The 141,938-nt window shown below is 39.1% G+C and overlaps 3 protein-coding genes across 5 annotated transcripts; all 3 read right to left on the bottom strand.

Moving 5' to 3' along the window:
• Nucleotides 1-43,985: 43,985 nt before the first annotated feature.
• EOGT (EGF domain specific O-linked N-acetylglucosamine transferase) lies at nt 43,986-79,015 on the bottom strand. Of its 2 annotated transcripts, none has more exons than XM_046685761.1 (18): nt 78,803-79,015; nt 77,784-77,987; nt 77,084-77,139; nt 75,187-75,410; nt 73,963-74,063; nt 73,223-73,331; nt 70,575-70,669; nt 70,126-70,230; nt 66,832-66,938; nt 63,615-63,718; nt 57,403-57,495; nt 56,978-57,049; nt 56,745-56,831; nt 56,158-56,226; nt 51,473-51,534; nt 48,715-48,834; nt 46,918-47,020; nt 43,986-46,355 (listed from the first exon to the last, which is right to left on the bottom strand). In XM_046685761.1, exons 4-18 carry the CDS (start codon nt 75,394-75,396, stop codon nt 46,209-46,211), a joined length of 1,584 nt encoding a protein of 527 aa, XP_046541717.1. In that variant the 5' UTR covers nt 75,397-75,410; nt 77,084-77,139; nt 77,784-77,987; nt 78,803-79,015; the 3' UTR covers nt 43,986-46,208. The 2 variants fall into 2 exon arrangements, with proteins under 2 accessions (XP_046541717.1, XP_046541726.1); XM_046685770.1 differs by lacking the exon at nt 78,803-79,015 and adding an exon at nt 78,152-78,283.
• Nucleotides 79,016-84,474: 5,459 nt separating this feature from the next.
• Nucleotides 84,475-113,039, bottom strand: TMF1 (TATA element modulatory factor 1). Its single transcript, XM_046668021.1, has 17 exons — nt 112,655-113,039; nt 108,703-109,913; nt 106,907-107,010; nt 106,134-106,260; nt 103,527-103,632; nt 98,620-98,762; nt 98,215-98,381; nt 97,760-97,916; nt 94,705-94,797; nt 93,881-94,037; nt 90,658-90,850; nt 90,054-90,123; nt 89,725-89,817; nt 88,713-88,814; nt 88,271-88,423; nt 86,995-87,120; nt 84,475-86,259 (listed from the first exon to the last, which is right to left on the bottom strand). Exons 1-17 carry the CDS (start codon nt 112,794-112,796, stop codon nt 86,116-86,118), a joined length of 3,288 nt encoding a protein of 1,095 aa, XP_046523977.1. The 5' UTR covers nt 112,797-113,039; the 3' UTR covers nt 84,475-86,115.
• Nucleotides 113,040-114,888: 1,849 nt separating this feature from the next.
• On the bottom strand, nt 114,889-137,452 carry UBA3 (ubiquitin like modifier activating enzyme 3). 2 transcript variants are annotated; one of them, XM_046661056.1, is made up of 18 exons: nt 137,378-137,452; nt 137,150-137,191; nt 135,174-135,294; nt 133,755-133,835; nt 129,992-130,074; nt 127,317-127,397; nt 123,432-123,475; nt 123,016-123,080; nt 122,525-122,680; nt 121,600-121,702; nt 121,348-121,461; nt 117,644-117,697; nt 117,092-117,128; nt 116,925-117,006; nt 116,360-116,460; nt 116,173-116,236; nt 116,020-116,074; nt 114,889-115,681 (listed from the first exon to the last, which is right to left on the bottom strand). In XM_046661056.1, exons 1-18 carry the CDS (start codon nt 137,395-137,397, stop codon nt 115,593-115,595), a joined length of 1,392 nt encoding a protein of 463 aa, XP_046517012.1. In that variant the 5' UTR covers nt 137,398-137,452; the 3' UTR covers nt 114,889-115,592. The 2 variants fall into 2 exon arrangements, with proteins under 2 accessions (XP_046517012.1, XP_046517020.1); XM_046661064.1 differs by lacking the exon at nt 137,150-137,191 and having other exon boundaries at nt 137,378-137,435.
• Nucleotides 137,453-141,938: the final 4,486 nt, after the last annotated feature.

The following is a 141,938-nucleotide window of genomic DNA, read 5'->3' as shown; positions in this document are numbered from 1 at the left end:
CCTCCAGGTAATTCTCATGTACTGATCAAAGTGATAATATTAAGAATTGCAATGATAGGGGAATTGAGGGACAAGCATACCATAGAAGATTAATAATGCAAAATAGATTGCATAGGATTTGCATAGGACCAAAAAAAATGCAATCAGCAAAAATCCTACATTCACCTCCCCTCACTACTTACTTCTAAGTAAATGAGGACCATGAACCTTGTATATGAATGTGGTCAACTGCTTGTAAGTTCATGTCTATTGATGCTATGGTTCAGAAATATTTGCACATCAAATCAGAATCTAAGTTTACACTTGGGATCCTGAGTCTTTTGTAAATGTGAAGAGAGTAAACTTGGAATCAAAATGTCTTCAAGAAGCAGAGTTTTCTAGGAATCTTGCCAGTCCTTTCTCTCAGGGTGACCTTAACTTTCAGACTTGAAGAGTATTCTCCTTTCCTGATTAATACTTCCGTAGGATCATTAGTGTACTTTGTTGGAGAACACACCAGGACAAGCTGACTTCTCCCCTGCTTTTAAGAACACTGGAGCTTGCTGCTCCATCGTAAAAGGGTGACCCAATATGCCAGGCCAGGATGAACGGCAGAGCTTCCTGTTACTCTCTGCTCCCCCTACTCACCCCTGACGAATGTGGGGCTGATGTGTTGCAAACACTGCCATTTTCCTTTTAAATAGCACAGAAACCTTGCAAATGCATTACACACATCTAACTTAGGATTCCAGAAGGAACCCCCCCAGAGAGAGACTTACTTCTAGGCCTTTAGAAGCAAATTAGAACACCCTGTGAGACACCTACTTGTGCAAATGTTCAAGTGTATTTAAACATCTTTGCACTTGCTTGTGCTCATCACTTCAAGCGGAGCCGCTTCCATGTGTAACCACAATAATGAATAAACACGGGGTGTTTATAAAGGACTCGGCACCACAGAACTGATCAATTGTTAATTCTATAAAGAGACTAAATGTACTTCTTCTGCAGTAACTCCATTAAGCTGTGTTTTTGGTGGGAAAGATGCCCATGTCCTCTGCTCACTGTCTCTGTAAAGTAAAAATACAGTCATCACTCAGATCCTACCTAAGGCTTTTCTTGGTCTCAATTATGTCCTCATACTGTCTCAACCCACCACCACCTCCACCTCCAATGAGAGGCAAAAACTGGCACGGCATTTTAAAAACCATGGGCTGCATGGTCATTAATGGACAGAGGATCAGAGGTAGCACTAATAGTAACAGCCAAAATAACCACAGTATATATTTACTGGCCTATTATTATGATGATAAAATACCAATTTCACAATGAGTATTTGACCCACGGGAACTCCATGTCTCAATTAAATTCCTCAGTGTGGCAGGATGAGGACTTTTACAGCTTCTCCTCGGAATAAATATGTTGGTTATTTGTCTCTTATCCCCCACCACACTTGGGCCAAATGGATGAGGAGTTCAGTCCATCTTTCTTGCATTGAAAGAACGAATGATCTAGTAAGAGCTTTGGCTGTACCCTGCTGCTTGGGTTCAAACTGTGGCTGTTCCACAAGCTGCCTGTGTGGCTCCATCCCAAAGTGCCTCACATTCCTCATGCCCAGAAGGGGGGTGATGACCGCATCTACCTTGCAGGGCTTGAGGGAAGATTAAATGAGATAGTGCGTAAAAATGCTCAGTGCAGTAAAATGATACAGCCTCTACGGAAAATAGGATGGCAGTTCCTCAAAAAGCGAAAACTAGAACTACCATACCATCCAGCAACTCTACTTCTGAGTACAGACCCAAAAGACTCGAAAGCAGACACTCAAAGATATTTGTATAACCCTGGGCATAGCAGCGTTATTCACAATAGCCAAAAGGTGAAGGCAACCCAAGTATCCATTGACAGACGAATGGATAAACAAAATGTGACATACACATACAATGGAATATTACCCAGCCTTAAAAAGGAAGGAAACTCTGACATGCACTACAACACTGAACCTTGAAGAGGACAGAGTGTGAAGAAGATGCAAGTCTTATCCTGGGACAACTGGGCCCATGGCAACTAATAAGCTAAGTGAAATAAGCCAGTCACAAAAGGACCAGTATTGTATGATTCCACTTATTGAGGTACCTAGAGCATTTAAGTTCCTAGAGACAGAAAGTAGAAGGGTGGTTGCCTGGGGCTGGAGGGAGGAGGAAAGGGAGCTGTTGTTTAATGGATACAGAGCTTCAGTTTTGAAGATGAAAAGAGTTCTGTGGATGGATGGAGTGGATTGTGGCGTATCAACGTGAATGGACTTCACGCCACTGAACTATACACTTAAAAATGGTTACGTAGGTAAACTTTGTTATTTGTATTTTACCACAATTTTTAAAAAATTCTTAGCATGGTATCCAGCAACATCCTTACTCAACAAACGATGGCTATTGTTGCTACTATAAATTTTTTGTAAGGTCAACAAAGCAAATGTTTAACAAACATTCCCTGGTGCAAAAAATGGCAAATACCCACAGAAAACTCTAGTGAAAGAGACATTTGCTATTTAACATCCAATTCTATTTAAATGTTTCCTTATCACTTCCACCCACCCCCACCCGCTATGGTACTAGGAGGCCTTACTGGGGATATTTAAATGTTAACCAGTTAGCTTCCAAATCTCCTCAGCTGCGCATCAGCCCCTAGGCTTTGAGGTGGGTGGAAATTCAGCACAGAAAGACAACCAGATTGGTACCCAGGGACAGACTCATAGCCAACCCCTAGCTTGCTTAACGGAGCTCTGGGTCCTGAGCGGACCTCACGGTCTGCAAAGAGCAGGACAGAGTGCGAAGAAGATGCAAGTCTTATGGGAGAACTGGGCCCATGGTAACCAATTTTATGGCTCTTTTGATTTGTGTCCGTGGATGTGGATGTGTGTGTCTGTGTGTGTGTGTGTTGAGAAGGAATTAATCCAAAAATATAGACGAAGAAAGCTGCGTGTCTCCGACATGAAGCCGGGTTGCATAATCAGTTCTGAAAGCAGAGAAAAGGTAACAGATGTTTACATTACAATCTGGCTGCTTCTGGAATTGCTGCCAAATGATTTAAATAGTAACGAAGATTGCAGGCCCCGGAGGTTTGTTGCCCCCACTGATACACGCAGAGAATTCACCCCAATATCTTCTTTGGGTGGCCTTAATTAAACATCCCACTATACGAAATATTTTTAGCTTTCAAACTACTTAAAATCCTAAACTGTACACCAATAAAGAAGGTAGAACTGAAGGACTTATTCCAATAATAACATTATGAAACTTGCTCTCTTTGGCAAAGAGAAATGCATTAAAAAGAAACTCAAAATTCCTTTTAACTTTTGGTGTTTTATGACTAATATTAAGGTACATTTTTTAATAGAATAACATACAGCCATGAAAAAAATGACATAGTTCTTTCACTGATTTCTCCTCCTTCCCAGAATGGCTCCAGTGCATATCAGAGTCTCATATGAATGCACATAAAATGGTCACCACTGCACAGGAGGTCTCCATAATCAAGCAGATTTCACCTGACCACAGGGATGTCAGCCTGCTTCCCCAGCCATGGGTTCACCAAAGGCCCTCCAGTGGTCCTTTGCCAAGTACACAACAAAGCACACAGATTATATGATGTATGATCCCATTTATCTAAAATGATTTGGTCTGAGCGTCTATATGTGGATAAAAGCAGAAGGGAAGAACTGGAAATATATTTACTGAAATATGAAAAGGAATTGTCTTGATGGCAGAATTAGGTTCGTTTTTCACTTTCCTTTTTATACTCTTCTATAGTGTTTTAATTTTCTGCCCCAAACACGTATTATCTTTATAAAGTAAAAAAAGAGAAAAGAAATCTTCAAAACAGAAGCTTAGAGTGATTAAAAGAATCTTAGCTGATGCATTTAGAGACCTGGGTTCCTGGCCAGACATAGAGATGGGACACTAGGTAACCCAACCTATTTCATGACTCTGAACTCAAAAGGTTGCACGAGAGCAGGGTTTCTCAACCACAGCACTTGTGAAATTTTGAGTCAGATCATTATTTTGCGGGGGCTGTCCTGTGCATTACAAGGTGTTTAGCAGCATCCCTAGCCTCTACCCACTAGAGACCCACCCAATCCAGCCCCAAGTTGTAACCACCCAAAATGTCTCCAGACATTGCCCAGTGCACCCTGGGGAGCAAACCCCCGCGCTGAGAACCACTGCACTAGATGATCTTTAAGTTTCTTCCTCGCTGGAAACTTTCTTTGATTATTTTAGAAGCAGTATCTAAAGTCTGAGGCTTTAAGCCCAATGATTCATAGGAGGTACCTATGGTATACCAAGGACTCGCCAATATTTTCATAATTCATTAAGCAAGGAATGACATGAAAATGAATAAAGAAAGAAAACCATGAATTTTCAGAGAAACTCTAAGCATATGGCATAGATATGAAACTAGGAGAATCCAAGCAGACTCAATGGCCATTAAAAAAACTAATAATAATAACTCTAGCTGTTGACAATGCCATGTTTAGTTAAGAAAATTGAAACACCGCAGAAATGTTCAATTGGTTTCTAATTTGGAATGAACTCATAGTATTAACAAAGCCAAAACAGAGTATTTTGTGTGCAATGCCATATTTTTATTTAAAGAAAATTCTAGTGTTTTATTTTTATACTATAAGAAATATAAGGATATCTTCATATCTTTCTAAAAGTGTTATATCACTCTTCTGCAGTAATAATGCTACAAAAAAATCTCATACAAGGAAACAAGTTATTCATATCTTTACTTCCTTTTTATCTTTCTAAATACAGCAACTTCTTTTTATTTGCCATCTTATTAACAAGAACTCCCTAATATCTGACACTATGATACTTCTGAATTAAAATTATGTATGCTCATGCCAATGACCTGCTACTGTAAGATCCTGACATCTTTTGAATTAAAAAGTGACTAAAAGAAGATTCAACATGGTTTCAGATTCATGAATCTTTGAAAATCCGTAGTTCACCCACACAGAGAAAGCTATCTATTAACCAGAATGTGTCATTAGCATCAACAGTCTACACCTGGCACATACCAAGTAGTCAACAAATGTAAGATCCCATTCTCATTATCCTCAACCATGCCATAAAATAGGGTTGTATTCCAAGTTATTGGTTTGGTTTTACAGCAACTAAAAATCACAAAGTATGAAAGAGGAGACTATCACACAATTAATATTCTGAGTTCTGCTTCACAAGTAAATCTTAAATCATCACCTAAAACTCTCATCATTCTTTTAACATCCGAGTCTTTCCATGTGTTCAGATAGGTCCAAACTGAGTCACTACCCAATCCTCTTCCACAGCCAGCTCCCCTTTCAATGCCTCCTTTGTAACTGCAGATACTGCAACAGCTACTAGGAAGTGACTGAAGCTAGCTGGTGCATACAGTTGTCACATCCTCGAGCTGGGTTCAACTAGCGTAACGTTCTAACAGACTAAGCCTTGATAGCGAAAGAAGTGGAGTGGTCCTCCTCTGGAGAGAGGGCTGAAATGAAGGGTCCCACCACGTCCCAATAGCCATTCCCGGTAGATCTTTATTGGAAAGGACACTGGGCTAGGAGTCAGAACCCAGAGGTTTTAATCTCAGTTCTTTTTATACCAGAGTGGTTCAAGTCATACCACCCTTGATCTTCCAGAAAACTGAACTCTGAGATACTTTGCACATTTAAAATTCTGCAAGCCTTTGAGACCTTCTTTAAACCAGATTGCTCAATTAAATTTATGTTTAAAAAAACACAAGAGCCCTTTTAACTGACTTTATGGGGGGAAATGGATTTAACTTGAATGGTGACTGTAAAAGAGGAAGAATTACCTTTATTTTTTCAACAGATATCAAACAGATGGGAAACCAAAGTTAATTTTATCTTGTGAGAGATGAGTTCCCGGAGATCACAAACGCAAGGTGCAACTCCATATAAAGGCTGAAGCCGATGTCTATAAGTAAGGACTGCCTAGGACCGAAGTGAGTTTTTTCTAATCACATTTTCAAAAGGAATAATTTTGAAGTGATCAATGTGGCCAAGATCACTTCACCAATCCCTTTGTGGACATCTTTTTCCTACTGCCAGCCTGAATCTTCTTACCATCTTAGAATAAAGCACATTGAATGATCCCCCAATCATCTATGACTGGCTTCAGGACTTGAAATCATTTTGCTAATCCTAGTAGATTTACATCCAACAGCTGAGGAAACACACACGTACACAAATTAGTCCACCACCCAGATATTCCATCTATCTCGAGGACAAAAAAAATCAAAAGGTTAGTTCATTTACTATGACGTCTCTCCATATATATCAGAAATAGAACCAGAATGCAGGGGGAAACACTCACAAAGAGGAAGAAGTCATAAAAGGAAAAAATGGACTTATGCAAATTCTAAGGAGATCTATAAAACTGCAATCTGAGAATTTTATTATTAAGCTAAGCTTCTTAGTATAGAAATCCCCAAAACTCTCCAACTGGGCAGCTAATTGAGAGTTAGGAAGAGCCAAAAAGACTTCCCCCTTTTTCTCATTCATCACAGGCAATATAGAAACCCTCACTCAATATGATAATATGACTTTTGTCAATGCACGTTCAAATCAGATAGAGGATTGGCTGGTGATGACGTCATACCCACGGGTTAATTCCCAGTGAATGCAGTTTTAATATCATATGCATCAACACATCATTTACATAACAAAGTATTATATTATGTGTAACAAAAAATGAGCTGTGCAGATAAAAGCAGCTATTAGAGAAAGGCTATGTGCCACTGAAAAGGAGGTGGGGGGACAAAGCAAAGACTTTTTTTTTTAATCTAAATGGAACTAGGTCACCAAACAATACACATCTCTAAAAAAAGCAAAAAATGAATATTGAAATTCAAGTGCCCTAGAACAAACATTCTAGTACTAGAAATATGGAAAGGCTGCCTCCAATAGAAAATATTCAGTATTCAAAAAAAATTAAAGTCATTCAAAAATAATCGAATTGGCAGCCACTGCTTTCCTGGGAAGGGCAACTTTCTTATCTCTTAACAGGGAAAACTGGCCAAGTCAAATCGTGACTTAAAACCTTCTAACAAATTTTCAAGTGTCAAAGGGTAGGTAAGATGGTACAGAGGGAAGAGAGCAAAGTCATGCAAAGCAGAACAATGACACAGAAGAAGTGAGGAAGGGAACGTTGAAATAGGGCTTTCAGCTGTGAGAATATTGATCAAGAAACATCCGCACCCACGAAGAAAGCTTTCTGCACAAACGAGCAATGCCAACTCACAGGGTCAGTCTGGGAGGACATAAGTCATCATTAGTCATGATGATTCTGAAAACTGCTCTCACGTTGCCTTATTAAGAGCCGTATTTCCAATCCAAAGGAAGTGTTGGGCTTGCGAACTGATTTATGACTACAAACTTGGCAGAAATGCTTCTCACTGTAAAACCCACAGCGAGCTGTTGAAGAATTCTTCAAGTCATACATCTGCTCTCAAATGACTGAGTGGAAAACACAGATTATACTGTGAAACGGATGTTCCTAAATTATTTTAGCCATTTTTTTCTTTACATCAGGCCCTGCCTGAACTCGGCTCAGACACACAGAGAAATTGCCTTCACCTCCTCACCCTTGGAGAGTGGTCTGCAGGGGGCCAGCGTGATCAGAAAGCTAAGCCATCAACATGGGCAAGTTTGGGTGTCTGAGTCTGCCGGTGGGGGCTTCGGGTTCTTGTGGACAATCCCTGTACCAAGGCTATTAGAGAAAGAACCAGACCAAGGCTTCGAACACGCCCGTCCCACACAAAGGGATCACTTACGGCACAGTACATCAACCTTGCTCGTCTTGGAGGGACCGCCATTGAAAAGTTAAAGGGGAAAGAGTATAGGAACACGAACGCTTCACGGGGGCGCTGGGGAGACAGGACGACACGCTCCTTAAATCCTGGTGGAGGGTGGGCACCTGGGTAGGTCTCGGCAAGTCCATGAACCTGTGCATATACATTTTGCTAGGGAGTTGATTCACAGCTTGGCTAACGCTTTCAGAGGGGTCCCTGGAGCCCCCAAACGTTGAATGATACTGATTTAGGAGCTAAGGGAAAAAACGCACCGGTGGCACCGTGTCTGGCTCGGGCTGCCTCCCTAGGTGCGGGATATCAGGCTTTCCACTTCCCATCCTCCCCAAGAATGAGCTCATGGTTTAGGATAAAAGATGATACCCCCCTCCAGGAGTGGACTGACACGGAAAATGAGGCAAGAGAAGGTTTGAAAGAGGGGAAGAAATGTAGGAACGCCGGCGTGGTAGAAAACCCGAGATGCCTAATTCGGGAAGAGACAGAACTTCCAGACCCACTCCGTTCTCCACTTGGGCGGGAAGCTTTGCGCTCCCAGCTGGAAGACGAGTCCCAGACGCACGCGGCGTTTTTCTAGCAAGATCCCTGCAACCAGGGATTCAGGTGTCGGCTAACCTGCTCCCTTCCGCCAGCTCCTACAAGGATCCCCGCTCAGACCGGAGGGATGAAGCTCCAAAGCCGGCTTCTCCAAAACGACAGCTCACGGCGAGTTCGCCCTCCCCCTCCTCATGCCAATCCATCAAGTGGCCTCTTTCGCATCCACGGCAGACACGGACTCCGAAGTTGGAAGTGGCCGCTGCCCCTCCCCAGCCACACATCCTCACTTCGGAGCGCCGATTCCAACTTCGGGGTGCACGCCAACTACCGCACAGGAGGTCACCCCCGCACACCAGAGGGCGGGATGAGGGGGGCTACCCCAAGCCAAGTCAAGTCGGCATCAGCCCGAGAGGCAGCTGCTGCCTACAAGACAGAGACTGTGAACGGGATCCAAAGCCACCCCAACCCCATCTTCCACCCCTCTCCTTTCCCCTTCCAACCTGTCTTACTCGACTAGAGCCAGCAGCCAAGTCGGACCGGTGCTTCCAGGGCGAGGCACCGATCTCCCCACCGGAGCCGGAGGACGCTCACTGTGCCGCCTCCCCGCGGTCGCCCCGGGAGCGGCCCATCATCTCCACAGACTCTCTGTGAAAGTAAGTTCCACGTCACTCCAAAGACACGCCAGAAACTGCCGCGGGAGAAGCAGCATCTGCGGGAGCGGCGGCGGCGACTCTACTCCTGCGATCCGGGTGCGTGCGCCCCGTCCAAGGCGGCGCGCAGCTAGCAGCGCCGAGCGGAGCCTGGAGACCTCGCCGGCCGGGGGGAGGGGGGCGGGAGGGCCGGGCCGCGCTGATTGGCCAGGCGGACCGGCTGCCCCTGTCCCCGCCCCGCCCGGTGGTCCACGTGGGCCAGCCCTCTGCCCGCCCCGCACCCCTGCTCGGTCGGCCCGCCCCCGCCGCCCGGTTCCCGGCGTCTCTCCCTTGCGCCGCGCTGTGGCCGCCGCTCCGCAGGTGCTGGGGAAAGGTATTCTTTCTGAATACCTGAGAGCCACGCTGAGCGCCGCATAAAGGAGAGGAACTTGGGGCTGACTCAGTCGACAGCAATCCCCACACACGGTGGATCCATCCGAGGACCCAAAGCACTTTGCAAAAGGGCTTCCTTAGCCGCCCTGCGCGTAGCCGATGCATAACTAATCCAGCTTCTTATGTAACTTGCTTACACGGGAGAGGAGGAAAATCCGCACGCTTGTCAATACCTGATTACTTTCTTATTTTGAAATTTATAAAAGTATTGCAAAAAGTTCTTTCACTTGCACCCCATGTCAAACCCTCTTCGCCTCTCCCTTCCCCAAGTGAAGCAACTCTAATAATCGCGACACAAATAGTATTCATTTCACAGAGACTGCCTCACCTGATCTCCATTTCATAGAGAAGAAAACGAAGGCGTAGCGCGGTTAAATAACCTACTGAAGGTTACAGTTAATCGGTGGTAACTGGTGGGTGCAATTTGAACCCTGGAAGTTTGGTTGCAGAATTCATGTTCTTTGATATTCAAAGTGTGGTCGAGAAGAGCAGCCCCTGAGGACTTGTTAGGAATGCACTTTCAGACCCCACCGGGGAATCAGAATCTTCATTTTAACAAGATCCGCAGGTGGTTAGTATATGCAGAAAGCTAGAGATGCGTTGCCCTATCCCACTGTGGTGTGCACTGTCATTGGTTTGCCTTATAATCTTCCGGTCCTTTTACTCTGCATTGATATAAAAGTATGCGTCATCCTGCCAGCTGCACTCCAAAGTATATTTGCCCTTGTCTGAACCTACTGCTTGAACTAATCTATGGCAGGCCTCCTGTCTCTGTTCCCCATACCTTTGTTCTGTACACGGGTACCCCGTTCTGTATTATTTTGTGTAGCATTTAACATTTTCAATCCTTTGCTCTTTTATTATCAAAATTAGGGCTCTGCAGCCAAAGATAGTTGTGTTACCAAGTTGTCACTAGTCTAAGAGGGAGCCAAGCATCCGAGACAGGGCCTGGATCATTGAGGTGCACCTCAGTGCTGAGATTCTCTGGGAGGACCACGGCAGATCAAAGGAAAACCTGAAACTGCGTGCCAGGAGATGCCAGAGCACTTCCCTGGCACCATTCGTTCACTCAGTGAAATTGAGGACCACCTCTGTGTCAAGCACTGTAGCAGGCGCTGGTACATACAGAAGTAAAGCAGTAAAAATTCCTGCTCCCATGGAGCTGGACTTCCAGAGAGGAAAGACAGGCAATTAACATATAAATTAATGAAGTACAGAGTATGATGGAAGGTGTGTTACAGAGAGAAATGAAGTGCAGAAAGGGACATGAGAGCTGGGAGGTTGTGATTTTAACTGTCGCGGTCAGGCCAGTTCTCACCGACAAGGTAACAGTTCAACAAAGACAGAAGAGCTGAGGGAGCAAGCTATTTAGAAGAACGCCACATTCATCCGTTCACCAAATATTTATTGGTTCAACACTGTGTCAGCCATGGTTCTGGCATGGGTCTCTGTGTTTCCTTAAGCCCTGCTATTTTATGTATCTCCAAGTTTCCCTGGACTGAAGTTTTCTTGTCCTGGTGGGGCAAAAAAAATGTAAGCCATTTTGTGTGGCTCAACCTAACACCGTATTCTCCCATCCTGGATGTTCTGTATCACTAGGGGTTTAACTGTGTCCCCCAAATTCATATGTTGGCATCCTAATCCCCATTACCTTGGAATGTGACCTTATTTGGAGAGAGGGTCTTTACAGAGGTAATCAAGTTAAAATGAGGTCATTAGGGTGGGCCCTAATCCAATGTGACTAGTGTCCTTATAAAAAGGGGAAATTTGGAGACACACAAAGAGAGAACACCATGTGACGATGAAGGCAGAGATTGGGGTGATGCTCCTGTAAGGCAAGCAACGCCAAAGACTGCCAACAAACCACTAGAAGAGAAGAGAGACCTGCAATAGATTCTCTCTCAGCCCTCAGGAAGAACCAACCTTACTAATTTCTTGATCTCAGATCTCCAGCCTCCAGATCCATGAGACAGTAAATTTCTGTTGTTCAGGCCGCCCAGTTTGTGGTACTTTGTTACAGCAGCCCTAGCAAATTAATAAAAGTATGTTGCTAAAGTAAAATGGTACAGTGAAGTGACTCATCCACAAATTTCCAACAACCTGATGTCTTTTTTTTGGTGAGGAAGATTGGTCCTGAGCTAATATCTATTGCCAATCTTCCTCTTTTTGCTTGAGGAAGATTGTCTCTGAGCCAAGATCAGTGCTAATCTTCCTCTGCTTTGTATGTAGGACGTGCCACAGCATGGCTTGATGAGCAGTGTGTAGGATCTGAACCTACAAACCCTGGGCCACCAAAGCGGAGAGTGCAAACTTAACCACTACACCACCATGCTGGCCCTGGGCCTGATGTCTTTTGTGCAATAGCAAGAAGCCAAAATGATCTGATGAACTGAGATTTACTAACTAAATGACCACACGAAAAGACAAAGTATGAAGAGAAAAAAAAGGCTAAATGAGCCCCAATTATTCAATTATTTCTTCATCAACTGTTTATCAAATGCCTGCTATGTGCCAGACTCTGGGATATGGTGACAAACAAATGCAGAAGTGGCTGTTACTCTCATGTGAATTGTGTGTATTATTATGGGGAGAGTTGAACAGTAAACAAATCAACAAATATATGGACAAGGTATTTTCAAAGCAGAATAAGTGCTTAAAAGAAAATAAAAGAAGGCTAGAAGATTAAAAGAATGGGGAATGGATTTAATTTAGATTGGCTGCCCAGGGAAAGGTTCTATGAGGTGGTGACATTTGAGCCAAGACCTTTATGACAAAAAGCCATCCAAGCAAAGATCTGGCAAAAATTGCTCCAGGCAGATAACAATTCCTCTTGTAAGAAAATATCCCTGCCATTCATTCTGTAACACCCTTCCTTTCTCTCTTGCCACCCATTTTGCATCCTTTGAGGTTGTGCAAAATCAATCAACGTCTGTTTCATAAAAACGGGGTCAAATTTATCTTCTTATGTAAAAACCTGTGAAGATCATGCCAATAGGGTTTTGCACACATACACACACACACACACACTCACTCATAAAACACCCCTTGACGTGCCTCTGTATTTGTAGGTAATGATGCCATGTGACTTGAACGTTGTGTTTATTTTCCTCATTTGTATAACCTCCAGAACACTACCAGGCATGTCTTGGTGCTTAATCAATATGCTGATGACTGACCGTTCCTGCAAAGGAACATTCCAACTCTTCTAGGCCTATTTATAAAACCCTCTTATAATCAACTGAAGCTTCAGCTTTAAAATTTTGCAATGTTCATGTATTTTGAATGCAATTTTTACTTAGGAGACTAATAAGAAGAATAGTTAACATTAATTCGGAGCTTGTGCGCGGCTCACTATGTTAAGTGCTTCCCATGGATTATTATCCTCATAATCCTACAAGGAAAATTCTCTTATTTCTAACATCCACTTCACAGATGAGAAAAGTGGGCTCAGAAGAGGTTAAGTAATATGCCCATGGTTGAGCCCACTATTAAATGGCAGACTTACGCCCTGAGCCAGTCTCTTTAACTGCAAGGCATATGCTAGGGTGGGCGAGCAGAGCAAAAAGTGTTTGTCTATTCTTTTTCATTTGTCTTTGAAATTTTCAAAGCACTGTTTTCTAACTTTTTTTTATTTACCCCAGCCCTCTAGCTTTCAAGCTCACTTTTCTAGACAGATATTTGCTCTGCTTTCCCTTGCTTCAAACTGGGAACTGCAAGAACTTTGATAAATGAAACAACGGATGTATTTTTTGTTTTCAGCCTATCTGTTTTGCAGCATCCTCTGAGGAAATGTGAGTCAAGCTTCTTAGAGCTCAGCCTACTTTGACATATGTCCATAGCTCATATCCTGACAGCTTCCCCAACACAAAGGGGGTCCCTCCCCTCACTCAAATGGTAGAGAACATCATGCCCCCTGCCAGACCAAATGCTGTGCGCGATGCTCGGTGCCAGCTCTCACCCTTTTACACAGATACTAATAGATGCCTCTGCCTGAGAGTGAACAACTGAAAGAGGCTCCAGCCGGCCTTTGTGAATCACTTTCTATTCTCGTGGCTTCCCCACAGTCCTGGTCAGGGAGAAAGCCGGGGAACTTGCAATGGTGAAAAGATGTGAGGCATCTCTCGCTGGATCCCGGATTCCCCCGCCTCACTTAGGAAGTGGGCAGCCGTTTTAGCTGTGAAATGACTTCCTGCCTGAGATGGCTTGGTCAGGCTTTCTTTAAACTTCTGGAACTCAGACGAGGTGTCTGGCCATTCGCTTTGGAAGGCTCAGGTGGGTTTCGCTATCCTTCCCTTTGCTGACCACAACTGCTTCAATAATTTATACCCTGGAAAAGAACAGTACTTCAGGGCAAATTAGCATTAGAAGGATTTGTGAGACCACAGTGGGAGGGCATTTTTAGAGATCACACAAGAGCTGTTGCATGGCACAATAGGAGCCAGTTCCAAGCAGGACCAGCCTCAGGTAGAATCATGAAAGAAATAATGCTCCTTTAGGTACCCTTTCTTCTTCCCATTCGTTCCAGCCAACATCTCCCAATTTGGGCATATCGCCCCCAGCTACACAGAAGACTACCATGGGCCTAGCCTGGCTCTGTTGTTAAGCTTGTCTTCCCTTTCTAACTCTGCAGCTCTGAGGGGCAGCCACTCACATGCCACTGAATGATGACGTGTACTGAGAATCTTTTCCTTCCCCATTCGCCAACTCAGCTTCCTCTGAAAAGACTCAGTCTAGATGAGGATAGTGGCGAAAAGAGGAAGATCGTTGAGTATCTCTGGAACTTGGGTTCTTAGCATGCAGAGTTTGTATCATGCACATTGATATCATGGCTAACTAACGGTGGAAACAGTAAGCACACTTCCAGTCCTTGCCTCGCTGAACTTTTCTGGACTTCTAGGCAAAGTTTTGGAGAAAGCAGAAGAATAAGTATTGAGTTTTATTCCAACTTTCTTTTCATCAGCCCTATTTTAATATAGGCAACAAAAAACACATGCTGCTTGACTTTTATTTTTGGACTTGAGTTTTTTGCCTCTACCTTGAAACAACATTTATTTGTTGTTTGTTATTATTTGGTAAAAGGTCATGAATGTTAAAGTAGGATTTAAGAGGCTTCACTTGGATATCTGACATTTGGTATATTCTTGATCAGGGACTTACCCACCAGGAAAGCCAAATCTATCAGTTGACCTCAAATCCCATGGATTTCAAGTAAGTTGCAGTACTAAACATTTGCCTGCCTCCCAAACATCCCCTTTTGAGAAAGCAGACTAGCCAGAACCCTCGATGGCAAGTGTAGAAACTCAACACAAACTGACAGAGGCAAAAAGTGGCAGCTATCTGCTTACATACCTGAGATGCTCCAGAAGTGTAATTGGATACTGGTACTCAAGGGAGGGCATGGATGTGTATGTATGTCTTCCCCATCTCTTGGGTGTTTTTGGTTTTGGTTTTGGTTTTGGTGTTTTTTGGTATGGCTTGGCCTTGTTCTTTCTTACTAAGAGAAGGCTTTTTCCAAAAGGCAGGAAAGATGTCCTTCAACAGCTCCAAGACTTATATTTCCAGCCAGGTGACCCTAAATGCAACAAGAATTCTCCTCTGCCTTCAAATTAAAGAAATCTGGCCCAAGTTATTTCACAAGCTCATCCCCACATCCAGGTTGGGCAGCAGAGGTGACCGGTAGTCCCACCATAATCACGCAGTTATAAATTCCTCCACAAGAAGGAGTGTTGGACAATGATAACTAACATCCATTGCAGGAGTCTGCCCCACCCACTGCTTTGATTAACTAACCCATATGCCAACAGCTAATTAGATTAGTCTGGGTTTATAAGCCAAGAAATGTCCATCCGTCTAATACTTCTGACTTGTGTGGCCTGACTAGAAAAGTGGCGTGAGCTAATCAGACTTTTCCCCTTGGAATTTGAAAATGGGAGCCCAAGAGACTGAGCCATTTAGTTGGGATAGTTGAACTAAATGACATGACAGACAATTATGGGCAATATGCAATTAAAGTTATGAAGAAGCCAGCCTAGAGAAACTGGAGATCAGAACACCGAGAAACACTGACTCTGAGACCACGTTACCTCTGAAAGAGAGTTCAGGGAGTGCCTGACTCAGTTTATTGGGAGTTTATTGGGAGTTCCAGTGCCTGGAAGTTTTGTGATATGAGTAGAGTATCTAGGTAAGAAATGGCCAGCACATTTAGTACTTTTACTCACATTATCTCATTTCCTCATTGTAATAACTCTATTAGAAAGTCTTTCTTCTCTCCATTTTACAGATGTAGAGCTGAGGTTCAGAGAACCTATCTGATCTTGCTTCTTTTTTTATTATTTTTGGGGTTTTTTGGTTTGTTGCTTTTTTGGGGGGGAAGATTAGCTCTGAGCTATTATCTGCTGCCAATCCTCCTCTTTTTGCTGAGGAAGATTGGCTCTGAGCTAACATCCATGCCCATCTTCCTCTACTTTATATTCAGGACGCCTGCCACAGCATGGTTGATAAGCAGTGCATAGGTCCACGCCTGGGATCAGAACCAGCAAACACAGGGCCACCAAACCAGAGCGCACCAACTTAACCACTATGCCACCAGGCTGGCCTGTATTTGATCTTTCCTAATGTGATTTTTCAAGCTGAAAAGTATCTAAGTCGAGATTGCTTTCCCCTACTACAAGTTGCCTCAGAACCTTGAGTAGCAGAGAAAGATCTGGGCTGGAGATGTGGATTTGGAAATCATCTGCTTAGACTCTTAGAGATACTCATTAAAGCCATGGAAGGGAACAAGGCTGCCAAGGGAAGGATCATAGCCAGGGGATAACTGATAGCCCTCATCTCTTGGACACTCATGCTATCGAGGGTCTGCACACTATAGACTCTGTCAGCAAAAGAGAGGTGGAGGTGGAACTGGTGCAGATAACAGTGATCATGCTTCTGTGTGCTTTAAGATGAAAGGGACTTCAGATAGTTTATTTTCCAAGACTTGGTAATTTTCCTGCCATGCTTATGTTGCATCATCCTCACATTGTTTCCTGTCTGAAAAATTCAAGAGAATTGCCCTTCTAAATGTGAATTTCTAAACAAATTTCGCAAATTAGCATAGGTTTTAGGGCCAGGCTGAAGAGAATGGGGTGGCGAATATCAAGCACTGGGCATCAGGTTGAATATGGCAATCTCCACAGGGACATTTTCACCCAGTCTTTATAAACAAGGTTCCACGTTGAGTTGATTTTGCCCCTGGAGAATTCAGAACATTCTAACATTGTAACAAGGTTTTAACAGCAACAAATAAAAAGTAAAGTATGATTCATCATGTCAGCACTTTATTTTGTAAGGTTAATTAGCACACGCCGACATAAACTTTAAGAAATAAACAAATGTGCTGAGATGATTTTTAAAATATTGCCTTGTACTTCCTTTTACTCCATGTCACTGCTTTCCATCCTTACCCGTAACAAAATTGAGCAGCTAAACGGTGTGCTTACAACCCTAGGGAAAATTATACCAAAGCAAAACTCGGAGAACAAAGAGACAAAGCCATGGCTTATGAGTTTCAAAATAGGCCGCTGAAACCCAGGCCAGAGATAAGAGTTTTGAAAGGGTTTCTCAGTCCCAGAAGCCAGGTTTTTGAATATCAAAAAGCCACAGCGTACCCTGAACAATAGAGTGGGGAAAAATAGCCTCCTCTCTAGCATTCAGACAAGGTACAGATTCCACGGCCTGGATGGAAGAGAAGATAGCTTGAAAAGAAGAAAGGTGGGCGTGAGCCTTACCTACAGAGAGCACTGTGGACAGCTCTCTCCGTGTGAGACCAACAACAAAAGTCTGACCTAGGATGGAAATGCATAAGGCTTCTCAACCTTGGCATTATTGACACTTTGGCTGGATAATTCTCTGTCGTTGGGGCTGTGCTGTGCGCTGCAGGATGTTTAGCAGCATCCCTGGCCACTACCCACTAGATGCCAGTAGTGCCTCCAATTTGTGACACCCAAAAAGTAACTCCAGACATTGCCAAACATCCACTGGGGGGCAGGGGAGGAGGGCAAAATTGCCTCCAACTGAGAACCAATGAGATAGAGTGAAAGAGAGACAGAGAATGTTAGGCACATATACACACATGTAGCGTTCTAATAAAAAAGTTATACTATATGTTCTTCATACAGAAAACTTTAAAAACAAAAAATCACCACCCAAAGTAAAAAATCATCTATATTCTAGCCACTCAGAAATAATCCTTAATGTTTTATTTACACACAATTTTTCCTCTCTATATATTTTATTTCCACAAAACCCAAAAGTAGGGTCATACAACTATATGTTATACTGTTTTGTAATCTGCGTTTTCTTTACTTCCCAGCACATCATGGATTTACATAGAGGTATAGCGTTCTTAACATAGCCGTGACATAAACTCATCAGCCAGTCCCCTGTTGCTGGACATTCCAGTGTTTCACCATCATTGGTAATGTTCTGATGAACATCTTCATATATACCTTTGATTGTTTCTTTAGGATAAATTCCTGAGAAACTTTTTTAACAGATAAAACTGATATTTGGGGGTTATATCTATAATATTTACTATCTCTCTGGTTTAAGTCATAGTTTGCTGACTTAAAATATACCCTTTATTTTTCCAGTGCCTTTACCTTTCCACAATGCTTTCCATTTTGCCAACTATGCAGGGCAGCTACCAACTGTCCCTTTTTTACTGGTGAGAAAACTGACATCCATGGAAGTTAAATGACTTGCTCACAACAGCAACATGATTCTTTAGCTACAGAGGACTAAAACACGTCTTAGCTGAGTCCAGGGCTTTTTGCTACTAGTGCTCACATTGGTAGCTGCCAAAATTGAAATAATCCAAAGATTAGTATGTCCCCTGCTCATGGATGATAGGCAAATTGTGAGCACCAGGATGTTAGGATAGTTCTTGGTTATGAGTTTTTGTCTCTAAGTACAATTTTGTGTAGATTTCAGAGGTCCCAAAACATAGTCAAGGCTATGAGACCTTGGATGACTGAATCCATCGCCTCGTGTGCGAAATTCCACAACAAATCTCGCCTCCAAATGCTGACTTAGAGGGATAATATTTAAAGACGCTAATTCCAACATCTACTTCTTTCTTATCCCTGAAGGCATATTAAGTTGGTACAGTCTGTTTTTACTTCCAGTTACACTCTGACGCAGACTTATTACTGATTAATTTCTTATTGAGGAAAAACAACCCCATCATAAGTATTTTAGATAATGACATCTAAGTATTTTATATGGCTTTCGGTCTGAACAGTTAGAATAGAGAGTGCATGCAATGTTCATTACCTCTTAGTGCTGGCATTCTTTTTCATGTTTTGATTCACAAAAAAAGGAAAAAAGAAAGAAAATGCTACCCACTGCTTAGCTATTTTTTAGGTTTAATGAAATTAAATAAATTCTGAGGGGGAAAAGAGTACAGCTTAATAATGTTTTAAGTGGTTTGCAGAAACATTCTTTCTACCATGGGCACAATTTTAAACCAAAGCCAACTTCTGCAGCGCTATTGAAGGCTAATGAATGCCTTAATAATATGCAGAGGAAAAGAGCGATGAGTTGATTAGATACAGAAATATCCTAGACCTCTGAAATATAGTCAGGAAAACAACTCAATTGTACTCAGAGACAGAACTCATAAGGAAGAATTATCCAAACATCCCAGAGATCCATTTCACTACCCATTAATAATAAGTGATCTTCTTGGCAGCATGTGTTGGGGTAATTGACGCTCACTGATTTGAGCGCTCGACTTTAAAGCTCCAGATAAGCCTTGAACCAATTTCTCTTGGTTCTAATAATACCTAGAAAATGAGGACAATTTAGAACATCCTATAACTTTTCTATTTATTTCCTAGAACTCGGTTGATGTCAATCCTCCCTCCAATTAATTAAAATTCTTTTGCAGGTTCGTACTTCTTTTTAACGAAATATCTGACAGATTCATCTAGAGATTTTATTTTACTTTTCCTGATTGCCTATTAGTCTTTGGAACTGTTCTGTATGTGCATTTCTCTCTCTGTGTCAGATTACCTTCAAACATACGTGCTTTCTAATAGTTAGACATCTAATTGTGTAAGGGTACATCACATAAATCTGAAATAAACAGAGTTTCTTAGACTCTCCTAAATTCTAAGATGGTTGTTACTTGAACCTTGGAGTCCTGAGCAAAGGGATAGATTAAATGTGACACTGTGTAAAGAAGGCAGATCTCAAATAGCAGGGGCCATGTGAACACATACACCGTTGGGAGCTCTCTAAGAACGTGAAGAACCAACGGACAGGAAAACACAGGCAGAGCAACAATAAAAAGGAATGATGTACTGACACATGCTACAACATGGATGAACCTTGAGAATATTGTTTCATTTTATTATTAAATGAAAGAAGACAGTCACAAAAGACTACATATTGTATGATTTCATTTACCTGAAATGTCAAAAAAAGGCAAATCCAGAGAGAGAAAGCAGACTAGCAGCCAGGGGCTGGGGAAAGGGGAAACAGAGTGACTGCTAAGTGGGTATAGGGTTTCTTTCCGGGGTGATGAAATTGTTCTAAAATTAAGTAGTGGTGATGATTGCACAACTCTGTCAATACTAAAACCACTAAACTGTACACTTTAAATAGGTGAATTTTATGGTATGTGAATTATGTCTCAATAAAGTGTTCAAAAAAAAAAACAACAGGCAGAAATAGAAAAAAAGGAGTCAGAAGAAAAGAACCGGGAGACTGAGAGGTGCGGGAGCTACAGCCAAGAAGAGAAGCCTCTTTCCTTATTGGAAAAATCTAAGTTGAATGATAAAGTTTCCAGGCAACTTTGATGAGACTAATTGCAAAGTATTTAAAAAGCAAGATAAAATCATCGCTGGACCTCTGCTCAGCTCAACCAGGTAGATTCAACAAATATTGCACCTACCATGTGCTAGCCACCTAAAATGTAAAGAAATTGCTGCCTTTTAGAGTCATAAACTTCTAACTAGAAAATAAAATATTTTTTTAAATAAAAGAAGAGGGGCCAGCCTGGTGGCGTAGTGCTTAAGTTTGCATGTTCTGCTTTGGTGGCCCGGGGTTCATGGGTTCAGATCCCAGGCATGGATCTAGCATCACTCATCAAGCCATGCTGTGGTGTGTCCCACTCACAAAATAGAGGAAGATTGGCACAGGTGTTAGCTCAGGGCCAATCTTCCTCACCAAAAAAAGAATAATAAATAAAAATAAAAGAAGAGAGTATAAATGTTAATAATGACTTTGGGGGGATGATAGAATTATGAGTATTTTCTTTTTTCCAGTGGTCTAGAATATAATTACTTTTTATATGATAAAGAAAGGGAAATTACTTTTTTTAAAAAAAGGAGAGAGTATTAGAGAAAAATACAGTGAGTGCTCTATTAATGCTAAGGAAGCGCAGAGGAAGGAGAAAGGAGTTGGGCCCGAGGAAGGTCAGAGAAAGTTTGACAGGCAATCATTTGATATTAGCCCCAAGAGATGGGAATCTTGGGATGGAAAAGGTCTGAGGATGTTCCTCCATTCCTCATTTCTGCTTTGAAGGACATGAGAAAGGCTGAATCCTTCAGAGCTTAGAGGGTGCCTCAAGACTCACCAGCCCCTGCCCGGTACCCCAGACCCACTCAGGGAGACTGAGGGGCTGTAGGCTCTGGGCCAAGGAAATATCATCCACTCCCCTACCACCCACCCACCTCCACCCACCATTAGGACTTCCCTTTTGTTTCAATAAGGGCAGGAAGAATGTTAACGAATAGGAATCATTAGGAAGAAATTAGCTTCTGGCTTTGGGCCAGCAAGTGCCACTTCAGACTCTTGCTTTGTTGCCAAAGCACATAGAACAGTAAGACAATTGCTCCATCGGATTGCCGCAGCAGTAAACACAGAGAGCTTTGCTGTTAATGCACACGCAGTGTGTAGCAACAGGTAGAGGGAAACCTCTCTCGCTTCCATTATTCTGCAGGAGAGATGATTGCCTTTTCAAAAGTGATGCACAGAGTTCATTTATTATTACGGGCCGTGTTCATTGCCGCAATTCTGATCTCATCCTCCTTTGCTATTCTTGCACTTATTCTAGGCTTCTCTGATGGAACAAAAAAAGATGGCAAAAACCACTCAGGCTCAAACCCAGGCTCTGAATGCAACAGGGGGAGGAAGCCTATTATGAGGAAAGGGCACGGGCTTTGGGTTTGAATCCTAGCTCAACTGAGTCATCAGCTGATTGACTTTGGGGAAGTTACTCTAGCTGTCTGGTGCTTCAGATCCTCCTCTGCAAAGCGGGCAGAGTATTAATACTGCTCTCATTGGGTGGTTGTGAGGACCATTTGAAACAAGATACAAACCCCTGACACCATCGATATTGAACAAATTTGAGTTCATTTTCGTTAGTTCTCTTAAAGGAAGACACTCTATAGCAGCACCCGAAAAGTTGAGAGATAGTGCCTATGAATCCAATCATTTTTCTTCCTCGTTTCATTTCGCTAACGAATAGATATTTATGTACATGTAAATATATACAACATACATATGTGTATGTATACATATACATATTTACATAGCATCTACTTTATTGAAACTGTTTTGGTTGCAAGTGACAGAAATTCAATTTGATTGGCTTAGAACCCCTCCAAAAACTTAGGGACTATGTACTGATTCACATATATGACAACTCCAGGGGCAGTTTATCCAGGCACAGTTGTATCTTGATACCCAAATAGCGCCGTCACGAATTTGTCTCTCTTCATGTTTTAATCTTTGCTTTTCTCTGGGTGGTTAAATAAATTAATATACCTAAAGCACTTAGAATAGCAGTTAGCTCCTAAGAAGCACTAAATAAATATTTGCTACTGTTATTTCATTTAATCCTCCCTAGCATCCTATGAAGCCTGTACCACCATTATCCTGCTTTTACAGATAAAGAAACTGAGGCACAGGGAGGTCATATAGCTATTCAATAACCGAGCTGGACCAGACAGTCTGAATCAATAGTCCTTCTTGACCACTTCTCCAAACTATCCCCTCTTTGGGATAGAAAGGGAAATTGAGCCCTGATTGTGAAGTAATAAGAACTCTAAAAGACACACACTTTCAAATTAAAGCAAATGAACAAGAAAGGTTGGGTCACTTGCCACTTGATGAGGTCCTATCCTTGCAAATCTGTTTTTTTCTTTTGAAGCAGAAAATAAGTTCCTCCTTCTCTAATTCATGCCTAGGTCCTATTAATTGTACACAAAGGCAGGAGTTACACCCACTTAGAAATCCTAGAGACAAGGAATGGTTGGAATATGAGTCTTATTGCTGGTTCTTCTCGTTGACATCCCCAATCTGTTTTCTGCTCTTGTCTGCCCTGCTCTGTGCCCTACAAGGCCGACCTATGTGGAGTGAACCTCTGGGCTACCTTCGCCTCTGGCTTCTGTTCGAGTCTGGCCAACAGTCACCTGCCCTTGTCAATTCAGGCCCAAAGGCACTGACAGTTCCCACAGATGCTAGTCCTACCACTCCTTGTGCGTTTTCTTAGCCCGAACCACATCTCTGCAAAGAGCCCCCTGGCTTCATTCTCTTCAGTTAAAATCTTTGAGTTTGCCATCAGTTTCCAGGTCCACATGATGACTTTTGCGGGCCCTCAACATTTCTACCTTTGTGAGCTCCTTCCTCTGTAAAAAAAAACTATTAAAAATTATATTTTATGATTGCCTTGGTATAAAGATGAATGTAATCCAGGGCATATTATATTCAGCTTTTCCTTCTGATTTTAAAAGAAATTAAAACATTTTCATGAGCTCCTTAAAGTCTGATGGGCCCTATGCACTGTGTCTGCTCTGCCTAATAGAGGAGTTGGCCCTAGTTTTTTTCTGCCGGGACTCTGACAGTTGCGGTCTCTTCTCCCAAACCTGACAGACAGAAAATGGACCGAAGCTCCAGGGAAGGTGGGCTGCTATCAAGGAGAAATCATGATCCTCAGGTCAGGTTTCCCAAACAGGCTGTTTCCATTACAGTGAATGCAGTGTCCTTGTCCCTAAGCAGATCCCATTTCCAAGTCACAGCTACGATGACAAGATAATAACTGAAAAAAATGGAGTATCTAGTGTTGAATTAATGCCTGATTCATTTACTTCTCACCACATTCCAGTGGCTGATGACACAGCAATCATACACTTCATTAATAATCCTTGATGTCGCCTATGTAAATATATCACTCTCCAGCTGGGAAAGAGAAAACATTTTCTATTTGTTCTCAGAAAGATCACACGTTTGCTCCCGCTATTGAAAAGCAAGGTTGGAGTTTGTTTCGTTTTGTTTTGTTTTTAAACGAGAAATGAGAATTTTTTAATGTTGAATACCGCCTTTAATTGACAATTCGTGAAATAGGGATGATATGAAAGTTTCTACTTGGGATCTGTTTGTTCAGCCGGCTCTCAGTCTGTGACCACTTCGTAGGCTAAGCGGAAAGAAATGGACAATGTCACATTATGCTGGGAAGAGACAAAGCTGGACGGCAGAAGTATTTTTAAATCTAAAAGAAGCAGTTATTGATTTTCTGTTGGAGGTAAACACCTCATACTTTACACAAATCTGGGACCAATGCCACTTCACATTCTTTCTTTGCCTTTTTTAAATCTTCGGTCCTAATTTCAAGTTAATGCCAGATTTAAATCTCTAAGCCTCTGGTTCTTCTTGCATCCCCTTGCCGTTAGGTTCTTTGACAGACTGGAGGGGTGAGGAGGTCCCGCAAGGGACAGGGGAAGCTGGGAATTTGCCACTCAGCACCCTAAATATCAGCCATAAAACTGATGAACTGTGGCAACTGAATTGTCTAAGTTCATTCCAAATTATGTCTTGGTAAAGTTCATCTTTGTTTTCAGTTATCATCCTGGAATCACGAATGTTGAATCTAAGGTACAGCTTCTCAGCTCTCTGAATCTTGTTTGCATCCTTCTTACCGTTAAGCCCCCGATACGTAATGGCCCACTTTACTGGATACCTGGGGCAACGCATCCTCTCTTGGGGAAAAAAAAAAAAATTCATTTTTTTAAGGAATTAAATCTGAAAAGGTCTCTGAAAAAATTGCCCTGATTCAATGAATCCAAATTTTGACATGTTGTTGACGAAAGTGTTCTTAATTATATCCCCTTTAACTATTCATAACCCAGTTATAAGTTCACATTTATTTTATATCTTTTTTTTCTTCATTCTCTTATGACTATATAACATTCACCCTGACAAGTTTATAAAGACTATTGAGGTTGATACTTGCCGGTCTTAGTAGAAATTAATCAAAATCCATCTGTTCCCTTCTCAGCCTGGACAATTTCATTACAACTAAACCAAGGATTACAGGATTCTTACATCTTCTTTTTTTTTGCAACACAGTTCAGTTGATTTAGAAACAATGATTAAAGCTGCTTACTTTAAGGAAGATTGTTTCCAATCTTCCCTTCTTGCAAGGCAGAGAAAGATGAAAGCATCTTGATCCTGAAATATTTATATCTAAGACTGGAAATCTGTATCGGAGGCATGATGAACGATTGGAACCAAAGACTTTTTATTTTAAAGTTATATTTCATATCTTTACACCTCACTCTCCTCACAAGCTGGAGGAAAGAAGCACTAAATACACTCACGGCCCCCATCCTAGGTAGATTTTCCACCTCTATTTAATTGTAAATCCAATGTGGCACAGTATACAGACTCAAAGATAAAGATTGCCTTTCTGACACTGACTATTTATAGAGATAAATATCAGCTATCCTCATATGGACTTAGAATGACTGCTTTCAAAGGAATGCAGAACACAAATTAGAAGGGATGAATTTAAGCCTCTTGCAAGGAGATACCTTGATCTGGGATTCAAGAAATCTAAAGAATTAGAAGTGATTACTAGGGAGTAATTCTGGGTTTACCCAGGCTCAGACAGGTGCTATAATTAACTATTCTCATTCTTTTTTTTTTTAATCTGATTTCCATACTTTTCCCCCTCCAGTGCCCTTTTAATTGAGGTAAAATGCTCAGATCTTAAGTATCCAGTTGGATGAGCTTTGACAAATGTATGCACTCATAGAACCATCACTCCAATCAAGATCTAGAACATTCCATACTCTTAATTTTTGTGTGTGGCTGTTTTAAAAACTGAGAATTATTACAGCCCTCTGCCACTAGGAATGAACTTCCCTCTAAATTCCAAAAAGAATAAAATAAAACCAAAGTCCTGTGAGCTGGTTTCCTATGGAGCCAAATGCTGTTTGAAACCAGTCCATGTCCAGGGCCTTTTAACAACATAACAAAAAAAGAAACTGATCTTGACCAGCAGGCAGAGGGGATGGCGTCATGGCCCAAACATCAGATTAGAAACACAATGATTCCCTGGGACTGGATGCTAAATGCTGGCAGACGAAGCAGGCTTTCATCTTCTGAGATGGATACATTGAATGAAGCAAGGCCAATTCTGGGCCAGACTGTCGGATGAGATTCTTTTTTTTTTTTAAGTTCCTAGCTGTTCTCCATAGACATTAAAACTTCAATTACAGCAGACCTAGAAACTGTCCTTCTGTCCTTGACGTTTCCTCCTTCAGCACTAGTTCCTCTTAACAGGAAAACAGTTCTCCAGTGACACTCCCAGCCCTCAGGACGCTGCATCCAGGGTGCTTCCTTGTACGGCAGGAATCCCGCAGGGTAAATGGAGAATTATAAACACTTACCCTTAGAAATCTTAAGGGAATATACATACAGCCTAAGGAGTGCAAAACGCTCTTCTCTTCCTTCAGTAATTGCTGCTCAGGGACCTAAGTACAAAGATAAAGGACAATCTGGTGTAGAGTATAATAAAAAGAGCTGAATTATGGGGAATTGTTTCTGCTGGTCTGTTTTTAAAACTAGGAGTTCTGTACTGGCAAGTTCTATTGTCACCATATTGTGGTACCAAAGTGGAGTCAAGGAACTCTGAATCCAGACGGAGTTCAAATCCTAGTTCTGCCATATACCTGATACGTGACTTTGAACAAACTTCTTGCTTCTCTGTGCTTCCATCCCACCCCTGTAAAATGAGGACGGCAATAGTTGCTAGCTCAGGGATCAGCGAACTTTTCCTGTAAAGGGTCAGATGCCAAATACTTTAGGCTTTGGGGGCCATGCGGTCTCCGTCACAACAGCTCAACTCTGGTGTTGGAGCGTGAAAGCAGCCATCAACACTGTGTAAACTAATGGGCATGGCTGTATCCCAATAAAACTTTATTTACGGACACTGAAATTTGAATCTCATATAATTTTTTATGAGACTTTATTTTTTTAGAGCAGTTTTAGGTTTACCGCAACATCTAGAGGGAAGTACAGAGATTTCCCATGTACCCCCTGCCCGCATACATGCATAGCCTCCCCCATTACCAACATCACTCACCAGAATGGTGCATTTTTTTTTACCAAGGATGAACCTACATTGACGCATTATAATCATTCAGTGTCTCTACGTTACCTTAGGGTTCACACTTGGTGTTGAACATTGTATGGGTTTGGACAAACGTACAATGACATGTAGCCATCATTATAGGACCATACTAAGTATTTCCACCAGCCCCAAAATCCTGTGTGTTCTACCTGTTCATCCCTCCCTCCTAATCCTCGAATGACTGATCTTTTTATTGTCTCCATAGTTTGCCTTTTCCAAAATGTTACATAGTTGGAATCATACAGTATGTAGCCTTTTCAGATTGACTTCTTTCAGTTAGGACTATGCATTTAAGCTTCCTCCAGGCCTTTTCATGGCATGGCTCATTTCCTTTTAGCAATAATATTCTATTATCTGGATGCACCACAGTTTATTTATCCATTCACCTACTGAAGGACATCTTGGGGGCTTCCAAGTTTTGGCAGTTATGAATAAAGCTGCTATAAACATCCTTGTGCAGATTTTTGTGTGAACATAAGTTTTCAGCTCCTTTGTATAAATACCAAGGGGCACTATTGCTGGATCATATGACAAAAGTATGTTTAGTTTTGTAAGAAATACCCAAACTGTCTTTCAAAGTGGCTGTTGCATTTTGCATTCCCACCAACAATGCATTCCTATTGATCCATATCCTTGTCAGCATTTGGTGTTGTCTGTGTTCTAGATTTTGGTCATTCTAATAAGCATGGAGTGGTATCTCATTGTTGTTTTAATTTGCATTTCCCAGATGACGTATGATGTGGAGCATCTTTTCATATGCTTATTTGACATCTGTACATCTTCTTTGGTGAGGTGTCTGTTAAAGTCTTTGGTCCATTTTCTAATTGGGTTATTGGTTTTCTTAATTGAGTTTTAAGAGTTCTTTGTATCTTTTGGATAACAGTCCTTGATCAGATGTGTCTTTTGCTGAACCTCATATCATTTTCAGGTGTCAAGAAATATTCCTCTTCTGTTGATATTTTTCCAGCCACTTAAAAAATGTAAACAATATTCTTAGCTCATAGGCTGTATAAAATGGGCAGCGGCCAAATTTGGCCCATGGGCCATAGTTTGCCAACTCCTGAATTAGCTCATAGAGTTGAGTACTAACACATGTAAACTCTTAGACCAGTGCCTGGCATATCATAAGCACCACTTCCGTGTTATGATTTATTATTATTATCTAGTGGAACGTGATGAATGCTACACGCTCCAAGGGTCTGGTATCAGTACTATTTCCCAGAAAGTTGACCTTACGGGCTTCTAGTATTGAGAAAAAGAGATGGAGTTCCTAAGAGAGAAAATGATCTTAGTGTCTTCCTCCCATATCTAAGAAAGATATAGTGAACCCTGTCGCTGGATATGGATCCAACATACAGAGAGCACGATTGTATAGATCCCATCATTTGGGGAATGATTTTTTAAAGCCATTGCTGTCCATTTTTGCACATTAAATCCCACAAAGAGATTTATTTACAACATTAAATCATTTCTTTGCTGCCTAGCTACGTTTTTAACTATTAAAATATTCATCACACACTCTAAGAACCTAATGCCCAGTGTTTTATGACCTTTAAAAGGATGGCTTCTTTAAAAAATCACCTTCAAGTGTGGATGTCAGTTTCTGAGCAGGTCTAATGAAGAGCAGCCCGTTGTCCAACAGCAAGGAGATAAACAAGAGATCATTGCCCTGGAAAATAACACCAGAAATGGGCTGATTAAGCAGAAATGTATGTGATGTGTAGAGCTGTGGGCTGGAGAGGTAGGGATGGGAAGTGGGGAGGAGTTTGGGACAAAATTTCTTTGCTCCCTAGTGTAAGAAACACATTCTATTGTCCACCACAATGGTTCTCAACAGGAGGCAATTTGGGCCCCTGAGAGACATCTGGCAATGTGTGTAGACATTTTTGATTGTCACAGCTGAGTTGCAGGGTGGGAGTTGCATCTAGCGGGTAGAGGCCAGAGATGCTGCTAAATATCCTACGATGCACAGCATAGTCCCCCACAACAAAGAATTATCTGGGCCAAAATCGTCAATGGTGCCAAGGTTGAGAAATCCTGGTCGACAGGAACCACTCCAGCTGACCACTATCTCACATCGGACTTTATTTTGCTTTCTCTTTGAATTGGCTAATACAGGCATGTGTCAAACAACTAAAGATAGACCCTGGAAAACATCCCTCCCAGTGTTTCTATTAAGGATCACAATTCAGTTTGAACTCTCTATCCACCCACTTTTTCAAAGGCATCATAATGGAAAAATTGCAAGATTGGTGTTCATTTAAATTACACAAATTAATTCAATTACCCTGAAGAAAACTGGTACCAGATCACCAGATTGCTGAGCAACTGATGTTAATTTGGTAATTCAATTTACTAAAGAGGTAATGTGACAAATGTTTAAAAGCTAGTCAGCTGTAGCTAGCACCAAGCCATCCAAGGAAGTCTGTACCCGCTGTGTGTAAAATTGGATCCAATTCCACTCCTTGTTCTCGACCAAAATGAATCTGCTCAATTTCCTTAAGTAAATAAAGCCCTTTTTAGACCAAAACAAGGTGAAAGAACAGGTGAAAATAAACTTTCATCTTTCTATAAAGAATCAAAATACTAAATAGGCAGGGAGAACTGATAAAAAGCTTCCAGATCAATTTATGGAAAGTCAAAGCAATTCTGATTGATCCTAATGTAACTGAAAATTATAAGTACACTAATCAACGTTGCATATTTAACACTATTTTTAAATTTTGTAACATCAGTTTAAAATATTCTTTTTTACAATAAAATTCTATTTCAACTGTATTTCTAGAGTGCTCTGTAATTCTCTTTAAATGCATCTATATTTGCAGAGTGCTTTATAATTTATGAAGTTCATTCACATATATCATCTCACTTGAGCCCTAAAATAATTCTGGGAAGCAATGGCAGGTATTATCATTCTCTGTTTACAGAGATGAAAACACAAGTTTTAGCCCCATGTATAGGTCCCTTTGGCTTAACAGGACACTCAACTGATGACACCAAGTTTTACAAAGTTGGGTTAGGAGGGAGTGTCGCACAGACAAATCTTTCAGATCTCTATTGCCAAACAAACAACTCAAAACTCAGCAGCTTAAAACAACAAACATTTCATTGTATCTCACAATTTAGTGGGATAGGAATTCAAGCAGAGCTCAGCTGAGCAATTCTCCTGCTCCATGTGATGCTGACTGGGATTTTGGATCACAGAGGTCACTCTGTGGTCTTCAGCTGTGTCTGGTTTGGAGGATCCAGGACAGCCTCACTCACATGTACCTTGGTGGGACAGCCGGAAGGCTGGGCTCAGCTGGGTCCCTCTCCCTCTGCTTGCCGTCTCAGGGCCTCTCCACATGGTCTTCCCGGTAGGGTAATCAGACTTCTGAATTGGCCGCCAAGAGCAAGCACTCTGAGAGACAGAATAGGAAGCTGCTAGTCTTTCAATGTGGGGGCCCAGACGCTGGCACAGGGTTACTTCCAGCATATTTGGTTGATCACAATAGTCTTGGAGACCACCCAGATTTAAGAAGAGAGGGGAAGAGAGGGGCAGGAATAGACCCCACCACTGGATGGGAGAGATGTCAAAGAATGTGTGGTTATCTTTAATCTGCCACAGATCTTGAGAATCTCTTCCAACTTAAATATTGAAAGGCGGCCCCATGACTCTGACACTTTCCCTTATATTGGGAGCCATTATATGAGGGCAAACTAATCATATTGGGGGGAAGTGCAAACCTGAGAGGGCTGATGTGAGCAGGGCTCAGCACTTGCATGTTTAGAGCCTGTGTTCTCTGTTGCTTGACTGCTGAATTTGATCCTATCCACTCCCATGGCTTCAAGCAGCATTTCTATGCCAGTGACATCTATTCTCCGAGACTCCTGCAACCACCAGGCACTTCCACTTGGATACCTCACAGCCACCTCCAACTCAACACATCCAAAATGAACTCTATCTTTCCTCCAAAAGCTGCCACTCTCCCTGCCTTCGCTATTACAGCAAGCAATCCAATCATCTACCTTGTTTTCCAAATCTGCATCCTGAGTATCATCCTTGACTTCTCCTTCACCTTCATCTTCTGCATTAAATTGATAACCAAGGCCTGTGGATCCTAACTCCTAACATTCACCGGCTTCCCTCCATCCTCACTGCCGCTGTCCTAGGTCATAGACTTCTACACTCCTCTCCTACTTCCTCTGCCTCCTCTCTTGCTTCCATACAACCCAGAGTGACCTTTCTAAAATCCAAATATGATCATGTCACTTCCAATTTCAGTTGGGAGGCACACTGTTGAGAATAAAATCCAAACTCATTAATGTGATTTGTAAATTTTGTTCTTGCGTGATTTGATTTGAAGACACCAAATGCCCTCCTGCCCCAACATGCTTCTCTCCCTGGCATTGCCAGTAAAATGACCATATTATCCATTCCTTCCAGTAAAAGCATCTGAAGTCTCTGTTAATTGCAAATGGTATCTAAGAGAAGTAGCCCCAATTAACACCTTATCAGCCATTAACCCCCTTACTAGGGCTTATTCATCAAAGTGTCTCTGTGGCTATTTGATCCTTTGGGGGTGGATCATAGGATAGATAAGTCTTGAAAAAAAAACAAGGGTTGTCTAAGTTAGTGGCTGGAGCCATTTCTGTATTGTGAAATTATCTTGTATGCCACTTTTGGATGAAGAAATTAGATAGTGACTAATATTAGTAAAAAGTAAAAAAAGTGTCTAAAGAGTGAAACAGTGGCGATAGCCACTTTAGATCCAAAATTTCAAAATCAACTGGGGAATCATCTAACCGTCTTCATTTGATAAGATTAGCATAGCTAGAACACCAATCAAATCCCAAAAAAACAAATTCCAATGGAAGACTTACATGCATTGGTCATATATAACTTTGCAATATCAATCATTTCTGGAAATTAGGGACCCAACAGGAAAGACTTAAAAATTGTTTCCATATATAGCTCAACTCCTCCATTGTCATAGTATGTATTACTATGATAGGATTTGACCTTTAATAGAATTTAACATTTTTGAAACTCAAGTTCTCTGTCTCTTCCTTATCAATCTTCCACTGATGTTCCACTTCTCCAAGTTCCTATCCTGTTTCCAAGAAATGGAGCACAGACGTGTGGCCACTACCATCAGAATGCCCACGCCGTCACCCTCCCACAGGCCTGGGCTCCTGGCTATTTCTGCTGATCTTCCTTCATCTATCTCCTGCTTCACTCATTTTTTTCTGACACACCTGCCACATTTTCCATCTTCTTTCCTAGCAGGCTCTTAAGCTCCTGCGTCTTATCTCTCAGCTTTCCAAAGCTCCCACATGTCATTTGCTTATAAAGTCTGAATTCTAGTGATGATAATGGCGATGATGTTAGCATTTTTCATCGCTTTGATGTTATGTTCTCTATCTCGTGTAATCCTCACAATAACGCTACAATATCTAAGTATTATTAGTATCTCTTTTATAGAACAGGAAACTGGGGCTCAGAGAAGTCAAGTAATTTTGCTGAGGTTGTACAATTAATCCATATTTTACGAAGACATTCAGAAAATTAAATTGATTAGGCCAATCACTCAAAATCACGTTTTTATACACTAAAATATTTCTGAGTAAAATGATATGATCTCTAAGATTTGCTTCAAAATAATCCAGGGCAAGAGAGGGTGAGGTGTAGATGACACACGAGTGGCCATAAATTGATGAGTGTTGTAAGTGGGTGATGGATACATGGGTGTTCATTGTACTATTCACTCTACTTTTGTGTATATTTGAAATTTACCAAATAAAAAAGTGGGTTTTTTGTAATGTAATCTTTTTCATACAATTACAAACAACCTAAGCCTACTGGTAAGGATAGCCATTCAATGTTTGTAGAGAATTTCAAAATATTCCAGTATGTATCCAGGCCTGTAAATGCCTAATACGGGGATAAGAGGCAAGCCCTCCAGCCTTAAATACGAATATCTCATCTTTGTCACACAAGTTTATTTTTTTCCTAGTCCTCTGTAATATGCATTGCATACTTGTCTTAGTGGAAGAAACAATTACCCAGGCACTGTGTCCAACCACATGGTATTATCTTTTAATTAACCTGTGTAGCCTTTTTAACTTAACCTAGTTTGAGAAGTGACAACCACTTGGGCTGTCTAAATAATGCTCGCCACTGCTCCCTTACCGGATCTATTCAATCAAAACAACAGGTCCCAATGTGTGGTCCAGCTCTCCAGAGCTGGTTATACTTTCCATTAAGCCATGATCCTTGTCACGAACATCAATGTTGCAACTTGTCTTGCTAACTGGAGTGCTTAGAATTGTTTCAGTATATGAAACACAGATTGATCCAATATGCCCTCTTCTCTCAGTGTTTCTGTGTAAAAGCAATCCTGCAACGCTGCTTTAAAACCCTTCTGCCAACTTATAATAAACAAATCTCTCAACATGTGCCATGTATATGAATTTATCCTAAGGAAGTAGTTGCACAGATGCACAAAAATGTGTGTGCAAGGATGTTCAAGGCATGGTGTTTTTTCTTTAATAATATTAAGTAATTAGAAAGAGTCTAACTGTCCAGTAATATGAGATTGGCTTAATCAAATTTTCCACAGATATTAAAAATGTTGATGTAAATACCTTTATGGTAACGAGGAGGTGTCTATTAAATCCTGTTAGTAAACAGCAGGTTACCCAGAAATATGCAGAGTATGAATATATATATAGCCTAGCCTGAAAAAAGTTATAAGACATATGCATGTGTATAAAATTTGTGTGTATGTGTTAGAGGGAGTGTTGGGGGTGTACACACAGCCTAGAATGGTAAATACTATAGTTTCCTTCAGGTGATTTTTTTCCCTATCTGTGTTTTCATATATTTCTACAATGAACAAGAAATAGCTACATAAAAAATAAAAAAGAAACAAAAATAACACATAAAACCTTTTCTGTCTAAATGTGTTCCAAGTTTTCAGATAAAAGGAAAATGAAATAACCTGGAGAAGATGTAAAAAACCTTTTGGGAGTATTGTTTCAATAAAGAAAAGCCTTTCGTTATTAATTATTGAATAGAAATGATGGAAAAGGTAATGGGGAATGGAGCAGAGAGGAGAGCGAAGAGTTACTCTGCAATTGGTAACAAGATCCCAACTGGAGGCTGGGAGCTGACTAAGATGTCGCCCCCAAACCGGTGAAATATTGTAGCCCGTTTTCTGTTTTTTGGAGAGCCAGAGCTTTTTGGAACTCCTACAATATGCCAGGCATTATTCTCTGACCCTTACAGCAACCCCTCAAGGTAGGTCTTCTTAAAGGGAGCCCAAGGGCTTCAATGCCTTGCCCAAGGTCATAGCTGGTAGCCTTGAGCTGATATTATGAACTCAGATGTGCCCTTTACCACCAAGCTTCAGGAACTCTCCATTACAAAGAGAAGAGGGACCCATGAAACCTAAGAGAGAGGCATTGTCGCTGTTAGGTTGGCAACCAAGACAGGACCTTGGTAGTGTCTGGGTAGAATCCTCTGCAGAGGAATAGGGTCAAGCTGAGTTGTGCAGCGGCAGCAAAAGGGCTTTTTTAGGAAGCAGAAGTGAGCCTTCATGACTGTAAATTATTCAGGCTAGATGTTTCCAATGAGCAGTTTAGCTTCAGGCCAATATTAACTTCCATTCCTGTTACTATCAGATGAATTGCATTTTGTTGCTTTTTCTAAATACACTTCAAATCAGGAAACCTATAATTCAGCAGTTAGGCATTAAAGCAGCAGCGGATCTGCACCTGTGTTATCTGAGACTCATCTATGAAATAACACAAAAATCCAGGGTTGGGGTTTTTTTTTTGGATATGATAAACAGAGCATTAATAATAAGTCACTAAGATATTGTTTCTAAGTTGAAAAATGTCTAAATTAAAAAATTCTTTAGATGACCAAAGAAATCAAGGCAAGTAAACAAAAGAGGATTGAAGGAATATGCATAAATTTGCATTGTAAATAATGGATCTATAGAGTACATAGACAATACTGTTGTAAAAACTGTCATTTCACGATTAAACAAACCATAACATATAGAAATACTGTGTATGTTAACATGTTCATGTACGAAGATAAGATGGCCTCAAAGGGGAGTTATAGTATCTGACAAATTTCAGATACTAAACCACTAAAAAGCCATATTTCCTATGTACTTCAGAGACTATACAGATGTGCATATAGAAGTGTGTATGTCCGTATATATATAATAGTCTTCATTTTTCATTGTTCCCCATGATCTCATGCCTTTACATGCGGCTAATACCAAGTACTGTTCTACAGCTGATCAATAAAACACAGTTTACATCAAATGACCAGAGAGTTGTCAATTTTTAAAAATCCCAGCCTCTCTCGTGGATTGCTGACTTCAAAGACATGCATTAAGATTATTAAGCAAGTAATGATTGATTTATTACATAACATTAAGAAATGTTTTCTTTGAAGCACAAATTAAAAGGTCACAGATGCCCAGATTTTCTTCAGGTTGATGGTTAAAAATGCAGAATAGATCATATCGCTGGCTGTGAAGGACACATGAAGGGGATCTGAAGTAACTCTCCTTTCCAGGCAATATTTTAATGAAATGCTTAATATTCTGCAGTGGATTAATGAGGTTGTTCTCTATTTTCAAACAATGGGTGAACAATTAACACCCAATCCTGAGAACAAATTGGTGTCGCTGTTATTTTCTGACAGTATTTAAAATGACCATTGCTGTAGCAACGGGGCATTATTTAGCAGGACAGAAAATAACCATTTACATCAAGCAATTCAGCAGAGATATTCGGAAAAAAAAAAAAAAGACTGTATGTGGCAGCTGCTGTTCCTAGAAATAAAGCTGACATTTTCGGATGAAAGCAATTTGACCAGCTGAAACCCAAACCTGCGTTGTGCCATGTTCCGAAGTCACCCAAAACACATGCCAACGTGCTAAATACACCCCATAAAACCAGCGAGCTGTGCAGTTTCTCACCCTGGTTTCAAAACACTCAGAGAAGAGATGGGTACAGATCTTTGAAGAGGTCAGACTTGAGACTGAATAGAATTAATTAGCCACATGAGTTTAAGGAAAACCATACATCAAGTGTGGGAAAAGTAATCTACATATGGAGATTAACTGGGAGAAATTGATCTTTCAACCAAGCTCAAAGTCCAATACAAGACTGCCCTAGACACCTGCATGTCCTAAATAATCAGGAACTGTATTGCTCAGCAAACTGCATCACAGTGCAAACAGAGTAATAAATTGCCTCATATTATCCCTGCGCATTGTTATGGAAAGTGAGGATGAAATTTCAGTGTCATTCTACAGGTGGCCAATGAGAATAAACTATTTTTCACACCCATGAGTCATATAAAATCAGGGAGTTTTTCTTATACTTTTGTGAGTTGTAATTGTATGTTTTACCTCAATATCTTCCCCGAGGAACATTCTTTCTAATTCTACTTCTCGTAGCTCTAGTCTTTTCTTCCCAGGTTGCATATTTTGCTTGCTATTTTAGATATCTTCTACAATTTAGTCCTGCCCTCTCCCCCCACAAAAGAAGAATCGATATGGCCAAATTGATGGGACGAAATGACAGATTTAAAGAATAATTCATTATACTATCAAGATCTTGGCATGCCAATTGCTGAAAGACTATTCTGAGCTGTCACTTCTAAAGCACGTATTTTTTCATTGACCAACATGCCAAGCGCTTGATGGAATAATGAATTGTTCCCATTGACGTCACCACTGCACACAATCCTTGGGCTCCTTGCAATGTTTTTCAGGGTGATGAATAACGTTGCAGCTCTTTCCATGGTGTGTAAAACTAGGAGGGTGAGGTCAGGTTCAGGGACTTGCTAAGAAAGGGATGGGGGTATCGGCGCGGAGGGAAGAAGGGGGTGAGGGTTCTTGGGAGTTCTTTGTTGCTACTGCATTCAACTCAGAGACTCATCTTCTTTGCCTCAGAGACAAGAAAGGCAAAAAGAAGGCAACCGGATCAAAGCCATGGGGACATTAGCACGAGTCACATACACATTCCCAAGTTATGCTCTGCTCCTCGGGTATCACCATCCAGCCCTGTATCTCTCGGGTGGGCCAACTCTAAAACTTTCTAGCCAAGGGAATGCCTTCTGAAGCCCTAAAGACCCGCCGAGCAAACTTGCCAGGAGCTCCTCATAATATTAAGGACCAGATTGACAAAATGCTGAACACCATCGAAGGTCCATCCACAGAGGCGTTAATTACTAAGAGGCATTAATTACTAAGAGGCATTAGGCACTTCCCACTCGTGTAGAGAACTTTTTCTCTGTGTTTAAAAGGCAGGCTTGGACCTTCATTGAGACAAATCTCTAGTTTCCAGTCGGGGACCTTCTTTTCCATGTGCCCCTGAGCAATGAGCATGAGTAAGAACATCTGCCTCGAGAATTCTCCTCCCTCCACCCAACAGCGATTTATTTTATTTCTTTTCTCAAGAAAAAAAGACAGCTTTGGTTTCCCCACTCCTGATAGTCATTTTCTTACTTATAATTGAAAACTTTAGGCTATGCAAGGATTTCTTTAAGTCTCAGGGTATCCCTAAAACGTTTAGCAAATGAATGAATTCCCCTCTCTCCTTCAGGATTCACAACAAACACATTTTGTAAAAAGACTTTAGGAAAAGGCCCAGGAGAACCACCCTTCCAGCGGAGCCACACAGGGCTACCTCACATAAATGCACTGTGGGTTTACAAATGTGCATATATTTGCATATATCCACATATCATTTGCTATTGAATCATAGACGTAGAGCAGAAGCATTGTTCAGCTGTCGGCTCCAAACGCCTCACTTCCGGCTGAGAGTGCCCAGCCCAGGAGAAGGAAGGCTGGCACGAACGCCTTTTTGATGGGTGAGGTTCTCAGGTGATGTTGACAAACCCATTCCTTGGGAAGAAAGTTCAAGTGCCACAGCCCTGGAGTCTCTGTGACTTTCATCTGGGGGTGCGTCTTTGCCATCTGGCACGTCCCTGGCCTTCTCCCTGAGGTTTTCTACCTCTCAAGGTCAGCCCATCGCTGGACCAAGCATCCGGGCTTGCAGACCTCTGTGGCCACTGTCCTTGGGGCATTTCGGGTTAAAGTTGTCACCTACACAAGGTTTCTCTGGTATCCACGGGCACATAACCCTGGCTGCCTGTGAGTCTGTGTCTTCTTCCTCCTCATCGGCCTACTTGTCTCCCTGCTCTCCTGCCTGTTTATTCAGCCCGAACTGTGTGCCGGATATTGTGTTACCTTACATTTCCCTGGAAGTAACCCTCCCTGACGCCTCCACACCCCAGTCGGGAGCGTTTCCCTTGGCTACAGCGTGTTCCTTCCCTTTGGGGCACTAACCTCAGTTTGTATACCCTCACTTGCGCGTTTATCTGACTAACATCAGGCTCCTCTATTCCTCACCACTGTTTTCCCAGCAAAGTGGGCTGTAGATAGAATGACCACATAAATCCTCACAACAACCTTGAGAGTGTTTCCCTTCATAGCCCCATTTACGGATGAGAAAACTGAGGCTCCGAGAGTCTAAGTGGCTTGCTTAGGTCACTGGGGCAGCAGGTGGCAGCGTGGGGCCTGTTAGAGGCCGGGGCCAGTTACGTGCCAGAGCCTGTGACCTTCACCACTTGACGCCACCACCTCTCATCACAGCTCTGCAAAGACCCTCGAATTTCTTGTAAGACTTCATGTGCATGCACTTGCCAATGTCAATACCCTACAGAAGACCCTCAGTGGGTCTCAGGAAGTCTCAGTAGGTGAAGTGATGTCATCCACAGGCTACTACGGGTTCTCTTCCCCGGGACAGCCACAGCCCAACAGAGCAAGTCCAAAACCTCCTACAGTGTCTCAGCGCCATGGGTGATCACTTGGAACAGGATGCTGTTCACTAGGAACCAACCAAGCAAGACCTTTCTGCAGGATTCCTGGCCCATGGGCGCTATTTACTTTCACCAAGAAAGCAGACTTTTAAATGCTAATATTGGAAGAAGGAGGAGAAGCAGAAGCGTTAGCAACAAAAAGACAAAGAAAAGCAGACTGTAACACCTTTCCCAGCTGTTCGCCCTCTTGACTAGTTTAAAAGCAAAGCCGTAAAAGAATGGGTGCCTTTTCCCGGCATATTACTTTTATCCCCTTGTCCTCCAGATTTATTGCTTGCACCAAGTAGCAGCCATCATAAAACTCTTCTTTTCAATAGACTGCTATTTGAATTGCAAAAGCAAGACTATCCAAGAACATTTAATCTAGTAAAAAGTAAATATGATCGTATTAAGAGCGATTTCTGAAAGGTGATTATTTGCATAGAGATACCTGGCAGGCCGAACCAAAATTCCATCTTGGCTCCGTGTTTCAGTTTGGTGATGGTCCTATGAGATGCTCCATCATCACATCTTACTTTTAATTTTACAGAAAAGCAGATGTAGTGACATGCTTATAAACTGGAGGAAGAAAAAAAACCAGATCCTGTCTCTACAAGGTGAACCATAAACCCTTCTAAAAGCATCTTGTGTAAATTCTCTCCCTGGAAGTTGCTGAATATCCCCCGCATTTTTGAAAAATGATACATAGACAAAGCTATTTCTCCAGAGGACTTACATTTTTCTCTCAGTGCAGAATTGCTCGTATATGAATCCGTGCTGGCTTTACTCCCCACTTCCCGCCTGCCTTGAGAGTTTGGAGGCTTGCTCCAGTACGATGTGCACGTATTTCCTTAGCTTTTCCATTTTCCTCCTGCTGTCTCCTTTTTTGCGGGCTCGCCAATGTCCTGGCCTCTCCCTGCCTCGCCTTGGGTCTGTTCAATATGTGTCTAGTGCTTCCCTCATTTGGCTCTTGTCTCTGGCTTGATTGACATGTCCGGACCACTTTCACGGTGGGTGTTCTTCTGGGACTAGCCACAGTCACCTTTGACTGCATCTCCTACTCGCTGATTCCTCATCCAATTGCCTCTGATCAAACTGGCCTGATTCCTCTGGCACCTTTATTTAACACCGTGCCCAGCTTAGATTTCCCCCGAAGACAATAGGCACTTCAACTAAATTGTGTCCTTGTGACTTATTTTCCAGATTTTTCGGGAAACTACAATTACTTTCTACCTACACCTGTCCTGCTGATTGAATGACCTCAACTTGAAAGGCTGCGACATGTTGGGGTAGCTGGATCGCATTATACTGGGAGTAAGAAGACCAGGGTCCAAGTCTTTCAACTCCCGTTAGCTTCCGTCTCCATGGTGTAGGAGACAGCAATTGGTGGAGTGCTGGCATGCTGTATGAGTTAGGTCCTTTGAGACTGTATGGAAGAGATCATCCGATTCACGACCTGAATGCGCAAGTGGCCTCACGCATAACTGAAAAGTAACTCATAACTGTGCTTGATACAAGACAAGCACCAGCAGCTCAGATCTGGTGTCTTAGTACCAGGGACTTGGCACCCTCTTTGCGTCTCACATCCCAATGTCCCCTGTAGAAGGTATCTGAGTGGGTTACTTATTTACCCTTTATCTTATCGCCTTCTGATTGGACAGACTTTGGCTCAGCTACTGATCGCTAGTCCAATCAGCTGTGACCAGGTAGCACAGTTGATTTAACTCACAAACAAGGTGCAGCTGCCCAGAGCGACCTCTTGCTGAAAGCACTGGGTAGTACCTCTTTCTCCTGAGGGGCGCTGTGCACAGCAAATGCTATGGCAGCCTGCCTGGAGGAGGATGCTTGCAACACTGATCTTCACGCTCCTTGAGAAAAAAGCCAGTGGTCAAATAAACTTGGAAAGAGCACGTATTACATCGTCCCATTTAGCACTTCACAACGCACATTGGTATATGAAAGGTGCAGAGAAGCCCTGGAATGAACAACTCTTTTAACCTGGCTGGAGGCAGCATCTCCCAAGTACGTGAACTGTTTTTTGTGTAGCATCTTATTGATACCCAGGGGAGGATACTTTGACAAATGCTGACGTAGACCTCGTGAACTGTCTAGTGCCACCAGCTTTATCACTGCCTCCTGGACCAGCAGCTCCCGACTCCTGTGCATCGGAACCACCAGCACACATCTGACTAAACAGAGTCAGCCAACCGAACCCCTAGAGATTCCGATCTACTTGGTCCGGGGAGAGGCCTAGAGATCAGAATTTAAATGTACTCTGTGAACTAGAGCCTTAAATAATACTAATTCTATGTCACTGTATAATAATGTTTACTGAACACGTGCTATTTGCCAGGTACTAAACAAGCATGACTTAATTTTCTTATTTCATCCTTAAATCTACCCTGCCTACTAGTTATTACCACTAATTTACAAGTGAGAAAATTGAAGCTCCATGAGGTTGGGCAACAAGCCCGTCACACAGCATAGCAGCTGCAAGGCTGAAAAGACTTCTATATTCATGTTCTTTGGTCTGCGCAGCATGTCTCTGCAAGAAACCCTCCTCCAGGTCTGGAAGGGCAGTCAACAAACCATGGTGGATTGAAGAAATACCATGAAGGACCTCCAAGGTCTCTTTCAGCAAAAACATCCCCAAATTCTGTGACTCAAAGTTGTGAAGCATAAATGACGCCAAACACTTTGAGAATTGCTTTAGGTCCTACCCATTAAACACTCGATAGTAGCACTCTTTTATTTATGCTGAAAAGCACTCCTTAATTAACGTTGCACAGTTCTTGGGCATCTAGCCCTCAGCGAACTCCTCTGCTTGCAGTTTGGTTCCTCTGAAACTAAATGATAACAGCAACTGTGCATGCGATAACCAATACGGCCAACGTAAGAAAGAAATTAGCTCCTAAAGAGAACTGAAGAGCTAATGCACTATCTACAGATCATAAAATAGAGCTCGGGTCCCAAGCAAATTCCTTTGCACATCAGTGAATGTGCATCTACTCAACAGCCTCTGTCACCAGGAATCATCTTCCTGGGGCCAAACACTCCTCGCACGAGATGATCAGGAGATATTACAAGGGTTCAGTTATGGGCTGCAGCTAAGAAATTCCACACTGAAGTCTGAAAACTGTCCATGATAATTTTCCCACTTTCCCTCAAATCACGAATGAAAAAATCCATCACACACAGAAGCAAGACTTTATTCCTGGTGCTCAGGTGTCTAGAATCTACAATAAGCTTCCTACACCAGGCTTCAGGCGGCCGAGAGGCCATTTGGAAGGGCTTGCCTGCCACCTCGTGGTCAAAATGTGCATTACTGTCCCAAGCAAGGGCCCACACAACCTGCACGCTATGACAAGACTGCTTATGACATCTTTTGACATGCCCCAATAAGCTAAAAGAGGAGAAAGGTATTAGAGTATCTGGAGATAGCCCTTGGTTGGGAAGAGGTTATTTTCAACAACTGGTTTCTCTAAGGCAATCATACCTGAGCTGATTTGCTCATAAGCTCCTAGTTTAGAAAAAGCGAGAATTTGCCAAATTCTCTCTGCTTTGACTATGTTTCAAAGAAAACTACTATTTTCTCCATTCCCTATTTCCCAAACTGATTTTTCTCTCTCCCTCCTCCCACCCTTCCTTCCTTTCTTCCCTTCCTCCCTCCCTGCCTCCTTCCTTTCCTTCCTTCTCTCCTTCCCTCCTTCCTTCTGTGTAAACCTCCCTATTTAAGTTTAAATTCCTTCACAAAGAAAGCTCTATAGCCAATCTTTCTCTTACTTACTAGCTGTGTGGCTTTGGGCAAATTCCTTAACCTCTCTTCTCTCTATTTAAACATCTATAAAAATGGTTTTTACATTTTTAAAAGATTCTCAGGGAGAAGGGTGACGACAAACACATAATAATGTACAACAGAGAACACACATGGCCCGCAAAGCCACTCTAGCCCTGTACGATATGAAGTACACGGCATCGTGAGTATTCTTTAAAACAAATAAAATCTGAAACTAACGAAGCCTTTAGACCTACCTTTCAGTTGGCAGGAAGTAGGGAGAGTGGAACAAGCTAAACGGCACCACCCTCGCCCCGTAATGGGGCCACCAAGAAGCCCTGCAGTCCTCCAGTGCTGGGAATGTTGGCTGCTGGTGGCTCACAGCCGAGCTCCTCTCCAGGAACCGCCCTCGGCTGAAGGGAGCTGCCCTCCAAAGCTACGCCCCTCTATATGGCTGGCCCACATTTGATGATTCTTTGACATGAGGGTCTCTTGGCTCATTTGGGGACCTCTCTGAAGGACTACCCAGCTCTACAGCTCCCTTATTGAGGCCTCGCCTGCTACTGCTTTGCAGTTCAATTTCTCCCTCCACCCAAGCCTAGGCCCCTCATTTCTTCACAGGCATTAATCAGGAGCCCCTTCCCCCATAAGCCACCTGCATACAAATCTCCATCTTAGACTCTGTTTTCTAGAGAACACGACCTAAGTCAGGCATCTACAGCCTATTCCCAACATAATAGCTACAGTTACCCTCTTTGAAATAAGTTAGATCATTACTCCATTTTGAGATCCCTTCAATGACTCCCATCAGAATCAAAAGACAAGAGCCTTGCCATCTGGACCCCAGTACCATCACCTTTTTGACTTCATCTCCTACTCCTCTGCCCCTTGATCATTCTAGCTGCACTGGCTTCCTTGCTGTTTGTCAAACATGCCACACATGCTCCTGCCTCAGGGCCTTTGCACGTACTCTTCTGGCTTCCTGGATTGCTCTTTGCCCAGTCATCTATACTGCTTCCTCCCTGGTCTACTTCAAATCTTGACTCAAATGTCACCTCAGTGTGGACTTCCCTGACCCTCTGCTTAAGTGTGCTGTACTCCACCTTACCCCAGACCTCCACATCCCTTGTTCCTGCCTTAGTTTTCCCCATCGCATGTATCAGCATCTGGCATACAGTATATTTTATTTATTTATGTTGTCTAACATCTATTTCCACCAGAATGTAAGCTCCATGCGGGAAAGAACCTTTTTCTGTTCTTTCCACTGCAGTGGCCCCAGAACCTAGCAGAGTAACTGGTACGCAGTCGTTGCTCAATCAATATTTATTGAACAAGCAAGTGAGCAAACGAATGGAGGACTAGGGATGTGGAAACAAAGACCTGTGATCTTGAGGGAAGTCCCTTAAACAGCATCTGACTTCCTTCACATGAAAAATAGAAACACTAATTCTTACATCATTTTTGTAAGGATTATGCAATGTAACGCTTGTGAAAGCATCATATAATAAACTGCTAAATAAACGTAAGGTATAATTTTTGCTTAAACTGAATTCTTCATCAGTGAGCTCCTTAATTTTGTAACCTAGAGCTACCAGATTGCCCAAAAAGTAAGATACACACTCAAACACAGAAATCTTCAAAATGCTCTCCTATTCAAATAAAATATAAAGATTTATTCCAAAGCCATACCCCAAATTTATAACGAAATGCATCTTTTTAAAAAAGAGCAGTCTCTACATTTTAAATTTTATAACAATTTGAAGATCTTCTTTTGCTCCCATAACAAAATCTGAAAAAAGTTAATTCCATCAAGTGTCAAATGTACTTTCTTGTTTATATAAAATGTATTCTCTTTTTAAATGCAAAGTATTCAATATAATAGTTTTATTATGAAATTTTTCTCAATTTCCGAAATTCTATCTATAGAATCATATTTGCATACACATCTTAAAATGGGGTAAGAAGATAATTTTTTTTTCAGATAATTTTTTCAGGTGTTTATACCTCTCTGACTAAAAGTGCAACATGGCCTTTATGATTCCTTCGATGTGGAATATTATCTCGGGGGTACTTAGCACTCTGCGCAAAGAGCAGCAGTAATCCCAGCCATCTAAAACTTAGGTTGTAATTCTTTTCAAACAATTTTAAGACCCAAATCAAAGCTATTGCTACAGTGATCCACTATTTTCTTTATAGATATTTTAATAAATATTCCTAAACTCTAGAAGACTGTTCATAATCCTCTAAAGCAGAAGTCAGCAAACTTATTCTGGAAAGGCCCAGATAATAAATATTTTAGGTTTCTCCGGCCATTCCCATTGCATGTTCTCCTTTTTTAATTTTTACACCTCTAAAATGTAAAAAAAAAGTTCTTAGCTCTGCTGTAGAAGCTTCTAGGTACTTTAAAAAATAGAAGTCCTTAGTCTCGGAATTCGACTACTCAAGTGTTAATAAAATGTAAACTTCACATTCTGCAGTAAAATAAACTCATGGTTTTTTTACCGCTAAAAAGAAAGTTCATCAACAAAAAGAAATGAATCCCATTCAAAGTGTGGGACTGCATTTTAGATATTCTTTTAGTCAATGGCACTTTCTTATGGTTTCTTTTTCATTTTGAATTGGATCATGCACATGTATCTTAAGTTTTTGGCTTTACTTTTCTATGGGGAAAATTTTTCTTCATGCGGCTAATTGGAAGTTTGTGAACTCAAAGGTAGGACTATTTCCATGCTCGAGAGGTAGATGCACACACGTGGCATATGCAGTTACAAACACATAAGCAACGGAAACCACTGTTTGATGTATTAATGGTCTCCACAGCTAAAAAAGACTCGGTGGAGACCGGCTAGCAGGTACACAGTCCCACAGAATGTTCTAATGTGTTTTTATCATAGGTAGTTGTTACATTTTGCAAAAACATGACTTGCATATGAAATATGTGAGTATAAATTAATACAGCAGCATGGTTTCTTCAGGTTCTTGATGCAGATAACACGGAGCATCTTTTTATATCTACAAAGATACAGCAGAGAATTCAGTGGAAGTTAGTTTGGACTCTGACTAATAGAGTAAATCAGATCTGTTCACAACACTGTTTGATCCAAAACATGGTCCTATAGCTTGGTACTGAGAATCACAACTCTGTGTGGGTGTGGGTGTGTGTGTGTATGCGTGCGCACAAGTTTTCCTTTCTTACCACAAAGAGTGTTATGAACAGATTATGGCAAATAAAAGAGCTGCTGTGAATTTACTCGGAGACATCATAAATAAGTGAAGTTACAATCCCACGGGATTCTACAAAAACATTTACAAATTCTAAAGCTAAGAAAGTTGCAAACTTTGGTATCCCTAAAAAGAAAGCTCAATTACACCAGCGAGCCCATGCTCAATTTTTGAACCATAAAAAGTAAAACGTTCAGTGCAAAAATAGTATCTGGATAAATAGCAATGACACAAAAATCACATGAAACAGTTAAAGACTATAAAATACACAAGTAATATCCTGAAGGCATGTTTTGGTACAGAAAAGGTAATTTGGGGCTAGGAAATGACAGGTTGTTGACTGATTTAACTGTGAGTCTGGGTGATGGAGTATCTGAACACTCCCTTTTTGCAAAAGTTTCAACGTAGTTATAGCTCATCACGTTTTTTCTTAAATGGCCACTTTGGGTGTTGCAACACGTAGTCTGCAGCCTGAAGGACGAGGTACATAAATTCTTCTACATCAAAAGAGTAGTTGGTAAATTTTGGATGCTCCCCCAGAGTTGGGTGGTGGCCCTGCAAAAATGAACCAAAACACAAATCCATAAGTCATTGAGGACATGGTTTTCTAACAGGAAGAAAATTATTTTACTTTGGCCAAAGCAACTATTTCAAATTTATGCTCTACATCAGAGGTCGGCAAATTTTTTCAGTAAAAGGCGAAATGACATGTATCTTCAGCTCTGTGGACCACATAGTCTGTGCCACTGAAGTGCACAAGCAGCCACAGACAACACATGAACAGAGGAGTGAGACTGTGTCTCAATAAAACTTTATTTATAAAACCAAGTGGTGGGCCAAATTTGACCCACTGGTCTATAGTTTGCTGAGCCTCTCTATATGTAATTTATTAGATCTTTCTAGGCTCAAATTTCATGAAGTTGTCTTATCAACATTAAAGAGGTAGAGTGATTAATTTCCCTTTCCCCTCACTTTGCAAAGACAAAATCTAAAAACCCACTATTTCAGAGAAGAACAGTTTGTCTTTAAAGTTCAATGCTAGTTTTTCACGTTAATAATTAGACACTTTAAACCAATTAAAAAGTAAAACAAAGTGATTTTTGTCATTGAACTTTACCTTGTCTTGAGGAAAGACTTTGTTCTGCCTTCGCCAAGTGATGTAGTGGACGCCTCTGAGCCTCGCCAGGTCTAAATAACAGCGCTCGTCTTCACAGTTGTACCTGAGGACACGAGGGCATCCACACATGAGGCTTTGGTCTGGGGTTTTTGCCCAGTCAACAATTCTCTGGGAAAAAAATGCACCTCCCAAATATGTTCTTGCAAAAGCCTTTGTAAACAGTAAACAAGACAGAGGGAGACTATTTTCAAAATATTCTCATAACTAGACTACCTTAACTTTTAAAAACAAAATAGGAATAAGGAATGGAGGGGACTGACCTTTCCCAATAGGGCCGACTGCCTATGAACTTGATATTACCTCCTAACACCCTGGTCTTCATATGTATGGAAGTGGACTTGGGGGAGGGAAGACGTCCAAGGTCACATAGCTAACGAGTGAAGGAAGTAGAGATTGAACCCAGGTATGTTGGACTCCAAGGCCTGAGCTTTCTCAGTTACATTTCTTTCCTTCCCACCTCTGGGAGAAACGAAGAATTGAGATAGAATCCACAATTATCTGGCTATTTCTCTAACAAAAATTTTTTTGAATGTTTTTGTAGGGTTTTGGAAGTTCAGGACAACTTTTGTCTAAACAGTCTCTCATTTAAACACTGAGTCAAGTCATTTTTAAAGTGAAACCACAAAATCAAGATATTTAGGTGCAAAGGGGCAAATCAGGTAACAGTAATTGCCACTGGTGTGTCAAGAACTAACTAAGATGGAAAAAAAAAGAACTAACTAAGATGGGCCACAGTGTCCAGAGTGGAATTATTAAGGGAGAGAAGGCCACATCTCCATAACCAACCAGCGAGTTAGACAAACACGCCAGGAAAACCATTTTCACTTTGAGGACTTTAGTTACCCTGTGTATGGAATCTGAGAACTAGGTGAAGTGGTTGGCTTGTGTTTTGGAGCCCTGTTCTTCACGAGACGTGTAAGTGCTCGATCTCTCTCTCTCTTTTTAAATGTAGTCGAGAAAATATAACATCAAATTTACCATCTTAACCATTTTTAAGTGGACAGTCCAGTAGAAAGTACATTCTCATTGTTGTGTAACCAGTCTCCAGAACTGTTCCATCTTGCAAAACTGAAACTCTGTGCCCATTAAACAAGTCCCATTCTCCCCTCCCCACAGCTCCTGGAAACCACCATTCTACTTTCTGTCTCTAAGATTTTAACTACTCTAGGTACCTTATAGAAGGAAAATCAACAGTATTTGTCCTTTTGGGAATGGCTTATTTCACTTCGTATAATGTCCTGAAGGTTCATCCATATTGTAGCATGTGTCAGAATTTCCTTCCTTTTTAAGTCTGAATAATACTCCACTGTATGTACATACCACATTTCCTTTATCCAATCATCTGTCAGTGGACATTTGGGTTGATTCCACATCTTGGCTATTGTGTATAATGCAACACACAGGTTCTCTTTAACATAATAATTACACTGATTGTAGGGAGATGCCCACAGTTTGAAAGGCACACAGGAATGAACTCAGAGTAAGGAAATCACAGATTCAAACTTTCCGAATCATGCTGAGATGGGGGACGGAGGGACAGTTTGCTCATTAAGGGCAGTGGCAGGCTCAGACATCACATTTTTAGCTTTAGGTCTTTTTTTTCTTTCTAGATGCCTATATGTTACAACTTCCCGTAATGATGAAATATTAAGCCTTCTGATGCTCTGAGTGAAAGTCTCAGCATGCATAAAAAGCATTAAAAGCTGCCTCAATGTCTAACTGTCCCCAAACACTTACAGTTCAAACACAGCAGCCCAGTCTGGAAGGAAAAGTAAATGGGTAAGTCCAGCTCCATGCATTCCAATAAATATGTCCGTGTTATGAGTGATCCTTAGCTGATCTAAAAACCCAAGCTGCCTGTGAACAGATAGAACACAAGACCGATGGGGAGAAGAAAGAAGTATTAAGTTGAGTTAGCTCATGACTCATGGTAACAATATTTATATAAGCGTCTTTCCCAATTTAAATCATACGCCACCGTGATTTTTTTGCTAATTTCAAGGCTACTCCCATAGTTAATAACTAATTACTCAATAACAACTCTTTTTTTTAAGTAAGCCCACCTTTTTTCCTTAACTTAAATGCACTTATTTTAAAAGAAAACTTTTATAGCTGCCTTAAGTGGAAAACCAGTAACACATGACATTAAAAAAAATCGTAAAAATAGATATAATCAAACTAAAAAGTATTATTCTAATCTAAGTAGATACCATTGCAAGGCAAAGCTCTGAGCCTGAGGCCTGCTCTCTCTTTATGAACAAGCAAAATTAGCAAGCATTAAAGAGATGTCATGATATACTAGCACCAAATTGAAAACTATTTCCTTAAGATAACAAAAGGATTTTTTTCTTAAAGAAAATAAATTCCTCCCTGTGTGATCTGGGTTATTCAATGCCATATGGGTACACCTAAAATTATCTCGGGTACCACCAGGGCATTTTTCGGTCCTTGACTATTCCACAATTTCATGCACGTTAAGATTGTGAAAGTGTTTTTTGAACTCAACACACTGAAAGATGTGCAAACTCAGAACTGAAAATCAGTGCCAAACAAAGTTCATCGAAGTGAGGCTGGGGAGAAACGCTGGAGTAAGGATAACACCCTGAATAAACATAACGGAATTAATCTCCCACTTACTGAAAGTAAAGAAAAATAAATGACCAAGATTATTTTGGATCTAAAAAGGGAAAGCAAATTCCGTCTTAATCAGCTTCTCCTCTTTAAAGAGCTTCCTGTCACAGTAGAACAGAAACCCCACCTAGAGAAAGTAAGACAACGGCACCATGTGTGTGCCCCAGTTTCTCCAGGAATGCCAACTGATACCAAGGGGAGGACGGGCATTTGGCCAGGTGAATGGACCCCCAGAGTCGTCAGTTGGGGGAAATACCTGTGGATCAGGACTCACAAATCTCCATGCTATTATGTTACTATTGTTTTCCTCAGATTGGCAAAGTGTGAATTTATTGTCATTCTTCCATCATGTGGGAAAATCTTTTAGCTGCTGTTAATACTGTTGAATGAATTCTACTCCTAGCGACCCTGTGCACAGCAGAGCGGCACCCTGCCCAGTCTTTTTGCACCATCCTCTCACCTTCCGGCGCTGTATCAGACAATGCTCCACTGCAATTTATAGGGTTTTCATGGCCAATTTTTTCAGAAGTGAGTGGCCATGTCCTTCTTCCTAGTCTGTCTTAGTCTGGAAGCTCCACTGAACTCTGTCCGCCACGGGTGACCCTGCTGGTAATTGAAATACCAGTGGCATGGCTTCCAGCATCACAGCAACACACAGCCACCACAGTATGACAACCGACAGACGGGAAACCCCCTGTGCCCTTAGAAGCCAATCAGCGACAGAGCCTCTGAGGTGCCCTCCCCAGTTCTTTCAGCCTGATGCCCAGCCCTTTTCTTGGTTCCCACATTTCCTCATGTATTCCTCATACATTACCATGGTATAGTGTAATTTGTAAAACGGAAATAGCTTTGCCAACACCACAAGACTGTTGGAAGAGTGAGATGAGATAAAGCAAGTAAATTACAATAGTAAGTCTCAATAGATGGATAGATGGTCGCCGTTCTTACGATTGCTATTAATTTGTATCCAGTGTCTGAGGTCCTCAAGACATGAACCATGCTGTCCTCCATAACTGGATTCCTACTGCAAAGCCTGTGACCAGCTCACGGTAGGTACCCAATAAAGATTTGTCGTATAAATGAACGAATGTAAGATGAATGAGGTGCAAAACTCCCATGCTCAGCAGTGAGGGTAAACCTATCTACATTACACACCCATATGCTGGGAAATGGGTACTTTTTAACATAGAAAAAAGCTGTTTGTAGTATTCAATTTGGAAAACAAGACTAGGATTGTGGGTGGATGAGCAGGGGAGACAAAAGTTTTCGCCTTTCCTCTGGAACTTTTTGATGCTTCTTGACTTTTCAACCAGGAATGTGTACTACCTTCACAGCATCACTGCTCACATATCAACAAGCGTTCCCTAGACAGTAAGTGATGGGCGTAGTCTGTCTTTCTAAGCCTTTTTACTTGTACCAGAATTCTAAAAGAAATGTAAATACTTTATAAGATGTTTAGAAACCTCATATTATTCTGTGACCCTCAAACTAATCCCACATAACTAATTTCAGATCAGAAATTGAAACCTGGCAGCTGGCAGGGCAAATCAGACCTACATTTTGTTTTTTTAATCCAAAATGAGTTGCCAACTTTTAAAAATTCAGAAATTTCAAATGAAAATCTGGATTCATCACTTCTCTTGAAAAACGGGATGGTGTTGCAACATCAGGCCCCGTACAGCTGAAGAGCAACTGCCCCCTGTGCCCGGGTCCCCACCTGCCCACTTTGTTCACTGATGGTGCCTGCTTGTCGCTTCTAAATCTATAAATGCCAATCGCTCCCATTCGAAAAGTGCTGTCCCTGCCCTCTTAATTCATCCAAGCAAAAGACGACATCATCTGCCCCAGGGTGGGTATTACTTACTTGTACTTGTAATCGACAATCTGGACCTCAAACGTAGATACTGTTTTCAGTGCATTTACAAGCTGGGAAAAAAAAGAGAAACATTTTGAATTTCTTTTTCTTCTTTCTCTTCTGTTTTGCTTTCCTTTGAGTTTTAAAATTTCTTATTTTTCATCAAAATATTTTTCAGGTATTTAATATCCTTCAGGTCTATTGTTTTAACCCTTAACTGAGTTCAAATGCAGGCTCCACCCCTTGGACATTCTACTTCCCTAAAATTCCACCACACAGGGTGGTTAGGAGGCTGAAAGGAGATAATTCGTGGGAGCAAAGTGCTCAGCACAGGGACACACTAAGTGTTAGTTGTTACTGTGACCATGTGCTAGTTATTCCGTCAACTCTTAACATGCATTTGCCGGGCACCTCCTGTGTTCCAGATATTACGTTAAAGGTTTTCTTTCCATCCATTATCTCATTCCAGACAAACCACTCGTGCTTTGGACCTCATCCTCTGAAAACATTTGGCAGAAAAACATTTTCAATATTTCTACACAGAAAAACAATTATCCCTTTAGCAAACAGAAAGTAATGAGCACAATTAATCTACTATCAAAAATACAGCCATGGGGGGCCAGCCCCGTGGCCGAGTGGTTAAGTTTGTGCGCTTTGCTTCGGTGGCCCAGGGTTTCGCCGGTTCGAATCCTGGGTGCGGACATGGTACCACTCATCAGGCCATGCTGCCGCAGCATCCCACATACCACAACTAGAAGGACCCACAACTAAAATACACAACTATGCACCGGGGGGCTTTGGGGAGAAAAAGGAAAAGTAAAATCTTTAAAAAGATAAAATGAAAAAAATACAGCCATGGTTCTCTATGTCCCTCACATTAGACCATCTTAATATAGCACTGTGAGTCACTGCTATCTAGAAACTTCTGAACTTGTAACCTGCTGCCTTGGTGCTACAACAACAGCAATGGTTACAAAAGCATCACTTTTTATGCACTTAAATTGTGCCGATTTTCTAAGTGTTTTAGGTGTATGTCACTTGATCCCCATAAAAATCATACCAAGTGAGTATTATTACTACGTCCACTTTATAAACGATACAGTGGTAGGTGAGAGAAGTTGTACAACTTTCCCAGAATCTCCTAGTCAGCCAATGGCAGAGCCAAAATTAAATCAAGGTCATCTGACCCCAGAACCTGTGTTCTTGGCCGGTACACTCTACTCTCCTGCTTATAAAAACAACAGGCAGTGACCCCGCCCCCAGTTGCACATACACATGCATACACACACACACACACACACAGAGTCATATAATGGAAATTTCTCCCTAGATAGCCCCTGGACTCCCATGAGTATACTGCTTATATTAAGGAGTTGAAGAAGTGAGGGTAGAAGATTAGAATTCTTTCCAGGAGAGAATTAATGAGATAGCATGAGCCCTGGTCTTGTAATGGGATGGGCTCACATAAAAGGAATTGTGTGTCTCTAAGAGACCCTCGGCAAGCACACTCTTTATCTAGTCACACCAGAGAGGTGGCCATATCTCTTCTGATATGATCATTCCAACCCTGAGGTTGGGTGGGATTGCACAAACCATCTTTTTTTATTTTTGGCAAGGAAGATTGTCCCTGAGCTAACATCTGTGCCAATCTTCCTCTATTTTGTATGTGGGATGCCGCCACAGCATGGCTTGATAAGCCATGTGTAGGTCCACACCTGGGATCCGAATCCATGAACCCCGGGCTGCCAAAGCAGAACATGCAAACCCAACCACTACACCATTGGGCCAGCCCAATGCCCAAACCATCATTTAATGAAGGTATCTGGGTTTTATTATCTATTCACTAATCAAGGTAGAATTGAAGGTACTTTCTTCTCTGTCTAGTAGCTGCCTTATCAAGTGATGCCAACCCTCGGGAGAAAAGCAGCCAGTTGGGTGCTCTTTGGCGTGGAGTTGGGAGCTGAATTACCAAATCCCACCTTTGGGCAACACCATTTGGGCTATCTACATGACTGGATGTAAAAACTTCCATGGCTGCACTGTAGCACCCATTGGCAATGCCCCTTTCTACTGGACTTTTTTCCAGCAGCTCGGTGCTGTTCCTTAGGCCATCCCTTCCCAATGAGATCTTTCGGCGTGAGAGCAGCAGAGCGCTCTGGTTAAGAAGCAGGCTCAGGCCTTGACCACCTTGGCTCACACCCCATTACTCTGCTCACCAGCTGGGTGACCTTGGGCATGTGTTTTAACCTCTAAGACTCAGTGTCCTTGTCTAGAACAGAGAATAATAATAAAATACCTACCACGTGAGTTTGCTGGGAACACTGGGGGACATGCATGGGAAGCACAGAGTAATATGCTTGGAACATAATTAGCATCCACTATGTGTTACCTCTACCAATACATACTATTCATCTGCCTGCTCATGAGCCTTCCCATCCGTCTACCCCAACATTGCATTACTTGATATATTTTTATTTCCAGGTCTTTAAAACACACACACACAATTGCTCATTCCTTCCATCATATAGCTTACAATCAACGCCTCATTACACCATATGTTCACGTCCTCCATAATCCATATGGAAATCAAGAAGAGATGCTAATTACATAATTTTGATCAGTCTGTTAGGCATCCAAATTAATCTGTGTAAAACATTTTACCTATCAAAACCTGCCCCTGACTGCCCTCCTGCTAATTTCCCAACTCAATTGCACTGAGCTGCTCCAGCTGAAGGCCTAGGAGCTTGCACTGGATTCAACACCTCTCCTGGCCTTACCTAAGGCGACAGTAAGTATCCCAGGCTCTATCTCCAAGATATATCTTGAATCCATTTATCTTGTCATCTCTACTGTCATCACCTTCATCTACACTCTTATCAGGGCCATAGCAGCAGCTTTTAATCTCCCTGCTCCTACTCTTGCAGTCAGAGTGATTTAAAAACAAACAAATAAGTCAGTTGATGTCTCTCCCTGTGTATTCATCTTCTATTTGCCGCTATGACAAATTACCTCCAACTTCACTTCCTAAGACAACACAATTGATCCCCAGAATTCTGCAGCACAGAAGTCTGACACAGTAGACGGAAGTCTCTCTGGGATAAAATGGAGGTGTAGGCAGAGCTGCACTCCTTCTAGAGGCTCCGAGGGAGAATCCACTGCCTTGCCTTTCCAGCTTTTAGCCGCCATCTGCATTCCTTGTCTTGAGGCCCCCTTCCTCCATCTCCAAAGCCAACAACATTGCATCTCTCTGGCCCTGCTTCCACCTTTATGTCTCCTTCTGTGACTCCCTTTTCTGCCTTCTCCTTCCACTTTTAAGGAAGTGCTGAACCGAGATCTGAGCCCAGCTAAGGAAAGAGCTTTCCAGGCGGAGGCAAAGATTCTCTGGTGTGGTGAGCTTAAGGACCATTTGTGATTATGTTAGGGCACCAAGATAATCCAGGATAATCTCCCTATTCTAAGGCCTGCTGATCAGCCACTTTAATTCCATCTGCAACCTTAATTTCCCTTTGCCATGTAACCTAACCTATTCACAGGTTCCAAGGATAAGGGCATGCACATCTCTGAGGGGGCCACTCTTCTGCCTACCACACTCTGCCTAAAACTTCACAGTGGCTTCTCCTCGCACTGGAATAAAATCTGTCTTCTCATCAAGGTCTATGAGGATGATATGATATGTGGCCTGTCCCCATAATGCCCAACCTCTCTGATCTCTTAACACCCCACCTCTCTCGCTATGCTACAGCCACATTGGTGTTCTCTCTGTTTCTAGAACACCTAAAGCTCTGGACACCAGAGGACATTTGCTCTTCCCTTGGCTAGCTTCCTCTCTGATCAGATCTCAGTGCAAGCAGCACCTCTTCAGACATCTTGCCTGACTGCCTTCCCCCTCCACTCGCATCCCTGGTCTCTATCACCTCACCCCATTTTATTTCCTTTGTAGCACCTATGGCTACCTGAAATCACCTTATTTACTGATTTGTTTACTTATTTCTTGTCTTTCTGTCTCACCTTGAGAGTGTAAGCTCCATGAGGGCAGGGACCTTACCTGTTTTGTTGTTTACTGGAGTTCCAGGGCCTAGAACATGGCCCAGCACATAACAGGGGCCGAATACATTTTTGTGGGATAAACCTTATTATTGCAAGAACATCTTCTGGCCATGCTATGGCAGGCAGTGGCCTTGCATGGTGATCTTATTGAGGTTAAATATAATTTATGAGTTAATGTTGTCGAAAGGAGTTGGGAGCCTAAATGGTGAACAACTTCTGAGACACACAGTCATAAAAAGGATGGAGACTTTTCCAACTTAACCTGCCGCTGGATGCCACAGTATTGCCACAGTCCATCAACCATCTCCCAAAAGATACTCTCACATTTCCACTGTTAATTTGTCCAGAGACAAAATGTTTGGCAGTCCATGTCAGTAAAGGCAGGACTTAGAGACAGATTTTATCTCTGTTTCCACTCTGTTGGTGCAGATGGACATTTACGGTGAGGCAAAGCTAGTTTGGCAACACGTGGTTTGATGACTTCCAGTAGAAACCCAATAAATGAACTGGGCATAGCCACCAAACTTTTCTAAAAGCTAGTAATTCCAAATCAAAGCATTTTAATGCAATGTGAAAAAATAAAGCACATTAGCCATAGGAAGTTAAATTCAATATGATGATATTAAAAATGCATACCCAAAACTAACCTCATTTTGGTTTAGTATTTTCCGGTATTCTGTGCTCCGTGCAAGAATGGTGACCCGAATTTTTCCATCCTGTAACCAAAAGGAAAAGGAAAAATATTGCTGTATATGCCAGGACACATGAATGGACACCTCAATCTAAAATGTGATTTTCACAAAGAGAAGAAACTCAGTAAGGATGCATTCATGGAACTATTCGATTTTAGCCTGATTCCTTCTCAGTTCTCTCAGGGAACAGAAATGCATCCACTTCGGTCTCAGAAGACAAAACTTGTTCATTACACTACTTTCGTTTGGCTGCTTGTGTGGATTTTTTGGCAGAGGTTGTGTGGGTTAGGTGTGAATTTGGGGGAGCATGGGGAGATACGGTGAAAGAAAGGGAAAAGAAAAAGGAAAAAGGCACATTCTTCCACTATCCATTAGCTTTTCTTTTAGAGGGTGTTGACATCTGATTTCAGATCACTCCAGATCAGAAATCATTCTCACAGAAAACCCTCTCTTCTGATTATTTCTTTTTCTGCAAAGGTGGTATTGATTTTTATTCGGGGTGAAAAGTCAAGCCCACCTCAGAACCATAATGTATCCATTACCTTGGGCCCCTCTTGTGTGATGTTCAGTCTGTGGAGTACATGCTGGGAAAATGCCCTGAATAATCCAGTATTCTGACAGCCAGATATCTAAAATAAAAACGCAAGTTCATATTACAATGAATATTTCTGCATTCCTATTTAAGACGTTTTCAAGTTCTATAGAAATGTTATTTCAAAATCGATCAAGAATAAATTCCATCAGGATGAATGTCAACAATCGATGACACACTTACCAGAGGAGTGTTATAAAACAGCCCGTACCGCATTCGAGGGAGCAACGAAAACACAGCTTCTTTAAAACATACCTAAGAAGGAAGATATTTGCAAAGATAAGAGAACATAATTTACATCCTTCACACCAAAACAGCACTTATAATTACAGAAAATAAATGTGAGCTAATCTCGATTTTGATTAAAATATTTGGAATAACAAATTATTTCACTCAAGTGAAATTCATGCTTTTGGAAAAGCTATCGGAAAAAATTTTTTCAAGCTATGTGGTTAATATCAATGAGGATTCTAGTTATAAAAAAAAGAAACTAAGAAGTCAGAAATCAATGGTAATAGCCAACAGAAATTCATATGAAATATTTATTTGATGAGCGAGTCATCTGCAATGACATTTATTTACAAACATTTCAGTCGAGTTTCCAGTACCCTTTTGGAATCGTAGGTCTTCAGATGGATAACATCATAATCAGTAAATGCTTTCCATGTGTCAGAGAACAGGTCACCATAGCCGTAGGAGCTCTGAACGTGGAAATAAAGTAAGTTGGGGCGTTAAAAGGGCACAACATGGGTACAATATGGCTTTTCAAAAATGCAAGAAAATACCAGAATTCACTTGTTAGCGTTAAGGACTAATGATCCTAAACAAGCTCCTAAAATCTACATAAGAAAAATGGATTTTCACCTTAGGCCTGAGCAAGTTACCTAATTTGATGTAATTTCATCAGAAATAATCATCACAATTATAAACTTAGTCTGCTAAAAGCGTTTTGTTTTTCGACCCCAGCCCTTTTTATTCTTGTGTCTGGAACTGTAGTTGTTGTGGGTTCTTTTCTGCGAATTTTCTGTGCAAATCACAGATACACACAACACATACATACACCACCATTTGTACACACTCTGACATGCTCAGTGAGCAAAAACCATCTGGGTAAATGGAATATGCTTTTGGAAAGAAATTTTAGAGTGAGCAAATGCCTTCAAAGTTTTAACATTAAAAAAGAATGAATGTTGGGGGCCAGACCCATGGCCAAGTGGTTGGGTTTGCGCGCTCCGCTTCGGCGGCCCAGGGTTTCGCCGGTTCAGATCCTGGGCGCGGACATGGCTCTGCTTGTCGGGCCATGCTGGGGCGGTGTCCTGCATGCCACAACTGGAAGGACTCACAACTAAAAATACACAGCTACGTACTGGGGGGCTTTGGGGAAAAAAAGGAAAAATAAAATCTTTAAAAAAAAAAATAGAATGAATGTTATTCCATGAAATGATCTCCCCATTGACTAACGTGATAATTCTCCATTAACATTAGTAACAAGACTAATAATAATAGCACCTTGCATACTTCCTTATCCCAGGTACTATTCTAAGCACTCAATATTTTCTTTTTTTTGAGGAAGATTAGCCCTGAGCTAACATTTGCTGCCAATCCTCCTCTTTTTGCTGAGGAAGACTGGCCCTGAGCTAACGTCCGGGCCCATCTTCATCTGCTTTATATGTGCGATGCCTACCACAGCATGGCTTGCCAAGTGGTGCCATGTCCACACCTGAGATCCAAACTGGCGAACCCTGGGCTACCAAAGCAGAATGTGCGAACTTAACTGCTGTGCCACAGGACAGGCCCATCACTCAACATTATTAACCCATTAAACCACCCCACAAACTTAATAAGCTAGGTAATATCATTATCCCCATTTTACAGATGAGGAAACTGAGACACAAACAGAAGTAATTTGCCTAAGTTATAGAGCTGGTGCATTTGCAGGGTTAGGATTCAATCCAGTCTGTTCGGTTTCAGACTCCACACTTGTAACTTCTATACGGCGGCTGCCTCTCAGTTGGAACTAGTTCTTTCTAGTACACTTACCAAATGCATTTCGTTTTTGAAAAGTAGAAATTAATTATGTCCTCCCTCAGCTAAAGGAAGGAGATCAATTTGTTTTAAGATGGTATAACTTAGATTGAAAAATAGAAACATTTTATGCAGCCAATAGAAATGTGTATTGTAGGATTACATTAAAGGTCTACAGTTGGTTATATATTATGTTCATGTATTTTTATCTTTCTAGCATTCTTTTTTCGTATTTTGAAAATTTATGTTGCACATATTAAAGTTATTTCAAAGTTCTTGAGAACTGTTAGATATGGTGGTAAAAAAATTCTTTCTTTCAATGTTAGTCCAATGCCATCCTAATGAAGGCCCTTGTCAACACCATAAAAAATGAAATGTCCCTGTTCTGGTTCACTAATAAATAAAGAGAATTAAAACAAGTGATTCTAGACAGTTTCTTGAGATAAAATACTTCAGATAAAATAAGATACCTTTGAAAGGGAAATTTAATAATAAAATATAGTAATCCTGACTGATCCCTGTTCAGAGAAATCATACATTATTCAGTAATAACCACCTCTAGAAGCTTCTTTTCCACATCCTTCAAATTCAAATAATCTGCCACAAGGGAAGGAAGGACTTCTTTCTAGTCTCATGTTGAAGAATATTTGGATATTCTTCTTTTTTATTTTGGCGAGGAAGATTGGCCCTGAGCTAACATCTGTTGCCAATCTTCCTCTTTTTGCTTGAGGAAGATTGTTGCTGAGCTAACATATGTGCCAATCTTCCTCCATTTTGTGTGTGGGACGCTGCCACAGCACGGCTTGATGAGTGATATGTAGGTCTGCACCCAGGATCCGAACCCGCGAACCCCAGGCCACCAAAGCAGAGTGCACAAACTTAACTACTTCGCAACCAGGCTGGTTCCATGAAGAATATTTGGATATTCTTAAGGATGACATAAATTTCCTCCTGGGTATGTCTCAAATTTAAACATGCACATAACCTGTGACTTAGACATTCTCCTATAGGAATCTGTCGTACAGAAATGCTAGGATGAGTGTGTGAAGACATAAGTTTATGGAAGGGTTGTTCACAGAAGCATTTCAGTAAACAGGAAAGAACTGGAAACAAACTAAACATGATGGGGTGAGGGCAGGAGATAAAACACGACTGAGGCATGCCCTGAATATCCTTAACGTCCCTCCAATGGAACACTATGTAACTACACAAAAATGATGACCCTAAATGTCCTGACTTGGAAAGATGGCCGTGATATAATGTTAAGGTAGCAATATGAAGGAAAGAGTATATTTTCTTTTTTTTTTCCCCCGAGGAAGATTAGCCCTGAGCTAACATCTGCCAATCCTCCTCTTTTTGCTGAGGAAGACTGGCCCTGAGTTAACATCCGTGCCCATCTTCCTCTACTTTATATGTGAGACGCCTACCACAGCATGGCTTGCCACATGGTGCCATGTCTGCACCCGGGATCCGAACCAGTGATAACCGCTGTGCCACCGGGTCAGCCCCGAGAGTGTATTTTCTATGAGGATATAAACATATCCTTATAAAAACTTTATATATTATATACATATATCCTTATACAAATCCTTACATAAATTTTGCATAAGGATATATTTACATTTATTAAAATAAAGTAAGTCTTGCAAGGGACTCTCTCACACGTTAAGGGCAGTTAGCTCTGAGGGAACTGGAACTGGAGAAGAAGAAGGAGACGTCCTCCAGGTATCATAAGCAGGTATCACTTGCATAATTAAAAATAATAAAACTATACTACTTCTCAGCATAAGAAAATGTGGAAAGCCTGCAGTAATCTCCCTTCTATTCATTCCGTTAATAAGAGCAGCCCTGCTGTGCCCAGAAATGCTCCTGCAGGAGTGGCCCTCAGTGCATCCTGGAGGTCGGTGGCCTTGCCCATCCCACTGAGGAAGCCATGTGCCTGCAGGGAGAGGCCGAACCACTGAGCTTTGTGAGGATGAGAGGAAAGGCCTCGAGGTTTCTTTGTGGGGAGAGTTTGCAAAATGCCCCTAAGATCTGAACTTAAGACACAGCTACCTCCCTGCTCTTCCCCTGGGCACACTGCTTGTCCAAGGCCTTCAGGACTGGCTCTGGGGCAACACCATCCCCTGTGGGGGACTCATATCCCAGTCAGCCTGGGGGTCACAGTGCTGCTTCATTCAAGGCCTTACTGGCAAAAGAGAGAAGTGAGAGGCCACACAACACCTTAACGCCATCTCTATCCAACCTACAGTATTCAGTGGGCCTGAATTCTGATGCATCCCAGCCAACTTGCCTATCTGGAGAACCTGAATGAGCAACTAGCAAAGGCCTCTCTGACCAAGAATGCAGGTTTAGGGGCAGGCCCCGTGGCATAATGGTTAAGCTAGGCACACTCCGCTTCGGCAGCCCAGGCTTCGTGGGCTTGGATCCCGGGTGCGGACCTACTCCACTTGTCAGTCATGCTGTGGCAGTGACCCACATATAAAGTGGAGGAAGATGGGCACAGATGTTAGCTCAGGGCTAATCTTCCTTGGCAAAAAAAAAAAAAAAAAGCAGATTTAAAATGGACACAGAGAGAGTAGCAAAGGGGGAAGGTCACAGCAGGGTGGCCAATCTGCTCAGCTAAATCCATCCTGCCTGTCCCTGCCAGTCACAGTCAGACTGCCCTAACATCACGTGCCCAGTTGACTGAGTAACCTGGAGTCCACATGGTGGCCGTGCTTCCTATTTATCCATCCCAGCAGGCACAGAGAAGGGGAGGGTTGTAGACGTTGGCTCAATTTAACTTAGTCCACTTGAGGAGGACATGGAAAAGCATGTAACAAGATACAAGGAAGCTTCTGGAAAGTGTCTGGGAAACTCTGTGCCAACAGGTTCTGCAGGGAATTACAGGGAGGTGACAAAGCATTGTGGTTTCAGAGCACAGGTCTGGGGTCAGACTGTCTCGCCTGGCATCCTTGACTCCACCCCTCGCTGGCTGTTATCTTAGAAACCCGCCAGCTGCTCAGAGCCTCAGCTTCCTCATCAGTAAAATAAGCTAATAAAAACCCTAGTCCACGAGAGTTGTGAGCATTAAATCAGATAACAGCAGGTGTAATTTCTTAAAAAAGCACCCCAACCCTGAGTTAACCATTTGGGGCTTCTGACAGCTGGTGATTGTGGCCTAGAAGCACTTACACAAAAAGAAGAAAAGAAAGGGACTTTTGTTTCCTTTGCTCACAGCAACATTTCCAAGAAATGAAACTGTGGTGGCAGCAAAATGGGAACACAAGAGGGAAACGTAAAAACACGCAAAGAAGGAAAGCAAAAGAGAGCATTAGCACGCCAAGAATTAAAGGACCAATTCTCACCGTCTTCAAGTCAAACTGCAGGTCCAGGGAGCAGTGATAATGAAAACCTCTCTATGTAGCTTTACTACGAGCCTCATCTCTGTGAAAAAAGCGTCAGCAAAACCATTTCCCCTGCTGCACAAGAATTTGACCTTCAGTGAACTGTCTAGCTCTGTTCTCTGGAAACAAACACGCCAGACGTCATGTGTGTTTCTAGGTAACATCGCTTATGATGTAAAAAGATGTTTGATGGGTAAGTTGCATCCCGACTGGGGAAGAGTACAATGGCTCTTGTAACTGGCTGTCTCTTGTGGGGATCCTGAGGGCTTGGCCAGGACAGTTGTTCCAGGAGATATTGGCCCCTGTGGGACATGAAGCGCCTCTTCCTGCCCCAGGTGGATCCCATCTCCTTGCAGCTGAGCTGTGCTGTGCAGCTGCTGGAAGGACTCCCTCAGAAGAAAGGCCTGATGCTGCCCTGCCAGCCAGCTGTGGTTCATCTGCAATGTCGTTCTAAATAGACTCATGCCACGAGGGGGCCAATGAGCATCTTGTGAGTCAGAATGTTTACTTGAACCTCAGCTAACCTCTAAGTGGGTGTTCCAACTCCCCAGTGTAGGCAGCCCCGCTCGTGTATGCTATAAACCACTTGTTCTCCTTATCATTGTCATTGTCATAGTTAACATTCAGAGCACACAAGCTATGTGCCAGCCATTGTGACTGTTCACACACTATATGGTTCAGCCTGAAAATGACACTGAGGTAGATACTACAATAATTCCATTTCACAGGGGAGTGTCCTGGGGCAACTTTTGAGGTTACCCTGGCAGGTAGAGGGGTCAGATATGGGAAGAAGCAGGAAAAAGGCAGGCAAAGAAAGAGAAGGAAAAAAGACTGAACCGAAAACAAGTAAGCAAATAGCAGGTGTAATTTGACAGACGAACTTGTGTGTGTGCTTAAGACTCGCCCTGGGTAGTGAGCTGACACACACACAATTTGGCATGAAGCAAGGAGCAATGGGAAGCTGCACTTAAGCAGAGGCAGACAATAATTACAAGAGGCCAAACTGGAAACAGGCAAGCTCTCCCCACGTGGGTCATGTGGGGGTCACGGAGGTTGAACAAATGACCATCTTCATATGTCTGTCTCAGAGGAACACTGAGCACAGGTCTTTGGTCTTTGGAGCTCCACCTGCCCAAAGAGGGGAAGAAGTCTTTCACTGCCTCATTCTAAACTTAAAAGAACTAAGGTATATGCATACATATGTATCTGCCCATATGTATACATGCATGAAAATGCATATACCCAGATATATTTACAGCTATCTGCATATGTATGCCTGTATGTGTGTATGTCTGTGTATATTTAAATGTGAAGGTCTTAGAAAATTCCATTTCACCACATTAGAGTCACACGTTTATTGAGCAAGGCCAAGACAGAGCTGAAGCACAGAGCACGTTCTTACTTACGGTGTCCCACATCACGATGTGCACATCGGTACTGAATGAATTATTAACATGCTGAGTAATATACAGATTGATAAAATCACAGAAGTGGTGATACATGTTAACACCTAGTATTGGAAAAAAGGAAAACTATGTTAATTAACCCCAAAGAAAAAATAATTAATTTTTATTCTACTCTATATTTATAGTTTGGTGGACTTTTAGCTGAAATAAATGGGGAAAAGAAAGTAAGGGTTTTTCCAAACACAAAATAATCTATACACAGGTAATCCTCAATTTACAGATTGATTGGGTTCAAAAATTCACTTTAAAATTAGTTATTTAGAAATTAAGTATGTATTTTCCCATATACGCTAAGTAACAAATGATCATTAAGTTCCCAGAAAAGAAAATAACAGAAGTCTATTTAGCTCAAAATGGGGTAGAACTAAAGGGCCATGAAGACTAATCTTATTTTTTATGATCATTTATTTTTTAAAATCAATTAAGCAACACCTGTTCATCATAGAAGTATTGGCAATGATGATAACTATTAACCTTTTGGTATTTCTCATTCCTGTCTTTTTTCTCTACTTAACCACTACTTATAACATTACTTCTTGGGAAAATATTAACCAACTATCGTTTAAAAGAAGTGATTGTCTCATGTTCTAATTAAAAGAGTATGAACTTCGGAGTCAGAGGAACTGGGTTGAATCCCTGCTCAGCCATTCATGAGCAAGGTCCTCAGATAAGTTCATAAAGTCCCTAAGCTTCTCTAGTAGAAATAGGGAACCATTATAATTGGGTGCAAGTTTTGTAAGGAGAAATCCAAAGATAATGTACCTAAAATCACCCAGCCCAGTGCCTGGGACATAGTGAAACCTTTACGAAGACTACCTGGGTCCTGCTGGGTCAAACAGAGCAAAGGGGAGTGCAGGAGCTGCTGTTTGTAATTTCCTAAGTCCGTCACTGAAACGACACAGAACATGTGCGCGCTCCCTCTCTCCCTCTCTCTCTCTGTCTCCTCTCCCTCTCCCCTTAGGTATGCAGGACCCAGCAGCCAACCTGGAAATTTGCAAATCTAAATGGGATGAAATTCCAAGGGACATTTAAAACATGCACTTTAAGAGAGGGAAAATGTTAATTAAAAGAAAAACAGCGACTCTCAAAAAAAAAGCAGAAATCATAAAATATTCTGACTGCATTCCCACAGTGAATAATAACACTGTGCACCAGAAAACCAGTGAGGGGCCGGCCCGGTGGCGGAGTGGTTAAGGTCGCACGTTCCGCTTCTCGGTGGCCCGGGGTTCGCTGGTTCGGATCCCGGTGCGGACATGACACCGCTTGGCACGCCATGCTGTGGTAGGCATCCCACATATAAAGTAGAGGAAGATGGGCACGGATGTTAGCTCAGGACCAGGCTTCCTCAGCAAAAAGAGGAAGACTGGCAGTAGTTAGCTCAGGGCTAATCTTCCTCAAAAAAAAAAAAAGAAAAGAAAACCAGAGTGACAAACACTGAGTTGACGTAAGTCATTATGCTGTACACCTTAAACGGATACAGTGCTGTATGTCAATTATATCTCAATGAAACGGAAAGAAAGAAAAAAGAAAAAAATACTCAGTTCTTTTTAGACTGGTATCTTAGATTTATGTGTGTAGGGGCTCCTTTTTACATATAGAAAATTCTTGGCAGAGAGCATATTTTGAAAAGAATAAGAAAAAGAAAGATCAGTGACAACACATCCCCTTTTCCCAGGTTAGCACCCAACACACACAGCTCTCTCATGTATCACTCAGCAAGTTTATAACATCTGTTGAGGAACGCGGCATGCACAAAACAAAGGTTGGGGCTACGAGGATTTATAAATGGGGGGTAAACGCAGGCTCCATCCTCAAGAAAAGTGGCTCCTAGTGAGTCTTGTTCTGTAGAATGCTCATTCCCTCAAGGAAAGAGTTAACATGAAAAGGAAAACTGGACGACAGCATAATTTAGAAGAAAAAGGAGAGTTATGAATATAGGAACGAAATGGCACATGTCTATGCTAGCCTATTATTCCTACTTTACATACTTTATTGCATAAGTATCCACATAAATTTACCAGTTCACACGTATTCAAGTCTTTTACAGGCAGATCACAGGGTTTTCTTTGCCGCTTTTTAATTTGCATATTTTAAAAATGAGTCAGGACCTCGAACATAGCATTTTTACTTGCTCTTATTTCAAAAACCTAAACTTGTCTGACTTCTGAACCTAATACTTTGTAATATAAGAATTATGACTTCAGAAGGCAGAGCACATTAAAAATATGATCAATAAATTATAGTAATTCTGAAATATTCGTGACAGAGGGCTCTCCATATTTCACTGGCAGCCCAGCCTCTCATGAATTTTGATATGGTCTGGCACAGTAATCTTCAACTCTTATAATGAGAGAGGGAATGTGGCACAATTCATGTTTCTCCTCTCCAGGGCAACTGGTTCACAAAGTTAAAGCTATGCTTGCAAGTTGAGAGTTAGAAGCTATAGCCATAAATGGAAAAAAATTTTAATTTTAATTTTTTTCCAAGAATATACCTCAGTGCTAACTTTCAGATGAATTTTAAGCTCACTTTAGTCATGGAAACAATACCAGAAAGTTTGCCAGACGAGGTCATGGGCATTCCCTTCCTTCCCACAGTATACACAAGACTTTTACTTTTAAAGAATTTCTGTTGAAGCACAATCTAACTCAGGCGATTAGAGAAACCAGATGGGGTAAATTTAATTATAAAAGGTGTACATATACCTTCTTCTCTCATCTTTTGACTTTTTTTTTTTTTTGAGGAAGACTGACCCTGACTAACATCCGTGCCCATCTTCCTCTACCTTATATGTGGGACGCCTGCCACAGCATGGCTTGATGAGCGGTGTGTAGGTCCGCACCTGGGATCCGAACTGGCGAACCCCGGGCTGCCAAAGCGGAACGTGCGTACTTAACCACTGCACCACCAGGCTGGCCCCTCATCTTTTGATTTTGATTGAGTCCTCTGACAGAAATGCACAGGTTTCTTCTACAATACCAAAGGCATTAAACAATGGGAAGTTCAAACCAGTCCACTTCTTCAGAAGAAAGCAAATCCACTGTTTAATGTTGTACTGCTTCCCAAAAAGTCATAGGAAATCACTACATGCATATATCAAAAATGAAACAAAGCCTCACTATTGAATAAATAAATAATAGACAAATAAACTTCTCACCTGCATCCAATTTCATGAAGTAGGTTGGCTTTTCAATAACAATGTCACATTTAGCATCTTCTATAGGTCTGAAGGGGAGCTGCGTGTAGCTTTGCAGCTCAGCAAACCTGGAATCATGAATTGGGAGAGGCTTTCAAAGTGAGCCTCCTGGACTTCCTACTGCAACATTGTAACTTTGGGTCTCTTCATTAGGGGGACTTGACTTCTAGAACATGCTCTTATGAAGACATACGGAACTTCCCCAAATTACTAACATTTATATAACTTGATATTGATTTTAATGTTGAGACAAGAAACAAAAATGATTTTACGTTTCAGCCTAATGTGAAAGATAAACCAAGAACTTTCCAGATAAAGAAGAAATTTATACACTGAGTTGGCTAAATAATGTACCAGTAAAGTGGGAAGATTCAAAAAGGTTTCCTACAGTTTGACAAGGCTCAGAAGCGACACTGACCAGAAATCTCTTGTGATGGACTTCTTGGATTCTGAGAAAGATGGCATCCCAAAAATTACCCAGTGCCTCAGAAAGACAGCAGACAGCCAAGCTTCCCAGGAGAAAGGAAAAGTCTTTTTCTCAGAAACATCTTTGCACAGTTTTCTTCCATATTCAAGAAGACCACCACAAGCACGTGACAAGAGATATGTAGAGTTAACCTAAAGATCATTGGTAACTCTTCATCTTTGAGACCACATGTGATATAAAACAAATATTAAATAGATACCTGTGAAACACACACAACGCTGAAATACTGTGGTGGTTTCAAAAATATGTCCACAAATTCTTTGATACTTCTCTCATCAAGAGGTAAAGTTGAATTCCCTCCCCTTGAGTGTGGGCTCAACTTAGGGATTCACTTCTAATGAAGAGGATGCAGCAGAAGTGATGGTGTCTTACTTCTGAGATAAGGGGATACAAAGACTAGGCCTCCATCTTGGAGCATGCTCTCTCTCTCTCTCTCTTTCTCTCAGACCATGTGCTCTTGGAGAAGCCAGCTGCATGCTGTGAACAGCACTAGGCAGAAGCCTGTGTAGCAAAGACATGACACCTCTGGCCAATAACCAGAGAGAAACTCAAACTTACAACAACATGAGTGAGCTTAGAAGCAGAATCTCCAGGCCCAGTTGAGCCTAGAGATGACTACAGCCCTTGTCAATGCTGAACTGCAACCTCATGAGAGACTCTGAGCCAGAACCACCCAGCTAAGCTGCTTCCCATCCTGACTGTCGAGAAACTTTGTGAGACAATAAATATTTGTTGTCTTATCCCGCTAAGTTTTGGAATAATTAGTTAATTAGCAATAGATAATGAATACATATATACTCTGAGGAATATTTTTGTAGTAATTTGTTACGCAGCTATAAATAACTAATACAAATACACCCTAGGGAACTACCAGGTGGAATCGGATATCAAAATGTACTGGGAATCACAAGTGCCCACTGGAATACAGGAAATCCTACTACAGAACTCCATTAAGTCAAGGAAGATGCCGCACTGCAGACTGTAAAATGCCATACAAATGGATGCTAGATTATTATTCTGAAGGATCTGTTTAGCAGTAATGTTTGATCTGAAAAATTAACATTATTTAAGAATATCCTATGTGGCTTGTGATCCTGTGATTTATAATAAAAAATATATATTTGGTCTTTGTCCCCATTCCTGGCACAGAGTTCCTAAAACCCTTAGAATTTCCAAAGTGATGGGAGCCATAAAGGTGTCTTTTCTTATGTTAATGAGGTGACATTTGGACCACCTCTAAGGTTGGGGGCTGGTTGCCAGGAAAATCAACCATGTGATTAGAGGGTTGGAACTTTCAGTCACACCCCTTTACCTCCAGGGAGGAGAGAGGGGCTGGAGGTTAACTCAATCGACATTGGCAAATGACTTAATCAATCATGCCTACGTAATGGAGCCTCCATAAAAACCTAAAAGGGGGGGTTCGGAGAGCTTCCAGGTTGGGGAACACCTGGAGATTTGGGGAGAGTGGCCCACCTAGACAGGTCATGGAAACTCTGCACCATTTCCCCACACCTCACCCTATGCATCTTTTCCATCTCTATCCTTTTATAATAAACCAATGATCTAGTAAGTAAAATATTTCTCAAAGTTCTGTGAGCCACTCTAACAAATTAATCAAATCCAAGGAGGGAGTCTGAAATGGGGTTAGGGGGCAATCTTGGTGGATTGGGGCAATCTCCAGGTGGACAGTGTCAGAATTGAGTTGAATTGTAGGACACCCAGCTAGTGTCAGAGAATTGCTTGGTGGTGTGGGAAAACCCCACGCACACATTGGAACCGGGTGCCCAGAACCTTAGACTACAAAGGGGTAGCACGAGAGTTTCTTTGAGATGATAGAAGAGTTCCGTATCAGGATTGTGGTAGTGTTACATGAACCTAAACATGTGATATAATTTCACAGAATTAGAATTTCATGGAACACAGAATTCCATAGAATTTCATGTATATAAAAAAAAAATGAGAGCATACAAGCACTGGTGAAATCCAAATGTGTTTAGTTAATAATAATGTACCAGTGTCAATTTCCTGGTTTGGATCACTGTGCTATGGTTACGTAAGATGTCATCATGAGAGGAAGCTGGCGAAGGGAACAATGGGCACTCCCAGTACTATGTTTAAACTTCTGTGAGTCTAAAATTATTTTGAAATAAAGTTTTTTAAAGTACCCTAAATCCTTAATTTCTAGAGATGGTCAATTTCTTGATAGACCATTGAACTAGTTCAATATGAAAAATGTTTTAAATCAAAATGTGTTCCCCAATTTATATAAAGTTCAAAAAGTTGATCAATGGTGGTGAAAGTCAGCGTGAAGATGGGAGTTGTCAGTGGGAGAGAGCCTGGGGTGCTGGTGATGGTCTGTTTTGGACCTGGGTAAGAATTACACAAGTAGGTTCGCTTTTTTAGAAACCAAACTATACACTTCTCTATATGCTTGTTATGTACTTCAATAAATGTGCATTTCTTTTAAAAATTTGTTCCCTAAGACACATGTAGCAATTATGAGGAGTGAACAAAAATTCATTTTTTAACTGATTTTTTCTTTCTTAGCAAATGGTAAGTACTATATAATATATCCTAATATTTTATAAATGTATATTTAATTCAGATACAACTGACAGATTCACTCTGTAGCCACCACTCCCCGGAAGCTCGTGCCAAAACATCTACAAATGAAGCAACATTTCTCATTTGAAAGTTCCTACCAAAATCTTCAAGTGCCAGACATAAAGGCAAATATTTTAGAAACATATTTTTAAAAAAAATCTTACCAAGACTGCAGAGGGCTCTTGCGCTGACCTTCAGACATCAACGTACGAATATCAAGTTTACAGTGTCCTCCAATTTCGCCACTCTGGAAAAAATCTTCCTTAAATCTGATAGAAAACAAAAAATTAAGTTGAGTTCAGAAAATTTTTTCATGACTCAAGCACATGGGTTGTAACTAAGGTGGTTTACCAACTTCCAAAGCCAGTTTTTCATTAGAATTTAACTCGTTATAATAGAATATTTCAAATGTATACAAAAGTACCAGAATGGTATAAGAAACTGATGGACCCATAATCCAGCTTCCCAATAATCAACTTATGGCCAATGTAGGTCTTCCATCCCCCACCCCTTCCCCAACCTCATCACCATATTATTATGAAGCAAATCCAAAGCACACCCCTGGACCTGAAAATATTTCTTCATTAGATTTTAACATCAACCACTTAAGTACCTGTCGTGGTTTCTCTGGATGTTTCTTAAATCCAGATAGAGATTGGCTGCTCTGCAATACTGAAGATAACGGGAACATACCAGACTTGAGTCATTCTGAAAGAAGGTTGAGAAAAAAGAAAGAAAGAACTCCAAATATTAACATTTCAAGGACACCCCCAGACTTGCTAGACATGTTGACAGCATGTACACCTTCAGGTCCAAACCACACAATGTGAAAAGGAAAGCTCCCCAAACACTTCTCCTCTTTAAGGATTTCCTCCTCCCAGAAGACTGGCCAAGCATAGTTTTGCCAATTGGCACACTTTTAGGTTACTGTGAAGAAGTCCCAAATGTTCTATATATACTTTTATCTGCTCTGGATTTTATTTATAGATTTAAATACCATTTTATTATTTTTCCCATAACTCCCAATGAATACAAGGCCTTAATCTTGACCTGCATGGGGTTCTGAAATCCGGAGTTGGTAATTGATCAGACTCTGATAGCACAAAACTTACCAAGGGAGATCTCGGCCAGGAAAGCATTCCACAAACCACCTTGGGAGAGGTGTGCACAGTGGGGTTGTGGCTCTTTCCCTGCCCTTCCCCCAGGAACAGCTAGACTCCAGCCAAAGTATGCAACATACGAAACAATGTCTATTAGAGGCACTGTGCAGCAGTGCTAGAACTTGCTAGAACTGCTTAAAGTTCGATTACGTGACATCCTCCAAAAGCACTAGAGAGCATATATTCAGTTTTTTAATGCAAGTGAATTTAAAAACCTTTTTTTTAATTTTCTAGATTGCCTGGAGATAATGGAGACTCCTGAGATGTCAGAGACTTGGCCAGGGTTCAAGAACATTGGGAAATAATAGGCTTTGACAATAAGTACTGACAACTCCACAGACCTTTAAAAACTACTACTGAGCCCTCTGCTGGGAGCCAGGCCCTGCACTGAGCATTTCTATATGCAGAATCTCATCTCAACCTTACTACAAGCTATGAAACAGGCATAGCTTGAGAGCAGAAGAAATTGAAACATGGAAAGTTTGGGTGCCCTGTCCGAGAATCAGGATTTGAACCCTGAAGGGTGGAGCCTGCTCTTCTACTGACTACTCCAAAACTGCCTCTTGGCAACGTGTTCATCTTACCCACTGAGTGCCAGGTGGTATGGTCGAAGGCACACAGAAAAAGATCTGCATTTTAAATCTAGATGTCTAATTCTACATGGCAGCTGTGTGGTCTTGGGGAAGTTGCTAAACTTCTCTCAGGACCCTGTTTTCTTCTCTGGTCAAGTGGCATCATTAATACCTGCCCTGCCCATCTGCTATAATGCTTGTGAGAATCAAACCAGCTAACATACAAAAGCTTTTCGCAAATTGTAAACAAACATAGAGCAGTATGGTGGGGGTGTTTCATCTGTCCCAAACTACTCACGAGGGAATTTATAAAGATGCAATTTATCAGTTTATCTTCTGAACCCTTGTACACTGATGGTGGGAATGAAAACTGGTGCAGCCACTATGGAAAACACTATGGAGATTCCTCCAAAAATTAAAAATAGAGGGGCCAGCCCAGTGGCACAGCGGTTAAGTTCACACGTTCTACTTCGGCGGCCCGGCGTTCACCAGTTTGGATCCTGGGTGCAGACATGGCACCGCTTGGCAAGCCATGCTGTGGTAGGTGTCCCATGTATAAAGTAGAGGAAGATGGGCACGGATGTTAGCTCAGAGGCAGTCTTCCTCAGCAAAAAAGAGGAGGACTGGCAGCAGATGTTAGCTCAGGGCTAATCTTCCTCAAAAAAAAAAATTTAAAAATAGAACTACCATATGCTCCAGCTATTCCACTCCTGGGTATTTATCCAAAGAACATGAAAACACCAATTCAAAAAGATATATGTCCCCTACATTCATTGCAGCATTTTTCACAACAGCCAAGACTTGGAAACAACCTAAGAGCCATTGACAGATGAATGGATAAAGAAGATGTGGTAGAAATACACAATAGACTACTACTCAACCATAAAAAAAGACAAATCTTGCCATTTGTGACAATACGGACAGACCTTGAGGGTATTATGCTAAGCGAAATAAATCAGACAGAGAAAGTCAAGTACTGTATGATTTCACTCATATGCAGAAGACAAAACAACAACAAACATATAGATAAAGAGAAGAGACTGGTGGTTACCAGAAGGGAGAGAGGGAAGGGGGCAGGCAAAAGGGGTAAAGGGGAACACGTATCCAGTGATGGACAGGAACTAGACTTTGGGTGGTGAACGTGACGTAGTCTATACAGAAGTTGAAATATAACGATGTATACCTGAAATTTATGTAATTTAATAAACCAACGTTACCTCGATAAAAAAAATAAAAGATGCGATTTATCAATTTATCTTCTTTAGCATATGTCAGAGGGAAAAATTCTAAACCTCGTAATATTTTAACAACCTCAAAATATGACCGTCTGATATATGTGTGAAAACAAGGACATGGCTTCCAAATGAAACAGAACAACTTGGTTTTGGAAGTTAAAGTTTTAAGCCAGTAAAACATGAGAGTGAGGGATTCCTTTCAGAGTGCCATCTATCTTGTTTTTACATTATGATCTAAACACTGTGAGTATTTTTAAATAAACACACTCATTTACTAAGGGACTAAACACTCACCACTTCCTTAGGCTGGCAGAGCACGTGCAGTTCCTCCAGCCGCTCTCCGGCGTATCCAAAGTCAGCTTGTTTCCAGAATATGTCCTGGGCTGATTCAAGAGTGTCTGTCCTATTTGCAAACAAAACGATTCTGTGATTTTTTTCTTTTTACTTTTTCAGGACCTTGAATTTTCTTTCTAAACATTAAACTGCTAGAAGTCTGTCGTTGCTTTAATTTTTTTAAAGTAAACTATCATAATTTTCCTAAAACTATCCTCACTAAATGAAGTTACCAAAATAAGTTATTTATAGACTTACTCCCTCACAATAAAAATACACAATGGAAATGTACGAAGTTGGGATCATCTGGAACTGAAGACAATGAAATAACTACAGTTAATTACTGTATTTTCTTTACCCCATTAACCTTGCATGTACTGGAAATACTAATTATACTGAACTCTCCCCTCCAGAATGAAGAGGAAACCATCAATTTATCTTCTTAGTGTTTGTTGGGGGAAAATATTTTCTGTGATCCATACTGTCTTCTCCCTCTGGCAGAGGAAATGACAGATATTTCTGTCCCGGAGGTGACGGACGGGGGAGGTTAGTCAAGTTGAATTCATGACTGTGTAAGTAAATTAATAACTGAAGGAATTCCTGTCTAAAACTCAAAGAGTCTAGCTGGGACCTGGGGCATCAGCATACACGGCAGAGAAAGCTGACTTAAAGGGGAGAAGGGAGTCCATCTAGAAACTTACCATCCCATGTCGACATAGGTGCAAACAGGATAACCAAACCTGAACTCTGGTTTGCAGGATTTCTCATAACCCCAGCAGTACTTTAGATTTTCTAAGTGTTTCTAGAACATAAAACATGTACATTTAGACTGGTCTCTCTTCTTCCGACATTTAGAGAGGACCCTTAGATTTTTCCATGAAGAAAACAATTCCTTATAGAACTTTCATTTTCACATTTTACAATAGGTATTCATGTAATAAAAATAAAGAGAGTAAATTCTAAGAATAGCATCTCAAGGCTCTTAACAATTATCTTCAATCATCACCCCCCTGCCATGTCTGTCCCCTCACCAAAATTTGAGGCTTTACCTAGATAGACTACCAAAGACCACTTGAATTGGAATTTCTGGAAGTAGCTAATGCCTTTCTCAGTAGGCAAACTGATTCTAAAATCAGTCCCTAAAGAGTCAGATAAAATGGAATTTCTATCACCAAAAGAATCTTGGCTAAATTGAAGGGATCAGGAACTTTACTCATCAATCAAGATCAGCAGAGACCCCACAAGACAGTGACAGCTCTGCGGCCCTTGGAGGACACAGCAGCTGCTGTTGGCCAGTGAGGTTAGAGGGCCCTTCAGCAAGGCCCAGGAGCAGCACTGGTCTGTTCCCAGGTCTGCTTCTCCATATGCTTCCTGTGCCAGCACCATGGGAAAGGAAGTGTCACACAATGCCTGGCTTTGATCTCTAAGGCCTCCCTAGACGTCTTAACAGGCTCCAATTTGAGGCCTTTCCAACAACTCCAAAACAGAAGGAAGGCCACAGGAACAGTCTTAATCACAGGGAGACAGAGGCGGAGGTGTTGTTACTGAAATTAAGTGCTAAGAGACCCTCTTCAGTGCCGTTTAAGAAAGAAGAGGTGTGACATTCTTTAGTTACCTTTAACTAGATATTCTTTTCTGTATAAAATCTAATTTGCTTCATTTACAGAGTATACAGATAATATTGGCCGCCTATTTATTTTACTAGTGATTTAGATTTTAAATGTCACTCTTGTGAGTGGGACATAATTTGAAGCAAAGTTTAGTCACTTAGAAGCGTTAGATGAAATACAATGATTGACTCACGGTTACAACCAACAGATCAAATTCTATTTCCAGGTTCAAGTCACAGAACAGAACTAGTAAGCCAGCCTAAATGGCACCCTTTTAAAAATAAACAAATATTATTTCTTCAAATAATAACTTACCTTATAAGGACAGTGCGAGTCTTTCTCACAGACCGTGGCAATATGCCCATTATTGTGCAGAAAGAAGGGAATGTGCTCTTCGGGCAGGCGGATGCTGGCATAGTTAAACAGAGGTTCACCTGGAATGCCATCAGCCTCGGGGGAAGCCTCAGCTTGGCCACTCAGTGGGATGTCATGAAGTAATACTCCAAAGACAAGCAGCATTAACATAGCAACCTCCAAACCTAGAGATCAAATTGAAAACATCTTCGTTAAGACAGAGCCTTTAAAAGTCAAAGGGTTCAAGGGCCAAGTATAATAGCAACAAATTTTGTTGCATCACCGAGTAATGTTCCTTTATTTAACCAATATTTATTGTGCATGTGTTATAAGCCAGGCACTGTGTTGGGAACCAGGTATACAGGGGTGAACCAAACAAGAAACCCCTGCTCTCATGGAGCTTATAACCTAGTGCAAGAGACATAAAAGAAACAATCAAATAAATAGACAACTTCAGATGATGACAAGAGCCGTGAATCAAATAAATCAGGGGCTGCCAAACTTTTTCTGGAAAGGGCCAGGCAGCAAATATTTTTGGCTTTTCAGGCCACACCGTCTCTGTGGCAACAACTCAACAGTGCCTTTGTCAGGAAAGAAGCCACAGCCTCTGCTAAAGGAATGGGGTGGCTGTGTTCTAAAAAACTAAATGGGAGGAGAGCCTTGAAATGACCCAGTTTGCTGACACCTGAATTAAAGTAAGGTAATATGATAGACAATATAGTATGGTGGTTAAGAATATGGACCTTAAAGCTAGACTCCTTAGGTTTGAATACAGCTGCAGCTTCCTAAGCTGTATGACCTTGAGAAAGTCATTTAACCTTTCTGTGCCTCCGCTTTTCCATCTGTAAAATGGGAATCATAATAAACCTTCCTCATAAGCCTGTTGCGAGTTAAATATTGATAAAGTGTTTAGATGTACCTGGCACATTAAATGCTATGTAAGTATATATTAAATAAATGTTTAAAGCTATGTGGGATGGGGTGGCGGTTGGGGTTGCTAAATAATAACATTTGAGCTGAGACTTGAATGATAAGGAGTGGGGAAAACATGCCAGGGAGAGAGAAGACGTGCGATGGCTCGGAGCAAGTGCGTATCTGCTGAATAAAAACTAATAATCACAATCAGTCTGTGAGTGTAAACTATGTGCTAGATACTCTTCAAAGAACCAGCGATGATGCAGTGAACGTGCAGTTGAGAACTAAACTGTGCCTTTGTGAAGCTTACATTCTGGTGGGTATAATAACAACCTATGATAATAATAACTAAGACTTAGAAAACTCCAAAAGTGAAACCCAGGCAGTGTGCCTCAGAGACGGTGCCCTTAAATTCCCCCCGTCCTGCCTTAGTCTTGTGAAAGGAGATAACGGCCATGGCTGTTACTGCATTTCTAACTCACTCCACAAGGATTAAATCTTAGACAGGATTTCTCCTATAGATAGCAGAAAATAATCATGCCTTTCTGGATTCACCTTAGTGGTATCTTTGCTCTATTCAAAAAAAAGAAAAAAAGTGCTCCCTCCCCTGGCTGACAGAACCATATTACACATTCGCTGTCACTGGGGCAAACTGGAAAACCCAGCTTTCAAAATCAGTCTTCATTGACTATGGGCCATGACAACGCGGCCTTTAGAAATAGACTGCTATGTGTGAGAAGAAATCCTTTTCCCCTCTAGAGTGGTAAATATAGTTACTCTTCTTTTAGGTGGCTCTGAAGAATATATTATCTGTTGTAAAGGTGATCCAAATTAATATTTTTAGTTAGGACTTTAAGCCAACAGTGAGCTGATAGCAATTTTACAAAACTTAAAAATACATATTAATAGTAACAGTGACGCTCCTTAGACTGAAAATACTTACCTCTTTAATCCTCAGAACCACCCAGAAGCTGTTGTGAGGCTTCAGGCATTTACAACCTGTCAGAAATGAAACATATTACCTTAAAAGGATGCTACAGTAGACTAACATCCAGGTGATATTTTGAACTAAACGAACTATTAAGGGAGAAAATAATTTAATGAGATAACATGTAAGCAGGGGGCCTGGCATTTAGCGAGATCACTCCTACGCAGAAGGCGAAGCACGTGCTCATCTTTGCCTTAATGAATACTATACTGCTAAAAGTTACAGGACCACCCACAACGTGGTCACTTAGACTAGATTCCAAGGGTGAGCAGGAAGGACACGGTCCTCTTTATACAAGCATCAGCTGGTATGGCCAACCCGACACTTCGCAGGTAAAGCATTCCCCGGAGCCAACGACTTGCCCTGAGCCCACTGTAGCAAACCTGCTCAACGAATCCCAGGGCTCCCTGGGCCTCACTCCTACCTGAGCCTGAAGGTTCTCCAGGCAGGAACTCTCCTTTGCTCATCCTTCCCAGTTATAAAGTCATTACTATGATCCAGCCCTAACCTCTGGTTATCCAAGTCTATTGTCCGCGACTGAGCTCTAGCCAGAACCAAACCCAGCGATCCATGGAGAAGGAGTAACGCTTAGGTCGTGGGAAAAAGCTAAAGACTGAGATCAGAAACTTGGCTTTTGCGGAGGGCAAGTACGCACTTGCATAAGCTAGGTGGAGGTGGCTGCTGGTGCACGAAAGCACAGCCCCGGGGCGGGCAGAAAGCCTTTCCGGGGCTGAGTCCTCTCGCTAGGCCCCGCAGGGATGGGTGGGTGCTCTTCTCCAGCGGCGGAACTACTTTTTCTTTCAGCTCCAAACAGCGGGCTCCCTCCACGTCTGTATTCCTTGACTGGATTTCCACAGGCCTACAAAGAGGGAAGGAGAAAGGGGAGAGCCTGAAGATGATGAGAGGTGAAAGCCCGAGGCTGATAGGGACCACAGCGCGTGAGACGGGGCAATGCTCTGCGACAGAGCTTGGAAAGTTTAAAGGCAGTGGACAGACGAAAAGTCAAACGCATCTGAGACTCACAACGGCTCGTAAACGGCTGGCCCCCACGAGTGCGTAGGTCTCAAGCTCAGGACAAGGCAGGGGGTGAGAAAGGGCTGGGTTGCCCCAGACGCCGAGGTGGAGTCACCAGCCATCTGCTAAAACGTCAGTCCGGGACCAGGGCGCCAGGGCAAGGGGCGCGCGCCCCTGTGCAGCCACGATGCCGTGTGGGGGTCTCCAGCCCAGGCGCCGCCGGGGCTGCTTCGGGGGTGCAGAGATCCTCGGCGACCGCTCGCCACCCGGCCCCGCACCCCGCCCCAGGTCCCCGCCGCGCCTGTGGGGAGAGCGGCTCCGCCCCGGCCTGGGAAACCGGTCAGTGGGGCGCCGGCCGGGAACCGGCATCCTGCCCTGCGCCCGGCGGGCTCCCGGGAGCCCTGCGCGCCGCTGCAGCCCGGTGGAGGAGCCGAGCGCCCGGGGCCCGGGAGTGCCAGGGCCGGCTTCCCGACGCCCTCCTCCCCGGCCCGCAGGCGACGGGAAGGCGCTGGAGGATCCTGGAGAGACTACAGCCCGCCGGGGAGCCGCGCCGGGAGCGGGCAGCGCGCCTCCCGCGCGCCCGGGCGGGAAGGCGCGCCGAGTGCAGACCCGGCGGGAAGGCGCGGGCGAAGGCTCCGCGGATCGCCCGGCGAGTCCCACCTGGAGCCGGGGGAGCCGGGGCTACCGAGGAACAGCAGATGGCTTCGCTCGGGAGAAGAGTCGTCATAACCGGCTCCTGCCGCTCACCGGAAACCTCCGGCGCCGGCGCCGGGCCAGGGGGCGCCAGGGAGCAGCCGGGCCACCTTGGCCAGCCTGCGCGGGGAGGCGGGCCCGAGCCCCGCGAGGGGGCGGTCCCGGCGGGAGCCGGGCAACACCGGGCTGGGTAGGGACTCCGCGCGCGGGGCGGGACGCGGGGCCCGCAGGGAGGGGGCTGGGAGGGCCCTGTCCCTGGGCTCTGCCGCCAAGGTCACTGTCAGAACCTGGGAGCCGGCTACCTAAGCAGAGCTAGACAGATGGTGCAGATTCTCTGGAGTCCTCGCACATTGTATAGTAGTGTCCTGGCTCTCTCCTTACCGTGCTCTCCCGAAACTCACCAAGTTCGAATGCTACCCTGTGGAGTTTGATTTTTATCGTTTTATTATTTTATGATTATTTGAATTATAATTGCTTATTTTTATTTTCTCAGGATTATTTGAACGCGTATCTCCCACACTGTCTTCTACTCTTGGCACCGTTGGTCCTGCTGTGCTGTCTAGTACAGAGCACAGTCGAGTTGATCATTAAATATTGATTCAACTTGAACTGGTTAAAGGAAGGTCGATACCATCAAAATAAATTTATGCTCAGACATATAAAGTCACCAGATTAAGTAGCATGATCATAAGGAAACACAACGTTTGCTTCCAAAGGCTTACATGCTTTTTAAATAATAATTCTTAAGATACTGTTAGGAGAACTGTTACAAGTTCCAGAGGTAACCTGCTAAATTAAGAATATTATCTAGATTTTTTTTGCGAATAACAAAAACCACATACAGTATTTAACGTATGCCAAGCATTATTCTAAAGTACTTTACAGTCCTAACTTACTCTTTATGTAAAAGATTTTGCCTCTAAGGCAAGCAAGTACTGCTCTGTTATTGCATACTTTGCCCACCCCCTACCAATAAGGACAGTAATTTTTTAAAGTGCGTTATCAGCTTACTTGCCACCATCCTATTTTTGTCACGCACAGGAAATGTAGCTTTCCTGTTAATTCAAAATGAATGGTGGTCATTTAACATAAATTTTTAAACAAACTGGTTTGCCACTGAGTGGTGTGCAGTAAAGATATACATATAGTACATAAATATATATATATATATATTTTAAGCCTAATACATGAGAAAGGCTCCTAAAAATAGGTTAGTCTTATTGCAAGGACATACAAGCCAATTAAATTGGTGTGACATGCACATGGTGCTATTTTAAATGGCTACATATTAACTTATGGTCATTCAGACTCAGAGGAAACAAGATAAGGGGCTTTAAGAACATGAGATTTGGTTCTCTTATACTGCCAACAGCCATTCTCAACACAGAATTCCCCCCCAAATATAAATCAATGTTAAAACTTAATTTTAAATTTTCTTCAAATTGACATTACAGTAAACTCGAAAGTCTACTAATAGGAGACTACTTGAATTGACGATGGTATATCCACACAATTTAGAACAATGCAGGTGTAAAAAAGAATTGAGAAATATCTCTATACACCACAGGATGTATCACTGAGTGGAAAAAGCACAGTGAAAAAGGATATGTAATATGCTATCATTTATTTAGGAAAGGAGATATGTATATAGTTGTTTATGCGCTCCACTTTGGCAGCCCAGGGTTCACTGGTTCAGATCCCAGATGCAGAGCTACACAGCACTTATCAGGCCATGCTGTGGCGGGCATCCCACATATAAAATAAAGGAAGATGGGCACAGATGTTAGCTCAGGGCCCATCTTCCTCAAAAAAAAAAAAAAAAGCCAAGAAACGATAAACGCTGTAGCAAGAAGCACCCCCATGCCCAGATTATGATCTCTGCAAACCATTTCCCATTAAAAGGAACACAAGCTCCACAGAAAAATGGATAATCTTAGATATGGGGCAAGAAATGTACAGGGAGAACCTGAAAGATCTTACATGAGGAAGCAGGGAAGCAATCAAAGGTGATGAGGGTTATAGCAAAAGGACTCAGAAGCGGGTAGGGAATGAGTACAAAGGGTTAAGGGGAGCACTTATATGGTGATGGACAAACAATAATGTACAACTGAAATTTCACAATATTCTAAACTATTATGACATCAATTGGAAAAAAATCGCCACCAAAGGAAAAAGAAAAAAGACTCAGGGACCAATTTGAAAGGCTGCCTCTGGCCAAAGACAGGATAATTTAAAGCATCAATAAAGGTAACTGTAATGGATTGAGGACAAATATATTTAAATATCATATTCAAGAAGATCCAACCAACCAACCAAATACACGAGCCCAAACCCTTATGTTCATCTCTCATGACAGAAAGGAACCGACTCTTACTGTGAAAACTAGTAAATAAAGGAAAAGAATCAAGTGTATTTATCCTGTCTTTCCTCTATGAATTGGGATGCAAGTAACCAAATAGTTGATGAGGTAAAGTTACTTTTTACAGAAACAGTCCATACTTAAATATGATAATCAAACCGTATGTCTGAAATTTGCTTCACAATAGTCAGTGTAGGTTGGGAGGAAGCACAAGTGAGATATGAATGAAACAAAGTAGACCAAGTGTGGAACACTATTAAAGAACATCTGTTAATGAGTATATGGGGATTCATATTCTGTTCTCTTTTGTGCACGTTCGAAATTTTGTATAGTCATAATTTTTACATTGCATTCCAAGTTTGTTAAATGTGTTTTAAGTTTGTTGCTCATACACTGCCATTTTGGATAGCCCACAAAGAACGTTAGAAAAATACTGAACTATCAGCAGACGGTAGTTTATTGGTTCTCTGATACATGCAACTGCTTAAATATAATTCAAAGGTACTGAAGTTTTAAGCAAATAAATTTTACTAAAGTTGATTTTATGCTACAGTTGATCTATGTGAGTATGATTTTACAGAAAAGCAGTAAGAGAAGCACCACCATATAGTTAATGGTTCAGAGCATGGACTCTGGAGCCAAACTCCATCAATCAGAATTCCAGCTTTGCCACTTACTTGCCCTACGACATTGAGCAAGTTACTTAACCTTTCTTCATTTTAAAAATGGAGATGATGGTATCAACTTTAACAGGCTGATTTGGAGATAAAGTGCAATTCTGTTTCCAAAATTCTTGGGACCATTTGTGTTCCTGAATTTTTTTTTATAGAATAGGGTATGCACACCATTCATTACCTAACACCCTCCTTGTACCCTGGGTCAGCATCCCATAATCTCACCCAGTATTTCTGTAGCAAAAAGTTTGAGTACTCTCACTAAGTAAGATAAAGTCTGTAAATAGCCATGTCAGTGCAGGTCAGGCTTTACCACTAAAGCAGATGTGACAGCAAACTTATAAAAAAGCTATTTGGTTTTCAGAGCTTTCTAGATTTCAGAAGAGTAGATAAGAGATTATGATCCTATAAAAATGATTTCCTTACACAGTAACAAAATAAGCAATGTGTTTCCTACTACCAATATGACCACAGATTTTTGAGGAACATGTATTTTTAAAAATTAAGATAGTAATTTCAAAAGAGGGGCTGGCCTCGTGGCCAAGTGGTTAACTTCGTGTGCTCCACAGCGGCGGCCCAGGGGTTTCGCCGGTTCGGATCCTGGGCGCAGACATGGTGCCGCTCATCAGGCCATACTGAGGTGGCGTCCCACATGCCACAACTGGAGGGACCCACTACCAAGAATATACAACTATGTACTGGGGGGCTTTGGGTAGAAAAATGAAAAAAAAAATAAAATCTTTAAAGAATAAATAAAATCTGTAATTTCAAAAGAAACAAATGGGCATGGCATTGTATACAACAGATAGGAACATCTCCATCTACCAGGCTCTGCCCACCACTACCTGTAAAAGCAAGAAGACAGTTTCATATTTAGCAAGCAGAAAAACCTCTCATTACTGTCTTGCTTAATATTGCAGATTCTAAAATTAAATTTAGCTTACTTGGGAATGGGGCAATATGAAGAATAAACACTGGACAGCACTAAGAGTAAATTCTCTTCATCACAATTGTGGGTTACTGAAGCATTTTCGTTTTGTTTGTTTTGAGAAAAAGTATTTAAGTATTAAGAAGAAAGTTATTTAATTTTCATTCCATCTTCTTCAACGATCCTGACGTGCAAAAAAGTAAAATGGATATGTGTAAGGCAATAGCTTAAAAGTACTTTAAAGGATCAAAGTTGCAGAGTTCAATAGTACAAGCAATATGAACTCAAGAATAGAGGTAACCTTTTATCTGTTATTTGAATAGAAATATAGGCTTTTAGAAGAATATCTTGATACTATTTATGATTTTTAAAAGATACAAATCATCCTGTAATTACAGTTAGTTACAGTAAGTAAATTCTTAAAAACATATCTTCATTAGGAAAACTACACTTAACACTAATACTACTCAATAATATAACTCAGAAAATTGGGGCTTATCCTCATTTTCTTAAAATATGAATTCTAAAGTTAAACAAGTTATATTATCTTCATAAAACAATACTACCTTCATTCATTGGTATTGACCACTCTAAACTGTTAAAAATGAAATACATTATTACTATTTTAAAATCTTTATTCAAATCAGATCCATGCTTATTATTTACATTATCTTTCATTTAGAATTAAAATATTATAATATCAATCTGTAGTTTAAATCATACTTTTAGTCTTTTACAAAATATGAAATTAAAGCTGTTATAGTTTAAAACTGAATAGAATAGGGGAAATTAGATTTTTTAGAAATTGAAAATGAAAAATTATGATATACTAGGACATAAAAGTATATATACTCAATAACTAGTAGTAAAACAAGATAAAATATCTACAGTTATTTTCTCTTTTTTCTTGTGGCTATTTTCTAAATACTATAAATCATATACTTTTAATAAGCACTTGAATAAAACTTTCAATTAATAAATCAAATGCCAATTTAGGAATCATGAGAAAAAAATTTTCCTCAACATTCTTTTCACTTATTTAACTACAAAAACTCATGTTTCCCTAGGTCAGAAATTATTCATATTTAGAATATCTTAAAGCACAATATAGACACATTTGATACATTCCCATATGCTAAACATCATACAACTGGAAGTTCTCAAAAAAAGAGGCAAAGGAAAATAAGGAAATAGTAGTCTCAATTTAGCTTCCTAAGAGTTGGAACAACACCTATAGTCTGTGCTTAATTGCCACATATAAAACAACAATATTCACACCTCTTTTACTTTTATATTCTTAAAATTGTTATGATTTGTAGTATTTTCCTGTTTTCTTTCAAGAATGGAAACATCTAACTGCAAACAATTTTCTTATGCATTAAAATACAAATATTATCTTACTAGAATTTGGATAGAGGAGTTTTAATGACAGAGCAAAATACAGCAAACAATATTCAATAGGTACTCTGCTACTTGGAGTTTTTCAAAGAAACTGATTCAGTACACCTTCTCAATATAAATATAAATGTATTGAGAGATCTAAGTGTATAATAATCATACTAAGATCAATATATGATTATTAATTTGAGAATAAAGAATAACATGGTAATATACAGCCTGAGACTTAAATAGCTGCTTGTCATTTTTAAATTAAATAAATTGAAAACACTTTAAAATCTTAAGTTGAATTGATTTTATTAATGTTGATAAGGATTAAGAGAAAAGAATGTTTAGTATTAGTAAATTGAAAGGTATATGAGTTTTATTTCAATCTTTTCTCCACAATTGAAGGCTTTTTTTCCCTCACTAATGTATATTTTAAAAGAAAAATTTCATAATTCCTAAACCTCTAGTTTTCTGATTCTGTATATTTTTTATTGCTATCAGTCTTGTCATTCCCTGTCAGCCCCTGAATATTAAGAAAAAAAAATCAAGATGACAAAAAGTTATTACATTGCTTTTTACCACTAAAATACAGAAAATTAGTTTTATGAACCTGGCTCACATTGAAAGAATATTTATTAATGCTACAAATCAGAGATCCAATGACAGAAATACTGTCTGAAATACAAAAAGAACAAAAATGAGGTCACTTGAATTGCCCTGAAAAGCATTCCAAATTCATTAACATGGCTTACTTACAGCAATATTTCAAAGTTCTACTGTTTAAAATTTAACTAAATTTATTTGGAAGAAAAGGCAGCCAAATGACTTTCAGTAATAAAATGTATCAAAATATTTCACAAGTCTAAAACACAGCCCGGTTAACTTTTGAACAAACATTTGGAAGAAGGCATAGCTATTTTTTTCAAGTTATTCCACACTATTTTTGTGTTTAAAGGTTCAAGAAAAAAATAAAATGATCAACTACACAGAATTGCAAAATGCCAAATTTAAATTAACTCTATACTTTCTCTATTTTGTTATGGATATTCTGTAATAGCAAACATTCATTTTTAAATATAAAGCCAAAAATAAGGCTTTACAAAATGTGAACAATTTTTAGAGAAAATCATATTAATAATTTTATTACTTTTGACTCATTTTATAAGGTAGTAAAACAATACCTCTTCAAAATCACTTAAGTGTTAGTGATACCATCACAAAATTGTTTTTAAGTCAACTTTTTCCACCATCCAATCATGCCTTCATAACTTTGAATAGCTACAGCTTTCGAGATAGTACCAAAATTTGTGGAATCTGGGGGAAATAAGTTTTCAGATCACAAAAATTTTAAAGTTTAAATTATTCATCTTTTAAACTTCAGACAATGTCAGTGTGACTTCTACTTTAAAAGAAAAAAATTAGTTCAAACTGTAATAACTGCAGGTTTAATAATTTTTTTACTTGATCCCTTAATGTCCATTTTCATGAGTAGTAATTAGAGATTTAATTGTGGAAGATTTCAAAGTTTCAATATGTTAATATCACTCTTTAAATGTTTTCGATATATACAAACAGATACAAATTATAGATACAATTAGTTATATATCTACAATACATATATGAACATCATTCTCCTTCCCTAACCATATTGATATGAGGATAAAGTAATAAATCTCTGTGCTATTTAAGGCAAAAAAAAAGAAGGATGCTTTAAAAAATAAATCTTTAAAGAATAGTCTCAAAAATAAAGTTCAAATATTGCACAAAATAATTTAACTTCAAATATTACTATATACTATAAAACAATTTTTTTTTCAATTTTTGAACTCTACAGTAAATTCCACTTTCTAATTCTATAAAAGAATTTATTGGAAGTCTGCATTTAGATATTAAATGTTTACATTCAGTTTGATAGGAATGTCATTTTCAGAAGTTAACTGAGCCTTTGTCTTAAAAGTTCATCTATTTGAGTCTTATACATATTTTTTACATCTTCAAGATCTAATCGAAGTTCTTCTGCCTCTTCTGCTTTTTCTCCATACATCTGCAGAATAGTGTTGTATCTTTGATCCAAATCCTACAAAAGATATTTGTTACAATTTTTTAGATAACTATACAGAACATCTTTAATTATTTATTTCATAAATGAGTCACCAGTAAACACACGACAATCTAAATAAAAGTATATAGTCATATCTTATAAAAATTAAACTCATAATCCAGTCTTTTGGAATAAATAGCAAGTAAAAGAATTAAAAACAAAAACAGCTGCTATCAATCTTACTATATTTCTCCACTAAATCTACAATTCTCCCCATATTTAATCTATCTTTTCTCCCATTAATTTAAGTACATTAGACCAAATTTCAGTATTTTTGTTTCATTGTGGTTTAAGTACTACCTGGCATTTACCCCAGAGGAAAAGCCAAAAGAAAATATATTCTCATTTATGGCTTAGCAGTGACTCATAATACCAAACTTGCCAATTGTGATGATACATACAACATAAATGAAAAAAATACTACTAAAGTTATGCAAAGTGCAGATTATAAATGAGCCTTGGCCAAATAAAATCTAGTTATTTTCCTATACTGGGACTAAACATGATTGTGAAAAACATTTTGAATGTGTAATGTCACAGGCAAGGTAAAAGATTTACCTTTAAAGTTCTTTACTCAAACATTAATACTCTTTAATTTTCAAAGAAATCATTAAAATATACACATGTGCATTTTATATAAACTAAAAATATGAGATTTAATGTAACTGGATTAAAATTCCTTAGACTCATCCTTAAGTGAAGAATACTTACTCTCAGCTGAGTTCGAAGTTTGGGTATCTCCTTCACTTTCTCTTCAAGTTCATCATTTTGATTTGTTAATTTAACTAGCTCTTCAGCCATTATTGAGCGAGTTTTTTCTAGATTGCTGATTTCTAGCTGAGAAACATAACCAGAAAGTAATTTAAGTCAAAATATATCTTGTTTAATATTCCCACTAATATAAACATAATGTATTATTTTTGAAGAAATAGATATGTCAACATATAAAGTAAAATGAAATAGTGACCAAAAAAAGTTCCAGTTTTCCTCAGAGGTATACCATTCAAAGGTTTACTACATAAGAGATAAAGAATAAAGAAAATCCAATCATCTGTTTGAAATACCCAACCTTCTATTTTTCTCTAATTTTGGAAACAGCATAAACTTCAGTTATTCTAAATTACTACAAAAACTCAGAGAAATAAAAACATACTTTAATGTAGCCCCAACTGTGTAGGTCAGATCGATAGAATCTATCGTCACTACCAGAAAGTTAATTTGGGGCCTCAAGTATAGCATACTGGGCTACACAAACATAACAGATACTAAGATTATTCTGATCTATTTTTTTCCCATTCAAGGATGTCTTCTTTAATAGAGTAATATTTTCAACTAACAAAAATCATATAATGGGAATAGAAGAAGAAAGTTTTACCTCTGAGTGTATCAACTTTAACACTGAAAATAGGTAAAATGCTTTAACATTTCTGTTTTAAGTTTTTAAAAAGCAAGGGAGGATGAGAGGATGCTCCCTCCCCACTCACGATGCTGCCTTTCATGTGCAGGATGTTGCAATTCTAACCTCTCTCATCACCTTTACTCATTCCTCACAGCGGGAGCTGGAGCAACTCATCTAAGTGGTAAGACTGGGAAGAAGAAGATGGGTATGCTCAGCTCAGCAATCTCCCTTTTTTTCTGTTTGGAAAAATCTGCCTGCAAGGAGTTCTCTGCTCCTCCATGCGTCTAAGTCTTACCTGGGCATGCTACAAGACAGGGGGAGGCATACTCCAGCCCAGCATTTCCTGACAGAGCAGGGAAGTGCCTAATTCTGGCAGTCTGTCAGCAGGCTCATTTGGCTCTCATCCTTGACTAATTTCTCCAACTAGCCTTTATCCTTAATATATGTGATACATTTTGGGCTTCACATGCCACTATTACATTTCATTTTTCAATTTGCTCAGAATTCAGGTGGACATAAAGGGTGCTACTTTTATTGGGCCTCAAAATTTCATTTACTTCTAAATAGCACATTTAATTTTTCCAATACCTGTAAATGGGTAATTTCTCCTTCCCTTAGCTTTAGCTGAGACTGTAGATTTTCAATAATGCTTGATCCTGCTCCCATCCTTACAGCATCATATAGATTGCTTCCATTTGCCGATAAAGACATTGGTCCAAATGAATGATCATGAGGCTCATCCTAAGTTAATTAAAGAAAGCACATACAGTTCTTCAGTTATTATAGATTGTGTTCCATCATAAGGTTCAAACAAAATGGTTCTGTCAATTCTTGCTTTAAAATGTCTATGACTTTCTTAAAGGCAGAAAATCATCCATATTTCCTCACTGCAATTAGTACTCCTTCACAAACATGCAGATGAATTGCCTAAAAATGGCAAGGTCATGGTGAGAGTCAAACTGCTATCTGCATATTTCCTTTATCATTATTCACTTTAAAGACTGAACACATGTAAGAAATAAAACATCACCTGAGACATGAAAGATGTCTGTAGCCCTGCCATATCAACTCCACTTATTGAACTCGAGCGTGACATTGTGGGAGTGCTAGAAACAGAAAATGGCTTCCGTTCCTTTGAGAGTTAAAAAAAAATTCACTTCAGATTAAAGAGTAAAATAGATTAAAACAGGGATAAATAGAAAAAGCAGGAAACTTTCCTAGGACTAACAACAACAAAGACTCATTCTAATTTCCCCATAAAATGTTACTGATATGATTTCTGAAGTCTTATCAAAGGCACAATATTTAAAAATTTACATGTGTAAATAGACTTGGTCAAATCATCTCAGGACCTATTTATATTTTAACAACATAATGTGGTTTATTTTTAATGGAATGAGAATGTTTTTGTTGAAACAATTGTATGAACTGCTTCATATTATACAACATATCACCAATTAAACCTATTTCTTTAGAATCAGATTACCAATGAGTTTTGCAAACCATAAAGGTTCTGGCTTATCCATTTTATTTTTAGTGTATTTTTTTTAATTCCAAATAAATTCAAAAGGTAATTCCAATTTACACATAGGTAGTTTTAAAACATTTAATATATTTAATAACTACCAAGTACACTCCAATCTTTTAAACACAGGAAACTCGCTTTAGAAAAATTACCTTCATTAACCAGAAAGAAAGTGAAGAAATCAGTTTTACTCCTAAGGTGCCTATGGGCCAAATGAGGTGCATTAGTTTCAGTGAGAGACCACAAAATTCATTTAACAAGGGGCAAGAGTTTCTATAATTCAAATCCTTTTTCTATAATTCGAATCCTAGAAATCACAGATGTCTTTGGATAAACTCAAATTACTTCAGATCCACCTGGGCAGGACACTGATCACACTACCAGAATTCATCACTGTACTGATTATAGACATAAGAAATGGTATTTATAAAGTATAGCCAAAATTACAAAACAGTCAATGATTAATCACAATAGGTACTAAGTAGTTACCCCAAAAACAAAACACAAAATTCAGTACCTTTTCTTTTATTGCTTCTTGAGTGAAAATTGCTTTCTTCCTTTCTTGTTCAACTTTCATTTTTTCCATTTCTAACTGACTATTCAACAGTGTCTAATGGAGAGAGAGACAGTTAGATGATTTCTGTGATAATAATTCATGCCATCGTTAATAAGTCAATCTCAAAGTTAGGAGCGTAAAGTATAGACTCCTATTTGTTTTACTACTGAAGACCAAGTTTCAAAAGCAGTAACATCACCCATTTCATCTTGTTTTCTCTCTACTTCGCTATCACCCCCAACCATTCTCTAATGGAAGCCCTAAAAAGTGAACAAACACTAATAAAATACCTTTTCTTTCCTTGTCTCTTCAAGTGTTCTTACATATTCATCTTTTAGGTTTTCTAATTCAATCTGGTACCTATGAAGCCAGGGATAATGAAACAAAACAAAAAAGATGAAGTGAGTACAGACTATTAAAAACTAGCTACATCATTAAGCCTTGTTACATATATATACATATATTACAAATATAATTTCAGATAGATGGATTTTATGGATTGTGGTTTCCAAAGAACCCAGACATTTATTTAGAAAGACCGGAACACTGCGAAAACCCCCCATAATATAAAAATAACTCAAAAGAGTGAGGTCTCCAAACTATCTTGTGGTTACATATTCCTTTAAAAAAATCTGATTAAAGATATGAATCCTTTCCCTGGAAAATGCAAATATATATAAAACATGCCACACAATTTCAGGAGCCTATGTAAGGTTCAATGAATCCCAGTACCCTCTTGCTATAATATCCTATTACTGATGACTGATTTTAAACACTAAAAGTATTTATTTTTAGTTCTCAGTGCTATGAAGCTAAAAGCCAACAATATATTTTTTTTAAATGCTTTAAAAATGTCATGAAACTACCAAGAATAAAATCAAGAAACATGCTCACCTATGATTTTCATCCTCCAGTTTTCTTAGCCTATTTTTCTCTGATTCTAGCTGGGCCTGACATCTACTGTTTTCCTGTCTTAAGAGAGAATTCTGTGACTCCATGGAAGACATCTGAATTTTGTTGGCAAGGAGTTCTTCTGTAGCCGCACGTTCTCTTTCTACTGCTGCTGCCAACAAGGTCTGGGATTCACCTGATTGTAGAATAAAAAAGAAAAATCATATTTACACATACCCAAGAGACCAAGATACCAAGTGGATTCTTACTTTGAACTTTTAAGGTTGCAAGTAGCCACACTTAAAACTGGTAACTACTTATTGCCTAAGGTGGGAGTGCCTACAGAGACAAAAGAACCAGTCTTAATCTATACCTGCTTTATCATTTTTTTCCCAAAATATTTTAATTTGAAAGTGGAGTCATGTATTAAGAAAGTAGTGGATTAACAAATGATGCTTGAACAACTGGACGTCCATAGAAAAAAAAAACCCAAAGCCAAAAATGAACCTCAAACTAAACTTCACATCGTATATGAAAATTAACTTAAAATGGATCATAAACCTAAGTGTATAACAAAACTATAAAACTTTCAGGAAAAAAACATAGGAGAAATCTTCACGATCCACGAGTAGGCAAAAAATATTTACGTTTGATGCTCAAAGGATGACCTATGTAAAGAAAAATGGATAAATCGAACTTCTTCAAAATTTTAAACTTTTGCCCTAAATGAAGAGGATGCAAAGACAAGCTACAGATTAGAAGACAATAAATGCAAACCACATATCTAAGACTAGTATCTAGAGTATATAAAGAAGACTCAAATTCAACAGCGAAAATACAAACAATCCAATTAGAAAATGGGCAACAGATATGAGAAGATATTTTACTGGTGAGGATGTAGAAATGAAAAATAAGCCCATGAAATGATGTCAACACCATTAAGCATTAAGAAAATGCAAATTAAAATCACAATGAGCTATTACTACACATCTGTCTGAAGGACTAAAAGAAAAAATGGGGACAACACAAAATGCTGGCAAAGATGTGCACAAACTGCATTACGCTCATACATACTGCCACTTTGGAAAACAGCTTGGCAGTTTCTTGAAAAACTAAATATGCAATTACCCTTACAACCCAGCAGTTGAACACTTGGGCATTTATTCAGAGAAATGAAAACTTATGTTCACACTAAAACCTGTACATGAACGTTCAGAGCAGCTTTATCTGAACAGCCAAAATCTAGAATCAGCCCAGACACCCTTCATCAGGTAGATGGTTAAACAAACCATGGGAAAACACACAGCAATAAAAAGACTAAATCACTGATACACAGAGTAACGTGAATGAGTCTCCAGGGAATTGTGCTGAGTTAAAAATGCGAATCTCAAACGTCATATCTTATACAATTCTATTTATATAATATTTTGAAATGCCAAAATTTTAGAAATAGAGGACAGATTAGTGGTTGCCAGGAATTTGGGGTAAGGAGGGAGGGTATGAGGGTAGTAAGTGTGGTTACAAAAGGGCAACGTGAGGAATCTTGACTGTAGTGATGGATATATAAACCTACAAAAGTGGTAAAATTATATAGGACTTAATACACACACAGAAACACACATAAATGAATACCAGAAAAACAGGTGAAATCTGAATAAAATAAGTAGATTGTATCAATGTCATTGTCCTAGTTGTGATGTTATACTATGATTTTGCAAAATGTTAACATTTGGGGATATTGGGTAAAGTGTGCAAGAGACCTCTCTGTATTATTTCTAATAACTGCACTGAATCTAAATTATCTCAATAAAAAACTTGTAGTAAAAAAAGATGAGTGGAGAAGATTCTGAAATTTAACCAAGGTAAGAATGCTCATATTTTTCTCCCTACCAAAGTAGACATAATAACATCTCTATTTTACATTTTATACTCTATTCCATACTGTATCAGTGCTCCTATTAACAGCATTATATGGTATGCTTGTCCTGTAGCTTTGCCTGTATTCCAGCATAATACCACATATCCTCGAGGGTATGTAGACTCCAGTCTAAAAACCACAAAAACAATGGCTTCTAGTTTTCACTTATTGCTAAATAAATATTTTGTTTTAGAAGGTGTCATTTTCAGATGTCTCCTATTTCATAATAAATTAATCTCAAAAAGTTATCATAGATAAATGACAGACCTAAAACTTATACCAACAAATTAAACAATATATAAAAGTTCACCCAGTTCAGTGATCTTTTTTTTTTTTAAACTGATGAATCTTTTTCCAGACAAAATCTTATGTGGAACTCAAATAACAAAAGATAGATGAAGGAGGCACTAGCTCTATGAAAGCAGTCTGGAGAGAGCCCAGGACTTTATTTATTGAGCTTCCTTCCCACCACGACAGCTGGCCCTAAGACATCTACTGAATACTTTTTGAAAGCCACTAATCTAGTTCACCCCTTTTAATTTACAGGGAGTAGTCCAGAAAAGGTAAGTGACATGTTCCAGACTGTTTGGCTGGTTAAAAACAAAGGAAAATAAAACATTAAACCCAGAGTCCATGTCTCCTGACACCCCTTCAGGTTTGCGTCTATCACTACACCATGATGTCTCTCTAGTTAGTTTTAGGCATAGAATGGACATATGAATTTTTCATGAATTTGCTAGCTTCTAGGATGTCTACGATACACATATATTACCTGTCCGTACTTGAATAAACATCTTGGAAGAATAATTTTCCTTTTATTAACAGCACAGAAGGGCAACCTGGACCGTTTCTGTTAAGAAGCAGAATATGGACTCTTAAGACTCCATAATATCTGTCTACCAGAATTTGATCTTGATTCTCCTTACACTTATCTCTGTTCTTGGAATTCTGCCACTGACTAGAGTCATATCTGACCTCTACTTCCTACAGTATTACAGACAAGCTAGAAAGGGGTTAGATTTGGCCACAGACAAGGAAAAAATTGAGTGCAGTGGTCTGTAAAAATGAATGACAGATGACAGAAGTATTTTAGATAGTATCTGACACATTGTGTGAGGGAAAACAAATGCTTTGAAAGTCACAAAATATTAGGAAACAAATGTAAAAGAGGAGAAGAGGTAAAAATTTACAAGTTAGACACAAAATATAACTATTGGATCAAGTGAATTTCAATCTCATACTATTATCCTAATTCTACAAACAAGATGGATGGCTTCTGCATCGAACATAAGAACTTAAAGCAGTTACCAAGCCTATCAGAAAGATTCTTCTCTAACTTCTCCCATGATGATGTCTGGGACCCCAGAGTTGCTTGCAAATTTTCTATCTGTCGAAGCAATGGTCTTGTTGTTGTTGAAACATTTTGACTCAGTTCTTGGTTTCGATTCTCTGCTTCCTGGAGTCTCTGAATCACAAAATTCTTAAGTGATTACCACTGACGACAATAAAAACACTAGCAAACAAACTTCATGAGAGAGTTCTGGAAAAAATTATTTCTTCAAGATAGAATTGTTTGTCTTTTTACTATTTTCTAATTATTCAATCCCTAAGTTAGAGTTAAGATGCATAACAGAGTATCTAAATAAGTGCTTCTTTATAAAGCATTTCTAAGATAAAGATATCTTTTCTAAGATGAAGTTCCTTTCTAATCCAAATATTTCTAAGCATTTATAAAGACAGAAAGATCAATCTGAGTTGTATTTTCTCTCCCGTATCCTGTGCATGTTCACTGACTGAAAATTAATAGGGTAGTGCCACAAAAACTAGGCACTGATTATCTGCCCCACAGTAATCAAAGACTGATAATAATTAATAAACCAGCAACTACAAATGAGAAAACAATACTGAATATGCAATAAATCATGATAAAATTATTTTCTAAAAACCTCAGGGATTTTCTTGTATATTTTTAAGGTACCCAGTCTGATTTTATTCACACAAGCTACAAAAATACAGCAAATGCTAAGTATGGTAGTAATCCTCTCAATTCCATGAACATAACCCCACTGAGTCATTTTTTATTTCTAGGAAACCATATCTTGGATTTGTGTTTAGGAAAATTGTGACAGTACCTGCTGGAGTTCACTGATCTCATGGCGTAAATAATCCTCTTTTCTGGCAGCTGCTTGTTCTGCACGTTGCAGTGCCAGCCTAAGGTCCCCCACCTGTATGATGAGAACCGATACACCATCACAAACAATAATAAAACATTATCCATAACTTCTTGCTACCTACATATTTTGTGTCGTGTTGACTTACTGTTCACCTATAATATTCTACATTATCCAAAGAGCTTTTACATGTGCTAACCATTCATCTAGCAATTCTAAAACTATGTATATTCAATACCTATTTAGGAAAGCACTGTTAGGCAAAAAAAAAAAAAAAGCATATAAATACGTACAAGGCACATCCACTGCCATACAATATACAAGGAGAGACAACGCACCCATATATGTTTGCAGTGTAAGGCAGAAGGTGATAGGAGCTATTTGAGCTATAAAAACTAGGTGCTATGCTCACACACAGCTGCACACACTGTAAACTGCTATAGCCTTTTTGGAAAACACTATGGGAACATGTTGAATGAATCATCAAACTTTTTACACCCTTCCACCTGGTCACCCTAGTCCTGAGAATCGACTATGGAAGCAGATCTATAAATACACAAAGATGTTCCCTACACTGTTAGGTAGACTAGCAAAAACAAACTTTTTACATATCCATCGGTAGTAATTTATTTTTGCAAATGTTGATACAACATGAATATACTCATTAAAAATTATTATGAATATAGGGCCAGTCCCATGGCCAAGTGGTTGAATCCACGTGTGCTCTGCTTCAGCGGCACAAGGTTTCACTAGTTTGGATCCTGGGTGTGGACCTAGCACTGCTCATCAAGCCATGCTGAGGTGGTGTCCCATATAGAAGAACTAGAAGGACCTACAACTAGAATATACAACTATGTACTGGCTGGCTTTGGGAAGAAGAAGAAAAGAAAAAAAAAACGATTGGCAACAGATTTTAGCTCAGGGCCAATCTTAAAAAAAACAATTACGATGAATACAAAAAAAACTTAAAAATTTATGATTTAATCTTAAACAAAAAAACTGTGAAATAACATGTATGATATCAACCATAAAAATTATGTACATGGAGATAAGGACAAGAAGGTAATACAGAAAATTGACAGTACTCATAAAAGATGACGATTTTATGACTGGCAGCCCCATACACTCTACCTCCCATTCCTCCAATTTTTCTTTATTATTTTTCTAGTATTTCTAATTTAAAATATTGAGATTTTTATCTATCACAGTCACAGAGTAGCAGAAACACAAGGGGGTTATGGACCATGGCATGATTTACAACAGCATTATATTAGAAACAACCCAAATATCCATCAATAAGAACTGACTGGATAAACAATGGTACATTCATACAATGAAGTACTATAAAACTATAAAAAGGAATTTTTTAAAAAGCTCTATGTTCTATTATGGAGTGATCACCAGGACATTTTATTAAATAAATAAACAAGCTATAAAACAGTATAAATGGTAAACTATATTTTATGTAAAAAGGATGAGGCAGATACAAATAAATATGGTTTTAAGTGTACGTGTGTATATGTATGTGTGTGGAGGTATATAAGTAAATATATAGATATTTATATGCTCTTGCATTTACAAACAGAAACATTGAAAAAATAAACCAAACTCTAATAAAATGGTTACCTATGGGCAAAGAAAGGGAATGAGGAAGGGCTAAGTTGGAAGCAAATGTGTTCTCAATATATTTTGCCATATAGCTCTCACTTTGCAATCATTTAAATATTCTACCTATTCATGGAAAGTTAAATCAAAAGTACATTGGGGTCAATGAGGAAAGATAATCTTTTCAACAAATAGTGCTGAGACACTTGAACATCCACATGCAAAACACCTAAATGTGAGAGCTAAGATTATAAAACTTTTAGAAGGAAACAGGTGAAAACCTGCGTGAGCTTGGATTAGGCAATGGTTTCTTAAACATGATGCCCAAAGCACAAGGAAGAAAAAAAAATAGATAAACTGGATTTCAACAAAATTTTAAAACTTTTGTGCATCAAAGGAGACTATCAAGAAAGTGAAAGACAACCTATAGAATGGGAGAAAATATCTGAAAATCCTACATCTGATAAGGGTCTACTATGCAGAACATATAAAGTATTCTTATAACTCAAAAACAAAAAGACGACCCAATTAAAATATGGGCAAAGGATTTGAACATTGTAATAAATTTCTCCAAAGAAGATACACAAACGGCCATAGAATAACCACCTAAAAAGATGCTCAACATCATCAGTCATTAAGGAAACATAAATCAACACCACAATCAGATACCACTTCACACCCACTAAAAAGGCTACAATGAAAAAAATATACACAATAGCAAATATCGGCAAGAATGCGGAGAAAATTAAACGCTCATATATTGCTGGTGGGAACATAAAACAGTGCAGCTATTTCAGAAAAGTTTGGCATTTCCTCAAAAAGGTAAAGATAGGATTACTATATAAGCTAATGATAAATATCTTAAAAGAATTTAAAATATATGTTCACACAAAAACTTGTATATCAATATTTATTTATAGCAGTCTTATTCACAGTAACCAAGAAATGAAAATAACCCAAATATCCATCAACTGATGATTTTGTAAAACAAAGCCTGACAAATTTTGCTCTTCCTCCTTCACCTGAGGTCCACAGACTCCCACAGATGTTATGAATGAACTCAGGAGTTACATGGATTCTCCTGCAATTATGTGCAACGTTTATCTGCCTATGTGCATTTCTCTAGTAAGAGGGTCCTTAGCTTTCATAATATTCTCAAATAAGTCTGAAATTCACAAAAAATTAAGCAATATTGGTATAATATAAGCATCACTTTAACAACAAATTAAAAAAACAAACGATTAAGTTTGGCACAATCCAGTACTCTTAGAAAAATGCCCAACAGGATTATAAATGAAATAAAACACATGTACCACTACATAAGCTTTGAATCAAACTAACTAATGGATTCTTTAATCTGCAGAAGTACAAAGATTTAAAAGACCAACTTAATTCATCACCCATTGCTTACTTGAATTGCTAATGTTTCTTGCTGCTGACGGGCTTCTTCTTGGGCTTTCTCTAGTGCTGCAGAAAGTTCTTCTTTAGCTTTCATTTCACGACTTAGAGCAGCTTCCTGTGCCTCACTATCCTTTGCAGCATTGGCTTTGTGGAGATCAGTAAGTTCTCTTAAAAAAACCAGATTGATCATTTTTATTTAAAATAATCTACATTTAATTACACACCCAAGTTAATGAAGTTTCTAAGATTTCCATGAGATCTACAGAATAAGGGAGAATTCACTACATAATAAACACTGACTGCAGCAATGACGCTCTCTATTGAACTTGCTTTGACCAGTTACAAGTCCATATATAGCTAAGTTTATAAATCTTGTTAGTGATCAGACAATAGAAAAAGTATTTCTTCAACATCTTGCTCTGATATTTGATTTTAAATGGGTTGCATATTTATTCATTTTCTTACTTGTAGGCACTATCAAGAGCAGCCTGAATACTTCGGTTCTTTTCTTCAAGTTCATCCATGTCTACTTGAAGTCGGCCAAGATCTTTCTCTTGGCGTTCTACCACAGAATTTAGTTTTTTAATATTTTCTCTATGTTGTTTCTCAACCTCTTCTTTGCCATCAAGCACCTATATTACAAAAACAGTCAAAAGTATTTTCCAATAAATAACAACATGGTAAATAATTGTATTCCAGGAATCTCAAGTGTTATAATGAAGAAAAATCTTAACATTCGCTGATTAAATTGTTTGAAAAATTCTTCCCACATGATATATCCCATTAAATTATTCCAAATGCTTTATAAACCATGGTCAACTGTTCACATAGGAAGTAATAACATATACATAGAGAATGGTTAATATTCACCTGTTTTAAATGTTGCAACTCTTCTTCTAGCTCTTTAACTTTTTTGTTCAGTTTTGTGATAATATTTTCATTTTCTTTGTCTTTAGCCCTTAATTTCTTAATGATGTTAGAATTCTGCAGCTGCTGTTTTGAAAGTTTTTCTCCTGACAATGGCAAAAAAGTACAAGTTCAAATAATGATGATTCCCTAAGACCTGAATGGAATGTTTTATTTAACTAGTGCCATAAAATGAAAGAATATTTTTAAAATCACAATACTCTAACTCCCAATGTGACAAATGATTTGGACAAGAATCATCATGAATGCTAAAATTACTAGGTGGAAGAGTGATGGGGAACAGGATATTTACAGTTTTAAAAAATCACTCCCACATACTATAAACCACAAAGGGAAAATACTTTTACAATGAAAAAATCCAGCAGTTGCCACCTTAACCAAACAGTCAGTTTTGGCATTCCCAATTGTGGTACAGCCTGACACTATGTGTCTACTGACGTGATGGAGTGGTAGGTACACAAAATCAGCTATGATATTTCTTACTAAAAATTTGATCTGAATCTCATCTAAAGAAAGTGACAAATTCCTAAACATGGGGCATTCTGTAGGACAACTGGCCTGGAGTCTATGAAGTCTTCAATATCATGAAGGAGAGAGTACTATCCTAGATTGGTGACAGACTAAAAGAATATAATGGCCAAATACAATGTACAAACTATAAATAGATCTTGGTGCAGGATAAATGATCTGGTACAAAGGTCATTTTGAGAGACACCTGGGATAAAAGATAAAATATATGCTGGATTACTTTTCTGAATTCATGCCAATTTTCTTAAGTTGGATTATGATGTCATGCTTGTGAAGGAAAATGTACTTGCCCTTGTGAGATGCACACTTAAGAATTTAGGAGTAGACTTCAGATTTAACGCAATCTGTCTTAAAATCCCGATAGAATTTTTCACAAAAATAGAAAAATCAATCCTAAAATTCATATGGAATCACAAAAGACCTGAAATAACCACAGCAATCTTGAGCAAGAAGAACAAAGCTGGAGGTGTCACATTTCCTAATTTTGAAACATATTACCATGCTACAGTAATGAAAACATTAGGGTACTGGCATAAAAAGAGACATATAGACCAATGGAACAAAATAAACAGTCTAGAAATAAATCCACACATTTACGGTCAACTGATCGTCAACAAAGATGCCAAGAACACACAATGGGGAAAGGAAATCCCCATCAATACATAATGTTGGGAAAACTGGATATCCATATTCAGAAGAATGAAACTGGACCCTATCACACACCAACACAAAAATCAACTCAAAATAGATTAAAGAGTTAAATGTAAGACCTGAAACTGTAAAACTACCAGAAGAAAACATAGGGAAAAAGCTTTTTGACATTGGTCTTGGCCATGATTTTTTTGGATATGATCCCAGAAGCACATAAAAGCAAAAACAGACAAGTGGTATTGCATAAAACTAGAGAACTACTGCACAGCAAAGGAAACAATCAACAGAGTGAAGATACAACCTATGGAATGGAAGAAAATATCTGTAAGCCGTATATCTGATAAGGGATTAACATCCAAAATGTATAAGGAACTCATACAACTCAACAGCAAAAAAAACAAATAAGCTGATTAAAAATGGGTAACCCACAACTAAAAAGAAATACACAACTATGTACTGGGGGGATTTGGGGAGAAAAAGCAGAAAAAAAAAAGGGCAAAAGACGTAAAGAGATATTTCTCAAAAGAAGACAGAGAAATGGTCAACAGGTATATGAAAAGATGCGCAACATCACTAATCATCAGGGAAACGCAAATCAAAACTACGATGAGATATCACCTCACCTGTGAGGATAGCTATTATCAAAAAGACAAATGCTAAGTATTGGGGAGAATGTGGGGAAAAGGGAACCCTTGCACATTATTGGTGGGTATGTGGACTGGTACAGCCACTATGGAAAACAGTATGAAGATTCCTCAAAAAATTAAAAATAGAACTACCACATGATCCAGCAATCCCACTTCTGAGTATATATCCAAAGGAAACAAAATCACTCTCTCAAAGAAATATCTGCAATCCCATGTTCGTTGCAGCACTATTCACAATAGCCAAGATATGGAAATAACCTAACAGTCTGGTTGATGATGGACGAATGGATCAAGAAAATCTGGTATATAAAGAATATATATAAAATGTAATACTATTCCATCTTAAAAAAAAGGGGGGGGGCCAGCCCCATGGCTGAGTGGTTAAGTTTGTGCGCTCCACTGCGGCGGCCCAGGGTTTCGCCGGTTCGAATCCTGGGCGCAGATATGGCACCGCTCGTCAGGCCATGCTGAGGCAGCATCTCACATGCCACAACAGGAAGGACCCACAACTAAGAATATCCAACTATGTATCAGGGGGTTTGGGGAGAAAAAGGAAAAAAATTTTTTTAAATCTTTAAAAAGAAAAGGGAATCCTCCCACTTGCGACAATATGGATGAACCTGAAGGATGAAAGGGCCAGACACACATAGTACATGATCTCACTTATATGTGGAACCTAAAAAAGTTGAACTCATAGAAGCAGAGAGCAGAATGGTGGTTACCAGGGGCTGAGGGGTAGGGAATATGGGGGGATGTTGGTCAAACAGTACAAAGTTTCAGTTACGCTGGATAAATAAGTTCTGAAGATCTAATATAAAGCATGGTGACTAAGGCTACTAATTCTGTGCTATACACTTGAAATCTGCTAAGAGAATAGACCTTAAGTGTCCTCGTCACAAAAAAAAAGCGAACTACATGAAAAGATGGATATGTTAATTAGGATGATCATGGTAATCAATGCACAATGTAAATGTGTATCAAAAAATCACATTGTACACCTTAAAGACATACAATTTTTATTTGTCAATTATAGCTCAATAAAGCCAGGAAAAAAATTAGGAGTAGAATGTTATGATATCTGTCACCTACTTTCAAATGGTTTGGCAAAAGAGTAGTGTGTGTGTACGAGTATACGTGTACATAAAGATTTGCAGGACGTGTGGCAAGACGTTAACAGGTGATGAATCTAGGTAACGAAGTAATCAGTTACTCATGGTAGTGTGCTTTCAGCTTGAGTCTTTCAGCTTTTCAGCTGTGAGGTGAAAAATACTTCTGGGGGATTAGAAAGCCATATGTAAACATTCTCATATGAAATAGTTCTACTTTCTCTATAGAAAAGTTCATTAGGTAAAAAAAAATCAGCCCACTAACTGAATTACTAAATTCCAAAATAGTGACATTTGATATTAATCTTTTAAATAACTTTTTAAAATTATGAAACCACGCACTTTAGCCTTCCCCTCAGTCTTTAATATTGTAACATAAGGCAGTTACTTCAAGATGTCTTGAGATAACGATTACGTGTTTTATCAACTCTTCCTTCATTCTTCTATATTAGGGCTTAGACTGTGTTTTATAATGATCTATATACCTATATTTCCCTCTCACTAAACTGTAACCTCCTAAGGGACAAGGAGTGTGTTGTATTTATTATTGAACCAAACACAATATCTGACATAATAACTGTTAAACATTAGGCTGAATAAATGAAAAAGAAAAGTTGGGTAAAACTAACTTTTTCACATGAAATGATTGCTTCCAATTGTTCTCACTTACTCTGGGAATTCAATTAAATTCCATGATTTAAGCACAGAAATGTTCATTCCACCACTATTTGTAATATTAACATTTTAGAAATAAGTGTACAACATTAGGGAAACAAAACAAATTATGGTATACTCATATAATTGACTTTAATACAGCCATTAATAATGGTATCAAAGTACTTAAAGGCACAGGAAAATGTATAAAAAGGAAAATTACAAATTAGATATATCACGTTAATTATATTTTAGAATGTGTTTAAAAAAGGCATAAAAAGGGACTAGAAGAAATTCATAGTTCCTTATAAAACTGGATTATGATCTATTTTTTCTTTCTTTGTACACTTTCTATAACCAAAAATTTCTGTAAATAGAAAGTATTATTCCTTTAACTATAAAAACTGCAATTAAGAAAAGAAAAAGTGGGCCAGCCCAGTGGCACAGCAGTTAAGTTCCCACATTTCGCTTCTCAGCGGCCTGGGGGTCACTGGTTTGGATCCCAAGTGCAGACATGGCACCGCTTGGCAAGCCATGCTGTGGTGGGTGTCCCACATATAAAGTAGAGTAAGACGGGCACGATGTTAGCTCAGGGCCAGGCTTCCTCAGCAAAAAGAAGAGGATTGGCAGCAGTTAACTCAGGGATAATCTTCCTCAAAAAAAAAAAAAGAAAGAAAATAAAAATAAAAATTCCCTTAACCACCCTTCCCAAAACCTCCTGCTTTGCTAGCATATTATATAAAGATATTAATTCAGTGCCCATTTGTAATGATTTATCTCATGAAGGATCTTTAGTTTCCACAATCTTGATAATTATAAATCTTTTCATAAAGTGCTTAATAATTGAAAAATTAAAACAAAAATACAAAGAAAAATTCACTATCAAATGCCAGAACAATACCATATAGCACCCAAGCCAGAGATTCAGATACTATATAAACTCCAGAATTATAACTTTGAAATATCTTGGTTTAAATGACAGGCTCCAAGACCTATTACAAGCACTATTAGGGAAGTACAAACTTCTGTTTTTCAGAGGTTTTTTTTACCTCCTTAGAAACAAAAAGCTACATACATATATCTCTGCCTTATACATCTTACTAGTCCCTATTCTTCCATAAATTGTCATCTATCATTTCTGAGGTTTAAGTCCAAAGCTTTCTTGCTTCTGGTATTTTTTACTACAAAACAGCAGCTAGTCATGTGGCAAGTACTTTTCCTGTTCTTACAATATTTTTCATAATCAACGGAATACTTTACATACCTTCTTCCATTAACCCTTGGATCTGCTCATCTTTCTCTTTCAAAAGGTCTGCAGTTTCACTACTATTTAATCTAGTGGCAAGTTCTTCTTTCATATTTTTGATTTCCTAATTAAGAAAAAAATTGTAAATTCCAAACGAATTACTTCCATTCTAGGCATGTTTTTGAAGTTTTTTCCATATTCAAAGAAGTCATCAATAATCACATTATTGGTAAGAACCCCTAAGTTTTGTTCAGTTAACCTGAGTTTATTACTTTGGTTAATTAAGACCAAGTAAACAGCTCTGAAAACAACATATAATACCTGAATTCAGATATAAACAGGTTTTAATATGGAAGCACAAATGAGAATACCCTTCTTCACTAACACTACATATGTATTCTACAAGTTAAGCACTCTATTTGGAACGACATTTCAAACACTGCATGTCTTCCTTTGTCACTGTATTTCTTTCTCTCATCTAAAACTCACTGCACTTACTAGTGTGTTGTGACATGAGAGGGAAAACATGACTATAAGGTTCAATCTACTTTAATAAAGCAGAGATTCAACAGAAACAAGTCAAGATAGTTTGTCTTTTAAAACTGCAATGGAGAAGTATGGTGATGTGAAAACTCTCTTATGACTTAAAATTTGGTTTGAAGCAATGCTCTAAAACCAAACAATAGCTGAAAACAACTAACATTTATTAAGTATTTAAACCATGCTTTGTATCCACCATCATTTAATCCTCATAATAATCCTATGAGGGAGGCACTTGTCTTATTCAACTACATGAAGAAGCAAACTAAAAAAGACTGAGTAAACTTTGAAGGTCAGAGGGCTAGTAAGAGGTAGATTTATGACTTGAACCTAGGTCGGTAAATTCCCAAAGCCCATGCTCTGAACCACCCACAACAATGCCATCCATTTTCCAACTGTCAAACTTTGATTCATCCGTTAGCGTCCACTAAGAATAGCATGTCTTCCACGAGACCTTCCTCAACTCCCCAGGTCAGAATTCATCCTCTATGATACTATTCCAAACTGCTTATTCATCTCTCTCTAAAACTTATTTCATTCTGCCTAGTACTATATAGTTGTTGACATTATCTGTCTTTCATCACTAGAAAAGCAAATTCTTCACTTAAGGCAATTCAACTCACCTTTGAATTTCCTATGGATCCTAAGAGGGGGTGCATAAATGGCAGTATACATAAAATGTGTCATATGTATTAAAACTTAGAGTTTAAGTCTTTCCACCTTTAATTAATGGTTTGGATCTATTTTATATCTACAGTTCAAAGTGCACTACAGAAAAGAAAGATTACTTAAAATCTAATTTCTTGATTAGACTGGTCCAGATGGAATACAGCAGGGACAGGAAGAGGTAAGTTGGTTACGTAGTCTCAGGTTATTGTTAGTGTCTGAAACGAGCTAGTGGAGGGCCAGCCCTGTGACCAAGTGGTTAAGTTGGCACACTCCGCTGTGGCAGTCCAGTGTTTCGTCAGTTTGAATCCTGGGCGGGGACATGGCACCGCTCCTCAAGCCATGCTGAGGCAGCGTCCCACATGCCACAACTAGAAGGACCTACAACTAAGAATATACAACTATGTACTGGGAGGCTTTGGGGAGAAAAAGGAAAAAAATAAAAAAATCTTTGAAACAAGCTAGCTAATTAAAGCAACCAAGCAGATGGCAGTATATGATATATTTCTTTTGTGTAAGAGTATACACAGAAATTAGAAATATTAACATTAACATTGGTCAAGAAAGGGGAAAGCAACCTAACTGAGAAGGGAAAATGCTGACAAGTGTCATTACTAATAATTGGAATACAAGCAATAATTACTAACCTTAGTTGGTTACCAACTTCTGAAACAGCCAACTATTCCAAATTATAAGAATTAGAACAATGGTTTCCAACCAGGAGTGATTTTGCTCCCAAGGGCAAAGGGGACATCTGGCAATGTCTAGAAACATTTTCAATTACAACTGTTGGGGGACTGGGGTGGAATATGGGGAGGAGAGGGTGATACTGGCATCTTGTAGGTAGGGCCCAGGATGCTGGTAAACATCCTACAATATAGCAGACAGCCCCACACAACATAAAATTATTCAGGCCAAAATGTCAATCATGCTGAGGTTAAGAAATCCTGCATTAGAATAAGTCAACACTATGCCTCCCAAGAGGGAGTCACTAACCATTAGAAATTTTTATTTTAAAATTCCTTTGACTTGAAGAAGTATATATAATATTTTGAAGTGGGAGGAAAATAACAAATGAGAGCAATGATAAATTTTAAAATTTATATAGAATCACTTAGATTTAAGTGCTATTTATTTTGATGGAATTATCATTTATAAAAATTATAACGATCCTTGCTATGTATCTTGCAAGGACTTACACATAAATTATACAAACAAGTATTTGTTTGGATTTCTTTAAATTAGCAAAAATCTATAATTCTCAAGATAATGAAAAATCTACAATCTAAGTTTTAATATACTATATAGTATCCTTTTAATATTACTTATCTTTTTTCCATTACCAAAATACTATGAATGCATTCCTCAAAAATCTATGTCTCTATAGAGTTTAATTAATATTATTTAAACTTCCATTACCTTTTTAGCAGCATCTCTCTCTTTGCAGGCTAGCTGAACTTTCTTTTCTGCTTCTGCAATTCTCTGAGTAAACTCAACTTTCAAGGAAGAAATGCTGCTGCTTTCTTCTTTCACTCTGAACATTTCACTAAATTTAAAATAATATTAAGACTGAGGATATTTGTTTATTTATTCCCAAGTTAACAAGGTGAGTTCAGTTTGCAAAAGGAAAATAACACTGTCTTCAACACACACCTTACTAAAATAGATTAGTTTTAGCCCTGTTAGCTTTTAAGAGAAAAATTATCTGCTTAATTTAGTTTAAAACAGCTCAAAGAAAACCCGTTTGAAAATGAAAACGTCACCAACAGTTGATATACAGAAATAAGAAAAAAGTAAAATTTTTCATTTTTTAATCTTTTTGTGTCACATTTTACCAACCACCTCCTTAAAGCAAAGCAATACTTAGTATTTTTTAACTATAACATCACAGTTTTCTTTAAATACATGTTTTAAATCTCTAATACTAAAAGATGATTAATAATAAAGGGAAAAAGGTTTTTTGTGCTTTTCTTTGCAAAACACCTCTCTTCAATGCCAAAGGTAACATGGTAAAGATAATCTGAGGAGAGAAGTAATCTCTAAGATTAGAATTGAAATGCTATATAATTTTCAATAATTATAAACAAGTTAAATTATAAAACATTTTAATTTCAACAATATCTTTAAATAAAAACACAGTATATGGGCATCTACAAAATGTGTAAAATTATTCACATTTGTAAAATACTTACTCTTTCAGATTGTCATAAGCTTCTTCTAGAAGTGCTTTTTCTTTACTAAGAGATAATAGCTGAGCCTCCCTTTTATCCAGTTTCTCATTCAGAAATTCAACTGTCTGGATAAGGAGAACACACAAAAGTCAAACATTTAACTTTAAGAGACCATTTTTACATGCAGGTGATGAGTTATAAAGGTAATCTAATCACTATAGTAAATAAAACAGATTTATCTCATTAAAAAAACTAAAAACAATTTGGGAACACAGTGGTTACAGAACAACAAGAACTCATACAGAGCTAGAGAGCTGGTAGGAGAGTATAAATTGGTACAACCACATAACTGGTGGGAGTATAAATTAATAAAACCACTTTGGAAAACAATTACGAAATATCTAGTTGAAGATCTACATACCATTTAATGTAGAAAATTCTACTTTTAGGTATGCCTTAGAGGAGAAAACTCTTGCATAAGTGTACTAGGTAACAGCAAAAATCTAGGAACAGTGTGCATGTGCATCAAAACAGGAAGGGACACAGACGCAATCAAAAAAGATCAAAGAGGAGCTTCAAAGCCTCTAGTGATGTTCCCTATCTTAGCTGGATAGTGGCTATACAAGTGTCTGTTTTTCCACATTATTCTTTAACACAAACATGTAACATGTAACTTCAGTATGATATACTGCATTTAAAAAATAATTTTAGAAAAATCTATAGGCATATAATTAAAAAATCTCTAGAATATATCAGTATAAAGCTAAATTAAAAGGAATGCTTAGAATATCTCATTTCTTAGGTTCTGCTGAAGCAGTGATCAACTTGTGAATGAGGGGAGGAATGGTGCCTAAAAAAAACCTAAAGTCTTACCTGAGTTAGGTCTAAATTAATTTAGAAATGACTTACCTTCCAGAAGGTATACCATAACTTTAGCATGGCATTTTGTTTGTGAATAATATTAAACCTAGGTAACAGAATCTGGCACTTTTTTTTATGTTAAATAATTCAACACATGGCACTTACAGGACATTTCTTCAAGACATCCTATATCTCAGAGGAGTCTAGTAAAGATGCCAGATCCAACTCAATTTCTATATCTAAAATCATAGGGAAAAGCCACAAGTGTGACTTAATGTTAACGAATTTACACCATTTTTCTTTTATAGGTATTAAGGAGAAGCAATTTGTCAGTCGTAAGCAATGCCTTTGTTCCTTGGACATTTCCCTTTCTTACTCCTGTAAAACACCTATCAATAGAAAATATCAAAAATAACATAAAAGAGAAAACAAACTGAAGCAATTAATAACAACAGAAAAACATCAATTATTAATCTGAAAACTAAATTTTTCATTTAAGATTTGCTGCAAATAATGTGAACGTGCAAAAATTTTTTTGCTATTAAGAAAAACCATATAATATTTAGATTTGTTTTAGCACATTTATCTGCAAAGGAGTCGAAGATATATCTTAACATAAGAAGACAGTCCTTTGCAAAGTGACAAACTAATGAGCATAGCATAAGAGAATTTTAAGGTCATAAGAACTCAACAGTAAAGACATAAGATGGAAACTTTTTTATGCTCTATTAAAATATCAACTTATTCTACCATAGTTGCTCTAGAGAAATTTCAAACACATTAGTATCAATAATTATTCAAGTTTAAGGTCCTGAATGTCACACTTACGTGGCAAAATGCCTACCAATTTTAACAGTACAAATCATTATGCATTACTGAATATTTAATAAACAAATGGTTTAATCTCTGAAAAGCATATCCAAAACTCCCACTCCCCTTCTATTTTCTAGAGTTACCTTGCAAACATCTTCTTTCTCAGAAAGTGCTTCTGGCTGACTTTCAGCAGCTTCGCCCTCCTCAGCCACCTTGTCTAAGAGAGTATGTCCTTCATTTATTGGCGTAGAAGAAACCAAGATATCAGGCTGTTCACAGTTAACAGGAGTTGCACTTCGTCCACTTTCTTCCATTTCTGTGTCCTCAGTGGGTATAATTAATGTTTCATTTACTTCTTCTTCAGATTTTCCTTCAACAGATTCAACTATCTTATTCTTTGGAGTTGAAGGATTAACTATAATAGGTACTAAAGCATATCCCTTGCCTGACAATTCATCATCTGAATTGATTTCGCTTACACTACGGCTATCTAATGACTGTACACTAAATGAGTCTATTCTTTCAAAAGCATCAGATGAGCAGCAACTCTCAGTGAGTTTCTGGAAATCATCTAAACGATTATATTCAGGACAAGCAGATGCTGAGAGAAGCTGAAAAGATGTCTGCATTAAGTGAAGACTTGATTTTGAATCTGTAGTCTCTTGTCTCGAACTTGCTGAGCTCTCACTTATTACACTTTCATGATCTAAAACTTCAATATCACTGGTGGTAGAAGTACCTGATGAGAAGGTACTAACAGGAGGAGAAGGTGTATTGCTCTGTCTGTCTTCGTGCTTTTGTTCCTTAGGTTCCAAAGCCATGTCCTTTGTTTCTGCTGTGAGAGACTGTGTGGACATATTAGATATATTTTCCCTAGTGGTTTTCACAGTAATTACACTTTCAGATACTTTCAAAGGTACAGTTGACACCTTTGTATCACATTCTTTATTAACAGTTTCTTCATGCTTGCCTTCTGTTTTAGGTGATGGAGTACCTACTGCCAGAGTTTCCTTCAATACAACACAGGGAGAAGAGTCTTTTACTTTTGACTCAGTTGTTTCAGTTGTTCTTGACTGTCCAGTGTGCAAGGATTCCTGTAAGGTACTTTTCACTTCTTCTTCTGGTCGTTGAGATTTGGCTGGTGGTTTTGATACCACTGGACCCTTCTGAATGGTCTGGACATCCGTTGGAGAGAGAAAGACACTGAAGAAATTTTCAGATTCATCTACCACTGTTCTCCGAACTGGCTTTGTAATTGCTTTAGGAGAGGCTACCGGTTGACTCTGAGGTTCAGTGCTTGATTTTAATCCCCAGGTTGAACTATCCCATCCTCCACTGACAGGAGGACTTATTCCTTTGATAAAAAATTATTAAAAAAGATAAAATCACATACATACGACATTAATATTATAATCATTATTATAAGGCAATATAAATATCAATTTTTAAAAAAAGAAAACCTATGGAAAACCACCCATAATCTGCACCTGTTAAACTCCTTCCTTACTACATAATTTAGTTCACGGTTAACTTTGGGCCTTAAAGAAGAAAACCGATATGGATCTGCCCAAGAGGAACTAAAAGCAAAGATAAAAGACAAGACGGGGCCTGGCCTACTAGAAGCAAGTATATTACTCCCTCCCACAACAAATTAAGAAAGTAATGGCATATGTTAGATACCCACACTAAGTCCAAGATACATATGACGCATCTCACATTAACGGGCAGTATCCTCATTTATAGGTCATGTGCAGTTATGGCAAATTGACCCCACCTTCTATTCAGTTAGTTTCATACTAATTTTATTCTTGTAACATCAATAATAAAACATAGTTATGAGCTAGACAAAGGGTAGCACTCAAAACTGAACCCAAGATCCTGGTGACAAATGTCCTTTTCCAAAGATCTGATTAAACTGATGAGAACAGTAACTTCTAGAGGACAAATTCATTTTCATCCACTTAATGACAAGTTCATTCTCCAAGTCCCACTCTCCAAACCTACTCTATGAGAAAGTTTTGTTCTCTTCCTAAATTCCAAATTATGTCAGCAATTAGTAGAAGGTCAATACGAATTTCAGAAATGTGCACATTTTTAGAATTGCTGCTTTTTGGTATAGATGCTAGGATTTTTTTAAGAACACTAAGGAGAAAACATCTTCTGAGTAAAAATAGGTAATTATATCAGTCATAGAAATACACACTACTAAAACCCCCAATGATAAAAAAAAAGCATATTTGTTAAAATATTTAAAGCATTTATTTTTAAAAAATTCTTCCTTTTCTAAATTCAAATGTGGCTGAACACAAATCCTACACAATTAGAAGTAGGGGGTGGGTGCCCAGCCTGGTGAAACAGTGGTTAAGTTCACCGGCTCTGCTTGGGTGGCCTGGGGTTCGTGGTTCAGATCCCAGGCGCCCACCTACACACGGCTCACCAAGCCACACTGTGGCAGCATCCCACATACAAAATAGAGGAAGACTGGCAGAGATGTTAGCTCAGGGACAATCTTCCTCAGGCAAAAAGAGGAAGACTGGCAACACTGGCAACGATGTTAGCTCAGGGCCAATCTTTCTCACCAAAGAATTTTTTAAAATAAAAAAAAAAGAAGCTGGTGGGAAGAGCACAAGTGCCTAAAAGGTCCTAAAACTATCAAGCCCTATATTAAAGTCTATCCTTTAATACAATTTCAGAGGTATATAGGAAATTTCAGGTTGGGGACACAGTTTTATATCCATCCATTCAGTACACGAAAACAATGAGAAGAGGAGAAAACCAAAATTAAAGAGGAAAATGTAACAAGATTAGGTCTGCTGATTAGTTTAAGTCATCTTAACAACAGAAGTCAGATATGCCTCTTGAAGAATGTTTTATATAAATCCCAGGATTATCTGATATTTACTTAAATTACTCCATTCTGAACACTGCTCATCTTTGAGTGACAGCAGTGTAAAACACAGATGATCAACAAACATTATAGCATTTCACTAAAATCTGAGTCAATTCTGTATAACTTATTCTTAAAAATGAATTATATAGCACCATTCCAGCCCCAGGTTTCATAGAACAAGTATCCTTATATTTAAAAGTTACATTCTGTCTCCTCCAAAGTGTGGGAGACATACAAAAAAGGAGGTTGAGCTACTCCAAAAAGTTCATGTAATAGCTTGTAAAAAGTAAGAGGAGCATCACACACCCACACACACACGGACCAAAATATCTTAAAATGAGGGACCTTAAATATAGGTCCTGACTTTTCAACGATGTAAAATCAAAAACAAACCAGAAAGGAGTCCTCAAGAAAACTTACTCCTTTTCACAGACGTTCACACCCCTAAAACTTGCAAAGCTTTACCCCACACACCAAAATGCTAAACTGTTCCTTAGGCTTAGGGCCAAAAGTACCTGAAGATCCCTGAAAAATGAAGCTCGACCAATCTGACAAACAGAGACGTAGCTATTGGAAATAAAATGTGATGCAACCCCAAAATCTTGGGCCACAGTTTCCACGAGTAACATCTCCAGCATATTCTACCCCTGGCGCGCTGAGTGGCCTAAAGGAAGTTACTTAGCCTTTCTGAGCCTCGATTTCCTCTCCAGGAAAACACGGATAGCAACGAAGGAAGCTCGAAGAGCTATTTTGAAGATGAGAAAGCCATAAAAAAGCACATTAAGGAGCTCGCAAGCACGAAGTGCTCACTCACTGTGAGCGACTGTTCTTCTGTCCCTGTTGATTAACTTCAGATCTTGGCTCTGAACAGCGCCCAAAGTGCGCAGCAATTCGAGTTTCGGAAAGGCTGTGTTTGGAGCTGCGTCGGGGGAGGGCTTGGGGACAAGACAACAAATCAAGTCCCTGTGAGTCGAGGCCGGCAGGATCCGCATCCAGGGCCACAGGCAGAGAGGACCGTGAGGCTGATTTTAACCCAGGAAAAGAACAAAGTCCCCCTTGGAGACAAAAGCAGCGCCTGAGGCCGGGCTGGGGAGCAGTGACTTCCCGGAACCCTCCGCGAGGACGGCGCCCTCGCGACCCACTTCACCTGCCTGCCTCCGGGGACACGCCTGCGCGGCCCCGGGCCCCGCTCCCCTGCCCCTTACCCGGCTCTCCATAGGGAATGGTCTCGGCCCAGGCGCTAGGCTCCTCATCCTGGATGTCCAGCACCCTGTCGATGGACTTCTGGGCCTGGGACAGGGCCTGCTTGGCGAAGCTGGAGAGCTGGGAGGCGTTGAACCAACTCATCTCCCCTCCTCAGCCGGCACTGACGGCGGCAGCACCCAGCGGGAAGGCCGAGGGCCAGGCCGACCGGCCTCAGGCCCGGGGAAGGGTGTAGCGGAACGGCCTCGCTCCCTTCTCTACTCGCCTAGCCCTGTCAGTGGGAGGCCATGACCCCAACAGGCTCCCCCGGGTCCGGGAGGTTACCCTCAGCCCCTTCCGCACAGCTGAGACGAAGGGCCCAGACTGCGCATGCGCGAGCTTCTTCCACGTACACAACCACCGAATCCGGGAGCCCAGAGTTCCGTGGGTAGACGGAAGAACAGAAGAGGGACGTTGACGTCATATCCGGGAGCCCAGGGTTGCCATTAGTTACTCAAGAACGCGGAACGGTTTCTATTGACACTGATTCCAAGCTTAGCGCTGGCATTCTCAGCCACGGGAGAAACTATGGCTACCAGCCAAGGCTGACTCTTCCAGGAGAAATAAGCGACTTTTCATGTGGATCCCCTCCTAGAAAATAACTCACATACTAAGAGGTAGCACCTTGCCAGTAAAAAGTGCAAACAAAGGGGAGTTTGGGTCTCGCATCCTCTTACTGCTTTGTCTCAAATATTTAATCAGTTGTATTAACTTGGCCTAAAGGAGGAACCCTAGGTTTAGGTTTCTCTAAAAATACTGAACATTTTATAAAAGACCTGATTCAGCCCACCTGATGGAAGTAAAAAGCTGTCTTCCAAAATGAGTTACAAGTTAGAACAAGGGTACAGAAGGCGCAATCTCCCCCTCACAACACAGGTCCACTCTCGGCCCCAATCAAAACCAACCTGGGAAGCACTATAACTATTAATCTATTAATGTGTATTGTGCATATTATTTAAAATACAACTTTTTCGGCATGCACTTTTCAAACATTTAGCTATACGTAGAAATCAAATTGGCCTTCCTAATCTAATCAATAGTTATGTTTGGTTTGGCTCCCATAATGTTAAAGATAAAATTCTACCAACATTTAAAAGGCTAATTTCATATAAAAATCCAGATTTTCAGCTGATTTTGAAAAATACGAATACCAACATGGCACAGTCAGCTGGAAGGGTTGCCCCTTTTGACAAGTAATTTTCACTCCAGTTTGCCGCAGACCTCACTAATCATACTACCTCCTCTTATTACATCCTCCCTGCTGCAGTTATTTACTTTACCTGCCTGTCCCCTATATTTGAGTATTTTACTCCACTGCAAGTAACTTTGCCATAGAAGAATTATTTTTCTTTCAAAATCAGATTTAAACTCTGCCCTTGAGAAGTTATGATCTTCCAGGAATTTTATTTAACTTCAGTAAAAATTTGCATGTTGAAACTCTTACAATTTAGTAACCTACAGGTAGTACTAAATAACTTGGTAACTTCAAACAGCTTAGCAAAGTACTAAGGAGGAGGTTTGAGGCAGATTAGGGTTGAAATCCCTGTTCCAAGACTTCTAGTTGTACACTTTTGAGTAAATTACCTTAACTTTCTAAAACTATTCACCTCTCAGATGGAGGTACTCACAAGGCTACTCTACAGCACCTGTATAAAGCAGGTGCTAAATTTTAGTTCCTGCATGTTCAAAAATTTAAACTGAATTTGTAACTTTTTAAATAAAGCGTATAAATTTATCCCATATGATTTTATAATGAAACAAGTTATTTGTCAATATGGAGCTAGAAAGAATTACAATACATGAAAATTTAACCCAGTGACATGTAACCACAAAGCTTTTGAGTAGAAAACTGCCATTTAAGTCAAAAACAAAAAGTGAGAACATGTATTGCATTTTCCCATACTGAGACACTAAAACTCATTTTTCAGTACTTCTTAATTTTGTTTTAAGCCTTAGTTATTTAGGGAAGAAAACAAAAGGCACTGTAAGAGACCCTAGTATAAAAATATAGTTATTCCATTTCATTACATTATGTTGAGCAAATTAAATTAAATCAGTATTTACTGTGTCAAAAGCATTAATTCAGGGTCCATAAAAATTTTGTATTAGTAATTCTGCTACACATTTAAAAACTATTCCTACATTACTACAGAACTTACTATCTTTAATATACTCGTAAAAATGTCAGTGAGAAAAGTAGACAATATATGATTTTATTAATAAATAGCACAAAAGCATCAGTGATACCTGTTTAAACATTAAATTTTTTTAAACATCTATGTCTTGGCTTTCATGTTGTGCATATTGGCCTCTATGGCACTGTAGTAAACACATGAAAATATTTCCCATTTCCATGCACAGGTATTCAGCTATAACACCATTTACAAATTATTATGGACAAGGTAATCTCTGCAATAATTAATACTCATTTGGACAGCCACAATTAAATGAATATTAAATCAAGCAAGAAATAGGCTATGTTCAATATGCTCTAGATGTCAGGTTGTAATATTTAATGTTATTTAAAACTTAATTTTCTTTAAAGGGACATCTTTTATATATGTGGGTGTTCAAATGAAAACTGAGAAATGCATTCTTTGACCATAATAACAAAATTCACACACAAAAGGGTGTTTGCCACCTCCTCTAAAAGAAGCAATACATTTGCTTATCATCTCTCTCCAGGCATCATTTCCCATATTATTAATGAAAATGCTTACAAGCACCAACCCCAAAATTCTGTCTTCAAGGGAAAGTTATAAAGTTAAAAAAGAGTGGCTCATTTATATAAAAAAAAGTCAAATTTCAGCAACACTAATGCTAAAAATGACATCAATTAAACTTCTTAGCATCCACAAAGTATAATGTTTCCATGAGTTTTCTATTATGTGCATATTTATTTTAAGAAGTAAAATGAAGTTTGAACAGTACAGTCTGTGGTGTGGTGACATCAGCAACTGCCAGTTCTTGCCCATCAACGAGTCCCAATTCTAAAATAGAAAAAGTATAATTAACCCAAGCAAAAAAATCTCAACAAAAAGGGTAACAACACACACATATAGAAACTATAGAGTATTATGGCCTAGACAAATATCAAAATCCAGTTCTCTTTAGTCAAGGTAATATTATATGTGATTTCTTAGAGATATCTCAATATTCTACTAAAAGAGTAATTAATTCTATTATTGTTTCTAAGATATAAGTAACTATGGTGATATCATCATTCAAAGGCATTAAGAGTAAAGCCAGAATAAGTATTTATTACTATTACCAAAAAAAAGAAGAAGAAGAAGAAGAAATTGATTAGTAAATATACTCATTTAAATACCTTTCAATGTCTTGGAGAGATTGGGCCTTGTTCGTTCTTCAATAGAGGTTACTGACTAGAAAACAAAATTATTTTAGTGTAAAGCATATTAAATGAAAATAAACTTTTAATATAATTTTGTGGGAAAAAAAATAAAAACCGAACACTGATCACCTGTAAGTAAAGTGTTCTATTTTTTCCCTCTAATGTGGCTGTGATGGCTGGAGATTTCATCTGCCTAAATATAATTATGATTAAAAAATATATCAAAGATTACTTCTTAAAAAAATAATTCCAGTTTTTAAAGTTTTAAAATCACAAAAATTATTTTTACAACATAACAGAAGTCCAAAACACTTACAGTGAAGCACTATTGGTTAGATAATCCAAAACTTCCTGCAGTTTAGCTGATGGAGAAAACTGAATATTTTGAGGAAGCTGGCTACAAGCTGGGCAGTTTTCCTACATATATAAAACACAACAAAGCACAGTGGCACATGAACCAGTTATAGTCTCTTGATAACAATGAGGCAAAGATCAAGTTGTTTTATAAACATGCATACTTCCTATGAACAAATGTTTATGCTTTAAAGCCTGCTTTTCAGAATAGGCCATTTTTCCTAAATTATTTTGCTAGATAGTATTTATTTCAGGCTATATTACAAAAGATATATAGTTATAGGGTTCTAGAAGTTAGAAAATACTCAGGGTGTGAGCAATTTCATTCATATTTCTAACCACTAATTAATATTTAAAAATCAAAGTATGGGGGGTGGGGGGAGGGCACAAAGGGTGAAGGGGTGTACCTACAACATGACTAACAATAATGTACAACTGAAATTTCACAAGGTTGTAAACTATGATAACCTTAAAAAAAATCAAAGTATGCATGATCAAAAATTTTTTATTAGTATACTACTACTAACCTTTCTCTCTGCTTCAAATGTGTATGTGTACAGTCCATCTACATCATTGAATACCAAGTAATTATTAAGGGGAATATATGCACTGTAATGAAAAAATGTTCATTTTTATACAGTTGAGCCAGATCAAAACACAGATTTACATACATATTAAAAATGAAACCCATTACCTTGTGGCTATTTTAAAAACCTCAGTGGCACACACAGCTGAAGAGGGGAGAAAATAAAGGTGCTTTAACTCAATGAAAATTAGACATTTAAAATTAGAAGTTTCTTTAAAAAAGTCAGTTATAAATCAGAATGGATAAATTTACAAGGCTACTGATTAAAATATATATAAAAATATATATACACACATTTAAAAAACTGAGAGAGTAACAATTTTATATTTGTTTTGTTTAAGCCAAGTGAAAGAGCAACATTACATTTTTCTTCCTCTTCTTAATTAGCAGCCTGTTATACTGATTAAAAAGAAATGGTACTAAAGTGTCCCCTAACTCCAGAGCACTTTATTAATGACATAATGTAAGACAAAGTATATAAAGGTCCAATGATTTGGTCTTTTTTGGACAGCCTAATTACACCACCCACCCAAAAAAAGACTTCAAATTCCTACAACATCAGTTTTCTGAGCACAAGTAGCTACAGAAATGTCAATTTAGATACTGAATCAAAAACTAAAGAAAAGAAAAGGAAATCAAGCATTGGCCATTGTACCTCACCTGCAATGACTGCATTTGTGGAAGCTACTGCAGGAATGATTCGTTTCACTACCCCTGAAAAAATATATTGATTGAAATATGGTCATTTCTTTTAAAAAATAAGTATCTTAAATTAGCCAATGATTAAATAATTTTTCCATAACTTGATTTTTCAGGCTTTTAAGTCAGAAAACAGACCTAAGTTTAACCAAGAAAAAAATCTTTTCTCACATTCCCATCTTTCTGCGGCATGTTCAGAATCTTCAACAAGTTACAACAGCAAAGAAAAGTAAACTCTTCACTAAGCTTCGTATAAAGATGAGAGTGATACAATAATAATAGCTAACAGAGTGTTTATTGTGTTCCAGGCACAATGTGAAGATTAAATAAGATATTACTGAATTTTCCCAACATCCTTATGTTAGTCGTCTTAGTCTGATTTTAAAGATAAGGAAAACGAGGGTTAGAGAAATTCAATGACACCCACAGCTATACACCTAGTAAGTGATGGGGGCGGTACATAAACCTACATCTGCCACAAAGTGCGTGTCTTAACTGATGCGTACTATGCTATACTCAATAAGGTTTGAGTAAAGTATGAAGAATAAGAGTCACCTAATTTTTCCTCATATAATAGTTTCAGCCATTCGATTCCCAAAATTTACAACAGAAAAAGTGCCCCTCATCAACTTTGTTTCACTCTATATTTGGACTACACAAAATATTAAACATAGTTGTCTATTTCTACTCCACTTTTTTCATAAATAATCCATTTTATAACTATATTTAAATTGTTAGTTTTAGAAAACAAAAACTTCAGAGAAAAGTAGCATATTATCTTGGAGTGTGAGGGAGCACTGAAAGATGTGCTTCCAAGACTTTAGGTGTAGACAGGTCAAAGACTTCAGAAAAAGGCAAACATCTAAGAAGACATGAAAGGAAGACAGTTAATAAGTTTGGAAAGGCTGTTTTAAAAAGTTAATTCCAACCATATGATTATGTGTAATTTCAGAGAAGGGGAAATAGGGAGAAGCCAACCTCCTGATGGTTAAACTGGAAGCTCTCCAGTGAACCAGGCATAGCAGAATGTACTGAAAGGAGGAACAGGTAGTCACAGTGAGGAGGGTAAGAGACACTACCGATAAGAGCACTGCCAAAGTGATAAAGACCTCCCCGCCCCCTCCCCGCCTCAAGAAAGCTGGACTTCACTTCCAATTCTGCTCCTCTACTCCTTGTCAAGCCCCTCAATCATCAGACTGAAAAGTACATACCAAGCCCTGCTAAAAGGTATGGAAGGATGAACGAAACTACATATTAAGAACGAATTTACAGTTCCTGATCAGGACAAACTGAATTCATTTGTTAATCCAAATAATTACCAAATGTGCACTATACGCCCAAGAATGTTCTGGGTCTGAAGAATAGCAGGGGAAAAAAATCTGCTCTTACAGAGCTTTCATTCCAGTGGTGGAGATAACACTCAAGTAAATACATAGGAAAATTTCAGATACTGAAGAAAGTAAAACAAGATATGTGTTAGAGTTGACAGTGGTGGAGATAGTACATAAGACTGGATGGTTAAGGAAGACCTCCCCTGGGAGGTGATAATTTAAGCTGAAATCTAAACTATGAGAAAGACCCAGCCATGCAATGACCCGGGGAAAGAGCATTTCTGAAGAGTAAACACCAAAGGCAAAGGCCCCAGAGCAAGGATGTATGAGAGTGTAAGCATGAAATATTCTTTGCATTAAAAAAATGAGGCTACTATTAGTTCTGAGCAATTATAAAAAGGTAAAATAGTGAATGACTCAGAAGCATTTTCAGTTGAATGATCAGGAAAACAGATTGATTCTGAGAGATAAGCAGCCAGCCTCGAGAGGACCCAAGGAAGAGCATTCCAGGCATAAGGATCAGCAGTATTAGAGCTCAAAGTGGCAATGAGTTTGGTGTGTTCCAGGAGCACAAAGCAGGTCAGGACAGGGGGAGAGCAGGGAGCAACAAGGAGGGTGTAAGAATGGAATTTTCAAAAGACTTTACTAGAACATCAGTAAATATAAGGAAATAATCACAGAAGAGAAATGGCAGGTTTTCAAAAAGAACACAAAGCTCTTTCTGGTGAACCTGGTGATGATCTTGGACAAAATTCTAGAAAGGATGAACTGTGAGTACCTAGATTAGGAAGCTTTGATCACTAAGATTGAACATTACGATTGTTTACTGAGATAAGCCATGCTGGACTAGCCTCATTTAGTTACGATGACTAGCTTAGCAATCCAGGGAAATGTGGGAGATAGTGCATCCAGGCTTCACTAGAGCAGCTGGAAAGATCTTTCCTGATATTCTTGTGAACAAGACAAAGAAATATGAAGTACTCAAGAAGGTCTGAAAAACAGAATGAGATAAACTTAAAAGGACCTGACCAGAACTGTATTCAGATGTCTGTTCTCAGCCAGTTCAGTCTTGCTAAAATTTTTAATTAATTATTTGGAAATGAGATAAAGGATATGATTAGCAAAACAACAGGTGAAACAAAGCTAGGGAGAACAGATAAGTTGGCAGGCATAAAGAATACATATACATAAAGGGAGAACAGCAGGTTGAATTTAAGAATAAATGTGTTAGGATCTATACAGTCACATGCCACATGAGGACGTTTCAGTCCATGATGGAACATAGATATACAACAGTGGTCCCATAAGATTAGTACTACGTAGCCTAGGAGTGGAGTAGTACACATCATCTAGGTTTGCATAAGTATACTTTATATTTGAACAATGATGAAATCGCCTAATGATGTGTTTCTCAGAATGTATCCCCATCCTTACGTGATACGTCTGTACTTGGGTATTAAAAAAACAAAGCTATTAACTCCAAAAAATTGCCAAATCTATAATAGGGAGATGTGGCTCAGCAATTGCATATGTGGAGAAAACTTCCAGATTTCAATGGACAGTAATCTCCAAGAATCAAAGGTATAGCATCAACGTAAACAACAAGCAAACAAACAACAAAAAACCCTGCTCTCCTCTAAGTCTGCATCAATTATCAGAAGTCTATTACCTAAAATAAGACCAATCCTAGAATGCTACATTCTACCCTAGGTAGTTAAGTGAAACATGAATAACTGGAATACAATCAGAGAAAACCAACATGATAACTTAAAGTCATGCAACATGTCAAGGGTTAAAGAAACTAGGAAGGCTGAAGGTAGTGATAAAGATTTGGAGGGAATGCGATCACTCTTCTCAATAGGTTAAGGGCTATTACTCAAAAGGGAATTAGATTTATATATGGTGTACCCTGGGACAATACTCAGACCAAACTAAAGATGGGGACTGCTGCTCAATATATAGAATAATTGTCTTAACGCTTTTGTCCAAATGTGAAATATATTGTCTCAGGAAGTGATAAACTCCTCTTCAGTGAACGATAAAGTGAATGGTTCTATTTGGATGACTCAGGGCCTCTTACAATCCTAAGTAAATAAGATTCAATGATTTTATTAAATTCCTCCTGGCCAAGAAGTAGTATGGATTCTATTGAACTCAGCTCCCTCCTACCAAATTTGGGGTACCTGGAAACTATTATTTCCATGGTACCTTTACTGAACCTCAAATGGATGGTACTAGCTGAAATTACTTGTCAATTATTTCTTCCAAAGCATCCTCAACCCTTAATAAACACATCATCCTAAGATCATAATTCATGACAATTCACTAACTTACCTTGAGTGAGTCTATACGTAACACCCCTAATATTATATTGTGATGCTCTCTCTAGGGATTTTTGGAAAATCCACTGAATATGATCAGGATCATCTCCATCTAATGGAACCCCTTCTGTTAAGGAAAAAAAAAGAGAGGAGGACAGAAATATGTAAACATAAATCAACTTGCTTTTAATGTAACTGTCCAAATAAATAATATAGACAAATATATATCTTATGGAATTCTGAATTATGAAATTAGGTTTGTTACCTCCAAAAGGCTGCTCCTTAGGCCACTGCAATATCCTTACATACTCAATACAGTGTTCTGGTAGCCTGGGCATAGATGCAATGGTGCACATGGGAAAATTAACCTAAAACCATAGTATGCTTTTTTTAGTGGATTTTAAATAATGAATTATTTTTAAATGTAACTTGTAGTTAAGATCTAATTTGTAAGTTTCTAAAAGTTCATCTCAGCCTTCTGCTTATAGAAAGAAAACATTTTATACCATTAATAATGCTTCTAAAAGTAACAGAGAGCACCTGAGTCACTTCACTTAGGTTGATCTGCCTATACAAATAGGTTTGCTGTACATCTACAAGGTATGTAAATGTAAGCTTTGTGAGACAATGAGAAAAGTGCTGAATAAATTCTCAAACATGAGCACTGTTATGTTTACCTGACATTTAATCTGAAGGGATAAAATAAAACAAAACAAAAGCAAATTCAGAGTTGAACTGCAAGTAAATACTCATAAAATTATTTACATTTATAAATCAAAATCCCAACTGCCTTTTTTAAAGTGAGTATATAGACTAAAGACCCCCATTTTTGAAAAGTTCATTCTCACTCCTGGTATCTTTATTTCCCTAAAACAACCGCAGGCACAAACCAAAGAAAATAGATTATAGCTCTATCCCAACATACAGCTTTGCAATCGATCCCTTGACCCCTACTCTCCAAATAAAAAATACAAATGAATTATGAAAACAGAGTAGGATCAAAACTATGATATTCAGTCTGCACCTTTCCTCAAATAGAGAATTTCATATTTTATCATCTTCCTTCTTAGCAAGATTTCTAAAATATGGTTACCCCTAATTAAAAATCCTAAATATTGACTAGACTTAATAATTCAACTCTAATTCCACCCTACGATACTATCAGACAATGCAGTTGCTTTTTTGATTACCTGCGGTGGATACAGTTCCAGTGTGCATTCAATACAAGCAGTCATTCCAGGCAAAATCACTCGGGCATTTCCTTTAAAACCTTCTGTCCCCCCATCTATCAAAGGGACAATGGAGCTTGGATCTAATACACCATCTTCATAATTTAGAAGAGATATCTAGGAAAAGTATTTGAAGGATTTAACAGAAGACGGGGATAAAAATTCACAAAAAGAAGCATGCTGTCAAGTAATTAATCAAATCAATCACATTACTGAGTACTAATATATCAGATCAAGAGATCATGATATTAGCAATTTATGTCCTCACCTGAAAATTGATGACTGGCAATAAACAAGGAAGTACATCTACTTAATTTAAAATTAAATAAACTCTTACTTTTTTCAAAATTCTAATTTTTCAATTCTAAATTTCAATTTTTCAATTCTAATTTCAGTATGTTAAGAGCAACAGTAAGAACTTCAGAGAACCATAACAACACTAAAGTCTTTACCAGCATGCCATTTATCCATCTTCTGGCTATGATAGAATCCAGTCCACACACAATTATATGAAATTCTACAAGAAAAAAAAAATCCAAGTTTAGTTTTTAAAAATGCCGTTGCACAAAATAATTCACTTTCTAAGACACAACAAAAAAATCCCACTTTTTATTATAATACAAACACACAAAGCTACTAATCCTTGAGTAATTCTTACTCAAGACAGCATATAAAAATGCAGCTAACAGTATCAACAAAGAATTAAAACAGTGGCATTCTCCTTCCAATCAGTCAACAACCTTACTGAACAGCCAACACCAAGAGATGAAAGCAGATGAATAGCCTTCACATAGCTAGCAATCTTCAGATAGCTAGCAAATAAAAACAGCAAAAATTTAGTGAGAAGTTAATTTCAGGTATAACTTACGTCGATAGAAAGTATCATTAAAATCCTGAATCTTGTTGAAATGTCTGAATATAAGTAAAGGAACTTAAGCTGTTAAGTTTTGTAAAGTTAATTTAACAACACCATAAAGGAACAAACTATAAATGTATATTTAACACAAGAAATACATCATCAATGTTCAAAGCAGTGGAATTCAAGGAATCTGACAAAATGAACATAATCCTACTTCATGACAAAACCTCTTTTCTAAACACTCCTCCCCTAAATACTTCGTTTCTCTCATCCCTGAACTCTTGTTATATTTATGTCTCTCTTATACTCTTACTCTCCTCCAGTTTTTACACAAAACCATAAGCCCTGAGAAAGCAGAATGTGTGTCCTCAGTCAGCAGCACCAATCAGGGAGACAATAAACATTTGTTTACTCAAGGGAACAAGCACATTAGAGTTCCCATTTAGCTGGGTGATTTTAAGAGTTACTGCACGAATTAAGACAGTTGTGTCCCTTAAATTTATATAACGTTATATGTCAAATATATTCCATTAAAAAAACAGGTATGTCCAATAGCTTCAGCAGGTGCTAATAAGTATTTTTGGCTGGGGGGATGAGTCCTTTCTTCCTCTCTCATTTAAGTCAGTTTTCCAAGTCTCTCTTTTTACCCAACCAAACCCTATCAACAGTCTTCCCCTGCCTGGACGCTGCAAAGGGAACCCCCTTCATAACTGGTTGTGGGTGTGCAATCATAGCACTTAACCTTTTTTTTTTTTTTTTTTGAGGAAGATTAGCCCTGAGCTAACATCTGCCGCCAATCCTTCTCTTTTTGCTGAGGAAGACTGGACCTGAGCTAACATCCATGCCCATCTTCCTCTACTTTTTTATATGTAGGACGCTTGCCACAGCATGGCTTGACAAGTGGTGCGTAGGTCCACATCCAGGATCCGAAACGGTGAACCCCAGGCCGCCAAAGCAGAACGTGCGAACTTAACCACTGAGCCACCCGGCCAGCCCCCAGCACTTAAACATTTTAACATCACATGTGCAAAAAAATTTTTTCAATTTTTCTAATGGAGCAATTTTATGCTTAATAATAAATAAACTATACTTCTCAAAAATTACAATCCATTATATATTTTTAAAAAGCAAAATGGAGAAAAGAGGGTCAGTATATGCTTGCCCTAGATTTTTCATTCTGGCCTACAAATAAAACTATGAAAAATAAATCCAGTTCTAGCCCTCACCCAGTCAGACCTCTCTTTGTTTTGAATGCTAGGCAAACAGGAGGCATAAGCTGGAGCTAGGACAGCGAGGTCAAGAGAACCAAAGCAAACACTGGAGCAACAGCAATGGGGACCCAGGAAGCAGACCAAGAAATCCCATCTCCTGGATTTCTTTAAAATACCCAGTTTCCCAGATCTAAATAATGGGGATAGACAGAGTATGCATACTTCTTTTTGCTTTTTTTCCTTTCACCCTATAAGGGCCTGTATTTGTATTTTTAAACTTTTTATTTTAAAATAATAAAGATTCACAGGAAGTTGCAGATATACAGAGGTCCCATTTGTCTTTCACCCAGTTTCCCCCAGTGGTTATATCTCGTAACTACAGTACAATCTCAAAGCCGTGAAAATGACATTGGTACAGGGTGTGTATCATTCTGTCACTTTAACACAATAAAGATACACAACTATTCCATCACCATGAAGCTCTGCCCCGTTACCCCTCTGTAGTGAGACCTATTCTGCCCCCCTGATCCCCAAGGCCCAATCCCAAGCAATCATCAATTTGTTCTCCATCTCTATAATTTTGCCCTTTGAACAATGTTATATAAATCAAAAGCATACAATATATGACCTTTTGAGATTGGCATTTTTCATTCAGCATAATGCCCTTGATATCCACTCAAGTTGTGGCACATTTCACTAGTTAGTTCCTTTTTATTGCTCAGTATTATTCCATGGTACGACTGTACCACACTTTTAAGAATTTACCTATGGATGAATATTTTGGTTGTTTCCAATTTTTTGGCTACTGCAAATAGAGTTGCTATAAACATTTGAGAACAAGTTTTTATGTAGACGTACGTATTTGTTTTTCTGGAATAAACGTCCAAGAATGAAACTGCTGAGTTGTACGGAAAGTATATGTTCATATTTTTAAAACACAGTCAAACTGTTTTCCAGACGGCTATGCCATTTTCCTTTTCCCACCAGCATTGTATGAGTGACCCAGTTTGTCTGTATCTTTGCCAGCATTTGATACTGTTACTATTTTTTATTCTAGCTATTCTGATAGGTGTGTAGTAATAATGTCATTGTGCTCACAATTTGAATTTCTTACAGTGATGCTGAACATCTTTTCATGTGCTTTTTTGCTATCTTTTTTAGTGAAATGGCCCTTCATACTGTCCATTTTCTAATTGCATTGTTCTTTTACTATTTAGAATTCTTTATATATTCTAGATATGAGTCCTTTGTCAGATACCTGCTTCATAAGCATTTTCCAGTCTGTAGCCTGTCCTTTCATTCTCTTAAAAGGGCCTTCACAGAGCAAAATTCTTTAATTTTGGAGAAGTTCAATTTATGACTTTTTTTCTTTTATGGAACACGCTTTTGATGTGCTCAAAGGACTATTCACCAAGCCCAAGATCCCAAAGATCTTCTCCTGTTATCTTTAATCTAGTTTTACATTTTATCTACAGTTTTACATTTTATACTTAAACTTATGATCCATTTTGAGTTAACTTTTCTAATTTTGAGGTTTTAGGTTGAGATTCAGTTTTTTTGCCAACCGATATCCACTGAGTCCACCACAATTTGTTAAAGAGATTATCCTTCCTCCATTGAATTGTTTTGCAGCTTTGTCAAATATCAATTGGTCATACTTACATGCAGGTATTTCTGGTTTCTCTATTCTGTTCTACTGATCTATCTCTCTGCCAACACCACAGTCTTGATTATTGTCACTATATAATAAGTCATGAAATTATTCTTTTTCAGAATTGTTTTAGGTGTTCCTTTGCCTTTCTATATAAATTCTAGAAGAATCCTGTCTCTATCAACAAAAAATTTTGCAAGGATTTTGATAGAAATTGTGTTAAACTTATACACAACTTTGGGAAGAAGTGACATCTTTACTACACTGAATCATCCAATTCTTGAACACAGAATATCCTTCCATTTATTTAGATCTTCTTTGATTTCTTTCATCAGTATTTTGCAGTATTCAGCATACAAGTATTTATTTTGTTAGACTCACACCTAAGTATTTCTATTTTTGAGTGGATGTAAATAGCACTGTATCTCAAACTTCAGTTTCTATATGTTCACTCCTAGTAGAGAGAAATACAACTGATTTTTGTATGCTGATTTTGTATTCCGTGGGATTTCCTACATAGCAAATCCCATCTCCTGAATTTCTATAAAATACTAAAAGTTCTCCAGATCTAAAGGTATGGGAATCAACACTGTGAATACTCCTTTTTCAAAATATGTTTCTTATAAAAATAAATTTACTCTGACCCATCTTCCATTTGGATAAAATACATTGACTATTTTCTCTGTCTGCTACTGTAGAGAGACACAAAGATTAACTGGATCCAGCCTATGAACTTCTAGTCTAGTAAAGGAGATATGCAATTAAAACTGAAATTAAGAGCAATAATACAAAATAAATGATGGCACTGGCTACATAAGCTTAATTTAAAAATTAGGGCAAAAAAATTATATAAGCTTAAAGAAGATTGGCAGGATATAAAGCTAAATGTTAACAGCAGATATCTCAGTAATAAGCTTACTGCTGCTGCTTTTTTTCTTTTTGCTTATCTGCATTCTCTATGCTAAACATGTCTCTTAAAGAAAAAAAACAAAAGCTTTAGGAAGTTAAGTAACTTTTTTGTCAAAAGGATACGGAACTACATTGCAATTAGGAACTCTGTCATTTAGAAATTCTGCAGCAACTTCAGCCTTAGGTCTTCCAACATCTTTAGGCCTACAGGAAAAATTATATTTAAATTATCATTCATGATATAAATCTAGATGATCTACATAATTTACTTTAAAACATTAAAATATCCATGGTGAGTTTATTTAGAGGATGTTTGGAAGGAATATGTTTATTTAAGTAGTTTTGATGAATAGTCATTCAACACTAAATGTCAACCCTTGGCTGATGTTCAAAATTAAGTATTTACGAGTATTGACAAGTCTAATTAAGAATTTCCTAAGTGAAAATATCAACAGTGCTTTTTTGTTGTTGTTAGGTAAAGCATAATAACGGCATGTTTCCTGGCTATTTCTCACTGCGGCATTTCCCAAAGTAAAAAATTACCCCAGACCCAGAGCATCCCAAGTATCTGCCCTGAACTCCAGAACCTTAGGGTATTACTGTGCAGGTCTTGGCTGAAATAGACACAAGATTCATTCTGGGGATGCAAGAACCTTCATTTTCGCCCTTCTTCCCATGTGTGCTGATTAAGTAGTAAATTTTGTGTCCCCTAAGAAGCTATAACACCATGTTGTTGAAGAAGGAATAATTCCAAAGGCATTATCTAAAATCGCAAATATTACCAATATTTTCAAGAAGCTAAAAATGCAAGGCCTCAAAAAGTCACTCGTGGATAATAACCATAGCCGTAGGTAGGAAAGGACATGAATTCTCTCTTATAATCTCAGTACACATGGTATTTTCTTTCCCATTATTTCCTCATTCTCCTCACAGAAATAAATCACTCCCTAGTGTATACATAGTATGTGCTTCATTACCACCTTCTCACAACATATTTTTGGTTAGATACATAGGTCTATCATACGCACTAGAGTATGAACACCTGGAAGAAAGTGACCGTATTCTTATCGGTTTGTATTCTTCCATATGTAAGCACAGAGTAAGCACTGCAAAATAAATGAAAATAAAAAATCAATGTGTTTAGTAGAAAATTTACTTTATTTAAAATTGGAATTTTGAAGAAAAATACTTTAACATGTGAATTTTCTTCTCTCCAATAAAGCAGCGTGCTTTTTTGATTCAAAACTGCTGCTAAGAGTTTTATTCTGACTTTGTCTTAAGTTTCAATAGAAAAGACTCTAGCATAAGTCAAGGAATTTGATTTCAGTATCACTTTCACCTACTCTGGACAGAAGTCTTTAGGTATGTAAAGGGAATGAAGCAGACTTTCAAGACTCTTTTAAAATGAGGATTATATGCTATCCCAGTAGATCCCAAATAAAAGAACTCCTAGATGGTTTCTGTGGGGACTGCTAATTTACCATTCCAGGATTAGGGGTCAGACTGTTCCTCCAAAAAACTGCACTTTGAATAAAATGGCCTTTCACACACATCATCTATGCAGGACACCTTGACCTAATTACTTAACCTTGAAAACAAGTACCTACCCTGAGGGTTGCTCTGAGATTAAATGAGATGATATAGATAAAGAGCCTAGAAAATGCTTAATACATCTTAAGCATTCAACAAACTTAAATAATCACTATGATCTTCAATCATTATTTTAGCAGCAAATTAAAGGGCGTGGCCTATTATCAATAACCAAACAATTCAATGGTGTCTTTTTCAGAGCTTCCATACACTAAGATTGTCAGACTGGAAAGTGCCCACAAACTTTCCTATAGAGAAATTTCAAGGGTTAAAAAATAAACAAACAACTAAAGTTTAAAAGTTAAAGGCAGAGTTCACACTGCAATTACAACACTTCATTAACTTAATTTAGTTTAACCCATCCTTCAATCTCTTTAAGATCTTCCACAAGGATAAAATAGAGGTTTTACACCTATACAAAATTTAATTTGATCTTTTCTGCTAACCTAACCTTATGCTGCATACCTAGGATTATTTGAGCACTTTCTGTCAGTACTCTAATCACTAGAGAGAGAGGAAAAAAAGTCCTTATTGCTCCACAGCTATAACTCTTTGACTAACAAACAGACACTTCTATCTAAGCCACTCAAACTTCTAAATGCTACATACTAAAATTCACTCATGAACCTTTCTTCTCATCTGCAATATATATGGCCTACTTCCAGTTTTTAAAGTCAGTTCCAACAAACCATTCCTAGATGCTTTCTGTATTTCATGTATGTTTAAGGTAATTATCCCTCTTTATTCCATTTCAATTGCTCTTGGGTTTCCCTCCCCGCCTTAATTCTTAACTCTCCATTTTCCTTCCCTGTCTATAAAAAGTTCAAACTCTTTTACAACTTCGTTGCCCCAGAGTCACCATTCAAACCATGGCTCACAGGTCGCCACCAATGTATCTCACTAGGGCCTGATATTCCAGCTACTATTCTCTTATTACAGGAGGAAGAGAGCTGCACTCCACGTCTTCAGGGCACAATCACTCCAAAACCACATAAGCCTTTTGGAAATTTCTTTAAAAAACCAAAAGCATAATTGCTTACAAAACTACTTCCACCAGAATGCTCAAAATTTTACCTGAAATGGGAGTGGTAGTTATTTTTTTAATAAAATTAGTGTTATCCTCTCAGTAGTTTTTAAAAATTATTAAACTGCAATGTACTCAAATTCAAATGATTATCAGGATTTTAAGCTAAGATATTAAAACTTACCTAAATAAAAACTGCCTATTTAGATTGGAAACATCTATAGTGTCCATGTCTATAACATGAATCTGTCTAAAACCAGACAATGCCTGTGGGAATAAAAAAAATCCAATTAAGAAGTTTCCTCACATTTGAAACTTTAAGATTTGTTTTCAATGTAGTCCTAAATCTACAAATTCTCAATAATAAATTCTGCATAATCATATTCAATCATTAAAGAGTCTTACAAGATATGTAAAATTCAAAGTTCTCGTAAAAGTAAAAAACGTGTAACTACTCAGTTTTAAATAGTCTTTAACCAAAAGAGAACATTTCAGTATTTCTACAGTTGTTCTATAATGCCATAAACACATCTATAAATTGTGTTGCTTTGCTGTTGCTGCTAGATATTTTAATTTTACTAGTCTTACTAATTAACTATATTTGCTATTCTTTTTCAGAATATGTTAAAAGCAATTCCTACAAGTTTTATTTTAGTTTATATAACATTAAGTATGTCACAATTCAGAAATAACTATTATAAGATACACTTATAAACATACATATGTAGACTGCACATGCAAAAGGGGAGTATCTTAAAAGTACTAAGTCAAGAACAGGCAATCAAAAAAGCCAGAGAAAAGCAACAAACTGTTGTGTTTCCGTGATAATGCCATACATTCTAACAATACAACCACTACTCAAATTTATCAGCGGAACCAAAAGACTGAAAAAAATAAGCCTCAATAATTAATCATGCTTTTCTGGTCTTGGTCAGTTTACTTAAAAGTGATCAAATTAAATCACTTGCCAATAATTTCTCCATTTTTCTGCTCCTCTTTTCTAGCAAGAGACGCTAAAACGAGTTGTCCATACTTGCTTTCTCAAATTCCTCTCTTGCACCTACACTAAACAAGTTTTCGCTCTAAACAAACTCCACTGAAAACTGCACTTGTCAAGGTCACCAGTGACCTTCATGTTGCTACCTCCAGTGACTAATTCTCAGTCTCTCTGACCTCACCCAACTGAAGTATTTGGTAGGGTGTGGATCATTTCCTCCTTCTTAGAACACATTCTTCACTTCGTCTCCATACTCAGGACAATCTGAACACTTCTTTAAAATTGGTTTCCAGTTCACCACACTCAGGAGTTTCCCCTCCTACTTTACTGGCCAGAATATAGAGTGCCTCTGTGCTTAGTTCTGGTGACCTTAGACAATCCTGTGAGATAAGGCATCATCTAACAGACATCTCAAACTTAACAGTTTCCGAAACCAAAGTCCATCATCCTCGCTCACCAACACCCCCAAATCTGTTCTTTTCTCAGTCTCCCTCATTTCAGTGAACACTAACTCCATCTTTCCAGTTGCTCAGGGCAAAAACCTTGCTGTGTCATCCTTGACTCCTTTCTTTTTCTAATGTCCCACAACCAATCCATTAGCAAATCCTGTTGACTCCATCTTCAAAACAGATCCAGAATCTGACCACCTCTCCCCACCTCCAATGCTACCACCCTGTTCCAAGTCACTGTCATCTCTTGCCCAGACAACTGCAACAACCTTCTAACTAGCTTCTCAGCTTCCTCCTCTGTTCCTCCTTTAGTCTCTTCTCAATACATCAGCTACCGTGATGATCCAGGTTAAAAATCAGATCAAGTCAACTCATCTGCTTAAATCTCTCCAGTGACGTCCTGACTTGAAATAAAAGGCAAAGTTTTTAGACTAGCCTCTAAAGCCTTTTGTAACATTCACTCCAAGCCCCTCCATCTCCCATTACCTCTCTGATATCCTCTCAGAAAACGTTTCCCCTTACCCACTTCTGCTTTAGCTATAATGATTTCCTTGCTGTCCTGGAACTGAACAGTCACGCTCCCACCTCAAAGCTTGTGCACCTGCTGTTCCGTCTGCCTAGAATGTTCTTGCTCACCTCTTTGTTCAAACAGCAACTTTCTGTAAACTCTTTCCCTTCCCACCAGGCTACCTATCTTCCATCCTTCCTTTCTCCATAGCATTTATTCCCATATGACATATGATGTATTTTACTTGTCCTTTTCCTTTCACTAAAATGTGAGCCCCACAAACACAAACACCTGTCTGTATTGTTCAATGCTGTATGTTTAGCATCTAAAATGGTGCCTGGCATATGGGGGAGGAGATTCAACAAATATTTGCTCAATGTAATTATATTATATCCATATAATTCAATAATATTAATGTCATATTCTTTTTTTTACAATGAGCCTTTGGGGGGCTTAAAACCAATTTAAAAAACATGTATATCTCTTATGTACTTATGTCTGAAATAACAAGTAAAGTGGTAAAATTGAAAACTCTTAGTTTTTTTCTTTTGTCTAAGAGGTTATTATAATCCAATAAATAAATAACAAGGCCACTCCTAAAGTTGGTTGATGACTACTCCTCTGATCTAATCTCCAATTACTTTACATTTAAAATTAGTCTATATCACATTTGCCAATAACAGCTTCAAAATGGAAAAAGTTAAGCATTAGGGAATTTGTGCATACAATGCCTACCCAAACCACTAACCATCCTCCATGAATCCTTCCCTTCTAGAACTCTTTGGTTTTCACAGTGCAAGAGTATTTATGTTTAATAAGGTATTGTCATTTTGATAACCCATCAAAGAGTATACCATACATACTGCTACTTATTTTGTGTGAGACTTGTCTTCCCAATGAAACTTCAAATACATTAAGGACAAGGACCATACCCTATAATCCCCAAAGAAGCGCCACCCACTAAACAGCATGAAGCATATTCAACTTTTGCAGTTTCACTAGGGGTGACATTAGTGTTTACTAGCAAAATTAATGTGTCTGTTTATATTTAAACTTTAGTCCCATGGCTGACTTTTTAGGTCCTTTATCTGACTCTCTTACCTGCCTCATTTTCTAAGGAGTCTACTTTAGCATTTCCACACACCAGTGAGAAGGCTGGCATACAAATCAATTCTTCTCCTATCCATTTTTGTTAAATAAACTGATACAGACTTATAAAAACTACTTGGTTATCAGAAGTCAATTAAACTAACTAAGTCACAAATTATGTGTTTCCAACCAGTATATGGAAACAGCTTCACTAAATAGCACCCTCACTTAAGATGATATTCATTAAAAACAAATGGACGAAAAAAAAGAAGAAAAAGGTTTAGCTCTCCCCAATTTTATGGGTCTACTACCATATGGTCATCAAAAATTACTGTCTGATTAGGTCATATAATGACCTAATGGTTCAGTGAAAAGAAACTTGATTAAGAATTGGTGACCTGGATTAGATTCCAGGCACATCACTATAACCCAGAAAAACTTGGGCAAGTCATTTAACATCTCTGAACCTCAGTGCTTCCCCTTACATAAAATGAGACGATGTCCTAGCCACCTAACTGGGTTATTTTGAGGAACAAAAGAAATAACAAATTCTTTGAAATTACAAGTTAAAATATGTGTTGCCAGTTTTGTTATTTACTTCACTGAAATTAATGGGCATTCTGTAAGAGGAGGTACAAAGATCTGTTTGATAAAGAGCAGAGAAGAAAGCAGAAGTAAAAATTTCTATGAATGACTTTATAGTTAAGGACTTTAAGTTTAAAAAGTTTCAAAGTTACATCATCATTTTAAACCCCTTCTGGAATTTGACCCGCTAAACTTATCTAACAAAGGCTCAGGAGAAAAGGTTAACAATCATAATAAACAAATTTCCTGGTATGACAGAAAAGGAAAAAGGTTAATTATCACAAAGAAGAAAAAAATACATATTTTGTATATATATTACCAGATTTTTCAGGAGCTCACATCCTAAGCCGCCAGCTCCAATGACTAGAACTTTACATGTGTCTAACAAAAATTGGAGAGACTGTAAAGAATGAAAGGCATATTAAAATCTGGTTGATAAAAACCAGTAAGTACCATCAATAAAGCAACAAATCATAAAATAGTTTCTGATGTTTCCACGAAAAATGCAATCAAGGATAAAGAGCTGACTTTATAATTAATAAATTATTTTAAATTTATGAACAAGGTAGAACCAGAAATTCTATAACCCTAGTGATTTCAGAGTTTCAATTTTAATGTTCTTAAATTGACTTTTATTAAACGGCTATTTCTAACAAGAAAAACTATGCCTACTTAAGCGTTATCTTTTGTTTTTTTAACTTTGAAAGGGGATGGAAAGCATCAAATTCAGTTATTTAACTGACTACCTAAAAATAAAAAAGTGTAAAAATCTTAAGAGAGGATCGAGCAGTGCACAAGGTGTTTAATCGTCTTAAAAAAGAAACTAAGAATAATAGTTGCTTTTGAATACAGTGAGTGAAACTTACAAAACATGAGATGATAGGAAGAATAGATAAAACTCTTAGAAAATTGCATATCAGCAGAAATACAATTTGAAACAATCATTTAACAGAAGTATCTTAAATTATCAGGGGAAAAAAATTCAGAATCACAAGAAAATATGGTGGATTATCCACAGAAAAGCACAATACTGTCAATTCTGTCCAAGATTAAAGGAGAGAAAAGTTATTTAGATGAGAAACACTGGGTCAAACCCAAGAATTTGCATCTTAATTTTAGGAATAGCACAATATTTCTATTTCAAAACAATCTCTCTGTATAAACACAAAAGGACATAAAAATTTATTATAAAGAATCCTTTTTCTCCCTTGTAATAATAAACAAGTTGTATCTAATTGCACACTTACTTTAGGTCAGACGTTACCAGTCCAAAATTCTATTCCTCTAATGCACCGTAGTCACATAATTTTTAACATGCAATTAAGTATATTCAATTCCAAGTAAAGATGCTCATTTCAACCAAATTTTAAAATTTAAACAAGCACATCTATATTCCTATCAAAATTAATTTCTCATATCAGGGCTAAAACGGGGAGGGTGTCTCAGAAGTTATTTTAAACTGAAATTTTAAGTGAAGTATAACATAATTTTAAATGAGGTTATCAAGTTATTTTACTCTTGAGAAATTTCAACATATTACATGAGAAATGTGAAAAATAATGACTCAAATATTAGTCATTCAAATAAAATCAGCTGCAAATATTCAATGTAGTATTTCAATATAACTTATACAAATGTATTAGTATTTTATTATAAGAGCAAATTAAAAAGGAAGCATTTTATTATTTTTGAAACATAAAACTACTAGAGGAGTTATTTAAAAATAAATGTTTCTCACTTCAGTGCTCGGTTCGAAATCAGGGTGTGTGAAGGGTCCAGATCGCTCGAGGAACTTCTTTACATGGTTCCAGCGACCTTCCCAGTCTCCAGTGTCCCCACACCCACCATCAACAGCCATTCTGCACAGAACACAGTAAATTCAGCTGCAAAGATCAGTATGAAAAAGCCACACCTACAACTATTATGGTTTCCCCAAATGAAAAGGTAACCACACCAGACCTGATCAAATAAAAAGGGAGTTATTCAATGCGATTATGCTCATGCTTTTAATTTTTTTCCTTAGCTATCATATAGTTTATTTAAAGTTAAGAATTGCACTTGTTCGATGAAATAAATCAGTTCACCTGTTTTTGGGTTCCTAAAGCAACCCAAGATCAAACTTGGGATATTGGTTAATGGGTAAGAAAGGGGCTTTTCTACATTCGGAATTTACCAAAGATCACTGTAAACTTGTCCAATCTGTTCCTTCAATACACTTGGGCCAGGAAATGTCAGTTCTAAGAAAAAAAAAGGAAACCCTCCACGTTCAGAATTGTGATGCTTCACATCTAATACAACGCACATGTCCTTTCCAAGTTTGAAAGGTGTGAGTTAAAGATCATTTTTGATGAGAGGAACTCTCACACATTTTTCTCTGGAAAGAGAGGTCCCAATTTTCAAGAGAATCTCTTAATACTATGAGGTGGTTTGGGTTGCCACTAAACACAAAATAAGTTTCAGGTTACAACTTTGCCAAAAAAGGCATTGCCATCTAGAAATCTTTTAGCACATAGAAGAGGGACTCCTCTAACAAAATACATGTATTTTCTACTCCATGCAAGATTCATGTTTGGTTGTGATTATTTTTAATTTTCAAATTTCCTATAACCCCACAATTTCTACCTTCAAATATATCAGTAATATCCAATTTTGACAAAAAGAGATCAAGAAGTATTGCCTAGCAATGAAGACCATAGGTTTTGATGCACAACTGGGTTTGGATCCACAGTTAATAGCACTGTGACCCTGAGCAGATTACTTAACGGCCATAAACCCCATCTGTACGTTGTCTGTAGCTATTTCTTAAGGTCAGAATGAGGATAAGGAGATAATCCACGCAGAGGCCTTAGTGCAATACCTGGCATATAGTAAGCATTTGAACTTCAACTGTCACTTTAAGCAGAAGCGGAAATGAAAGGTAGAGAGGAACGTGAAATTAAGCCTGTCATTCTAGTTCTCTTGAAACTGAAATTTAACTTTTTGAGGGACATACCTAAAGGCTTTAAAGCTCGGCTACCAAGAATTGGCACAGAAATTACTACCTCACCACACCCACTGCAAGAGTACTTTCTTCCCCTCCCATTTAGGGAGGAGGAAAAAGGATGTGGTGCCGGCCAGCTTGGAAAACACTGTTTAAATCTGTCTCACCAGCACAAAATAAGCATCTGATAAGAAATAGTGTGTGTAATAAATGGGGAAAATAAGCTCTTTGGGGTTAACCCTCTGCTTTGAGCCAATTATTTTGCAAAAATGACTGCAGTGCTTAGGGCAATACCTGATACAGAAAGTTCTCATAAAAAGTTTGCAATTAATTACTACTGTCTCAGCTTTTACGAAGGGCCAAAAGCGGCCTATTGTCCGTTTCACGTGTTTGAGCAAGATTCCCTTTCCACAAGGTCACGGCTCTGACAATTTGGGATGGAGGAAGAGGGGATGCAAGGGTCCTTCCGCGAGACCTTTCGGTCAAGCACTCCGGCGGGCCCTGCGGGACCTGCTGCGGTGCACCCGAGCCCGGCGCCCGCCCGAGACAGAGCCCGGGAGCGGCCCGCCGGGCCCCTGGGCTGCGGGACGGGGGTCAGGGGATGAGGCGGCGCGGCCTGCGCTCCGGGTGCCCCCCTCCCAGCCCCCCGGGCCCGCTGCGGCTGGTCCCCCAGGCCTGGGGTGGGGGGAGGCGGGGGTCTCCGGAGAGGGCCCCGGCCTCCCAGCAGCACTAACTTCTCAGCCAGCAGCTCCTCTATTCTCCTTCTTTTCTTCTCCCTAAAAGAAAGAGAGAATAAAAGAAGGGTCAACATCACGCTACACATTGGGCGCCGCGAGGGGATGGGGGGCGAGGGGACGGGGCGGGGGGTGGGGGGACCCCAGGCTGGCGGCGGCGACAGCCCACCGCCGCGCTCTCTCACAACCCAGCCCAGCCGGGCGCGCTTACACAGCCCGAGTACTTACGGCTCCTCGCCATCCGCCATATTGTTCTCCGCCTCTTCCCAGGTGTCCCCGCGGCGGGCCGGGCGGAGGGGGGCGGGGCCGGCGGGCTGGGCGGGGAGGAGGGGGCGGGGCCGGCGGGGAGGAGGGGCGGGGGCCGGGGGGGGGGGCGGGGCCCGCGAGGAGGGGCGGGGCCGCCGGGGCTGGCTGCTCTGAGGCTGTCATGGACCTGACGTCTTTGCGTGTGTATTAATTACAATCTTGATTAACTACATTTAATTAAGTTTTATCCAGTGTATAATATTGTTATACTGCGTGAAAATATAGACGTAATACATTATATGTTTATACAATTTATATTTAATAAATAATTATATAAAATCCTATATTCTATTAAAAAACTCCTTGGAACAGCTACCCTAACATTCCAGAGCTTCCCTCTGAGGCAAAGCATCGGGGGAATTTTCACTTTCAACTTTTCAGTATGGTTCCAACATCTTTGCATAAAGGTATGCACGTTAAGAATAAAATTTATCTAAGTCAGTTTATGGGGGTGGGATGGAGAAATTTTCTTTCTTTGTGATTATCAATATTAATATTTGTGTCATCACATCATTCTGTCAGTTAAGAAATTAAGCGGAAATGGAACTAAATTGAAAAAACATTTTTTCTGGGAAAAAGTGTATATTTAGATAAATAGAAGAAAAGTATAAAGAAAAAAAGCACAAAAATTAAAGTTAGAAACTCATAATCTCATCACCTAAAGATAAATGGTGATAAAATTTTGGACTATTTTCTCCTAGAATCAGAAATAGGGAGATAGATAGATACATAGATGTGTGTGTGTGTGTCTGGATGGCTGGATACAGAAAAATAATCATGTTCAAAATATATAGAGAGAGATATTTCCTTCTTAGAGTGGTACAAGAATGATATTTAGAGTCAGAAAAAAAGTTTCAGTTCTTAACTCTCCACTTATTAACTATGAGACCTTGGGCACTTCTATGTCTTCATTTGTAAACTGAGGATAGTAATATTCACCTTGTAAAATTGTTTGAGAGTTAAATGAAATCCACAGTGATTCTCAAAATATAGTCCCTGATCAGCTAGTTTAGCCTCATTTGGGAACTTTGTTACAAAGGCAAATTTTCAGGCCCCACCCTCAATCTTCTGCAAAGCCCTGTATGATTCTGTGCAAAATAAAGCTTAAGAACCACTGAAACGGGGTACATAAAGCCTGATGAGTACTCACTAAATGTAGCTGCTGTTAATAAATTATGATATTTAATATCCTCTTTGTCCTTTATTATCCCCTAGTCGGGTTCAATTCAATGGCATTCATTGAGCTGAAAATCAGTGCAAGGCAGTAAGTGGGGGATCACAGTCCACTGTCCGGAGTAGGAGATACACCAGCCTCATTCACAGGTCACATGTCTCAACATCAACCCAGAACCACTTTTTCTTGCCCCAACTGCTCCACAGATGGAAACCCCTGCGGTTAAACCCTAGCTTTTCAAAACAGGCTCCTGTGGGCCCCCAGCAGTGCTACTTTCAGGAGACTTTTTGATTATTGTCAGCAAGCACCTCAGCCCCGTCAGATGGTAAAAATCAACAGGCACCTTGGAGATCACCTAGTCCAAACCTACCCATTTTACAGGGAGGAAACTGAGGCACAGGGGTGGGATGTGGCTGGCCCATGAAGAGGTCTGCAATGGCATCTGGCCCTTCATCTGCGTGCCTTGGCACTAACAACCTGACTCACTGTAGTGGTATTTTGATAGATGACACCAGGCTCTCCCACTGGCTCAGACTGACCCAGTAGAAATAGCCACCTGCCCTTGCCAGTAATGAAAGTAACAGAGACGTGCAAGGGAAACCTGCAACAGGTTTATTTCATTTCAAATGGAACATATCATAAACTATTAAACTATCCACCATGGTTTATGTACAGACGGATAAATATTCAGGGTAGTGCTATCTAGAAGCACAAATCTGGATATAAGAGCCTCAGGAAGGCCTCTACATTGAATTGTCGCCGCCCCGCCCTTCCTCCCTCCCCCCATGAAAAGTGACAAAGAGCTGCCATTAATAGCATTTCAAACGGTGACTGAAATAAAGTAAGGATTCCATATGTGTTCATTTTTATTTAAAATGATTTTTCGACAAAAGTAGAAATGTGTAGTGAAAAAAAAAGTCTCCTGTAATACAACCAGAGAGAGAAGCATGCCTAATATTTTGGGAGAGAAGCAGGGGATCATGCTAAATAACAGCTCTATCTGGCTTTTTCATTTATTTGTTTAAACCTCTTTGGAGGTTTAAACAAATAAATGAAAATACACTGAACAAATGTTTACTGGATATCAATTGCCTATGACCAACGAGGAATCATATTATTACTAACACGCACTTGACAACTTACGATCATGCCGTACTGAGCAAATGGAAGATAAAAGTTCTTGGTCACAGCTCCTAATGCTCGTTGATCTCTCCAACAGGTGTGGGGTCCTACTGGGGCTCCTCCACTGGTCTTGACCGAGATGATTTACTCAGCTTGCCCACGGTGCTGCTTCTTGAAATTCTTAAGCCCCAGGGAATTCTTCTACACCCTCTGACTTCCTGTAACTGAGCACCGAGGCCTGGCACGTCCTCTGTCTAGCGCTCCTCTTGCTGTCTTGTATTTAAGTTAGTATTTCCACTGCATCACAAGATCCTTGAAGGCAGAGCAAGGCTGCATTCTTCTCACCTTTTTTTGTCTCCCACAATGCTTTCATAGAGCCTTGAAAAGATTCAAAATATCTGTTGGCATCATTCTGAAACTTTTCAACCTTTTTTCCCCTAGCAAGTCTATCCAGATACAACCACAAAAATAAAATTGCAACAAGATAGAGAAAAATCAGTGCATGTTCATTATAAAAGCATAAAAAACAAATCAGGTTAAAGCACTATTAATACTATACAGATGAATCATGGCCCGTACTATTATTAATAACAATAACAATAATATCTAACTGTGAGCAATTACTATACACTAAGCACTTCCCATCCACTTTTTTGTCTTCACCTGTGTGGCAAATGTTCTTATTACACCCACTTTACCTGTGAAAAAACTGAGACTAGAGGATATTAAGTAATTTCTCCAAAGTTCCCTGCCAGAAATGAAGGAGCTAGGACTTTAATTTTGCTCTCTCTGACTTTAAACCTTCCCATTTTTCTGGAATCAAGAAAATGTGAGAGGTTAGGAACATTTTCACATTTTAAACCTTATTCAAAAAGCATCATCTAGGCTGTGTCTTAGCACTGATTCAATTCAGTCACCCAACTTTCCTGAACACCAGTGGCAGGAGTAATTCCTTAGAGTCATTGTAAGTTCCTGAACTGCCTTCTGAATCATCAGGAAAGTCAAATTATGTCTTCTAGACTTTGCATTAGGTATTTTTTTTATTTTTAGGTACGCTTTTCTTCTTGGTGAGGAAGATTGGCTCTGAGCTAACATCTGTTGCCAATCCTCCTCTTTTTTTCTTTTTTTCTCCCCAAAGCCCTGGGACCTAGTTGTATATCCCAGTTGTAGGTCCTTCCACTTCTTCTATGTGGGAAGCCACCTCAGCATGGCTTAACAAGCAGTGCTAAATCTGTGCCCAGGATCCAAAACAGTGAACCCTGGGCCACCAAAGCAGAACCCACAAACTTAACCACTATGCCACCGGGTCGGCCTCAGTATTAGGTATGTTTTATTGCTTTCCAATTTTTTGAAAATTGGTATGAGGAGAGTAAATTCAGTTTTTTAAAAACAGCACCACTTGCAGATTTAGAGACTGTTGTCTTAGACACTAGCATCGTAGAATTCTGCCTACCACACTATGCAATGAGTCAAAATACTTTTTTCTCTTGCATTTGAGATACAGGGAGTTTTACTGTACCAACCAGCCCCTTAACTGAAAAAAGATGATCCTTTTGGAACCCTTAGAAGAGAATTTACAACTAATTCATCTCTTGACAGTTCTTTGGGCTGAGATACAAAACTATCACATTATCTATTAACATACTGTGCTCCCTTAGTGAAAGTTGTCCCCAAATATTAGGATAAAACTGAGAAAGCCCTTTTGGAGTAGAATCCGTGTTTCTGCCCAGAAAATACGGGGTGCAGAACAATTAGTTCACTGCAGACCATTGTTTCCTTTCGAATGTAAACATCCCAGCCCAGGGCTAAAGTAACGAGAGTGCCCACTTTATCAGAATGGCACAGTAGTTCAATAATTTTACCCTGGGGAGAATAGAGATGGAGAACAGGAAGAGAAGTGAAAGAATAAATCGGCCCTTCCGTTCTACCCGTCCTGCTTTTCTATTTTGCCAATCTGATTTCACTCATAGTGACTCATGGTGAAGCAGAGAAAACAGAATTGCATTCAGATGTGCAGGGGTTAGTAACTACTTAGTTTTCAAAACCAGCTCATCCTCCAGTAACACTATAGTTGCCTTCCATTCCATTTCACTTAGACTGGCATCTGAACAGCTGCAAAAAATCTCCCTAAAGTCCAGAACACATTCCTAGGTTAAACCCTCAAAAGGGGTATTTTAAAGGAGGCTG

The sequence above is a fragment of the Equus quagga genome, chromosome 1 (genome assembly GCF_021613505.1).
Source record: "Equus quagga isolate Etosha38 chromosome 1, UCLA_HA_Equagga_1.0, whole genome shotgun sequence".
NCBI lineage: Eukaryota > Metazoa > Chordata > Mammalia > Perissodactyla > Equidae > Equus > Equus quagga.
Note: the sequence above shows the minus strand (reverse complement) of the source record. Positions and strands in the feature narration are given on the sequence as shown.

Bases quoted from the DNA above. Each gene is read 5' to 3' on its own strand.
- EOGT (XM_046685761.1), bottom strand. From the start codon at position 75,396: ATGTTAATGCTGCTTGTCTTTGGAGTATTACTTCATGACATCCCACTG. The intron at 57,496-63,614 runs GTAAGTAAGAAC...TTCCACGTTCAG, and splicing joins ACATCGTGATGTGGGACACC to AGCTCCTACGGCTATGGTGA. The intron at 57,050-57,402 runs GTACTGGAAACT...CTTCCTTCTTAG, and splicing joins AGACCTACGATTCCAAAAGG to GTATGTTTTAAAGAAGCTGT.
- TMF1 (XM_046668021.1), bottom strand. From the start codon at position 112,796: ATGAGTTGGTTCAACGCCTCCCAGCTCTCCAGCTTCGCCAAGCAGGCC. The intron at 90,851-93,880 runs GTAACTGCTTTA...TTCTACAATCAG, and splicing joins GAATCTTTCTGATAGGCTTG to GTGAATCCCAGACCTTGTTG. The intron at 88,424-88,712 runs GTGATGTTTTAT...TAATTAACTTAG, and splicing joins AGACATCTTTCATGTCTCAG to GATGAGCCTCATGATCATTC.
- UBA3 (XM_046661056.1), bottom strand. From the start codon at position 137,397: ATGGCGGATGGCGAGGAGCC. The intron at 130,075-133,754 runs GTAATATATATA...TTATTCCCACAG, and splicing joins GTGAGCTCCTGAAAAATCTG to GCATTGTCTGGTTTTAGACA. The intron at 122,681-123,015 runs GTAAAGACTTTA...TACTTTTCCTAG, and splicing joins GATGGATAAATGGCATGCTG to ATATCTCTTCTAAATTATGA.